The 121,896-nt window shown below is 49.4% G+C and overlaps 31 protein-coding genes and 1 non-coding gene across 32 annotated transcripts; 13 read left to right on the forward strand and 19 right to left on the reverse strand.

Moving 5' to 3' along the window:
* Nucleotides 1-1,401: 1,401 nt before the first annotated feature.
* GGI43DRAFT_101654 (uncharacterized protein) lies at nucleotides 1,402-3,833 on the forward strand. Its single transcript, XM_083198801.1, has 2 exons — nucleotides 1,402-2,955; nucleotides 3,014-3,833. Exons 1-2 carry the CDS (start codon nucleotides 1,756-1,758, stop codon nucleotides 3,617-3,619), a joined length of 1,806 nt encoding a protein of 601 aa, XP_083058474.1. The 5' UTR covers nucleotides 1,402-1,755; the 3' UTR covers nucleotides 3,620-3,833.
* Nucleotides 3,834-3,954: 121 nt separating this feature from the next.
* On the reverse strand, nucleotides 3,955-4,711 carry GGI43DRAFT_385605 (H(+)-transporting V1 sector ATPase subunit E; the record flags this gene model as incomplete). Its single annotated transcript, XM_083203673.1, has 2 exons — nucleotides 3,955-4,105; nucleotides 4,176-4,711. 2 exons carry the CDS (start codon nucleotides 4,709-4,711, stop codon nucleotides 3,955-3,957), a joined length of 687 nt encoding a protein of 228 aa, XP_083058475.1.
* A 700-nt stretch (nucleotides 4,712-5,411) lies between these two features.
* GGI43DRAFT_409839 (uncharacterized protein) lies at nucleotides 5,412-8,113 on the forward strand. Its single transcript, XM_083206563.1, has one exon. The coding sequence runs from the start codon at nucleotides 6,009-6,011 to the stop codon at nucleotides 7,596-7,598; it is 1,590 nt and encodes a 529-aa protein (XP_083058476.1). The 5' UTR covers nucleotides 5,412-6,008; the 3' UTR covers nucleotides 7,599-8,113.
* GGI43DRAFT_409841 (uncharacterized protein) lies at nucleotides 8,114-9,297 on the reverse strand. Its single transcript, XM_083206564.1, has 3 exons — nucleotides 8,813-9,297; nucleotides 8,520-8,685; nucleotides 8,114-8,421 (listed from the first exon to the last, which is right to left on the reverse strand). Exons 1-3 carry the CDS (start codon nucleotides 9,212-9,214, stop codon nucleotides 8,315-8,317), a joined length of 675 nt encoding a protein of 224 aa, XP_083058477.1. The 5' UTR covers nucleotides 9,215-9,297; the 3' UTR covers nucleotides 8,114-8,314.
* Nucleotides 9,298-10,336: 1,039 nt separating this feature from the next.
* GGI43DRAFT_101705 (uncharacterized protein) lies at nucleotides 10,337-11,868 on the reverse strand. Its single transcript, XM_083198802.1, has one exon. The coding sequence runs from the start codon at nucleotides 11,584-11,586 to the stop codon at nucleotides 10,702-10,704; it is 885 nt and encodes a 294-aa protein (XP_083058478.1). The 5' UTR covers nucleotides 11,587-11,868; the 3' UTR covers nucleotides 10,337-10,701.
* On the reverse strand, nucleotides 11,820-13,021 carry GGI43DRAFT_101724 (uncharacterized protein). The gene is made up of 3 exons (XM_083198803.1): nucleotides 12,919-13,021; nucleotides 12,686-12,748; nucleotides 11,820-12,603 (listed from the first exon to the last, which is right to left on the reverse strand). The coding sequence occupies exons 2-3, from the start codon at nucleotides 12,727-12,729 to the stop codon at nucleotides 11,964-11,966; spliced, it is 684 nt and encodes a 227-aa protein (XP_083058479.1). The 5' UTR covers nucleotides 12,730-12,748; nucleotides 12,919-13,021; the 3' UTR covers nucleotides 11,820-11,963.
* A 346-nt stretch (nucleotides 13,022-13,367) lies between these two features.
* On the forward strand, nucleotides 13,368-15,164 carry GGI43DRAFT_409844 (transcription factor MCM1). The gene is made up of 3 exons (XM_083206565.1): nucleotides 13,368-14,150; nucleotides 14,373-14,507; nucleotides 14,689-15,164. The coding sequence occupies exons 1-3, from the start codon at nucleotides 13,902-13,904 to the stop codon at nucleotides 14,971-14,973; spliced, it is 669 nt and encodes a 222-aa protein (XP_083058480.1). The 5' UTR covers nucleotides 13,368-13,901; the 3' UTR covers nucleotides 14,974-15,164.
* A 2,341-nt stretch (nucleotides 15,165-17,505) lies between these two features.
* Nucleotides 17,506-18,614, reverse strand: GGI43DRAFT_101792 (Ctr copper transporter family-domain-containing protein). Its single transcript, XM_083198805.1, has 2 exons — nucleotides 17,816-18,614; nucleotides 17,506-17,753 (listed from the first exon to the last, which is right to left on the reverse strand). Exons 1-2 carry the CDS (start codon nucleotides 18,301-18,303, stop codon nucleotides 17,645-17,647), a joined length of 597 nt encoding a protein of 198 aa, XP_083058481.1. The 5' UTR covers nucleotides 18,304-18,614; the 3' UTR covers nucleotides 17,506-17,644.
* A 686-nt stretch (nucleotides 18,615-19,300) lies between these two features.
* Nucleotides 19,301-20,632, reverse strand: GGI43DRAFT_101790 (uncharacterized protein). Its single transcript, XM_083198804.1, has 3 exons — nucleotides 20,622-20,632; nucleotides 20,151-20,544; nucleotides 19,301-20,082 (listed from the first exon to the last, which is right to left on the reverse strand). The coding sequence occupies exons 2-3, from the start codon at nucleotides 20,374-20,376 to the stop codon at nucleotides 19,511-19,513; spliced, it is 798 nt and encodes a 265-aa protein (XP_083058482.1). The 5' UTR covers nucleotides 20,377-20,544; nucleotides 20,622-20,632; the 3' UTR covers nucleotides 19,301-19,510.
* A 668-nt stretch (nucleotides 20,633-21,300) lies between these two features.
* Nucleotides 21,301-23,414, forward strand: GGI43DRAFT_409852 (cytochrome P450). Its single transcript, XM_083206566.1, has 4 exons — nucleotides 21,301-22,385; nucleotides 22,444-22,742; nucleotides 22,818-22,919; nucleotides 22,981-23,414. Exons 1-4 carry the CDS (start codon nucleotides 21,340-21,342, stop codon nucleotides 23,169-23,171), a joined length of 1,638 nt encoding a protein of 545 aa, XP_083058483.1. The 5' UTR covers nucleotides 21,301-21,339; the 3' UTR covers nucleotides 23,172-23,414.
* Nucleotides 23,415-25,929: 2,515 nt separating this feature from the next.
* Nucleotides 25,930-26,429, forward strand: GGI43DRAFT_409855 (uncharacterized protein). Its single transcript, XM_083206567.1, has one exon. The coding sequence runs from the start codon at nucleotides 25,938-25,940 to the stop codon at nucleotides 26,274-26,276; it is 339 nt and encodes a 112-aa protein (XP_083058484.1). The 5' UTR covers nucleotides 25,930-25,937; the 3' UTR covers nucleotides 26,277-26,429.
* Nucleotides 26,430-26,747: 318 nt separating this feature from the next.
* On the reverse strand, nucleotides 26,748-28,722 carry GGI43DRAFT_101845 (C2H2-type zinc finger protein). Its single transcript, XM_083198806.1, has 2 exons — nucleotides 27,386-28,722; nucleotides 26,748-27,324 (listed from the first exon to the last, which is right to left on the reverse strand). The coding sequence occupies exons 1-2, from the start codon at nucleotides 28,556-28,558 to the stop codon at nucleotides 27,220-27,222; spliced, it is 1,278 nt and encodes a 425-aa protein (XP_083058485.1). The 5' UTR covers nucleotides 28,559-28,722; the 3' UTR covers nucleotides 26,748-27,219.
* A 4,430-nt stretch (nucleotides 28,723-33,152) lies between these two features.
* On the reverse strand, nucleotides 33,153-34,279 carry GGI43DRAFT_102268 (uncharacterized protein). The gene is made up of 3 exons (XM_083198808.1): nucleotides 34,154-34,279; nucleotides 33,854-34,092; nucleotides 33,153-33,734 (listed from the first exon to the last, which is right to left on the reverse strand). The coding sequence occupies exon 3, from the start codon at nucleotides 33,547-33,549 to the stop codon at nucleotides 33,241-33,243; it is 309 nt and encodes a 102-aa protein (XP_083058486.1). The 5' UTR covers nucleotides 33,550-33,734; nucleotides 33,854-34,092; nucleotides 34,154-34,279; the 3' UTR covers nucleotides 33,153-33,240.
* Nucleotides 34,280-39,892: 5,613 nt separating this feature from the next.
* On the reverse strand, nucleotides 39,893-41,724 carry GGI43DRAFT_385614 (malate synthase; the record flags this gene model as incomplete). The annotated part of the gene is made up of 4 exons (XM_083203674.1): nucleotides 39,893-39,950; nucleotides 40,018-40,248; nucleotides 40,314-41,289; nucleotides 41,364-41,724. 4 exons carry the CDS (start codon nucleotides 41,722-41,724, stop codon nucleotides 39,893-39,895), a joined length of 1,626 nt encoding a protein of 541 aa, XP_083058487.1.
* A 2,497-nt stretch (nucleotides 41,725-44,221) lies between these two features.
* On the reverse strand, nucleotides 44,222-48,222 carry GGI43DRAFT_101993 (serine/threonine-protein kinase). The gene is made up of 5 exons (XM_083198807.1): nucleotides 47,525-48,222; nucleotides 46,739-47,461; nucleotides 44,983-46,670; nucleotides 44,607-44,903; nucleotides 44,222-44,547 (listed from the first exon to the last, which is right to left on the reverse strand). The coding sequence occupies exons 1-5, from the start codon at nucleotides 48,130-48,132 to the stop codon at nucleotides 44,327-44,329; spliced, it is 3,537 nt and encodes a 1,178-aa protein (XP_083058488.1). The 5' UTR covers nucleotides 48,133-48,222; the 3' UTR covers nucleotides 44,222-44,326.
* Nucleotides 48,223-49,937: 1,715 nt separating this feature from the next.
* Nucleotides 49,938-50,019, forward strand: GGI43DRAFT_t154. The gene has a single exon. It is a non-coding gene; the product is annotated as a tRNA-Gly (tRNA).
* A 408-nt stretch (nucleotides 50,020-50,427) lies between these two features.
* On the forward strand, nucleotides 50,428-54,304 carry GGI43DRAFT_102309 (DNA repair ATPase SMC5). Its single transcript, XM_083198809.1, has 5 exons — nucleotides 50,428-51,804; nucleotides 51,867-52,757; nucleotides 52,818-52,890; nucleotides 52,948-53,683; nucleotides 53,760-54,304. The coding sequence occupies exons 1-5, from the start codon at nucleotides 50,551-50,553 to the stop codon at nucleotides 54,130-54,132; spliced, it is 3,327 nt and encodes a 1,108-aa protein (XP_083058489.1). The 5' UTR covers nucleotides 50,428-50,550; the 3' UTR covers nucleotides 54,133-54,304.
* A 1,617-nt stretch (nucleotides 54,305-55,921) lies between these two features.
* On the reverse strand, nucleotides 55,922-60,201 carry GGI43DRAFT_102375 (Kelch repeat-containing protein). Its single transcript, XM_083198810.1, has 5 exons — nucleotides 59,749-60,201; nucleotides 59,276-59,651; nucleotides 58,920-59,187; nucleotides 57,537-58,862; nucleotides 55,922-56,155 (listed from the first exon to the last, which is right to left on the reverse strand). Exons 1-5 carry the CDS (start codon nucleotides 60,013-60,015, stop codon nucleotides 56,152-56,154), a joined length of 2,241 nt encoding a protein of 746 aa, XP_083058490.1. The 5' UTR covers nucleotides 60,016-60,201; the 3' UTR covers nucleotides 55,922-56,151.
* A 2,509-nt stretch (nucleotides 60,202-62,710) lies between these two features.
* Nucleotides 62,711-67,328, forward strand: GGI43DRAFT_102392 (ubiquitin-binding TORC1 subunit KOG1). The gene is made up of 2 exons (XM_083198811.1): nucleotides 62,711-63,420; nucleotides 63,494-67,328. The coding sequence occupies exons 1-2, from the start codon at nucleotides 62,869-62,871 to the stop codon at nucleotides 67,100-67,102; spliced, it is 4,161 nt and encodes a 1,386-aa protein (XP_083058491.1). The 5' UTR covers nucleotides 62,711-62,868; the 3' UTR covers nucleotides 67,103-67,328.
* A 2,542-nt stretch (nucleotides 67,329-69,870) lies between these two features.
* On the forward strand, nucleotides 69,871-72,782 carry GGI43DRAFT_102437 (uncharacterized protein). The gene is made up of 4 exons (XM_083198813.1): nucleotides 69,871-70,721; nucleotides 70,836-71,257; nucleotides 71,319-72,442; nucleotides 72,497-72,782. Exons 1-4 carry the CDS (start codon nucleotides 70,273-70,275, stop codon nucleotides 72,587-72,589), a joined length of 2,088 nt encoding a protein of 695 aa, XP_083058492.1. The 5' UTR covers nucleotides 69,871-70,272; the 3' UTR covers nucleotides 72,590-72,782.
* Nucleotides 72,783-73,596: 814 nt separating this feature from the next.
* GGI43DRAFT_102428 (uncharacterized protein) lies at nucleotides 73,597-76,911 on the reverse strand. The gene is made up of 2 exons (XM_083198812.1): nucleotides 74,572-76,911; nucleotides 73,597-74,496 (listed from the first exon to the last, which is right to left on the reverse strand). The coding sequence occupies exons 1-2, from the start codon at nucleotides 76,816-76,818 to the stop codon at nucleotides 73,624-73,626; spliced, it is 3,120 nt and encodes a 1,039-aa protein (XP_083058493.1). The 5' UTR covers nucleotides 76,819-76,911; the 3' UTR covers nucleotides 73,597-73,623.
* A 1,412-nt stretch (nucleotides 76,912-78,323) lies between these two features.
* Nucleotides 78,324-81,795, forward strand: GGI43DRAFT_409928 (ESCRT-0 subunit protein VPS27). The gene is made up of 5 exons (XM_083206568.1): nucleotides 78,324-78,741; nucleotides 78,799-78,931; nucleotides 79,022-79,306; nucleotides 79,380-80,148; nucleotides 80,208-81,795. The coding sequence occupies exons 1-5, from the start codon at nucleotides 78,668-78,670 to the stop codon at nucleotides 81,113-81,115; spliced, it is 2,169 nt and encodes a 722-aa protein (XP_083058494.1). The 5' UTR covers nucleotides 78,324-78,667; the 3' UTR covers nucleotides 81,116-81,795.
* GGI43DRAFT_409930 (histidine phosphatase superfamily) lies at nucleotides 81,796-83,371 on the forward strand. The gene is made up of 2 exons (XM_083206569.1): nucleotides 81,796-82,786; nucleotides 82,914-83,371. The coding sequence occupies exons 1-2, from the start codon at nucleotides 82,246-82,248 to the stop codon at nucleotides 83,120-83,122; spliced, it is 750 nt and encodes a 249-aa protein (XP_083058495.1). The 5' UTR covers nucleotides 81,796-82,245; the 3' UTR covers nucleotides 83,123-83,371.
* Nucleotides 83,372-84,833, reverse strand: GGI43DRAFT_409932 (uncharacterized protein). Its single transcript, XM_083206570.1, has 3 exons — nucleotides 84,460-84,833; nucleotides 84,224-84,404; nucleotides 83,372-84,164 (listed from the first exon to the last, which is right to left on the reverse strand). Exons 2-3 carry the CDS (start codon nucleotides 84,395-84,397, stop codon nucleotides 83,469-83,471), a joined length of 870 nt encoding a protein of 289 aa, XP_083058496.1. The 5' UTR covers nucleotides 84,398-84,404; nucleotides 84,460-84,833; the 3' UTR covers nucleotides 83,372-83,468.
* A 325-nt stretch (nucleotides 84,834-85,158) lies between these two features.
* On the reverse strand, nucleotides 85,159-87,425 carry GGI43DRAFT_409936 (mannose-1-phosphate guanylyltransferase). Its single transcript, XM_083206571.1, has 4 exons — nucleotides 87,103-87,425; nucleotides 86,988-87,031; nucleotides 86,703-86,849; nucleotides 85,159-86,563 (listed from the first exon to the last, which is right to left on the reverse strand). Exons 1-4 carry the CDS (start codon nucleotides 87,107-87,109, stop codon nucleotides 85,667-85,669), a joined length of 1,095 nt encoding a protein of 364 aa, XP_083058497.1. The 5' UTR covers nucleotides 87,110-87,425; the 3' UTR covers nucleotides 85,159-85,666.
* Nucleotides 87,426-89,710: 2,285 nt separating this feature from the next.
* Nucleotides 89,711-90,458, reverse strand: GGI43DRAFT_409940 (uncharacterized protein). Its single transcript, XM_083206572.1, has one exon. The coding sequence runs from the start codon at nucleotides 90,359-90,361 to the stop codon at nucleotides 90,101-90,103; it is 261 nt and encodes an 86-aa protein (XP_083058498.1). The 5' UTR covers nucleotides 90,362-90,458; the 3' UTR covers nucleotides 89,711-90,100.
* Nucleotides 90,459-90,704: 246 nt separating this feature from the next.
* Nucleotides 90,705-91,612, reverse strand: GGI43DRAFT_385625 (double-stranded RNA binding motif domain-containing protein; the record flags this gene model as incomplete). The annotated part of the gene is made up of 2 exons (XM_083203675.1): nucleotides 90,705-91,051; nucleotides 91,582-91,612. 2 exons carry the CDS (start codon nucleotides 91,610-91,612, stop codon nucleotides 90,705-90,707), a joined length of 378 nt encoding a protein of 125 aa, XP_083058499.1.
* Nucleotides 91,613-98,272: 6,660 nt separating this feature from the next.
* Nucleotides 98,273-99,952, reverse strand: GGI43DRAFT_385626 (protein farnesyltransferase; the record flags this gene model as incomplete). Its single annotated transcript, XM_083203676.1, has 5 exons — nucleotides 98,273-98,525; nucleotides 98,585-98,890; nucleotides 98,971-99,088; nucleotides 99,164-99,291; nucleotides 99,351-99,952. 5 exons carry the CDS (start codon nucleotides 99,950-99,952, stop codon nucleotides 98,273-98,275), a joined length of 1,407 nt encoding a protein of 468 aa, XP_083058500.1.
* A 5,268-nt stretch (nucleotides 99,953-105,220) lies between these two features.
* GGI43DRAFT_428776 (Zn(II)2Cys6 transcription factor domain-containing protein) lies at nucleotides 105,221-108,459 on the forward strand. Its single transcript, XM_083209019.1, has 2 exons — nucleotides 105,221-108,003; nucleotides 108,074-108,459. Exons 1-2 carry the CDS (start codon nucleotides 105,642-105,644, stop codon nucleotides 108,172-108,174), a joined length of 2,463 nt encoding a protein of 820 aa, XP_083058501.1. The 5' UTR covers nucleotides 105,221-105,641; the 3' UTR covers nucleotides 108,175-108,459.
* A 3,349-nt stretch (nucleotides 108,460-111,808) lies between these two features.
* GGI43DRAFT_409958 (uncharacterized protein) lies at nucleotides 111,809-114,377 on the reverse strand. Its single transcript, XM_083206573.1, has 2 exons — nucleotides 113,184-114,377; nucleotides 111,809-113,118 (listed from the first exon to the last, which is right to left on the reverse strand). The coding sequence occupies exons 1-2, from the start codon at nucleotides 114,105-114,107 to the stop codon at nucleotides 111,910-111,912; spliced, it is 2,133 nt and encodes a 710-aa protein (XP_083058502.1). The 5' UTR covers nucleotides 114,108-114,377; the 3' UTR covers nucleotides 111,809-111,909.
* Nucleotides 114,352-115,492, reverse strand: GGI43DRAFT_428780 (ubiquitin-related domain-containing protein; the record flags this gene model as incomplete). Its single annotated transcript, XM_083209020.1, has 2 exons — nucleotides 114,352-115,198; nucleotides 115,255-115,492. 2 exons carry the CDS (start codon nucleotides 115,490-115,492, stop codon nucleotides 114,747-114,749), a joined length of 690 nt encoding a protein of 229 aa, XP_083058503.1. The 3' UTR covers nucleotides 114,352-114,746.
* A 3,390-nt stretch (nucleotides 115,493-118,882) lies between these two features.
* GGI43DRAFT_103286 (bifunctional glycerol-3-phosphate/glycerone-phosphate O-acyltransferase SCT1) lies at nucleotides 118,883-121,581 on the forward strand. Its single transcript, XM_083198814.1, has 2 exons — nucleotides 118,883-119,322; nucleotides 119,399-121,581. The coding sequence occupies exons 1-2, from the start codon at nucleotides 119,080-119,082 to the stop codon at nucleotides 121,490-121,492; spliced, it is 2,337 nt and encodes a 778-aa protein (XP_083058504.1). The 5' UTR covers nucleotides 118,883-119,079; the 3' UTR covers nucleotides 121,493-121,581.
* The last annotated feature ends 315 nt before the right edge of the window (nucleotides 121,582-121,896 follow it).

Raw genomic sequence — 121,896 nt, forward strand, 5'->3', positions numbered from 1 at the left:
GTCTGGAAATATATTGCTCATGATCCCGGTATACAGGACTGCTACCACTACAGTTTATCTCCGATGCATCGCACAACTATATTACCGCGGACTTTGGCCTCTTCCCAGTCCCGTCGTCGTCGCTACTCGCATGTTCCTGGTCGGTACTCGCGTTCTTCGAGGTGGCCGGTTACCGGAAACTGTCCTGAGCTATCCTATCATATCTCGTCCTACCGGCACAAAGGTCTTCTCCGCCAGAGTGCGCAGCCGAAATAAGGCCCAGCCCAAATTTCAGGGATGACATGAGCTGCCTAGGCGCAGATCTGGCCGCTACCTTTGCCACTGTCTTGTTACGAAAGGGGAGACGAGCCGGGTTTGTGACTTTCTCTCCTGCTTGTCTGTGTGCTTGCTTGCTTACTTTATTGGATCTCTACCATTGCACTCCCTGCCAGGTCCAGACGAGAGAAAGCTTGTCAAAGCTTGGCCAGCGTACGTACTCCATGGTTCGCAATTACTCGGCATAGGGGCGCAGAGAGGTGTTTCGAAATGAGCCTCCACCCCTTCGCCGGGATATCAGATCTCGCAAATACTAGTCTACTTCGGAGTTCCTGTACTCCGTACTGCATGTTTTTACGTGGTAGGGAGTATGTGAGACATAAATTTCGATTGTACCGTTACTTTGCAGTTCTCAAGCGTAATTGAGGCTGGAGCTGCGGGATGTTTCTCATGCAAAACCAGCCTCTTTTACTTGTGTGCTTGTCAAAGGACGAGAGACATTTGTCCTGTTTAGCGCGTGGCACCGGCCCCTCCAATCCTCCATCCATAGCTCAATACATGTACTCGGTAGCTAGTGGTATACTAGTATTAGCATCTCGGGTTCGGGTGTCAGCAATCGCGCGTCGTTATTAAAACACACTTTCATTCCCCGTCCAAGGTTCGTGTTAGGGGGCATAGCCCTACAAGCGGCGTCTCACGTTGCGGCATGGCCAGAGATCCAGGAACAGCGTAGCATTACGGAGCCCGAAAGGAGATTAACGGACAAGGCATACCGATCCTCCAGAATCGACCAACGGACTGCCTTACTCCGAGTTGAGCTGAAACACGGACGTGTAGCCGCTCGCCTGCTACCCTGTATTTGCCACAGTAAAGATGAATAAAATGATAAAAATACTCTGCAGAGGCTTAGAAAGACTTTATGGGTGATGACTGGCGTTCTAACTAGGTTCGACCTTAAGGTGGTGGAATATTGCCTGAGAATAGTAGTCGTAATGATGGGCTTGAATTCGCCCGCTGTCCGTTGGAGGATGCATTTCCAAGACTAAGCAAGAAAGCCTAATGCCACCGTCTCTCATGTCAGCAAAGCTCTTGGCAGAGGCTGTTGCCAATTGAATTTACCTCGCATCCAGCAGGATAAGAAAAACTCAGTGCGGATCGTGTAGATCCCCAAAGGATCAGTCACATGGCGATCTTCAAATACACGGGTACTTTTGGGCGACGATGCTGAGTTCGCATGGGAGGAATATACAAGTACCAAAGTACCTTGTCCAGATCGTCGCCTGCGCCACATCTGGCGATCAGGTAAGCCAGGATGCTGCGCCATGAAACACCAACAGGTGGGCGCTAATTGGCTGGTGGGACCTGTCTTTCACGACAAACCTCACTTCAAGGCATCTCACTCAGCACAGCGCCCAAAGATTGTCAGCTATCACGCGCCATAACAGTAGTAACAGCATCTGTGGATAGACATTACCGACAAGGCGCGGCAACTGCCCAGCCATGCCTGGAAAACCAAAGGGAAACAAGAGCATCCTGTCCTACTTTCAGCCTTCCTCTCCGCCTGTGCCATCATCCCAGACCTCGGTGCTATCATTCAGAGATACGTCTCCACCGGCGCCGTCATCACCGCTCAGCTACAAGGCTACGCCCGTTGCGAAGAAGGTTGCTCCCCTGGAGATTGGTGCATCAGACGATGAGGCTGGCGATGAAGGATTCTCGGATGACTCTCTAGAAGACCTGTCGGCTCTTTTAGGGAGAGAACGGCCTGATCAAGCACCTCCAGCAAATGAAAATGTATTTTCTACTCCAAAGGCCAAGAGAATAGCAACGGCGCCATTCTTATCCCCGTTTGGCAAACCAAAACACAAGTTTGACCTCAAAGCCCTTGCCAAAGATGCACGTCGGGATAATGCTATAAATGCAAGCTCTGTGAGAGCGAAAGAATCTGCAGATGCCGCGACTGAGCTTTCATCACCACCACGGGGAGAGGCATTTGACCTTGCTTTTACTGATATCGTCAAAGAAAAGAGCGGGCAAGATGCACACAAAGTCCTCAGGGCAGTCCAAAGAGCAGAGCCAATCCAGTCTCAGCCTCAATACTGTTTCTTCAAGAAGGACTACAGAGTCCTCCCGAGCTCGCCTGTCCCAAAATTCCCTCGAGACTCACCATGGAACTTGTTAACTCAAGGCAATCAAGCAGCTAAAGAACGAAACCTTATTTCTGGCATTCCTCAAAACATCTTGGCGAAGAAAGGAGGCTTGCCGGATTCTCTATTCGAGTGGATCCTGGATGAGCTGTGTATTCAGAGGTCTTCCCTTGTAAGGCGTGAATACTGTATTATCATCGACAGTTGTCACGATCAAGTGGAAAGACTCCTGGCTCCTGAGCGATTGGAGGACCTTTTTCTTCGACTTGGTGCTACCGACGAGATCAAAACTCGGAATTCTGAGATAGCCATCTCAAAATTGAATCAGGAGCCATACCAGGATCGTGACTGGTCATGTCTGGAGTCATTCTTACTGCTTTTATCCGAGGTCTCAGTCCGTTTGTCAACGGAATCTGCAATCTATGCATCGCATATTTTGCTCAGGATGTCTATGGATAAGCTTTTGATTTACAACATTGACCTATTAGCGGCGTACGAAAAGGCAATTGAAAAGCTAACCAATGCAATTCCTCGCTCAGCATGGGATTCGTTTGTAAGTAGCGCTCTTTCTAGTATCCTTTATACCTGCTTCCAAGCGCTAATCTGCATAGTGTGTTGACGCATGCTCAACTTTGCACGCCACAGTTAAGATTCAGCATATTAGAGCGAATGCTTTGCAATGTCTACCTATTCACAATGTCAGGACACATGAAATTCGGAGAAGACTTGCAATTTCATTCTTGTTTGACAATCCCAGTCTGGGTCGCCAGTCACCTGAAACGGTGTTTACCGTTAGAAGCGCCATTGATCGTCTTGGCAAGGAGGATTTCAATATTACCTCACAAACCGACTTTGCGGAGCTCAAAGCCATGATAACCATTCTCGATATGGCTGTTGATGATGGATCACCGCTGGAGTCAAACGATCCAGAAGACATTCAGAAATTTAATGAAGATATCGACGAGCTCGCCACAAAGCTCAGAGAAATTTGGCGCAAGATTAATGATTCGGGCATGAAGATTACACGGACCGAAGCGAAGAGTGTCGTTGAATGGGTCCAGCAACGCCTATCCAACACTGTTCGGACGCGTAAAAAGGCAAAGCAGAGCATTTTTGATATTCCGGGCCAAGAGGACCTTGCGTCTCTGCCCAAGCAGCAGGAGTACATGGCCAAGTTTTTCAGAAAGATACCCAAGCCACAGGCAGAAAGTGATTAACAAAAGAAGATCAATTCTTGTACTTAATGTTTTATGGTATTGCATTGAGGGATTTGAGAAAGAAAGGCGTTTAGAGAGTATATATTGGGTGGCCCGCGGGCCTGAGGATTTGCTTCATTGAATATTTGATTAGAAGAAAAAACTTAGCTTTGTAGTGACATATGATACAACATCTAAGCTAGAAAAAAGCACAGACAAAGTCGACAAAATGCATGCCTTGGAGTTTTCAACATGCTGGCCCCTCTACTCTCTCCTCTACTCTCTCTCCATCTTTCCCTCTTTTCTCGAATCAAAGGTAATAAGATATATGTTGCCAAGTGATTACCGGAGTGAATCTAATCGTAGTATTTGCGGTTGGGGTTCTTTCCAAATAGGCTCTCTCGTACGGCCGGTGCGGCAGCGTGTTCTAGCAACTGCAATCGGGCCTCTAGGGTGTTGTCAATGTCAATCTTTCCCTTTCCACCGAGAATGATGATACCACCGGCACTGCAATAAATCTCCAGGTTAGTCATTGAACACGCCTTATGAATATCAATTAACCGGTGTTGTAACGTACGTTGAATCATCCAGGGGATTGGACTCGTCAATTGTGGCGGAGACATCCTTGCCGACCTCCTTCTTGTACTCCTTGGCCGCCTCGTCAATGGCCTTCTTGACGGCATCGTAGTCAGACTTCTTGGCCTGAAGCTGCAACTCAGGCTCGTTCATAGCGTAGAAGCCCTCCAACACGAGCCCGGTCAGCGTCTTCTGGTATTTGGCCTTGTCCTTGACCCCCGAGGCGAGCTGCTTCCTGGCCTCCTCGAAGATGTTGTCGAGCAGCTCCTGCCGGGCGCCGAGGACCTTGAGCCGTGTCTTGTTGGCGACGGTCGACCGGGTGATTTGCTGGGACATGGTGGCTTGCTTAAACTTCTTCTCGTACTGGGTGTCGATGGCGTCGGTCTCTTGGCGGACCAGCTTTGACTTTTCGATCTCGAACTCCTCGTTGGCCTTGATCTCGATCTCGCGGGCCTTTTCCATGGCTTCCTGCTTGATGAAGGCGGTCATCTTGCGGAGCTCATTGTCGACCTGTAGCATGGAACCCTTGATTAGCATTGACGTATTCGACCCGGGGTCTGGTATTTGGGATGACCTGCCTGCTGGTCGGATAAGGCGTGTTGCGACATCTTGGCTAGGCGGGGAGGTGATGACGTTGAAGCAATTGCGAATGCACTCGGTATGGCAAGGCTTGGGAGGGATCGAATAGGCCGATGCCTTTTTTCAACGATATGAAAGATGTAACGGGACGGTGGTTGAGAGTCTGCTGTTGGAAGCTCTGGATGCGTGAGGGATGAAAGCGTAATATCTCGGAGCTGTAATGTTGCTGCTTGGACGCAAGTGTGGAGCAACACTACAGCGAGTTAAGAGAGCGCTATAGCGCTATTGGTACGTTGGACGGGCTCGCACCTACTTCTGGAGCCGCGACTGGAGCACCGCCACAGCCTTGTTAACGATAGCCTTTTTGGAGACTGCGTCTAAAGCCCGGAGTACATAATATCGCATGGTTAAACTGTATTTCTATAGTCAAATTCTTTAAATTAGCATCTATGTCTATGTAGCATGGTGTAGCGAAGATTTTCATGAAACTTCCCCTTTGTGCCATAAAATACAGCATTATGAAGCACTACCTGTTATTCATACAGCATAAAACCCCCCAACAACTCTGTTTGATGACGAGTGTCACATGACCTCACCAGCCACATCCCAGCCCAAAGCTCCCCCCAGCGTGGTTATGCACCTCTGCTGCAGCTCAGCACGCGGTGCTCCATTCGCATACCGCTTGACGTCGTCAGGTGGCTCTGCATGGTTTATTGAGCGCCAACGCAACTCTCTGCACGCTGCCTCACCCGTTGGGCTCTAGCTGATTTAGTCTTTCTCTCCGGACGAATTACTTGCGACCACAGCCGCGTTTTTTGGGGGGCTGGCACCTTCAACCGCTACGACAGTCCATCACGAGTATACACCACATTGTAACGATACAGCAGAGTGCGCTCGATTCGAACCTGGGTCCAGGGCCATTATACGCTCAGTGACATCCTGTCGACGGAAGTGACGGCAGCCCGAAAGCTATATCACTATCCTTTTGTTCTTTTCCTCCCATCGACGACGAGAAATAGGGAGGGAAACCAGGGCGAAACACTTTACAACATCCTTTTATAGCCTTGTTTCGACTCTCGACATCCAAGCCGCCCAGCAAACAGCACCCATACCTATGCGACAACGGGGCGTCTTACTGTTAACATCTACCGGTGGATGACCTCAGGTCTGGAGACGGCGTAATGGGGCCTATTGGGAATATCTCCCCCGGGGGGAGCATAGCTGTATGCCTGCAATCTGTCCCTGAGTCAAAGGGATGGGATATTTCAAACTCTTGCATCTTGCTAACACTAAACAGCTGGGAATCCTCGTTGGCCTGATATCGACTAGCGTTCAAAGCATAGGCCTTACTTTACAGCGAAAATCACATATCCTCGAAGACGAAAAGGGGCCTCATGATGTCCGCCGGCCGCCATATCGGAGAAGGAGGTGGCAGTTGGGAATGGGCATGTTTGTCATTGCGAACATCCTAGGGAGCACAGTACAGATATCGACGTTGCCGTTGCCCGTCCTCTCTACGCTTCAAGCCGCGGGGCTGGTGTTCAATTCAATATGCGCAACGCTCATTCTCAGCGAGCCGTTTACTCGATGGTCCCTATGCGGCACCCTGCTGGTCAGCGCCGGAGCAATCATGATCGCCATCTTTGGAGCCATTCCATCACCGGCTCACGAGCTAGATGAACTTCTGGAGTTATTGGCCCGGAAGCCGTTCATTGCTTGGATGATACTTCAGGCGCTCTTTGTCGTGTCGCTGGCTGTTGTGACAGATGTTACCACCCACCTCTCCAACCTGTCGCATAACGCTAGATTCCGCCTAATACGTGGCATAAGCTACGGTGTCATCAGCGGAGACCTCTCAGCACACTCCTTGTTATTCGCAAAATCCGCCGTCGAACTCCTCATCAAGACGATCGGCGGCAAGAACCAATTTCTTCGCTGGCAATCTTGGGCCATAGTCCTGGCCCTTGTTTCTTTAGCCCTCTGCCAGCTTTACTATTTGCATCGCGGCTTGAAATTAGTTTCCACTTCCGTCTTGTATCCCCTTGTTTTTTGCGTATACAACATCATTGCCATCTTGGATGGCTTAATTTACTTTAACCAGACGAGCCTCATCTCAACGCTTCGCGCCTGGCTCATCACCCTCGGCACCTGCATACTTTTATCAGGAGTCTTGGCCTTATCTTGGCGTCTGAGCGACGAGCAGCATGCTCCGGCAGTTGGTCAGTCTTCGTTGGCTCCCGGTCTTGGGCTTGTTGACGATACTGAGGGTGAGGAAGAATCACTAATGGGCCCAGAAGCCGCAGTCGAGATCGATGACGAGCTGCCTTCTACAGCGTACCAAACGTTCCCCGTGATGCATGGCGATACCACTCCTCTGACGCCGACACGCAAGAAGAGTCTGGGTTGGGTGGAGCGGGCTGAAATCTGGGGAGAGTTACAGGATCAAGATGAACCTACCTCGCCTGCTGGTCGGCGCCGCTCGATGACGCTCCCGATGAGAACTGAATCAACGCCGCTGCTGTCAAAGAGAGTCATGAGTGGCGTGAGCTTGACTGGCCAGCCGAGTTCCAGCGCAGATCCTTCCCCTCGAAAGTTTACTCGTCGACGAAGGAAGAGCACTGGATTCCCGGGGTTGGTTGCGCGCCGAAATCTTCGAAGGGATTCAGCTTTCTCAGATACCCTTGGTGGCATATTCTCGTTCAACTGGCTGAGACGTAATAATAGAAGTGCTTCTATGGGCAACAGCAGCATGGTGAACGAAATCAGCACGTCACGTCAAAATTATAGAGATGACCCAGAAGAGGAAAGGGGTTCGGATGGCAGGGCCAACGACTCAAATGTATGAGTTAGAAAAAGAAGACGAAGAAGAAAACAAGAATGTTGTTACAATACATGCGATTGTGATTTGGGAGGGGCATCTTTTAGACTATTAATTTCACCCTGAGGAGTTTGCCTGGACAGTGACCGAGGCGTGGTTGGGCATTTTGATCTCCAGCTTGAATTTTTCTTGGAGATTGAGAGAGTCTTGACGACGGCCCTTTTTGGTCCTCTATTTCCTTTATTCATATTATACCACGATGGAGATCTAGTTTGTTCATGGCGGGCTTGCATTGCGTTAGATGCTGGGTTCGACTTGCAGGAGGATATCTGGGAGTCATTTTTATATCCATACTTTTCTTTCCACATTTTTTTTGTTCTAGCGAGTTTTAAATTACTCACGATATGTATTTCTACTAGTTTTAGGCATCAAGACATTTTATTCTGGCATGGGAGTGGTTGACTGTTTTGTTACACTGAGGGTAAGAGAAAAAGAAAAGAGAAAGTTTCATTATTAAAAAAAGTACTTTTGGGAATTAGGTAGAGTAAGACTTAAAAAACAAATTTGTGCAAACGCTATGGCTAAAATCTTGACAAAATGAGCTGTTCATACATGATATGATATGTTGAGTCTTAAAAAAAAAAGTTTTTAGAGATGTATAGTAACCGTGACTTTTTGGCGTGCTTTTTTTGTTTTTTTTTATATATCATTAATTTAACATTTTTCATTTCACCTTGTTTGCTTTACAAACCGCCATAGTTTCTCTTCTGATCAATGATGTAGTAGCGCTCGATTTCCTTGCGCTCCTTGAGGAGACAGGCAATGGCAAGGATCAGGAGAGCATCGATGCCTTTTTTGGACGAGTTAGCCAATTTTCCCCAAATTTTTGATATGGGGGGGAAAAAAAAAAGAAAAGATGGAAAAATGATGGAGTGAGATATTACGTACCGACCATGCCAAAGATGGCTGTGAAGAGATCAGTAACGAAGGCGTTGGCGAAACTAGCCATGTTTGTGGAGCATCCGCGCAGAAGAGCGGCCGCGGCAGGGCTGGGACAAGCGGAATCTGTGACAAAGGCGGGAGTTGTGGCGTTTGTGTAGCCGCAGCATTGGAACTAGAGATTTGATGTTAGCATTGCGTATCTTGAACAGCTTTATACGCCGCTTCTATCATATATATATGGGCATATATAGTAGAGGGGTAGAAAGGGGGGGTGAATAGGGGAACAAGGTTTTCCATACCGAAACCTGTACCAACGACTGAACTGACGAATCCAGGTTCTCGTACACAGGCAAAAACGTCTCCTTCAACTGTAAAGTCATGATCCAGAGGTACAATCCAACAGCCAGTGTAAAGACGGCGCACACGGTGATCATGTAGCCGCAGATCTTGAGCAGGTTGCGCTTAAGCAGCGCCATGGCGGGCACAGTGAAGAGGAAGGTGACGAGAATGAAGACTGAGTTGACGATGCCCACGACCAAGGGGAAACGCTGGTAGAGCAGGTGTCGGGTGGCGTCCTTGCCGTCGGTGGGAGTCTTGTTCTGGAGGTTCATGGCGGCGATGGAGAAGCCGAGCTCCATGGCGCCGGAGGCCAAGAAGAGAGCATTGGCGATGAGCGTGGCGAGAAAGACCTTGTCAGGCATTTTGAAGGTTTTGTTTTATATATCGAAAAAAAAAAAAAAAAAAAAAAAGGGTTTGCTGGTTTCGGTATACCGGATTCTTTCGTTTCCCTCTCGATTTTTTTTGTTTCTTGAATTTGACGACCGGCGTCTAAAACCTTCTTCCTTGATATCCCAAAAGTGAAAAGTTCGAAAAAATAGTAACCAAGACTTAAGCTCGGTATACAAGAATCGTAAAAGATAGAAAAGAAAAAAAAAATAATAATTAGTAGAATGAATGCATCGGCTATCAGATCTCTCAACTGCCCGGCAGTTTACAAAAAAATGAAGCAGACTCCGAAGAGAGAAAGTCTGGAGAGTAGCCTTACAAGAAGAGAAAAGGAAACTAAGAAAAAAATGGGTTTAGAGTCACGTAGTAACATGCGCCAGGCATGAGGAGAAGGAAAAAGAGAGAGAAAGAAGAAAAAACGAAAAATGAAACTAAAGACGAGAAAACGAGACTATACGAAACTCTTGCCTACGCAAGCGCTTGGCCTCTGAAGACGGGCAGGTTTCTTGTCGAGGTCCTTCGAACAGGTGGTGTTTCAGGAGCCAAAGGTGAAGCAGAAGCGCGCCGCGACAGGGGCAGGTGGCCAATCAGAGGGCCGGATTGGGACCCTGAGTCGCCTGATTGGGGAGTCCTCGAGGGGTCCTCGAGGGGGGCCTGGAAACAGGTAGTCGGCTGTTGCTTGGCGTTTTGAAGCGGTTTTGGCTGCTCTGGTCGCCATCCATGGGCTGATCATTTCGTCGCAATTTCGCTGCCGCTATGTTTTCAATGCGTCTCTTGTCATTTTGACTATTTAGACGTCGCCGCTCCTTATTTTGCACGGCGCATGAGATGAACCTTGATTTCACTTTTATTTTGTCATTTCTTCTTTTATTTTTTCCTAGGCATCGAATCCTATCGCTTGCTGCTCTCCTAAGGAGAAAGAAGAGCTATCAAATGCTCTAAGCCTCGTTTCACTAAATAGGGCCCCCGTTTTCGCCGTTTTCGGCCGCCGCCGTCGATACGACGACTTCGTCTCGCTTGGCGATAGAGCCTCAGAAGATGAAGAAGGAGAAAAAAGATGGCAAAAGGAATGGGGCCTCACTTCTCAGGCAGCGGCTCGGCTGTCGCCTGATTTCTTCGCGCCTCTTTTCTTAGGCAACAAGAAAACATCAGGCCTGTGAGAATTTGGCAATCTTCAGCCAGCTCCTCTTCGCTTTAGCAAAACTCTCCGCCACGGCCTATGCTTATAAGGGGGATATAGGCCCCGTAATCTGCTCGCTACCCGTGCACACGGTAAGCCCGCACTGTACGGGATCGCGACTGGGGTGCTACAGCACGGCAGCGCAGCTCCAGCCTGCTCAGCCAGCCAAGGCACCGCGCCCAGCCGTCAATTGGCAATCAGGTGGCCGGAGTACTCCGAATGGACGCCTTTGACGTAAACGAGCTGCTGATTCCCCTATGAAGCAAATGCTGTAATTGCAGCTTACCAGCAGCACGCGGCTCCTTTCCGCATAATGGAAGAGCAGTGAGCTTCCATCAAGGCACCAGGTACATGCACGTAGAGTCCAGTAGCACATGTCCATGCGTTCAGGCAGTTTGTAATTCGCCGCGGCCATAGGCTGGTGGGACCCCAATTCGGTAGGCCGTGGTGGCTGGAGAAATCCTTCGCGCACTGTGGCCAGCCCTGCTGCTTTAGCTGCCTAAAGTGGCAATGGCCCCCATTTCTGCTGCTGCCCCAAGCTTTTCTGACAGCCGCTGCGAACTTGGCGTACCTTGGAGCACCTTGGAGCAGACGGCGAAAACGAAGATGTCCTGGCTGTTGGGAGTCTTCAATGCGGCCCCCAGCTCGATATACAGACTCAACGGGCGCTGCCTTGCCCTGTGGTGTTGCTATTGATGCCCGCGTTGATCGAGAGCACCGTTCTCGCCAGAATGGATTAGGGGGACGATTATCTGCATAGCATCGAGCTGCGCATCTTGGTATTACTAAGTGGCAGCCCTGTCTGTCTCTCGTCCTGTCTCTGTTTGTCTGTGGGTCGTGACGGTATTGGTATGGCCCGTGTCCCGTGTCAGCTCGATGTGGACTGTGGACATGCTCGCACTGCAATATTGGTGGTACGCGTGTAGAGCAGCCGTTCTGCAGCATCCCATACGCATACGAGAGGTACCTACTGCTGCCAAGGCACAGAACACCCAGAGAACGGCAGAGCAGCACAAACAAGGTCCAGGGTCTCGCGTCAGCCCTCACGCGTCGCTTCCCCGTCCAAAAGGTGAAACCCTTCCAGCCCCATGACTGGCACTCATACTTCGTACTGTTCGTAGTAATACCCAGTAGTAGCAGCACTGCCTGTACTAGTACTAATAGCATTTCTGGGCATCTGGAATGGAGCTGCAACGGCACTTGCAGCCATTTAGCACAATTGCATTTCTTTCTCGTTCGCGTCTTTCCCCTCCTAATTTCACGAAAAAAGTGGAAGAATGGCACATACGGAGCAATTCCGTAGTGTGATAGGCCCAAAGGCTAGACAAAAGTTCGCCAAAATAGCAGCGGTGCCGCGGCTGCACCTGAAAGCCATAATGTCATTCATGCAGTGCGCAGGGGCTTCTGCAGCGCGTTTCTGCAACATTTTTCTGCAGCGTTTTTCTTCAGCGCCGTACTAGCAATATTGAAATCAGTAGTATCAAAGGGCCGGGCAGGGGATAATAATAATAAGCGGCGAGCCGTCGAATGCAGGTCTCACCTTCTTACAATCCGTCGATAAGGCGAGCAGGTATCTTGTTATTGCATATGCAACAGGCCCTGGGCAAAGCTCGCACGCAATTCTGATAGAGCTGCCGCGTGTCGGTACTTACAAGTGGATGACGCCCTGGTCTTGACGGCTCTCTTGAAAGGTCCTGGAACAACTCCACCGCGTGCTTACGGGTGCTAATGCTACTGATCAATAGGATTCCGGATTCCCTGCTGCATCTGCCGACCACCATTCTGCAGCAAGACACCATCGGAGTGGAGGCCCTGTTCATAGGCCCCGACATGCTGACGGCCACAATGTGCTTGCCAGGTTTGCACATGGCTAAATAATGGAGGATGACGGTCGAGAAGCGAGTCCAGCCTCTCACCCCTGACGGCTGAAGTGGAAGCAAGCGAGCCAACGGCGTCCTGATGCAGCCACCCACAATCACAGTCTTGGTCAAGTGACGAAAGCAGAGAGCGAGAGGGCCAGAGCAGCAGAGAAAAAGAGAGACTTGAGACGGAGTCTTGATTGGGTGAATCAAGATTAATCGCTTTCGGTTTCGGTGTGGGATACGGAGCACCCAGAACCCCGGAAGCCATACTGAGTGGCTCTCGCGTGCCGTAATACGAGAACAAAGAGCAAAGTCAATTTCCCTGCGTTTGATCTGTCAGAGGCTAGTCGTTATGGAGAGGCGGCGCGAGCGTCCCGTAGATCTCATCACTTTACCTTGCCTACCTTACCCATTTACCTTGTCGTCTAACCTTAGTTGAGCGCATCATCTTTTCTCGTTTCTCTCTACTTCGTATTATTAGCTCGAGCCCAGACACGGAAAGTAAAGATCGAACCAGCACGACAAGCGAGTGCGAGATACTGCAGAGGGCCATGATACTGTACTGTATGGTACGGGCCACCTGTGCTTGCTGTGCCTGTGCGCCGTCATCTGGATTGGATGTACACAAAATACATACGGGTATCCATCTGATTCTGCGCATTAGCAACGCGTGATTTTAAAAGACAGCTGCACGGAGTACGGAGTGCATACATGTCCTTAATCGGCCCATATTGGAAGCTTTGCTGATCCACTGTTTGGTGTCGAGGCTCTGGAAGAACAGCGCTGGGAGCGTGAAGGCTGGGAGCGCCGGGCGAATACAGTGCTGGGATGCGTCTTAGCTGCACGGTAGCGATCCACCCGGATGCTGACTTTATTTCGCTGCCCCGCTCTTTTTTCGGTGCCAGGTGCCAAATTCCAGCGCCGAAGCTGGCTCTGCGCGCTGGCCGTTGTAGCTAAGCTGTACTATCGGGAGCCACGCCGCGCTATGCCGCCCCCGTCACGTTTCTCGTTCAGCCATAGACGTCTGTCTGTCTGGCGATGGCAGCAGACTAGTGTTAGTAATGACAAGCAATGTAGCATTGGAAAATCCGCACACGGCTGCACACACAAAAACACCCGCTCCACCCCAACTAAAACCCCTCCGGCCTGCAAGCGCCCCGACAGAGCACTAGCGCTCGGCATAGGGGGGTTCCTCTGGGCAGGCGCAGGCTGGGCGTACTAAAGCAGCGATAGTAGCACCCGTAGCACTAAATTCCTCTCGCTCTCCGCGCCTCTTGCCCACCTGTTTCGCACCGCCACCGTGCGCACCCGCCGCTTCCCACTGGCCTCTTGCCCGCACTCGATCCAGCTCTCCAGCACCTCCCATTAGGCATTAGGGCCCCTCTGCCACCGAAGGCCAAGTTCCCTTTTTCTACCGCCTGTCCCTCTCCGCCCAAAGAAAAAAAACCCGCCAGATCCAGTATAGATCCATCGGCACCACGCTCAAAGCAGTATCTCCACCACTCGTTGCCTTTTCCAGCGCCGTGTGATACAAGTCGACGACGATTGGATTCGGATTAGGATTGGCATTGGCATTTTATAGTCGCTGTCGCAGTTGCAACCGCGATTCCTATCTCGACAATGGCCGACATCACCGACCAGCACGACCAGACGTCGCCCACGGACTTGGACGACGCGCACTCGGTGGGCAATGGCAACAACGCGAATGAGAACCGCGGCGTCAAGCGACAGCGCCCAGCCGCCGACGACGACGACGACGATGACGAGAAGGGCGGCCGCGAGCGTCGCAAGATTGAGATCAAGTTCATCAGCGACAAGTCTCGACGCCACATCACCTTTTCCAAGCGCAAGGCGGGTATCATGAAGAAGGTATGTGCTGATGCATCGCTTCGGACACGAGTCGAGGCTTCCTCCCCGCTCCAACCACCAAAAAAACAACTTTTTCCCCAGCTGCCTTGTTTTGGTCAACGCGCGCGCGCGCAAACGTCGACCAGAATGAGCGATTCACTGTCAATTCTAGCTTTCCGCTAGATCCGAATTTATATGCTCAAGAGCTCCTAGCTAACTATGAATCTTCTCTCTACCCTACAGGCATATGAGTTATCTGTCCTGACAGGCACTCAAGTTCTCCTGCTGGTCGTCTCCGAGACGGGCCTTGTTTACACCTTCACCACTCCCAAGCTCCAGCCGCTCGTTACCAAGGCCGAGGGCAAGAATTTGATCCAGGTATGCAACATTAGTCAGACGGCTGTTGCTGCGAGCCACGCCGAAACGTCTTTCCTTCTGTTCCATCCTTCCTACACCAGAGAAGCTGGATATTTTGCGACAAATCAGCTGTCAAAAGACCCTCTACGCATTCAGCTACCTCTTTTCGAAACTTATTTACTGACTGCTTTCTGTTCCATAGGCATGCCTTAACGCACCTGAGCCCGCGACGGGCAGTGAGAATGGAGTAGACGGTGGTGACCAGGTCGACTCTCCTGAAGAGCCTCCCAGCCACCTGCCACCGCAGAGCCGCCCCGGCATGCCCCAGAACCCTCATATGGGCCCTGGAGGCTACATGCCGCCCAATATGCCCATGGATCCTCAACAGGCTCTGGCTTACCAGAGCTATGTGCAGCGCAATCAGGCTTATGGCTCTGGCATGCCTCCGCAGCCAGGAATGCCTCCCAGCTCTCATCATCAGTCATGAGCAGCATCGTCAAAAGACTCTTGGGAAATAAGCTAAAGCTTGCAATCGCTTATGCCCAGCCTTCAACAATCTTTGGAGAAATTCTCGGGCCTTGAGTCGTCTCCAGGATGTTGCTATAACATTATGCGAATGTTCTGATTCGGCGTTGATGACGTGTTGATATGCTTTCCATATCTGTTCTTTTTTTTTTTTAAACTCAATGTTGCGTTTTTCCCGCATTACTTAGTTATTTTTCCTTACTTCGAATTTTTTTCGATGTTTCAAATTTTGGAGCTACGTGGACGTTGATGCCTTTTTATTTCGCCGGGAAAGAGGATCCAGCTCAGAACGTCAAAAAGATGCACAATCTTTTTGTTGCGCTGACTCTGCCAAGATTCACATTATTTTTTCTCAGTCCCGGAAGGTTTAGAGGCGTTTTTGTATCTGTGGCACCTCTCATTTCGAAGCGTCTATGGCGTGTGTTAAAGGAGGGCTGAGCACTGTATCGATTACGACAAGAATGGACGTTGGCGGCGGCCTTTTGTGCAAGTATTTTGAACTCTTGTATGCGAGAGGGAGTTCTCTCAGATCTAGCTACTGAGGTGGAGGGTTCCAGCTCTCGGGCATGGTTTGAGCGGGATGCGGCATTTCTCATGCTGAGGCACAGCGATCTCGAGAATTAGGTTGGTACGTTTGGGTGGCAGGTCTGGGCAGGTTTGGACTTTGGGGGGTCGGAAGCGGATATGGGAGGGAGGGCAGATTGATGCTGGGCGGATGATAATGGACACATGAGGGCATGATTTGTTGATGGCAGAAAAAAACGATCAAAGACATCAAATGAATCTGATGAATCTAGCTTGCCGAACAACAGAGGTTTTTTCTCCTTTCTAATTTTGCAATGCCAATGAAGTACGTTTTTAAGTGTTATTGTCTATTTTGGTTTTTTCCCATTCGAGCCTCAACTTGCGAGATCGAGTCAGTGCGCGGCACGGACAGGTCAGAATCGTGATCTTCAGAATGGCCTGTTTGAGGTTAGAAGAAAAGACAAAAAACAACTCCCTTACCTACTACACACGTTTTGGCATAGATCAGCCCTGCAGAACTGCTTGAATAGGCAATTCTGACCTTTAGCTGAAGCGGAGGCGGGCCCAGCCGGCGCGTGCCTTATTCATGCTCCCTTTTTTTTCCTCTTTGCGATTAGAATTTTTTTTGTCCCTCCCATAATTATCTATCCTAGATTGGGGAAGATGGTTGCCTTTTTTGGTTGAGAGGGAGAATATGATTGGGAGACTGGGAGGATAGACAGAAAAAGGAATAGGAAAGAAAAAAAAAAATTGCTTGGGGCGGTTTTCTTATTCTTTGCTTCTTTTGGAAGAATTGAGTGCTTGTGCGAGCTTTTTATTATTTTGTTTCTGTTTAATGGGAATTTGCTTTTTTTTTCTTACTTTTGACTATTGGTGATGGGGCGATTCCGGGAACTTGAGCGGGAGGTAATGATTTTCGGGATTTTTTTTCCCCATTTTTAGAGGAGGGATTGTGTTGTTGGCTGAATCTTGGTGTTGGTTGTAAATCTTTTTGAGAGAATGAGTGGGGGTTTGAGAGTAGCTTTGAAGTTGTGGATGTGAGTTGTTGGTTTTGAGATTTTGGTGATGCCCGATTTCATACGGAGTACAAGTTACAAACACGAGGGAAGCAGGTAATTCTGCGGTGAGAATGAGGGGTTTATGATTAGTATAGAAAGATTTGGGATACCCTGTACATGATAGGGCTTATTCGCAATATTGATTCAAGAGATTAGAAATCTCATCGTTGGTTATTAAACTGCTATCAACGGTGACCACATCGACTATACTGTACGTCTGTCGAAAGATTCTGACCACAAACTGTATCAGCTCTAGCCCGTCACGCGACAAAAATCTCTCGTCTAAACATCAATTATTGCGGAAATACCGTATTCGTCTTACAAAGAACCACAAAAGACCCCATCTCGTTGACTCGACTCATCACCTTAAATGGGCTTTAAACATGACTATAAACTCCCCAAGTTAAAAAGTTCAAATGGTCTACCGGTCTGACATAAGCACCGGAAGCCCAGCATTCCGGTGAACCATCACGTGACTATTCTCTTTTTCGAAAAAAGTCTTTAACCGTTTTCGGCAACGCACGATTTTTGAGCAAGTTTGAGAAGGTTTTATTAAGCTACGCGCGAGGTACGGGGCGGAAGTACCGGGTACTCGAGGTACTTTCGCGTGACATGCAGTATTTTGACAGACGACTTCAGTTGGAATGTAGTGAAAAGATAGATTTTTGTAATTATAAGCGTTTTTGCAGCGAATATTAAGGAATATCATGATATTTCCTGTTTTTTGTACAGGCCTCATTGATGAATTAATCCATACCGCCGCCCTGCCCATGCAGCTCGAGGTTTTTGGTATCCCGTCCTCCTATTCTCCCTGCCTCCTGAATTGTGGTCCTCCATGACCAGATAACACCGTAACGCCCATCTGTAAAATCCACAGCAGGAAAAAAAATTAAAAAAAAAAAAAAAAAAAAAAAAAATCATGTCTTAACCGCCATTGGAATGCTGATATCGTGGTCGTCGTATAGAAATAAAGAAGAAACAAACAAACAAGTCATTGTTCTAAGTCTTTATAATGTGGTATAATGATGTGTGATTTTGGCCCGCGACTCTTTAGTGAGAAGGGATACCGCCGTAACGGCCGAGAAGGAGACTTCCTAGGAATGTACCGCCCAGGACGGACATGAAGTAGCCGACATTGAAGGTCATGACAGCCAACATGCTAAAAAAGGAAGAAGTTAGCATATGTTGCAGAGTTATATATTGGTAAGAAAGAAAACTCACAGCAGATATCCGATACCGACAATAACTGTATCCAAAGCCGCTCTGGGGGGATCGACGCTGAATCGCCATGGAGCAACAACATGGTGCTTCTTCTCCACCACCAAGACCTTCTCCTCGACGCCGTTTTCCGAGAGCACCATGGTCATTTGCTTCGCGTCTGGGTCTCTAGAGAGGCGCTCTGACATGGGCTCCTTGCCATTGACGACAATGAAGCGTCGCTGGGCATTTTTATCAGCCCAGACGCGCTCCTGGTAGGATTTGTAGGCCACTATCAGGCGCAGAATGACTGTGAGGGCGATGAGGAAGATGCAGGTGCCGGCGTAGGTGCCAGCACTCTGAGGGGTCCAGGCGTTGGAGTAGAGGGCGGTTCGGATGTCGGTTTGGAAAGTCATGATCATGCCCATGCTCATGGAGGAGCTGCTGGAGTTGGAGCTGCTCGATGAGCCGTCCATGCCGTCCATGCCACTCATGTCGCCCATGCTGCCCATGATGTCTGTTTGTTGTTTTTTGGTGGATGCGACTTTCTGGAAGGAGGAAAAGCGGGTGTAAAGTGGAAGAAGGAGGACAAAGTTTCTCCCAACACGTCTAGAAACGTAACGCCGTCTATCTGTGTACTCTAGACACGTGTATATAAGCAAACCGACTTGCTTAACGACTAAGTCTGTGTGACCTGAGACTGTTGGTCCGAGTGTAGCTTGAGAGAGTGTGACGAGATATCAACGAAGCAAGCTGCCACTCCGCCTTTATGTATCGTAGAACAAGTGAATACCCGCTAAATGGAGTGGAAAACGACCCGCTTGTTGCGCTCGTACTAAAGGCTATTTAAAGCACGATTTTTTGAGAAATCGGTGGAGATGGGAAAAAAAGACCGATACCCAAGATAGGACGACCAGGATAGCGGAAAATGTATAGCTGTAAAAATTCTACTGAGCTGCAAGTCGGGATAGCTTGCGTATATCGTCTTGGATACTGTAGAAGAATAAATTTATAAAAATAATGAGTTCTATCCAAGTATTTATTCGTGAATATCGAGCATGTTTGGTAATTGATAGCTAAGTCCCCGCGCCCCCAGTATTCCACCTAGTATTTGCTCTCGTGGAAACAGACGTTCTCAATGGTCTGTTTCATGACTAAAAACTCGCTCAATTGACCCGATCGACCGGTACCGGTTATAACCATGCAAACTCATGGATTCCCGGCGAACTATTTTGTTTCTCTCGCTGCTCTCCCTTGGTTTATCGTGCGCAAATGGACGCAAATTTGGGAGAGCTACCATGTTTTAGCTGGGTGGGGATTTGGAGGGGGTCCAAGCTCTAGCTCAAGGTGCTGCTGAGGTAGCAGTACATGCAGCTGAAGGGGGAGTACCTGCAGTACTTAAGCTGAGGCTGTTTTCGGAATACGCGTGTTCCGGCTGCATATGAGCTTGTTTGAGAGCCTCAACAATGTTATGGTGTAACATCGCTGTATTCATACAAGCTATATGTGTCAACTATTTTTGTACGACTTGGTTGTTAGTTTAACTCATTGAACGCAGCACAAGACAACTTCAATGCCCCCTTTCTGATTAAGGAGCTGTGCCGGAAACTGACTACTAGCAAAACATATATAGGATCTACTACACCATCATGGCCTCCACTATTATCTCCTCTCTGTTACCTTGTTGCAACCTCGTTACCTATAAACAAATCCATCACATCAGCTAGCATTGGAAGATGTGCTTGTTGACGTGCTTGTTCCGATAAAGACCACGAGCACTGCCGCATAGGCAGCAGTTGCAGCCAATACATCTTTCCCGCCCACGTCTGTTGCAAAGAGGGCCATAACCAGAGCAAAGATGAATGTCGCAACCGATACAGTGATGAGGCTTGTGTTGGTCGACGCATGAAGCGTCATGATGAGGATCGGGCCAATTAGTGAAATCCCCCCGAGTAGAGCAAAGATTAAGCGTGTTATGAAAGCTTTCCTCTTCGCTCGATGGATGCGCCCTGCTTGATCTATTTCTCGGAAGCCAACGGGCCCGATTGCCTCATCTATAACACCGTTCTTTACATTCATGTCTGCCATGCTACTCAAAGCACGGTATATATCCTCACGGTAATGATGGAATTCTCTCTCCCGTTCAAAAGAATGAGGGAGTATTGATGCAAAGGGGAGGCTGTGAGATGGGTTTATATTCAATGCCTGCAGTGAGCCGATAAAAGTAGCGTTGTGTGAAACGGTAGGGGTTGCATTATGGGATAAAGTCTCATAATTCCGTATGGATTGGGCTGGATAGCAATTCATATGAGTAAGCCGATGTGAATTGTGTGATTTTTTAGGAGAACATTTTAATTACCGTATGCTGATAAAGCTTCATTGACAACTTTTCTGTCTTCTGCAGTAATGTCCTGTTTGTTTCCCATTACTACAGAAATCCGAAGTAGTTCATCTTGTATATCAGCTATTCTTCGCAGTTGAAGTGCTCTGAAGCTTAATACTACGACACTCTCGGTGCTTGGCAACAGACGAGTGACTCTAGCATCGTGGCCAAATATGGAGAGGATCCTTTCTGATAGCGACATTTGGAACGTAGTGGCGGAATAGCTCTACCCGACATATACACTCAGAGATACGAATACAAGTGTCATTAGAGTCGATGTAAAAATAAGGTTAGTCCAACCAGATAAATCTAGGAAAATAAACATGTCTGCCTAACTCAGCCTCAATGCTAATGTAACTCCCCTATGCAGCTTGACGACAATCACGTGAGCAAGCGAAATTGGCATTACAGTTAAAGCAATAAGAAGATTGATATTGTAACACTTACACGTACAAATGAACTGCATTTTGACCGTTGTGTTTTGACTGTTGTGTTTTGTCCTTTTCCATCTATTTTTAGATGATGCGGTTGTCGGCAGGCAGTTGCCGCATCTAGAGGCGTGCATCGGTTCAGGGCGCGTTCGTTTAGCTCGTTTAGCCCTTGGTTTAGCGCCCATCGATATAGCTATTGTGTGTGTGTTACAGTGGTGAAATTGATAGGTCTCCGCCTTTATCCCCGATGAATAGTATTGAGCTTCCCGTTGGTTCCACTTTAACAACCAACCTTGGTGCGAAGCCTCGAAGTTGGTCAACTGAAAGCCATATCGACGCCGGGATTCGCCAATCTAGCGATAGTTTGCAATAAAAACTCTGGAGCATCTCCGACGGGAGAATGAGTGTGATATGTAATACGTATTAGTCCTCCTCCACTCACAAGTTTGCTCTACCCACACGCATGATGTTTAGAAATCTCTTGCGATAGTCTGCTATATATATTCAAACAATGCCAATTGGCTCGGCATCTGTTTCCTCGTCGTTGGTCAGGGTCGTTACTGGTATCAAGCCAATGACGGCGTGACGTGTGTTGAATCCTCCTGCAGGGCGAGGCTGTGGCACGTGCAACCAATAACATCGCAACTATTAAATTGGCTTAAAGTCTTGGGGAGGAGACCGACAACTTAGATTTCTCTCCTCTTTCTTTGCTAGGCTAACCAAGAAATTTCGAAATGTCGGCGCCTCGTTTGGCCGTTGCGGCGGCCCTAGCTGGCGTTGCGACTCACCTGTTGTACTTTAATCGAGGAGAGCATCATCGTCATGCCCTTCGCTATATTCTGGTAGTGGCAGCATCTTTTGTAGCTGTTTCTCTCTTCACCTGGTCGCCTATTTTCATCGATGCTCCTGGGATAGACTGGGAATCAGCTATCCGTCTGTCAGCAAAAGTCCACGGATGCTTCTTTCTCGGCCTCTACTCCAGTCTCGTCACATATCGGCTCTTCTTCCACCCACTCAACAAGTTTCCAGGCCCTATATGCGCTCGTATCTCGACCGCTTGGCTGATATATGACTTTCGGGGCCTCGATGGATGGAAACGAATTGCTGCGCTTCACGAAAAATACGGTCCTTATGTGCGGATTGGTCCATCCGAGTTGTCGGTGCGCGATCCAAAAGCCGTAAATGCCTTTCATGGGCCAAACTCGAAATGCAGAAAAGAGGCTCATTACGACTTCGCACTGCCCATGACATCACTCCACATTTTTCGTGACAAGGCTCAGCATGACCGCCGCCGCCGTGTGTGGAGTCAAGCGTTTGGCGATCAGGCATTGAAGGGGTATGAGCAACGGATGCAAAAGTATCGTGATACGCTGTTTGACAAGATCGCTGCTTCTGATGGCCAGCCAATGAATATAACAAAGTGGTTTAACTTTTATAGCTTCGATGTCATGGGTGATCTCGCTTTTGGACGATCGTTCGATATGCTCGAGAGTTCTAAAAACCGTCGGGTCATCGATATGCTGCAAGCTGGATTTGTGTATCTTGCGCTCCATCTACCAGTATGGCTCCTAGTAGTTGGAATGAAGACCCCCATAGTGTCGAAAGGTTGGCACGATTTTGTCGATTTTTGCAGAGATAGATATCAAGCTCGGATGAAGCAAGAGCCGGATGTTCCTGACATCATGTCCACGCTCTTGAAGCCGCTGGGAGGGAGGGAGCCTACCACTGAAGAAGCAGATCTACTGACTGGAGACTCTCAGCTTGTAATCACTGCAGGGAGGTGAGATGACATGAGTATGGGCTGGTTCAACACAAGAGCCTAACTGACAGAATGCTAGTCATACAACTTCTGCGACAATGACCTCTATCACACGTCTGCTGGCAAAGCATCCACAACATATTGCAAAGATACGACAGGAGCTGGCACCATTTGTCCACGACTCACAAATTATAGCGACACAGGATGAGATGGCCCGTCTCGAGCATCTGAATGCAGTGATTAACGAGTCGTTCCGGCTTTACCCTCCTGTGCCAACACAAATATATCGCCAAACACCAAGTGAAGGCATCACGATTGATGATGTCTACATCCCAGGAAGCATGTCTGTCATAGCCCCACAGTATGCAATCGGCAGAAGTAAGTCTTTTTGGAAAGAGAGCAGATTTTCTGTTTCATTACAGTTTGCTAATGACAAACGTTCGTTTGCAACAGATGAAGCTATATACACGGATGCCAACTCGTTTATTCCTGAACGCTGGTATCAATTCCCAGACATGATCAAAAACAAAGATGCGTTTGCTCCATTCTCGACTGGTAAATTACACACTCATGATCAAAACGACCCCGGTTCATCGCTAATCTGTTTCATTATTAGGTCCCTATGGCTGTATAGGAAAGCGCATGGCTCTGATGGATATGCGCCAGGTGATTGCGAGGCTTGTTTGGACCTTTGACTTTGACTTTGCTCCCGGAGAGGATAGCGTTGCCTATGAAAAGAATGCAGTTGACGCATTTATCTTGGCCTTTGGCGACGTAAATATGACGTTTAGGCGCAGAGAAGTGTAGCTGAACTACACATAATGACGACAACAGATGCTACTTTTGACGATTGATGAGCGCAATATTTGGGAGTATATTTTAGTCTTAGACAGTAACTCATATTAGTGGTATTTTCATCTAGTTGTTGTAAACTTTGATAATGTGTTGGAGCATGCTCTACAGAAACCTCCACTGCTGTGAATATATATATATATATATATATCTCACTATTTGTGTAACATATATAATTACGATACGACTACAGTCTGCTAGGTCTATTGAGTGCCTATATTCCATTCGTATAAATAGTTCTGTCGAGCTGTCCCACTCTACGCTTGAAGTATAAACCATTATGAGGGCCCGAGTAAAAAATGACGATGATGACGATTACAAAGAAGCATAAGGTCTGACGTAGTATAATCCTACGAACGTAGCTACTTCCGGTATACTCTCCTCTGAATTCTTCGTTTGGCCAATAAATACAATAGGCTTGGCTGTCCGAAGTTGAATAATCACGTCCGAGCCATGTATATCTTGGTCTCTAATAAGAATACGCCCCAACTACCCCCTGCTTTTAATAATATTCTATAAAGTTTCAAAAATCCGGAGTTGGCTCGGCTTCCTATGTTCAAATAGTCGGTACTGTTTCGGTGAGTGCAAAACGTAAATCCACATTCGATGCTGCATATACGCATGTACTTATGCAGATTGGATAACTTTTATGTTGTTCAAGATCCCCGCTCGAAAAAACATTGCATAGCTAGGATATGCTTGAAAATAGTATCCTCGTCCGTAATCATCTAAATCTGTACATGTAAGCATCCAAAATGGGCCAATATCTGTGTCACTTTCTTGCCGTAAGATGGCTTTTATTATGCATAAATACCCATTAAAGAAGCAAAAGCCACCATCATTAACCATACATCTTTGAACGTGGCATGATTTATTTTCTCACCTTAGCCAGGCAAGCTGTACTACCTAAATCTCTACGCCTTGACAAAAACACAAGTAGTACCCGTCCATAGCCACGTCGCCACAAAATGCAGCCATTTATGCAGCCTTCCGGGGCGCGTATCGACCCGAACCTTGGCTTCCCGCTTTTTTGTATCCGTCGACATTGCCGATCTGCGGGAAGCCTTTTTTTTTATTACCCCTCTTGATACGAGAATACAATATCACCTTTGTTGACTTTCTCTTTACGTTTTTATGATTCCTATTTTTTACGTTTACCTTTTTGCGGGGAGGGGCTGATGAATCTCCCAGCCGCAAAGGAGGTGGCGCGTGGCCTGAGGCAACACGAAAAGGGGGAGACAAGAAGGCCATTTTAGCGAAGCGGCTGTGCTTATTTTACTTCCTAGTATAGGTAATAGCAGTCAGTAGTAGTACTCGTTACTTGTTAGAAAAGCTGGTAATGGGGGGCGTGTGTATCTCTGTATCTCATGTGGTGTTACGTATTTTTTGCACGAGTGGTCTGCGTGCGCCTGGGACATAATATGAGGGGCTGGGTTTTTTGGGAGAGGTTATATGCAAGGAGTAGGCGAGTCAGAAACAAACATGTCATAGATGAGGCGTATTTTTGAAATCCTTGCAAAAACCCGGTAAACCTTGATCGAATTGCACATGGTTTTCGTTTGCGGTATAAGTGGTGGGCGTGTCTTAAACCGGAGCCCGTTTTTGCGCCATTTTTATAGAAAGCAGCCATCATCAAGGGCACGTGTAAAACAAAGCATGTACATGGACTCTTTTATAAAAGTATTCCTTAATCCTTATGGAGTTGTTTGTATTTGCATCATTTCAAGAATCTGGGAAACACAATAAGCCAATATCCATGCTGACACACCCACACAAGACGCACTCCTCGACTAATTTGGCTCTCACAACGTCAGGTGTGTGGTAGCACATTCGGAGCCATGTATGGATATGTAAAATCCAGCTGCTTCCTTTTTTTTCGCCTGTGCGATTCTATACCCTGTCGAGGTCAAGGTCATGAGCTGAGGCTTAACCTTGCAAGTGGTCTTATTTTACTATTGCTTGATACGGAAGTTCTAGGCTTGACTGAGTCAAGAACCAGGTAGATTGGGACACCTGCTAACTAGATGGGTATTATTGTGAGGCTGATCGAGGCTCGCTAATGACATTTCCATGTCCGTTGCCCTTACTTGGATACTACTAGGATTTCAGCCACCCATGGCCTACTATATCTACTATTCGTCTACTACGTCCACTACAGCCACTACTAACCCAATAGACAATATTCGATAAGTCATTATTGGACGACTGGATACCTGTCCATGCGTACTCCACGTTATCAGCACGCATGGGGATCGACCAATACTAGCACCAAGTAGTCCATCTAACCCCCGTAATCTTTGACATCTTCAGTGGGATCCCCTCAAGGGTACCTGTATATCCCGCTCTCAGCCGCAGCAGACTATATCGCAGGTAGCAAGGAACGTGAGCACTGGGCTGCCTCTCTTCTTTCATAGGCTCGAAACCAAAACCAGTAGTAGATCCCAGTCCAGTCCTCTCGCTCCTATAATCGTACCAGTAGCACGGGCCCCAAAGAGCATGGAGCACGTTTTTTCTTCTTCTAATTTATGGAGTGAGCTTCATGGGTAGCACTGCCTACTGCTTACCTATGCAATGCATGTCTCATGTCTCCTCTTCAGTCTTGCTTGCAAGGAATGTCGTAACGTGTACATTGGATATGCGTACGAGTACGAGTCTTCTTTTGCGTGTCTGCAAATCAAGTTTCGAATAGGATAGGATAGACTGGCCACACTTCCAACATAGATGCACAGAGACTGGCCCCTCATCTCTTACCAACCACTTCTCTCCATCTGCATTCTCTCCAGCCTCTCTAGTTGTTCCGGTTCTCAATTCATTCAATACAAATATGCAGAGTATCTAGTACAACCACCACTTACAATCCTCAAGCATCCTAGCCCATATTTCGACCGGGGAAACCAAATAAAAGAAGAAAGGCCACCCTCCCTCCTCATCCTCCAAGATATCCAAAACACACAAAGAGAGTCATCCTTATCCTTGTCTCGTGTCACACACCCGAAAAGCGAAAAAGAAGACACTCCCTTTCTTTCCCCTTCTCCCAAAAATCCCAAAATCCCACTATAATAGCTCTAATACCCAAAAACAGACAAAAAAAGAGAGGGAAAAAGATTTTGGGGGGGAGAGCGCCACTCCCCTCTACCCAAAAAAGCCCCCCCTGCTTGCGCCTCCCTCCATCTTTGCCCATTTTTTCAGCCCCCCTTCAGCCGCGTTACCGCCTCTGCCGTGGGCTTGCTTTAGTGTAGCGCCCGGCCAGAGTAAAAAGAGTCAATTGATTTAACTCGAGCTTATGGTTTCTTACGTGGAAGTGTAAAATGTAAGAGAGATACGAAGAGAAAGAAAAGGATCGCTTTGATCACGAGGATAGCCTCATACCGACCTGAAAGCTAATCCAGACATGAGACAAAAGAACCACCATCAGATAAACCGTTAGGAAAACCTTCTTTCATGATGCTGTTGATTCATCTCGCTTCCGAAGCGCCGGTTTTCGCTCTCAGCTCTGCCGCTCTACTCTGCCGTTCCCTGGACTTTGGGAACTTTGGTCGTATTCTGCTATACAAAGCATAACTGCCGAGATCCTGGTTGTTTTCAAGCTTCTTGGTGAAAGATATAGATTTCCTGCTGCTACTATGTACTACTACCTCTGTCTTCGCAGCGCAACTCCATATTACATAAATAAGAATAAAACAGCATCGAATCCAATAAACAATTCCTTATCAGTGGCTCTGTAAGAGCAGCCTCTTTTTTACCCGTAGGCTGTGATCCCATACCATACCATTCCGTACCGTGCCGTGCTGCCTTCTAACGGCAGAAAAAATAATAAAGAAAGACCAAAAACACCAAAAATTCCATAACCCATATGACCCATATCCTATGCCCCATAAACCGTAATCTCCAGTATGACAAGAAGTAATACAGTCCAATTCCAGTTCCAGTTCCAATCCAAGTCCTAATGCCAAATCCAATCCTAAACCTAACACCGATTCCATTTCCAGCCCTGTATGCGCGACTAATTTCTCCTGGTGTCGTCCTCGATCTCTCGGCTGCCTCCATTCTCAACTGCTACTTGATTCTCGTGGCTCTTGTTCTCGCAGCCCTTGACCAATCTGTGTCGCTATCATGGATGTCAGCGGCTTCTCAATAGCCAAGTGAATAAATTAGACATATATGCATACCTTGAGAGCATCTTTTCGTGAAAAACTCTTGGAACAGAACGTGCATGGGAATGGCTTGACAGCCAGGTGGATCCTCTTGTGACGCTTCAGATCGTGATTTCGACTGAAAGATTGGACACACTGATCGCATTTGAAAGGACGCTCTGACTGTGGCTGCGGCGGCGGATGTTGATACATCATGGTAGAAGCCCCATATCCCGCGGGAACCATGCCGGGAATCATCGAAAGCTGGCTGCCAGGCTGATGAATGTTCGACATGACAGGTCCGCCCATGGTCGACAGTGGTGGATACGTTTGATAAGATCTGTAGGAGCTGGGATGCGCCATAGACGGGAGGGGCTGCTGGCTCGAGAGGGATCCTAAGCCTCGTGGTAGTGATGCCGCTCCGGTAGGTGAATGGCTCGCTGGCGCCGGCTGGTTCCCGTAGGGGAAGCTCGACTGATGCTGAGGAGCCGATGAGGAGGAGTAGCTCGGTCCGCTGATGGAAGGTCTGCTATGCGTATAAGAGTCAACGTGGGCGGCAGAGTTCGAGCCCCCCGGCGCTTGTGTGACGTGGGGAGCCATCAAGTTCCCAGAGTGGCCGTCCTGGCCTGCCGAAGACTGGAACGAATGGTGATCGTATTGTTGGCCTGGAAGCCCATCTTGCCCAGTGGCCGGAGACTGGGAACTTCGCTGGTTGCCATAGGGCAGCCCGGTTTGGCTATAGATGGATGATGATCGCCCGCCGTAGGGAGCTGCTCCAAGAGGGGGGTGAGTACCGTTGGCGGGATTGACGGGATAGGATGATCCGCCGGGAGTCTGCAGAGGAGCAGGTTGCTGTGCCGAGCCTGAACTGACACTATAAGCAGAGTTGCTCGGAGTTGGCCAGCTTCCGTGGACGTGGCCGCTGTATGTATATTGCTGCATGCTGGCTGGGGCTTGTGAACCTTGCGAACTGCTCGTGTGCACACTCGATAGACTTGGGCTCAGCCCATCACTTGTTCCCGACGTAGGAGGATTTAAATCGATACCCTTGCCAAGGTTGTAGAAGGTGCGAGGTCGAGAGGATGGATCATCCATGCTAGAAACTTCAGGCTGTGGTGGAGGAAGGGAGAAAGTAGGCAAAGCGCCAGCTGCAGGTCGTCGTGAAGAAAAGCTTGGTGGCGGGTTATTGTCATGAGACGTATCGTCCATGGCGGCGGCCTATCCGAACTTAGCTTTGTCGAGTCGATTTTGCCCAAATTTACACGACTTCTTGATGTTTTCGCACTTGATGTCCTTCCAACGACGCAAGAAGGACGAGGACGTATATCTGGGATATGCGGAAAGAGTAAAGGGATGGGGGTAAAGGCCGGATTTTATTCACTTGTCTTTCCAAAGTTTCCCTTGGCTTCTCAGCGATACAGCTGCGAACGGAAGGTTGAGCAGATAGCGCAGCTGGGTAAGAACGTTTAACAATACAGTCAATAAGGTTTTCCTGTGGCTCCGGACGGCGTCGTTTTTGGCGTTCCTCTGGGGCAAATATGTATGGCGCAGGTTGCCCACAAGTATATGGGATCGAGCAGCCGGACAGTATACGCGCTACAGAGACGACGGCTGAGAAGCTTAGCAGTTTTTTTTTCATCTGCTTCTTTTTAGCGTCCCAAGGCTGGATTTTTAGATGGCCACCCCCCAGCTGGCTGTTGGGTCCGAAGACTGGATCTCTCTCGCTGAGCCACACGCTGTTTCTCCTTCGCCTTTTGCTGGACGGGACCTGAAAGAGAGACCCCCCCAGTCATGTCCCGATCCTGGTCGTGGGCCCGCCGGGGCATGTGGGAGTGCGAGGTAGCACTACCGTCACTCGGGTTCAAGAGCTGTATGGCTAGCGCTTTCAGGACGCAACGCGAGTCGCTGCTAGATTGGAGGGCTGAAGCGGAGCCTTGGCCGCTCTCGCCAATGGCCTGTCCTGCTGCCCCAGACCCAGAAGCCTAAGAGACCCAGAGCAGGAGAAAAGAGGAGAGCGGGTGGAGCACGCAAGAGACCAGGGATCCGGAAGCCCAGCGCTGAGCCGATAGCCATCCTGTCTAGCAGCTAGCTGTGTCAGTCTCTTGTCTGTTCTGATCTTCAGCGCTCGCTCTTGGCCCTTCCAGATGCTGGCTGGCACAGCTGCCGTAGGGGGAGTGCCGAACAGACCAGATGGATGCAGGGGCGTGCCATGGCGAGAGGGTCAGATCATGGACAGAGCAAGAAGCCTTTCCCGGCCTGCTCCGTCGTTGCAGTCGGCACAGGGCCGCAGCTTGGCTTGACCGCAGGGCTGGCACGCAGCTGTCCCGTTGCCGTACCTGCAAAGCTACCTACTGGTGCTCGTAAATGCATGCTTGTAGCGCTCCTTGACGATGCCAGCATATGCGAGGCCAGCACCTGCGGGCAGGTACTCGCCAGATACTTTCTGCCCACGGGGGGTGGGAGAGACAAAAACGGCGTCGAGCTCGGATCCCTGGAGGCGTGATGGGGGTGCTTGGAATGTTTCGGGCGGGCGCTGCCTCTTCGCACGGAGCCTGGATACTTTGCCCGTCGTGGCCGCAGCGCAGCGCCGCGCGCAGTCGGTTTAGACGCTCGAGGTACTCCGTGTTGATGTCTGCGCTCTCAGCACGTTGCGTCCTGCTCATCCGGATGCTGCTTCGTCCTCGTACTCTGCGCTACCATCTTCTCAGCCGCAAGCGCTCGCTCTCTGCCTTAGTCAGTGCCCTAGTGCTGGTACGAAGCATGTACGCTGGCGCGACCTTGTTATCATCCCGTATTCCATACTTTGCTTGTTCGGCGCGATTCAGCATCCGGCCAGCGGTTGCAAAGGTACGCTGTACTTGCGGTCGATTAGACCTTCGCATCACCAAGACATGCTGGTGGAGCCCGCTCAGAGAAATTCCCACTCTGACACGCATACATACTTTAGTCGGTTCGCATTGCGAGCCTTCCGAGAAATGTACCCCAGTGACATGTACTCCGGCCTCCGTGCTAATCAAATCTTAGACATGCCGAGAGCGTTTTCTCCTCGTCGGATACGCCCAGAAATGCCCTTGAAACAGAAGACATGTCTCCAGCGGCGGCGGCCCAAGAACGCAATCCCAGCAATCCAATCTAGGAATCCCTCACGCAACCAGGCATGCAGGTCGACTGCTCCATGCACCGCAACGGAGGACCCAGCACTTACATGCGCGGTACTTTGCCGGTATATCCACACGCCTCTCTTTCCAGTACAGTAGGTACTCCTACTCCTCCTCCCACTAATACCACCACCACCACCACCACCACCACCACCATCATAACCATCTCCTACTAGGACCAAGTAGCTCACTTTGTTATCCCCCCTCCACCCCTTTCATTCTCCCCAAGCGCCAAGGGGAAGTTTCTCCAGCCTGCATACATGCTACCCAGTATGCATGATGCGCCTCCGTGCCTGCAAGCCTGGTAAGGATGCATCCAAAGCAACCGTCCCGACGCCCCCCTTCAAGCTTACCTGGTCGATCGTGATTTATTGCAAGAGCCGACATGGTTGCTCTGAATTAGTACATTGGAAATACACGTATGTGCGAGAAAAGGACGAATCTAAATGGGACATGAAATATGCTTTGGTTAGCACCTGTTTGATTCGGTCAAAAAGGCAAAGGCACTCCATACTTCCTTAGGCGGGCCTCTGGCTCAGAACAGTATATACAGGGACCCTTTCTTACCGTTACGCACATTCAAGACTTTGCAGGTTAGTCTCTGCGGTAGGTATAGAAGTAGTCTTAGTATTCAATAGGCACCCTGAGCAGCCTAATGCTAGTACCTTACTCGAGACTACTCCGATTTTTTGGTACTAGAGCGTCTGCGCTTTTGCCTCCCCGGTTCGGAGTACGGAGAACGAAGTCCCCTGATCCTGGCTTTTCGCCCAAGACAACTAACTTGGCATCTCCTCCCGTAGTATTGTCTTCCTCCTCCTTTCGTTAGGTACTGCCACATGCATCTGCATGCCGCGTTGCCAAGTTACATTGCGTTTTACATCATGTGTCAGAGACGGGTGACCATTTCACCATACGCATTTGATATATTCCCGTTTCTTTTTTTCTATCGCTTCTGTTCTCTCCCGCTGATGGAAGAGTGTCATTATTTCCTTGATCGAACCAAACAGTGTTAAACCGATGACCGTCTGGAGAACTCTAAACACCATTAGTAAAAGGTCTAGAACTTCAGAGCCCACAATTGAAGCTTGAAAAATGTACGAGTGCCAGCGTAGCAGCATAATAATTGCGGTACTCGTACTTTACTCCTCGCACTCCATATTAATTCATTATGAGCAACATATGAAGGCAGTGTGGACGGCACGATGGCACCCGAGAGCCAGATGTAGCAACCCTCACCAGAGTGTCAGTCTGGCGCTAGTGGACTGCTGAGATGGCCCATCTGAGCATGCTGAGTACAGAATAATCGCACATTATTAGTCATATGATGGGGCCTATCTTCTGTATTCGGCATGCCCATTCGAAGAAGAGTGCGTTCGATGATGTATAGAGTACTTTATTAAGAGCTGAAAAGCCAAAAGCGTCCCCAAAAACCCAATTTCTCAAGCTGCCGGATATGCTATTTGAGTTTTTAGCAGGTTTGGGAATCTCAGGTTTATAATAATCGCAGGGAAGCCACACCTTTTCTTCATCAGGTCATAAGAAACTGGGTAGGATGAGCTGAAAGGCGGCAAAGTGCGCTCTGTATGACAAACGCCGGATACCTGCAGGAGCAGAATTACTCCCACTAAAAGGGTGAGCTAATTGCACAGGAACGGGGTACGAGTGCCTCCTGCATTAACTCTTACAATACGGAGTAGTAGTCAGCTCGTTCGCACATCCTGGTTCCCCAATCGACTGAGTCCCCCTGTTGTGCGACGCTTCTTGAATGACAGCTCTCCATGAAAAAAACAACTTCTGCAGGCTGCCACTCCCGTCACATGGCTGCGCCTTATGCCGTTCCTTCATCGCCCCCCTCTGTCCCGATTTTCGAGATCAAAGCGTCGCATTGGCTAGCTTTCAATGCGACACCGGATCACTTCTTGGGTTAATAGGCAAAGGCAATACTGTATCCTTCACATGAGCAGTACTCATCTGCTAGCTGCCTACTGCTCATAGCCGCAGTAATATTTGCAATTTGTACGAGTCTAGGAGGCAGACGCCGCCATGTCCCCACAATCCAAGCTAGGATCTGTAAAAAATACCGCCAAGTTGGTCTTGCTCTGCATCAGTTGCTTTTAGCGGGCCCCGTTTCTTTTTAGCCATCCGCTTGCTCATAAATGAATGCGTTTTCTCTCTTGCGTATCGAAACAACCAGCGTGCTTTTATTAGCGAGGCCCCCATCCATTCCGTATACGATTATGTGTCGATGCTTTCGTAAGATCGTCTGTATTAGAAGCGGTACGAGCTGGGCCACAGAGCTGGGCCCTCTCTGCCTTCCTCTCCTTGATCCAGCGCTTCGTCGTCAATTCAGCTAATTGAAATTGACAGCTAGCAACTAAAGTGACGGGATGGCAAACTTCCATGAGCCTCACAAGAGCCCCCACCGCCGCCACTTCCGAAGGCCAAGATGCTTGAAAAGACACTTGCTATGTGCAAGTAGTAGTACTCATAGCTAGGACAGACCGATAGGGTATGTCCTCTTCAAGACATATCTTAGGCGCGGCGAGCATCACGTCATATGTTGGTAGTATAAGCATCCAAACGACTGTTACTCGTCAAGGTCTCTTGTTCTATGCCGGATCCACCGGGAATCTTCCTCCTATCCCGGGGTCCTGGTAGTAACGGCATTCTCTACTTCGTGGTCTGCACAGAGCATGATTCAAAGCTTAGCTTGGCTATGCTTACGTCCTCTTCTTACATGGACGTATTAAAAGAAGTCGAGGGATAAGCGAAGGGTAAGATCTTGACAGATATTTCTGGTGCCCGCGCCGGGTCTGCAACGCTGGCGAGAGCGCGCGCGCACGGGCTGACAATCCATCCACCCCTCCTAAAGCTCCACTCCCCCGGCCCATGGCCCCGTGGCAACCCGGGCTTGCTTCCCAGCGCCAGCCGCAGCCATCGCCGGATAAGCTCAGCCATGCCGACCCAGCGTTTGGGGGCCCGAGGACGCAGCGCGCCCTTGGCGTGGCGAGCAGGGAGTCGTCCGGTTGTCGGTATGGGCATGGCTTTATCGGCTATGATATTGATCGTCAGCTTCGATTATCTGAGCGCGGCGGTATGACCGAGTCTCTAGGAACTCAAAATTATAATCTTCACTTCCCCCCTCTCCTGGTCGCTCTCCTTCTGAGTTTGAAGCTCGTGTATTCTAAAAAGCTTTTTCTTTGCTATGCTCCGGAGACTCGACATCCCTGCCAGGCATCCGAATTAGCGGGTTCAGCTATTGAGACCATGCGCCCAATTAGCATGGGCCGGAATGATCTGCTCCATGGACAGCCCCAGTATGAATATGACAACCGTCTCCACGCACCCGCACTTGCAACTAGTAACAGTAGTTCAAGTATTAGTAGTAGTAGCGAATTGATGCACTCCACGCTCCGTATAGAGTAATCTTTAGTAGTGCTCAATGTCATACCATAACGGTAAGTCGAAGCTCTTGTGCTCTGTTACTGGCATGTAATGAAAGTAGCTTTCAGGACATTTCAATGAACAGGAGGAATTTTTACTGTTAATCAATCCTCAAAGCGGAGACTCTACTTTGCTGAACCGCTTGTGGATTTCTATTAGTAGTTGGTATTTTTACTATATTCCAGGGATCATTAACACTTACGCAGCATCTCCACCTCCGCGTATGTTCGCCGGCAGTGGGCACCTCTAAAATGGTGTCTGCTGTAGGGAGCTGTTACACCATGGTGCCTCATCGAAAATCCGCGGGTAGATTAGTCCGCTGTACCTCTGATCTTCATGCGTTTTGGTTTATCAAAGCCTGTCACAACGCCCCTGCGCCGTTGAACGAGATGGGTGGCGCTAGGAGTTTCAAGAGCTTCTAGCATGTCGAATTAGTAAATGACTCGAGATGTATGGCGTACTATTCAGCTGCTCGCCTCCATCTGTGCGGAAATTGAGAGAATTTCTGGTCGGCTAGATAAAGCGGAAATCATTCATTTGCAAGGACGCTGGACCCTCTAAAATAGCTACGAACATGAAGTAGTGAGGTTGGGGCTATTCCTATCAGCTGTAGAAAACGTACGAGTTTTTGAACTTTCTCGAGGTCCTAGTGTCCATAAAAGATGAGATGTTTGACAGGCAACACGCGGAAATTGCCATACATAAAAGTTGCATTAGCGGCTCGATAGACGGATAGCTATCCTGCCAGCAAGCTGCCAATCTCCCCTGCTCTGGGGTCAATTTTTCTTCTTCTCTTTCTCTGCAAGGAAACAAGCAATTCGGTGCTGCATAATTTCATAAAGCAATGCATTTGATTATAGGTTTGACATTCTGAAACTGGTGTGATCAGCGCGCTGCGCTGGCCGCCCATAGAAAGCCAGAGCCAATTCTTCAACTCAAGATCTTTAATGGAGAACTCGACTGAAATTTTATGAGAAAAAAAGGATGGCTTTCACACAGACGACGATACTTGGGATACATACTCTGTACTCGTAGCACGGTACACCCCAACTCCAATGGTGCAGAGCTGAAGCTAGCTAGCCATCAAAGCGGCAAAAAGTAGGTGTGCGCCTAGGCCCGAATGAGGTTTAACGCCCATGAAGGAACATTACTAGCTGTAGGCGAGCCCACAATAGTGCCAAGGAGCTGAAAGAATCCCAACCGCTAATAATAAGCCGTGTGAAAACGGACGACCTTTAGGGGCTTTGCCGCGTGATGGCCTGGGGATTCATCTCGGAGTTCGGCTCAGTCGGAACTTGATAATACCACGCATCCCGACTATAATGGCTTATCCCTCGTAGTGAACAGATTTGTCATCGGAGGGTGTTGCAGAAGGGGGGCAGATATTCGAGCCAGTGGCCAAGTAACTCATGTCTGGCTTCTCAGCAGTCTAGCGGGACAGGTGCAGCTAATATCGTGCAGATATGTAAAGCTACTCAGCGTCCCGCGGGAGATTTTGGATCCTTCCAGCCGCCACTGTCTGCAATGGAGATTCGGATGTCGACGGGGACCTAATCGTGGCGTAAATCAAAGCCCATGCTGCGTGGCGTCAAACAAGGTTGTTGCGGTTGCAAGGGAGAATGCAGGGGTTGGTAGGACTAGCTCTTGATTTCCTCGTCAGCAGTCAAGTTTAGCTAACCGGGGGCGGCACCTGATTGAAGTAATAGCCCTTTACGGGTTGTAGAATGGCCGTTGTGATGCCAAGACGCAGCTCCAGCTCGGTATGTTGATTGGGTTAAAACAGGGACAGTAGACGCGCGTGCATTGTAGAAGGATTCCTCCCCCGTCTGTCACGGGCTCTATTGCTGCGCGGAGGCGTCTGCAGCCTGGACCCTGAACATACCCCCTCCGTTAGTGTTGAGAGGCTTCGGAAACCAGCGCCACTGTCAGAAGCCAAAGTGCAAGGCGGAATGGCGTTTCTAGTATATCTGGGGTTGGGACAGACGCCACGACGATGATCCACCAAATATCAAAATACCCATGGCGTGCTTTGGTCAAGGTGACAGAAACTCTTGGCAATAGGTGATTTGCAGATGGCAGACTGAATTGGAAAGCCAATGAATATGTCGTTACCAACTGATGTCGGTAATACCTATGGCATGGCTGGCTAATTCTGTGAGAAGAAGATGAGACAATATCTGGCAGTGGAAGAAATAGAAGAGCCCTTGATCAACTTTTTGTGTGGGGAGAGACAAGATACCACTGACCCCGGTGGTTAAAAGGGAAGGTACGGAATAACTCTATTTATATTCCCCTTTGGCGTGGACGCCATTTAGATCAACGGAAGAAATGGAAGCCGCAGCCAGCTTTATCCCAGCCTTATCTCCTCACCTGACCTGCTTAGGTAGGTACCCAGCACATGGTGGTTGTAAACGCTGGAATAACCAATCTTTTACCGGCCGCACACGATCGATTCTACGCGGCAACAGATTAATCGGTCGTCTCCATTAGAAATATCGTGGCATATCATGCCCCCCCTTGACGTATAGTTTCTTCCTCGCGTGCCTTTGCTGAATATTTCCTTTTGGAAGCTGACATCAAGCTACTTATGGCTCCATGTACAAATCCATAACGAAACTAGTGCTATAACGAAATCATCTTCTTTGATCTCCAAGCAAGGCGCGGCTCACCAGCCTCTAGCTCTTCAAACAAAGTGGTAAAGCTAATTCCGACCAATGTCCATACTTCCCGTCTATTGCTGAGCTTGCTCTGTCAGTATTTGGGGTATGCATTGCTGTTCAACGCATGTAAAATGCAGGCCAATATACGTTGCGTAAATGCTTACTGTGAATCTAGATAGTGCTAGATGCATCCGCAAAGCACCGCAATCTCTTACTGTTTATAGGCGAGGGCTATCATAAGCCATTAACCATGATGCGAATACATCAGTACGATAACGAGCCAGAATCTTCCCTCAAGCGCCTCCTTACGTGTGGAACAAAGTTCAGGCCGCCCAAAAAAGTATATTGGGTGCCAAAGTAAGCTACTTGGCACTACTGCATCGTAATAAATATACTCTTTGCAGTCAAGACGGATAGACTTCCAGTTGGCACCGGTAAGGCTGACCATAAACTCTCACCAACTGCAGCCCTAGCAAATGGATATTCATCCCTACTAAATAGGGCTTCATAAAGATCTGACGTACAAGCTAGCTGATTATTGACGGTATCTGAATGGAGAGGAGCAGTGGGATCAAGATGCCAACACTTGATTTCAAGGACACGCTCAAGACTCAATCAACGAATCGGAATCTTGTATAGCAAGTACTTTACTGACGGGAGAGATCTGAGCCTGAACCAATTTATCAAGATGATGGAAAGTGGCCGCATTATCAGAGCGCCTACAAAAATGACTCCTGAATCTACTGGTTTTATTTTGATACTAATCCGAGGCTCTCTGGCAGACTTCGAGCCACCAATTATGCCTCTTGCTTTTGTTATAGTAGGGCGATAGAATTCGCACCGAGGCTAAGAACACGAAGTTCTGACGCCCCTATACGAGAATTTTGTTGGCGTGCTTGCTAGGACCCCGCGGATACCAAAGCCTCATGACAGGGGTGTGTGCCATGCCACGCGAAGATCTGAAGCTACCAACGCCACGATTTGCTCCATCTGTCAGAGCCATGTCAGCGATTCAGTTGTTGAAAAGCCTATGCCAGGTGACGCGAGGGAGAGTAAAAGGGCTATAGCAGGACTCATTTCCCGCGTTGCCGTATACATAATTCTTCCGTCAATCACATGGAATGCCAAAGCGATACGGAACACGCAGTGCCACATGTATAAAACTACGGAGTATGATACTACTACTATTACTAGTATGTAGTGCGAGTATGCACCCCTTTCTCCCCTTGTTTTCTCGTTCTTCACGACTAGTCACCCCGCTAAAGCATGAAAATGACTAGGGTGCTCACGGTAACAATGTTTGGGGAGTACTTGCAATATAAAGTACAAACCCAAACTCTGGCTGTTGTTTGAGAAAGTCCATGAGATACTCTTTGTTACAGTACTTGACCCCTCTCTCCTTTTTTTTTTTTTTTAGGACGACGTTAGTGCGAACAACTTGCAGTAGTCGCAATTCCGTCAAAGAAAGTGGTCACGAAGCTGTGTTGCCAAAGGGCAGGGCCATATGCCAGTGGTAATTAGGGTTGCAACATTCACGCAGAGGCTGGGGTGAAGAACAGATCCCGAGCAGCCGAGCAGCCACCTCAAGTGAAGGGCCTTAGGTTTGGAACACAAGAGGCTCTCGTTCTATGCCGAACGCGCGACAAACCCCTACATCTACCAGGTAGCGCTCCATTATTACCGGTGAAACTACTACGACTCACACCACTGTGAGTGGATATTGCTCCGTGATGGTACGGTTCAACTAGCGCAACTAGACCACTAGTACTGGCATGAGCTGCACGCGCGCCGACACCCGGGAGCCGGGGAATGAGCGGGATGGCGTACAAGCATCCTCCACCGGAAACACGCCGCCATAGGTGGGAAGCCTTCCATGCCTTGGTCATCATTTGTTGGCTGGACACACCCAATTCCCGTCTCAGAACAGCCAAACTCGCGCTGTGCATGTCATATCGTTTCATAGAAGTCATCTGCTTGGCTATCAATCATCCAAGGGGCGGAAGGGCAAGATGAAGAGCCAAAAGCCTCCAGCGCTATTGAATTCTCGTGGATCCTCTCGGCTGGGTGAAGGCTCTGCATCTAGTTAGCCCCTCTCGGCTGGGCACCTGAGTACTACTTACCCAAACAAGATAGGAAATGAATCATCCAGCGCGTGGCCAAGAGACAAAATCTCAAGTCGGTTTAACTTGATGCCGCCTGATTGATTCGGGAGTGGGAAATGGAGAACTCAGCTGTTTGGAGTAAAGCTGGTAGTTAATACGACGGAGTACGAAGTAGGTTAAGGGTCGCCTGAGCTGAGCTGAGCTTCAGCCGATACGAACAAACGCTCGTTTTTTACTTCACCTGATTCTAGAACAGAACCACAAATACGGATAGCCACTATGCTAGCCGAGGCTTGTGTATAGGCCAAACAATAGCTGTGGCGCGGGGGTTTTCCGCCTCATTTATCAAGGCAGTCTCTTCTCTCAGCCCGGACGGCGCGGGAGAAGAGGAAAGACGCCTTGGCCGCAGCTATCGACCGACCGGATAGGTGGGTAGCAGTTAGTTTCTAGTAGTATTCGGGGAACTCTTCGCACTGACCATTGCTCCGAGTAAACTATCCAGATTTCGGATTGGCAAACTCCTGGTTTCATGCAGGATGGCATTGGGCAACACCCAACGGTAATGGTTGCAGAGTATCTCGTTTAGATTTTTCGCAATGGCCGTTGGATATCTTGATATGCCGGACCGGTCGTCGCCGAACACCTATGGGCATCATCCGACATCGGGTTCGGGACCGTCGGTATGGGGAACGGACGGACGGACGGACAGACCATACGTATATGCTCAACTACTTCAAGAGTATTTGGCCTAGCTTTTCTCTCTCGGGCAATTGAGACTAAAGTTCTGCGCCTTTAATACCTGAGAGTAGATTAGGATTAGGGCCATGATAGTCGTCATAAGTAGGGCAAATTTCTTTTCAGATAAAACTTGCCCTCTATTGCACAAGTTTACTGAGGTACCTTACCTCCATATCTTATGGAGGGTTTATCACGGATTATATTTCAATTATTCTTTGTACATGAGGAATAATCAATATTTTTAATGCAAATAATGTTCATTAATGATCCAGCTGCTGCTAAATTACTTTCCGATAAAACTCCATGTTATACAGAGAAGCAAAAGTACCATAAGTAGGTACCTGTCCAATTTCGCCAATGATATTGATATAAAACAGTCTTTTCTTCCTCTTCATCTCGTCATTTAGTTTTACATTTCATCCCCTACTGGACCCTCGGCATTTACAGCTTCGAGGCTGGGGAGGGAGATCCAGGTTTCGTAATCTCATCATACAGAAGACTATTTCATAAAATCTATTAGTTGAAACGCACTTTACTAAATGGTAGTTGATAAAGAAGAAACTCACGTTGTCAAGAAATCGGCATAGTCTTCGCCGGTGACCTGTCCGGCAAAGTACTGCGCAGCAAGATGGAACTTGTTGCCCTGGGGAGCCTTTGAGGCAAGACCATCGGCACACTCATTCAAGAGTTTGAGAGCGTAGGCCTTGTCAACACGCTTGCCCTCGGCGGTAGAGACGCCGTGCTTGACCCATTGCCACAGCTGGCTTCGAGAGACTTCGGCAGTAGCAGCATCCTCCCTAATTGTGTGATACTCATTAGCGATATTGTCCATAATCAGCATAACTTTATACTGGAAACTTACATCAGATAGTTGATAGGGACACAGCCAACTCCGCGGATCCAGGCCTCCATGTAGCCCAGACCAATGTTAAGGTTCTTCTTAATGCCCTCCTCAGTGATGCTTCCGGGGACGTTCATGTTGAGCAAGTCGTTCTGGCTAATCTTGACCTCCTCCCGACGGATAAACAGCTGGTTAGGAGTAGGCATGTGCTTGTTGAAGATCTCGGTAGCGATGTTGGCGAGAGCAGGGTGAGCAACCCATGTGCCGTCGTGGCCGGCTCGGACCTCACGCAGCTTGTCGGCGCGGACGTTCTCCATGGCCTTGTCGTTGGCCTCCTTATCGTCCTTGATGGGGATCTGAGCGGCCATGCCACCCATGGCGTGAACGCCCCGCTTGTGGCAGGTCTGGATGAGAAGCTTGACGTAGGCATCCATGAAGGGAACGGTCATTGTGACGGCAGATCGGTCTGGCAGGACGAAGTTGGCGTTATTGCGGAACTTCTTGATGGTGCTGAATATGTAATCCCATCGGCCGCAGTTGAGGCCGGAGCTGTGGTCACGGAGCTCGTAGATGATCTCGTCCATCTCAAACGCAGCCAGGATGGTCTCGATCAAGACGGTTCCTCGGATGGTGCCACGGGGGATGGCGATGTAGTCCTGAGCCAAGTTGAAGGCGTCGTTCCACAGACGAGCCTCGAGGTGGCTCTCCATCTTGGGCAGGTAGAAGTAAGGTCCAAAGCCTCGCTTCTGAGCCTCGACGGCGTTGTGGAAGAAGTACAGACCGAAATCAAAGAGACTGCCAGAAATAGGCTCGCCATCAACAAGGAAGTGCTTCTCCTCAAGGTGCCAGCCTCGGGGGCGAACAATCAGGGTGGGGAGCTTGCCAGTGCGAAGCTTGTACTCCTTGGCACCCTGCTTGAAGTCAACTTGACGACGAACAGCGTCGTACAGGTTGACTTGGCCATTGATCATGTTGTCCCATGTAGGGGCACTAGAGTCTATTCGTTGTTTGCCATTAGCTATCGATATACTTCACCGGCAAGGCAATAGACATTGAAATCATGCAACTCACCTTCAAAATCGGCCATATATGTCCAGACATCAGAGTTCAAAGCATTCACAACCATCTTGCGATCAGTCGGGCCAGTGATCTCAACGCGTCGGTCGACCAGACCAGGCGCGGGGGGAGCTCCCTTCCATGTGGGATTCTCACGGATGTGCTTAGTCTCGGGCAAGAAATCGGGAAGAACACCACGGTCCAGCTCGGCCTGGCGCAGCTTGCGGCGCTCAAGGAGATTCTTGCGGGTAGCGTTGAAGGAGCGATGTAAGAGAGCAAGGAAGGCCAAGGCCGGAGGAGTGAGGATCTTGCGGTGGGATTCGTCGATCTTGCCGAGGACGGTGACGCCTTGGAGGATGGATTCTGTGGACGCCATTGTGCCGGTGTTGTGAAGAGAGCGTTGGCGAGATGGGAGGTTTTGGAGAACGATAGCCCAGAATTGCTGCTGTGGGATATACGATGTTGGAAAGCCTTGGTAGTATAAAGATGCCCAGATAAGGTGAAGGAAGAGTAAAGTTGAAGGATGCCTTTAAAGAGGAGCCCGGATGAAAAAGCTGAAGACTTTCGATTGCAGGCGTCACAACCGAAGTGATGAGAGGAGGTGAGGTAAACTTTCACGTGTCAGTCAGTGACGGTTGTTCGCGGTAAGCTTTCCGGATGTGGATGGATAGGCGCTTCACTCGCACTTACAGGAGAATTAAGATGCTACGCCCTTTGTTTTAATCTGTGCAATTTCCACACACAGTGATGAAAGACAGATGTCTAATAATGAAATGATAAAAGTGAGAAAGAAATCAAGAAATACAGCGAGGCCATGGCTGATATAGCTTTCCCAAAGCTTATCGCCTATCCCAAGTATAACCACCTAGGAGGAGGCTATGACGCACCTCGTCTATGGCTGGGGCCAAATCACAGCGCAAGGTCGGCAAAAAGATTAACCTCGCCACCCAAAAAGCAATAAGAAGAAATAAAGCCAACTGCCCCCCTTGACCAGTTTACTAGCACGATCCCTCCATTCACCCATGTTTACACTCTGGTCTGGATGTATCTTTTTTACACTTTCTTTTGGCCCGTCAGCCGGATTCTGGGGGGGCTCGGCACCTATCGGCCTGTCTGGGCCTCGGGTGGACGGATGGAGCTTGTACCGGGTACCTGGAGGCGGGGGCAACAAAGCATGTGCACGGCACCTCTGCAGCGCCTGGAAGCAGCCTGTTTGCCAGCAATCGGGCCCTGTCAAGGGAGACTGCGGGGTAGCGGCCGAGAAGTAGCGTATACAATGTAGCCGGCCGGGCGCTTCTCACAACACGGCACTTTGCCATCCATGCCAAACCTCACTGCGTCGCTTAGTCTTATGAGCCAATGGGTTCGTCTCAGTGGCAGTTTTATAGATAGCCAAGGTACTAAAAACAAGCCTCTGTCTCTCCCCGTGTAGACAGATCCAGTCCATAGCTGAGATCTAATGCCGAGGAATTGAGACATGGCCAATGCCCCCCTCGGGTCCATCACAAGACGAGGTAGCATCTAAATCCGGCGTGTTCATCAACGGCATAGCAGAGCATAGCATCCGCAGCTTTGGATCTACCTTGTATATACTTTACCCCATGCTTTCTCCTCTCTTCTCAATCTCCAATGACGCACATATTACAATCATCACTCCTCTATTTTTCTTCGGTGCCTCAACTCTCTCGGCGCAGTTATAAATTAGTAAAGAAGACACCAAATGTATCAAGTCTTCAGTCTTAATTACATGTGCCCATCATCCCACATTCAATCTTAGGTTCATATAGTAATTCCCAAAAGGAAGCCAGTGGCAACTTTCCATCAGCCCACCGTCTCTGCTCATCTACCCCAAATTTCTATGTACTATGTATATGTGCTTTTGGGGAAAAACGTTTCCTAACGCCTGCACATACCGAGGGACCAACCGAGGCTGCTCCAAATTCCTTAAGCCGCAATTTCGCAGCCAACCCGAGACTTTCCGGGCCACGGTAGCCTTAATTTCTGTAATAGTAGATATGCTTATCCTAATTATTACTATTTGATACCGGGTTGCTTTGCGTTTGCTTATCATTACGGGGTCCTGATTCGTGCACTCTGAGCACTTGCCTAGCCATCTGACATATGCACTACGCTTATACTTTCACCCGACCATGACTTGAATCGCCTCATGATATTTGACTCTAACAGATGAAATACAGTTCAGCTATGTGAAGAAGCAATGCTCTCATATCCCCCAATTATAGCTGATTTGAGTAATCAGCCCCTGTAGCCCTCCCCTCTGCCCTGCCCATTAGCAACCGATCCGCCAGCTTACTTTGCCGTGCAACCAGTCAGTCCTTTGTTCTGTCCAACCAATTCCAGCCTCATCGTCAAACACCAAATGTCTTGTACAAAGAAATTGGAGCCAAGAGCCAAGAACTGTACATTGTTTTTTCCGGTTTTTTTTTTTCGATTCAACAGCATTAAAGTTGTCCATGTTTATTTCTCCCCGCCTTTTGCCCATCTCAGTTCCACCACAATATAAGTCACCCTTGGAAGAATAGTGTTGTTCTCCGGTTCAAAAATGTTCATCGAAAAGAAAAGAAAGAAAGAAAGAAAATCTTGACAGCCATGAAAATTTTTGCCAAAGTCATCCAACAAACGATAGATACTGCCATTGATACACAGGACGCGGAGGAATGGGCTGATTTGGTCTTTGAGCTGATCCCAGATCGCATCCAGGTAAACAGTATTTTCTTTGCTATGTGATGGAAATTGATATAGATCCATGATGTTTGGGTTGAGCCGTTTAAGAATTCTCCGCAAAAAGTAGTGCCGAATTCATTTGAATCCACTCTCCATGGCCATAGTATAGCTTCACAGAGCAGGTCTCGCCTGTGCTATCCGTATATGCGGTTGACTTCGACATTTATTAGTTTTCTCAGCACGGCGAATCAATTCCAAGCGCCTAAGCAAGAGGAAACGCAAGAGTGCGTTGATTACGAATTCAGGGTCTTGATCATCATCTTTTGCTTGCTTCGGTCCTTAACCACGAGGTTGCGGTCGGTGAACACAATTCTCATAGTATCCACAACTTTGTGGAAGCTGCTCGCGGCACCACGCTCTTGTGTGAAGCGAATGATGCTGAGCGGCTGTTTCTTACCATGCTCAATCACCGTCATTACCTCTGCCGCAAACGCAACTTCTTTGAGATTCAAACCTGTGTCTCTTTGGTTAGGTGTGGTTCGTAGTCAAATGGCTATAAAGTATGCAACTCACAGTTCTTAGCTGCAACCCGTGCAAAGACGATGTTGCGTTCCTTATCCACTTGTATACCCTTAATTCCGTATTTACGCTTACGCCATTCTCGCAGCAAGATGGCTACTTCCTGTCGTGCACGTTTGCGTGACAGCGTCATGCAAATATAGCTTGTTGCAGGCTTGACACGGAATAGCCTAGTAAGCCAATTCTGCTTAACCTCAATATTGCGGCTGCCGGCCGACGATGATCGATGCCATTTTTGCTTCTTCGTATCAGCCTTTGTGGTGACCACTTCTTGGTTTCGGCTCTGGCCATCTATAAGAGAAAATTGGTGTTAGTCTGCTGTCTTTAAGAGAGAGGGAAAGGCCATCTAGGGATGAATTAGCAGCTTTACCTTCAATCATCATCTTCGAATCTCTATTTCGGTTACTCTTCCAAAATGGAAAGCTAAAATTTCTCTTCTTGGATGAGGCAGCTGTTGCAGAGCTCGAACCCGATTGGCGAGTTTCGCACGATACGGTTCGCTGCCTCTCGCCCTTCGACTCTACCAAAGTCTCCTCCGAGTCGAGCTTGAATGATCGCTTGAACCATGATTTCTTCTTCTTCGCTGGATTATGGATACCTGATTGCGAAGTATCTTCCTCATATTGCTCATAGTTTCCAATCATACCTTCCAGTTGCTCTAAATGGCGATATAGAGGTCGTCCAAGGTCTTCTTTGGTGACCTTCTTTCGCACGTTCAGTGGCTCGGGAATTTTTACTGGGCTTTGTGCCGTGGGAGAAGTTACAACTCTGATTGAGTTTTCGACTTGATTCAGATATTCGACACCGCTGATAGGGCGGTTTGCCTTCTTCGACGGTGAATGTGGTGGTGCTGAAACGATTCTTGTTTTTTCAACATTGGCAGTGTTGCCGCCTCCTGGGTTCTCATTGATGCACGGCAAAGTACCTGTCCGGCGACTGACCTGGCCATACGGAGCTGAAACGACTCGGCGATCCGATTGGTTCGGAAGCAGTACTGGCAAGGCCAGTAAATTGGCTTGGTCTACCATAATGTTCCTATCTCCCGCTCTCGAAGCTGGTCGAGAGTTTGCATTAGTTGCCTTGGGGCCAGGCTCCAATGGAAGTGGTGGCAAGGGGCGACTGCTCCAGGACATACATGAATATTCTGTAGGTGCGGTTGCTTCTGAAGGAGTATCGATTGTAAAAGAAAACGGTGTAGAGTCACGCTGCCTCTTCTCCATGTCTGTCAATGATCCTGAAATGGAGTCATCTTCGATGAGTGAACTTCTAAATGCGTCATCGCAGTCTTTGGCTATGTTGTTGCTGAAATGGCGCAGCTCTTCATTAAAAAGAAACGAGGCGTCTTTATACGCTGGTTCGACCTTCGCCTTAGGATAGGTACCGTTTGGTAGCTGGGGCATTTCCGGTGTTGGAGATCGAGGCCTTGAAGGGACTCGGCGCGAGTTTCCACCTGATACCATGGAGTTTGCTTGTGAACGGTGAGGGCCCAGTTGAATCTGTGCTGCAGAAGCTGATCGCTTGCGAACATGCGAAAAATCGACTCCTCGTTTGTGCCGCAAACCAGGGCCGTGCATCTGCGGCGTGCCTTGCCTATTGCTATGCAAAGAACTCACTGATCCCCTTGATGACTGAGGACGACCTGCAAATGTTCTCACAGAACTGGCCCTTGGACGGCGAGTAGCATTCGACCCGCTGCGTTTTCTAGTTGACTGTGATGTTTGTGTCATCTCGCCATCTCGATGGACAGTGATCCTCGTATGGCTAGCTTGAGAGCCACATGCTTTTAGCATTCGGCTGCCTCTGTAAGGGTCGTAGCTCTGAACGGTCCCATTTTCGGTTTCTGCCGTTGTGGAAATGACTGTGAAACGGGAAATGGATCTACCATGGCCATTGGCTCGAGGTTGATAGAATTCGCAGGTCGAGACGCGCTTTTTCCACGAGTTTGGCTTGAGATGATGGTAGTCGCTCATTGAGTGAGACAGTTCTGGTTTAAAATCCTCCAACTGCTGTTCACGATAGTTGTGGAGGAGCCAGTAAAATGCCTTCTGGTCATTTGGTCTGATTTCATTCGTGTTAGTAGACATATTACTGATTAAAAAAAGGTATCGCTAAGAGGCATCACTTACTCTTTGCAGCTCAGTTTCATCTCCAAGTCGTCATCACTGGACATATGCCAAAGAGAGCGTAGTTGTCGCAGCAGCTGGGGATCGATCTGATGCTGCAGAATCGGAGTGTACTGAAAACCCTTCCGCGTATCTGGAGGCTGACCCGTGTTCTGACCAAAGTCATCTAGATAATTATATCGCTGAATCAATGGGTGTTGCCAAATTTGCTTCATGGTAATTCGATGGTCGGGGTTGACTTGGAGCATGCGGCGGATGAGGTCTTCAGCTTCGGGGCTGAAGAATTTTGGCATCTCATACTGTCCCTTTTTCGTTTTGCCCATCATGACACGCAAATCAGGATCATCAAAAGGTAGGGTTGCAGACAACATGGCGTATAAAATCACGCCCATGCTCCAGATATCGGCCCTATCTCCACGATACTGCCGGTTCTTGAGAAGCTCAGGTGCTGCGTAATGGGGGCTGCCGCAAGCTGTCGCCAGTCGGTGAGAAGCTGTCTGGTGAAGAGCTGCCATACCGAAATCGGCAATCTTGATCTGGAGATCGGCGGTGATCAAGATATTCTCAGGCTTCAAATCACGATGGCACACGTTAAAGGAGTGGCAGTAAGCAATAGCACTGATCATTTGCCGGAAGAAATAAACAGCCACTTCTTCGGACAGTCTTCCTTTTGAGTTGATGAAAGTAAAGAGATCACCTTGATCTATATATTCAAGAATGAGGTAACTAGATTCCAACGTTAGTCAACTTTGAACTTTGGGCATTGAGAAATAAAGAGGTGAGACCAACATTTCAGAGCGATTCTCCCATATATCATACAGCTTCATGATGTTGGGATGTTCAATAAGTTTAAGAATGGCAACCTCGCGCTCAATTGCCACGGGAACACGCATTTCGCCATTAACTTCAGGAAGACTCGAGTCCCACTTGCTAAGAGCAGCCAGGCTGCTGTCTTGAACAAGGTACGCCATCCGACGGTTGACGATTTTTACAGCTGCCATTTGATGGGTGATGCTATGGCGACACAGACGCACTCGAGCTGACGAGCCTTTCCCTAGAGTCTTTCCCAGCTGCCATGGTCCAATGTGCGTTTTATAGTTCTTCTTGCTTTGGCTGCTGGAAGTGGATGCACACGATGCTTGAGAAAGACGCTTCGCAGCCTCTGCTGGTACCCACGGTCTCTGCGTAGCAGGATTATAAGCATCGTAAGTCACAGTCTGGCCACGTGTATCACGTTGAATGCTCTGATTATTAGTATACTGGCCTGGATATTGGGCACTGTTGGATTGATTGCCTCGTGCCTTGTGGCTCTGATAATCTTGGACTGGGAATGGCATATTGAGACGATTGGTAGTTTCGACAAGAGGCGGACGAGTTTTTGAGATATATTCGGCCATGATTATCGCCGTGAATTGTAGTAAGATTAGCACATAATACTCGAAAGCAACCTAAAAAGAGGTGGACTGTGATACAACTGTGAAGAGGCAAGATGCTGATTATTGGTAGAAGAATTGGTAGCAAACGAGACCCTAAGGAATACGCGTGCAAAATAAAAGGCAGTGTAAAATTGCAGAGAGTTCAGACAAGAGGATCGCAAGAAGGAAGCTTCCAACATAGAGCACCCGAGGCTGTGGGAGGAAGAAAAGACGCGGCAGGCGAAGTCCACAGAAAAAAGAGAGGATGAAAAAAGAAGGACGAGGGGCAGGAATGCAGTGGATGAAACCCAGCTGTACAAAGAACAAGGAATGTAGCGTGCGCTGTCCTACAATTTGGCAGCTTGATAGAGGTGGCGGACAGCTGGCGGCCAGTCAGAGAAGAAGGGAGACTGCTGGCACTGGAATTTGGTGTTGACGCAGTCTCCTGTCATTCCATCTCAGTTAAGAGTGGAAATCGAGTCACTTTCTAGTATTAGCGCAAAGCAGAGGAATCGTTTCTCTGCGCATGTCGCCTGAGCTTTAGTTTATGCAAGTGAAAAGGGAGAAAAGAGCCAAGATTAGACTAACATACGAGATCGCGATGCATTCCTGATATAGATGCTATGAATTGAAATTTGGGAGTGAAGCGATACGACGTCACAATCGCATCTCTCTACGCAAAGGCTATGAGGCTATCATACAGTGAGTATAGATCTTCAGGATGCTCATTCTAATTTTTTATCGCTGTATAATGGAAGCTGCCGTAAATCGTGCTACATGGCTATATACCATTTGGCGAGCCATGGCTGACTGCGAGGTGCATATTGCATATTAGCGTACCGCCGCGATATTGGAGGGTCGGGTAGACGCGTTCCTCGGGATATCGGCGCATAAGAACAAAACTATACTATTTATAGGCAATATTTATTTCACCGAATAGTCGAAATTGCCAGCGTGTATAACCTCTAGGCGGAAAAGGGGTGACAATCAGTTATAGTTGTTCGAAAGGCGAGTGACAATCAATGTCATGGGAGTGAAAGTGGCCAGCCAGAGGAAAACTATCTGGTGGCTCTATTTAAGCAAAGGAAGTCTTATGACTATATTATCTAAAGCTTTCTTTTTATGTTGGAGATTGTGGTGAATATTCCAATTCTATAGGGTAAAAATAATACGAAAACCAAAAACAAAGTCGAATACCAAGACAAAGGCATGCTCACGAAGCAAGGGATGAGGTTAAGACATGACTAAGCGAGCGACAAGCCAGCTACATAGCTTGTGGTCAGCGATCGGCCCTTCATATCCAAGTAGGGCAAATTTCAACTTGCTGAGTCTTCATTCAATCTCATTTCCAGCTCTTCCATGTCTTGGGTGGCGATCAAAAATCGGTCCATTAGATAATTAGACTGCTCCGTACTCAAATAGACGATTGTAACTCCAGAGAGCTCTGTTATATGTATATATTAGCTTGCTAATGACGGCCTCGGTTTTTCATGAATTTGCAGATGGCTCATTTGTTTCACAGCAAAGTCTAAAGAGCAGTCCGTCATAATTATGGTAGATGATATTTGAATGAAGTCAACAGATATGAGCCTAACTTAAAAGACGTGGCGTTAATATTCTCAATAAAGATGGGAATAGAAGTCCCAGTATAGCTCCATTAAACACTTGACTGCCAATACCATATATACTGGTGTCAAGTCAAAACGAAACTGACACATAGGTAAATTTATTATTATGTATATCCAGCACAACAGACATCTCCAATGCAGTCAAACGCGTAGGAACGAGCGTAATTGGTTTAGTGGTAAAATTCTCCGTTGCCATCCGAGCAACGTCGGGGAGCCCTGGGTTCGATTCCCAGATTACGCAGCTTTACTTTTTTTGTTTCTGTAATTAAGTGCATCTTCCTTTTAGCAACCAATAGCTTTTGATTGAGCATGCAGATAAACATGGAAGTTTTTTTTGCAATGGACGTGTTGTGGTCTTCGTAGATACTTTTGAGTTGTGTTAAGCTTATTCATATTAGCCATTAGAGTTACCACGTCTCTCTCCCTGTACATTGTGCTTCATGGAGCAAACAGTGATTATTCATTCAAAAGAAGATAAAAGACAGAGCTATTGACTGCACATAAGCAGTAATCGCTCAATGCGAGATTTGGCTAGATTTGAAGTTGGTGCTTTTGAAAGCTGCTGAACGCATAGAACGATTGCTGTGCTTAGTTATCGATACCGCACCTAATATTTTAAGAGCTGGCGTTAAGTGGTGGGGGGCTCATAGACGCGTCTAACCGCGTCGCACATGTCCCCGCCGTCTACCTCTACCAACGGCTTCGATGCACAACATCACAGCACGGCCAGCTGTTACTCTTACTCCATCTCTTCACACAATAATCTGAAGAGATGAGCTCCAGCACCTCGCGCCGTCGACGGCGTGGGGACGAGGATGAAGATGGCAGCGGCACAGACGGTCGAAGATCACCATCTGGAGACGACAGCCCGAAACGACGACGAGTAGACACCGAATCGGAGGAAGACGAACAACGACGAGGCCGAGATGTTCCTATCGACAATTCCAGCTTTCAGCCAGGAGCCATCGTCCGAGTCAGCGTACAGAACTTCGTGACGTACGAGAAGGCCGAATTTCTCCCTGGTCCGAATCTCAACATGGTTATCGGTCCAAACGGTACTGGCAAAAGTTCTTTGGTTTGCGCCATCTGTCTAGGGCTTGGATACAGCCCCAAACATCTTGGTCGCGCAGGTACTGTCAAAGAGTTTGTCAAGAACGGCAAGGATACGGCAACGATCGAGATCGAGCTCCACAAACGTCCTCAAGATCGGTCCAACTATGTTATACGAGTTCAGATTCGCCGAGAGCAAAATATCCAAAAATGGTGGTTGAATGGCAAAGAGACGACCCATAAGAAGATACAGTCGTTGATGCATATGCTCAAAATTCAAGTAGACAACCTGTGCCAGTTTCTTCCACAGGACAGAGTTGTCGAGTTTGCTGCCTGTACTCCGGTGGAATTGCTGCATGAAACCCTGCGCGCTGCTGCCCCCGAGGAAATGCAAAAGTGGCATCGGCAGCTCCAAGAACATCATAAGGACAAGAAGGACATTGCCGAAGCCGTGCATACTGATACCGAAACCCTGAAAAATCTACAAACTCGCCAGCAAGGCTTACAGGCCGACGTGGATAGAATCCGCGAGCGAGAAGAAATTCAGGAGCGAGTTAGCAACCTAAAAGGCGCGCTCATTATTGCCCAATACCAGGAAGCACGTAACAACCACATGCTCGCAAAGGAACGCAGAAAGGAGGCTGAGAATAAGCTGAAACTTCTTGAGCGAGAAAGTGGGCCATCTTTGGAAGCAGTCAACCAAAAACAGGTCTACACTCAGGAAATCGAGGCCGCTATCCCATCAAGAATAAAAGCAGTCAAAGATACTCAGGTGGCAGCGCAGAACCTAGCTCAAGACATAAGCACTGTAGTTGATGACGTCAAAGAATGGTCCAATAAGATAGGTGCTGAGCGCAAAGGGTTTGATGAGAAGAAGAAAGAGGTAGCAGCGTCAAAATCAAGAATTACAACTCTACTGGCAGATTTGAAGAACCGGCCGTCAGATTTCAGTGCGGGCGAGTGGAATCAAAAAATTGTGAGTTCTCAAGACGTTCTGTGCCACCTATCCTCTAAACTAACGAGTACATTCCTCTCTAGCGAGCTGAGGAGCACAACCTGCGAGAAGTTGAAGCAGACCAACGCCGATTAACTTCAGAGCTAGAGACTGTCAAAGAAAAAGGGAAAAAGAAGATGGATGAGCTGCGGAAACTGAAGACAGACATTGAGTCTCTGGACACTCAAGAAGGTCAGCAGCTAAGTTTCATGCGAAAACATTTTCCTGAGCTGGCTACGGCCTGGGATTGGGTTCAAGAACACCAAGGCAAATTCGAAAAAGAGGTTTTTGGACCACCTATGCTATGCTGCTCGGTTAAGGACGAACGTTACTCAGACCAGGTCCAAGCCCTGCTGCAGACTGACGACTTCCTCTGCTTCACAGCACAAACTAAAAATGACTACAGGACATTAACCAACCAGCTCTACCGCGAGATGAGTTTATCTGTCGTTATCAGAACCTGCTTGCAGCCTCTCGCTGCCTTCAGACCGCCTGTCACTCTAGATGAAGCCCAGTCACTAGGCCTGGATGGCTTTGCTCTAAACTACTTAGATGGTCCTGAGCCAGTGCTTGCCATGCTGTGTGCTGAAAAGAGAATACATCAATCCGCCGTCTCGGTCAAGGACCACAGTGACGAGGAGTATGAAAAGCTTGTCAATCACGGCCGAATAAGCCAATGGGCGGCCGGAAAGCAACAGTACTTGGTTCGTCGGCGGAAAGAGTACGGCGCCAATGCCATGACAACAGTTACCAAGAGGATACAACCTGGAAGGTTTTGGACCTCTCAGCCCGTGGACTCACAAGAAAAGATTGAGTTGAATAGGCGGCAAACCGAAGTGGCTGGAGAAGCAGAAATTATGAAAGTAGAATACAGGGATTTGAGGCAAAAGAACGGAACTTTTGAGGAACAAAAGGCTGAAATACAAGGCAAAATTGTAAGACGAGATAGACTTCTCAACTTGGATATCTGCGGCTCTTTGCTAACACGAATAAAGGAACAATTAAGGACGGAGAAGAATGCTCTGCAGAGAGAGTTTTCGAAGTGGCAGATGATACCCCAAAAGATAGGTTGGTGTTTTACTGAGCAATTGTAACTGGCCCTGATCGATCAACTAACCGAGTTAGAATCTGAGGAACGACACAAAGAGGCAAATGAGCAGGCCATGCGCGAGGCCCGGGAAAGAATCGTAGAGCTCGGATTCGAGTGGGATAAGGCAGTGGTAGAAAGAGCCAAGCTTGTTCTACGCCACCAGGAAGCTCTCAGCCAAATCGGAAAAGCTCATGCCGATCTTATCGAAGCCAAGATACGGCTTATCGAAGCCAAATCCGATATAGAGGGCCTCAAAGCTCGCAATTCTGATATTATGGAGAAGCTTGAACAAGAGAAGCTCGTAGTGCAGCAAGCCACCGATGAAGCTACTCAAGCCAGAGAATTAGGTCGCGGGCTATCTGACAGAGTTCGAGAACTTATCAGCGAGAATCCTGACAAGAAGGATATATATACCTCGTTGGCTGAAAATAAACTGGCCGCAGAGATAGAGATGGATATATCTGCTGAGCAGGCAAATCTCGAGCTCATCCATGCAGCCAATCCCAACGTCATTCGAGAGTTTGAGAAGCGCGAGCAGGAAATCGCCAAGCTGACGAGGAAGATGGACGCATCAAACGGCAAACTTGCCTCTATCACTCAGCAGCTAGATGACCTGATGGGCAAGTGGGAGCCCAAGCTGGATGCGTTGGTGTCCAAGGTGAACGACGCCTTCGCCTACAACTTTGAGCAGATTAGTTGTGCCGGTGAGGTTCGCGTTAATAAAACGGAAGATTTTGACCAGTGGGCCTTGGATATTATGGTCAAATTCCGGTATGTTTTTTCCTCCTTTTCTTACCAGCTACATCACTTTATTCATACAGTTTGAAAACTAATTATAAAATTACAGAGAAAACGAATCCCTCCAACAACTCAACGCCCACCGCCAATCTGGCGGCGAGCGCGCCGTTTCAACCATCTTCTTCCTCATGGCCCTCCAGTCAATGGCCCAGTCTCCCTTCCGCGTCGTCGACGAGATCAACCAGGGTATGGATCCCCGCAACGAGCGCATGGTCCATGAACGCATGGTCGAGATTGCTTGCCGCGAGCACACGAGCCAGTACTTCCTCATTACGCCCAAGCTGCTCACGGGTCTGCGGTACGATCCCAAGATGAGGGTGTTGTGCATCGCCAGCGGGGAGCACATGCCCAAGGATGGAACCAAGCTCAGCTTTAGGCGGTGCTTGAAGATTCAGAAGCGCATTATGGCTGCAGCAGCGTAAAATTAAAATTGGTATTTACAGGCACTGGAGCTCGACTCTTTTAGACGGATAATTGTTTATTTATTACGAGCTTGGACGACGGGTAGCATCTTGAGCGTTGAGCGGAATTACGCAGCCTTGTTTCTTGTTTCCCCTGTCTGAGAGGCAACATTGTATATAAAAGATCTGCAGACAAAGTAGTAACTATAAAAGCACAAAAAGCTCAACACCCTTAGTCTTCAGTTGGAGTTTCCTCTTCCACTAATAAAGGGTATAAACTTCTTAATAGCACAAAGTTCAAAGAAACGGATATATTTATATAATAAGGCCAGGCAATTCATCTCTCATCATTTAGTTAATATAGTTATAAAAAAATGTAAGCCAAACCATGCAAAAAGAAAAGAACGAAAATAAGAAAAAAGAAGCATTCCCCTCCCCCTTTTTTTTGCATGATTCTCTGTGTTGCTTCCCCCCTTTTAAACAGTCCCTCCGACAAAAAGTTTAAAAACACGTCTTCTCCAGGGGAGACAGTCTTTAAAAGAAAAAAGAAGAAGAAAGGAAAAAAGATCACACGTATACTGCCACAATTATTGTACAAACAAAAAGGTAAGGACTCTGAGGTCCCATAGGTCATCTTTCCCGTCAATGTCAAGGATAGCCGGAAATGAGAAGACGAAAAACGACAGAAAGGAGCAATAAATAGAGAGAGAAGAGCAAGGCAACCGTATATAAAAATTGATGATATCGCATTGCAAAAAAGCAGAACCACAGATTCACATCTCTCCCCGGAGAGAGCAAGCGCATGCGCCGTACGCGACAGGCCGTTAATGTGTATCGTATCGTGACAAGTAAAACCTAGACTCGTATTCAAACGAGCCCCAGCTGAGGAAACAAAAAGTATTAAGGAGAGAATAGGAATAGAAGAATAGGTGTGCTAGTAAACAGGATGTAGGCATTTCAGTGGCATGTATTAAATGGTGCCATTATCATATGGCAAACAATAATCATCAGATTATTAGAAGAGGGCCAAACAGCTAAACCGTCTTCAAAGCAGACCATTACTGGTGAACTCCGGATAGGTTTATAATGCATAACTGAAATGGCCAGGCAGGAAAAGATCGTCATACAAACGTAGCGTTATCCAAAACATGAGAGAGTTGGCTTAACCTTGTTTGTTGTCCGGGTGGTTGTCTGTATCAAGTCGCTTTCTCCAATCAGCTAGACTCTCGCTCATTCCGATGGTCGGAGTCTCGTCTTCTGGCTTAGGGGCTGCAGAGTCAAAATCAAAGTTGGTACTCAAGCGATAATTCTTATTCGTCGTTTCCCAGTGGTTTCGAAGAGTCTCCAGCTCGCTTGCGAGGTTGTCTAGTGCAGCACTGTTCCTGTTGCCAATAGTGTTGTCTCCATAAATGCTCTCTCCCTCGGAGCTTTCGTTGCGACTGTGGCCAAGGCCGTTTGGTGGTACCATCCCCTCAACGTGCCGACTACGACGACGGTAGGAATCAACAGAGTGTTCAACCTGATCCAGGAGTAGAGAAACCTTCTGTTCGGCATCAGAAGCACGTTGTTCGAGAAGGACATTCTCCGCTTGCAACTGCTCCAGCTCTTTACGCTGAGTGCTTAGGTTCGCACTAATCTCATCCCGTTGCTGCTTGCTCTCCAGCAATTCAGCCTGGAGGCTTTCGAGGTTCTTCTCCAGCTGAGAAGCGGAACCGCGGAATTCGGCCTCCAATTCAGATATTTTGCCCTGGAAAGTAGCACGCTCCTTCTCCCAAGTAGCTGAGCCGGGTTCATCTGAGCCGGCCTGTAGCCTGTCTTCAAGTTCCACAACCTCTGATTTTAAGCGGCCGTTCTCCGTCTTGTAGCGTGTCAGTTGCTCCTGAAGCTGCTTCAACATCTTCTCTGTTCCCTTAACATAGTGCACCGCCGATTGGTAATCGCTCTCAAGTTGAGACAACTTCTCACGATACGCAGTTTCGGAATCTTGGGCCTGCATGGCGAATGTCTGCTTAGTCTCTTCATGAGCAGCGCTGATACTGGCTAGCTGAGACTCGAGCTCTCGTAGGCGAATTTGCTGTTCGGGAGACGTTGTCCGCGGGCTATTGAGTCCACGAGTTCTGGCAGCGCCGGTAGGGCTAATGCCTCGTTCGACAAGAATATCTTTGAGTGCGTTGTGTTGCACAGTCATGGCATTCGTTTCGAGCTGTTGAGCAGCCAGTTGGTTCTTGACATCTGAGTGAGCGGCCTGGAGGCCCTGGTTTTCTCTCAGAGCTGACTGAAGTTGTCGTCGGATACTGACACCTTCTCGGCTAGATTGCTCCTGGTATTGCTCAAGCCCGGCAATGCGCTCTTCTGCGCCACGCAGCCTATCAGCAGCTGTATCTGCTTCCTGCTGGTACTTCTTAACCAAAGTGTTTGCGGCATTAAGCTGGTTCTGGAGTGCAAGAGCACGATCAGCATCTGGATTATGCGTGTTTGCCTCGTCTTTAGATGTGAGCTTATGAAGTCCAGACAACACAGCCTCTCGGTGAGTTCGTGCTTCAGTAGCATGTTTCTCGGCAAGCTCTTCGGCATCTCGCAGGCGTTGGGTCACGGCAACTAGCTCTGCAGTGCGTGCTTCGTGCTCAGCCTTGAGCTTACTCAGCTTCCCTTCGACCTTCTCTCTCTGAGTTCTCTCTTCTTCGAGTTTTGTCTCAAGATGAGCGGTTGCATCTTGCGACGCTTCAATAGCGGCTCTAAGAGATTCAAACGTCTCTTCGCGGCCATTAGACGAATCCGAAATTTCATTAAGCTTCTTTGAAATCGACTCCTTCTCGACCATCAACAGTTCCAGAGAAGCCACAGCCTCGGCGCTAGCCACGGACTGCTCCCGAGCTTCACGCTGAGAGAAGTGAAGTTCTGCTTTGAGACGCTCGACCTCGCCAGAGGTTTGCTGCTTATAATTCTCCAAATCAACCATGCGCTTTTGGGCAGCTGATGAGGTATCATCAGCAAGCTTACGGGCTCTTTTCTCGGCGTCAAGTTCGGATTTCGCAGATTCTAACTGTGTTTGAAGACTCTTTTGATGGTTGAGAACAGACGCAAGCTTTTTGCTCATCTCTGCCGATCTAGCGCCAGAGTCGTCTCGCTCGCCATCAGGTTGAGGGGTGCCAGATGGGCTGCCACCACTCTGAGCAGCCAGCTTAGCCTTGGCATAGACGGCTTCCTGAATGGCGACGTCTCGCTGCCTTTCTGCTTCCGCAATCTGCTTAGCAGCAACAATGGCTTGTTTGTCTACAGCGTTCTGAACATTCGCTAGTTCTGTCCTCATAGCCAGAAGCGCCTCGATCAACGGTCGATCTTCATCGTCAAAAGTTTCAATGGCTTTTCCGTCAAGCGCGGGCCCCATGGATGCGTTGGCGACATAACCCGCTTTCCTGGCTAGCTCCAGCTCTGACGCATACCACGCATTTCGATTTCGGGCGGAGTCAAGCTCTTTTAGAAGAGCGACTGTCTGTGAGTTTCGGCCGGATGAGCGTCGGTTCAATGAAGTATTGATCGGCTTGGCCAGATGCGTGGGTGATTGTGGTCGGTTCGGTGCCATCCTTTGCATTCCTTCTCCCGTAGCATCAATCGAGCCTGACGAGTTCCCTGGGCGCATTTTGCCTCTGGGAGGTTCGCCCCTCGGAGGTTCACCCCTGGGAGGCTCACCCCTGGGAGGCTCACCCCTAGAAGGCTCATTCCTGGGAAGCTCACCATAGGAGCCTTGTTTAGATCCCAACCTAGTAGCTTGTGTGGGCGTAGTTGGTGTTCGCCGCCCATTTACAGGGTTGCCCGGCGCAGAGACAGGAGCCGATGTATTGACACCTGTGGGTGTGGGTATTTCATCCTCGGGGATTGCCTCGCGAGCTATGGGAGATGGGGCAGACATCGGCTGTGGTGAGCCTGCCGTCATTGCTCGGTCAACAGAGGCGCCTCGAACTCGTCCTATAGCAGATGGATCACCTGGCTTGGCAGGAGTTGGGCCTTGTGGTGGCGGTCCGGAGGGGCTGGAAGTTGAACCAGCTCGCATTTTGTTTCCTGGGCCCGGAGGGCCTCCGGGACCTCCAGGACCTCCGGGAGGTACTCTTGGCGGCGCTCCAACGGGCGGAGGAGAGCTTGGGCCTCCGGGATTTGGCGGACCATTTGGCTCCATGCCATTTGAAGGGACTCTCTGGCCACCAGGGCCACCAGGGCCACCAGGGCCACCAGCTGCGTTCCTGGGATCGGGAGGTCCTCCTCCATTGGACACATCGCGCATTGGTGGTTGCCTGTTGGGATTCGACGCATCGCTGGTGCGCCGCGCTCCTGGTATTCTTTGAGGTCCTCCTGGGGCGTCGTTGGGATACCGAATCTTAGTCGTATCCAGCACATAGAGGATGCCAAGATCATTCGTAGACGGAGAAGCAGTGCTAGGCTCTCCGCCAAGCACTACAATGGATTTCCCAACAGTTGTCATACTATGTCCAGACCGAGGCGAAGGAGAGGGGCCCATGTTTTGGAACGTATACCATCTCCGCTGCGTGATGCGGAATGCGGCAAGGTCGCCCAGGTCTGTGCCTTCTTCAGTTCTTCCACCGAAAATGTACATGACGTCGTCCACTATGGCAGCAGCGTGGCCCTCGCGAGGAGCGGGTATGTAACCGATACAGTCTAGTTGCGCCCACTTGTTGACTGCAGGATCGTAACACCAGACATCGTTGAACCATTGGAACCCATTGGTACCACCAAACCTAACAAGACTGGTTAAACAGAACAGCCACAGAATAAGGCAGGAATATTATACATACAAATACATCTTGTCATTGAATGTCACGATGGAATGATTCGTTCGTGCAGCGGGTACCTTTGGGCTCGCTTCTGCCTTGATGAGAATCTCCCATCGGTTGGTTGGCGACTGTAGCTGGTTGAGGTCAAAGGCAGAGAGGTCATTCATAAAAAAACCTTCGACCTGGCCACCGAAGATGTAAATCTTGGAACCTAGAATATTAAGCGAATGGCCGTAGCGCCCAGACGGACGAGATCCTGCAGGCAAGGCCCGAGACCAATGCCGTGTTGCTACATGGAAGAAAGGGTATTTGTAAGATTTCTCGATACTATCATCACCAGATTTTTCGCATGGCTTTGCCAGGGATAAAATACTCACAAGTATTAAGTAGATAGAGCGTCTCGTCCAAGATATCGTTGTCGTCGATTTTGGTGTCTCCACCATACACGATGAAAGCGTTGCCGACTAACAAACTGGCATGGCCAACACGAGGCCCCGGGCCTTCAGCGGTGGTCGCCAAGGGGTAGCAATTCAAGCTACCACCAGCCTCAATCATCCAAAGGTCGCCCTTGACTGTTGAACTGTTGATCAAGCCACCCATCAAGTAAACGTCTCCTTCCTTCGAAGCAACTGCGTTGACGGCGGCGCCATATCGGGGAAACGGGCTCGGATGCGACGAGGTATAGGTCAATCGCCGCTGCGACCACGGGTAGAGCGAAGCGTTCGAATTGCTCACGGGGGGGTTGTTTCGAAACTTTTTGATTTTGCGTGTTAGATATCGCACACACACGCACATGGATACAGAAAATATAATGTCCAGCTCAATTTAGCTCCAGGTCATCGTTACTCACTGGCAAATCGCTCGACTGAGGCGTATCCACGCTGCCAGCACGGCGTCCATGGCCTGGGCCGACCTGGTCAGGGCTGGAAGTGTTGGTGTCATTGTCGATAGAATGCAAGCTGCCCGTTGGCGTTGCGCGCTGCAATGCTGTGTTCTTGTCGTCTCTGGCCACCACGCGTCCGGGGGCGTTCTGGATGGACCCCTGGGAGCCCGAACTGCCGTCGCGACTCGTTGTCGTGCGGTCCTGGTGCTTTTTAGACTTGAAGAGAAACGCCATGGTGGACTGCGGACCGCTCGCTGGCGGGATATGGGCAGTGGCGTATTCGCAGACTGGCTATAGAACGATGCGGTTGTCGGAGACGTAAACGAGTGTGGGTAGGTGGTGAGTAGTTCCCAATGAAACGAGTGAACGGCAACGAGAGGATTGCGCGCACACGCACACAAAGACGCGGACGGCTCAATAGGCCCAAGGAGTGACTGAAGAAAGAATTGCTAAGAAAGAAGGGGGTCGAAGCTCGAGTGTCGAGATGGCTGGGCAAGCATCTGCGGGAGGTATCCGGGGGAGTGTCGCCGAAATTTCAGTGGCCACCTATTTTGGGGAGGATGCGAATTTGGGGGGGTGTGTGTGGCAGGAGGAAGGGCCTTTGCAATGCCTGCGATGAACCGTGTACTCTGCCCTTCTCGAACCCGCGGAATGGAGATGCAGATACGAAAGCACCGCTGGGCTGAGCTGCGCTGCGAGCTCGCAATTGCTGAGAAAGAAGGGAATAGCTTGTGGCGAGAGAGAACAGACGAGAAAGCCACAGCACCGGCTGTTGGTGATTGAAGTTGGGACGGGGTGGACAGACACGCTCGTTTGTGGTGCTGGGCTGCGTTTCGGCCTCCTGTCACAGTGCCAGGGCCTGCTCGCCGGGCCAATTAGCGGGCAGTGCTGGCCCTTGGGGTGCTCGACTGAACATTTTTAGGGGCTGCAGGCTCACCAATGTGCACTAAGCTGCTGTAGGTCCTGACGTACCGCCGTGCCACAGCATGGCTTTGTGGGGGACTCCTAACAGCAGTGACCTGAGGGGTACCTGCAGCCGCGTCTGAATCGGCGGGCGATCGCCCTGCGGTGCGGCTTGCGCCAGGTTCCTCAGCCGTAGCGCCCTGGGAGTCGGGGATGGCGACGATGTGGAGCTGGCCAGAAATCAAGGGGCTGGAGGGGCTGCGACAGGCATTTGCAGCGTCGAATACGGGAAGGGCCAGCTCTTGACGCAAGGAACAATCTGATGGCAATTCTTTTGCAGCCTGGGCCAATGCTCTGCTCCGTTTCGTCTAGAAGCTCGCCGATTAAGAGCCCACTACTGACCTCATAGTGCTCGTGCCTGCATGTCCCGTGTATCGCTTGAGACGGACCCCGTAATAACGCTTAAAGATTTGTACGATTGTGCTGGTAGGATCAGTCGCACTGCATTGAAGTAATGTACCTGGTTACTGTTAAATGCTTGATTGAACTTTATGCTGGGCATTGCTCTGCAGCTCTATGCTCGCAACTCCAGCGTTGATCGCTCGTTGGCGTCCCGCTCCTGATCATTTCCCTCCCCTTAAGGCTTCGCGATCCTTCAGGCCGGGTACCGGGCAGCTCAGCCCGAGGACCCTTGGCAAGTTGGTTCTTTGCAAATGTACATTCGTGAGCCGCCCACCAGCAGGGGCAATGTCGTCGATCACATTTGGCTAGGGGTATGGGTGCTCCTGTCCCTACCCTGTATGCTCCAGGCAATGGGAGATTTGATGTTTGTTGGGCAACACGTGAGCTGAAAATATGCACGAGAGACAGCCCATGGAAATTCTATCTCTTCTTTACTTTCATTGTAGCTAAGAGGATCGGATTGTGTTGTTGATGACAGAATATACATCATCTACGCTTCGAGCATCAATAGACGAAATGCTCTCCTAGCATTCTACACGCACAGACCGCCGCATCTAGATTCTCATTTCAAGTGCTGAGCCCTGTTATAACGATGCAAAAGAACATCCATGATTGGCGTATATTACTTAGCGCTCTAGCTATTATTAGAAACACCATCGCTTCTATTCAATCTAATTTTCTTTTACTTGGTGCAAAATGGTATTCCCATTGTCGCACCCAGCACGTCTATAAACGGCACCTGGCAACAGGGGCTTCATGATTAGAGCACGTGCCTATCAGCGACAGAAGTGAAAGAGCTCGTTGACTGTTAGGAGATTTTGCCGAACCAACGCACGTATATATCATGAGCAGCTATCTGGCGATTGAATTACCCATTACGAGGTCAATTATATTACTGCACGACTGCATCTTGGCGAGGCTTACAAACAACAAGCGCTATAAGCTTTTTAGCGCCGTTCTTGAATTACTAAAGCATCGACATCACTAGCGCCCACCTAAGATAGTAGCGGTATGCCGTAAACTTGTTTCAATGTTGTTTGTTTCTCGTTCACAAGGTGCTGCGGCCCAGATATTAAGTCTACCATGTAGCATTTGCTATTTTATAGTAGTGTGCGATATTAATTTACTTGATTCCCGGCTATAAGCGTCCAGTCGGCCAGCATTATATATAAGCTATTGACTCACACCTCATATGACCTTCCCAAGCGCATGCTCGGGTTTCTGCCTGGCGGTAGGATGCGGCACGGTTGGATGGCTTCAACCAGTAAACACTGGAGCCACTCCAGCCACTGGACTTGGCCGGGCAGCACCCAACTTTAGGTAAGGCAAGTAGTGATAATCTCATGGTCGTAATAATTACCCAAAGGCGCTGTGTGGGCTGTACTACCGCGGGCGTGCCTTGCATTGGTCAGTTTCCAGCTGCTCTAAGCTTTGCGTCGGCCGTAGCACTGGGCAGTAATACGCGTGGGCTGGCAGCTATCAGATAAAAAGCCATTCGCCGTAGACCGAAACTCTGTGCCCAAGGCTGGCAGCGAATTCTCAATTCAGTCCTCATATCGACCTTTCTGCCCAGTCCATCGCCCATAGCATCGCTTCCACGCAGATGAAGACATCATTCCAGTCCTCGCACCCTGCACTGCACTGATTAGCATGGGTGTTTCATCATGGTGATTTAGATAATCGTGCTTTGCTCCACTTTAGACCGCGACCGTCACGACCGCCATGTCTCTGCCTCAACCGCACCAAACTTTGCCTCTCCGGCTGCACCACCCACAGCAACGGCCTGCGAGTTTCACCGACGAAACAAACGCCCACGTCGACCACCACGAGACGCTTCTGACCCCGTTGCCCGCGCGACTAGGAGAGTTACGAGCCGCGGCTCATGGACTTCCAGCTGAGATGACGCAGCGATCTGGTGCAAATGGCTCACACGCATCTGCCGCCTCCGCCACCAACGGCGGTGAAACGTCCCGATTCAAGGTCCAGTCGACTAGCAGCTCCGACCGCGAATCTCAGACAAACGAGACAAACGACAGGCGGCCCTTGAGCGCCCCGGGCCGCAAGAATGGTATCACCGCGAGCGACGATAATAACCTGGACCTCGAGCGACCGAGTCGGCCGGTAAAGCCTGCATTTCATCGCTCAAAGAGTGAATATGCGCCGCGACAACTCGAAGAGTCGGACCACGAAGAGGACGAGATCCGAGACTGGGGAGCTAGACACGGGTTTGAAGACCATTACCAGTCAGAACACATCATTTCTCAGCTTGCAAATGTATGTTTATGAGCTTCTGCTAATTTGCACCGGGGCACGATTTCTCGAATGTCTTGCTGACTTCAAACACTAGAATTGGTACATGTATTTTACAGATAAACGACATGAAACTACCGCCAAACCCAAGGCGGTGCAGTACGAACTCCAAGACTGGCGCCAGAGAGACAGGCTCAAGACAGTATCCGCAGCTCTCGCAGTATGTTTGAATATTGGTGTAGAACCTCCCGACCAGCTCAAAACCAATCCGGGCGCAAAGCTGGAAGCCTGGACAGACCCAACTATCCCGCCTATACAAAAAGCACTTGAGAACATTGGCAAAGCTCTCCAAGCGCAGTATGAGACTCTTGCGATTAGGGCTCGTTATAAACAGTATCTGGATCCATCAGTCGAAGAAACCAAGAAATTCTGCATTTCTCTTCGTCGGAACGCCAAGGAAGAGCGCGTGTTGCTGCACTACAACGGTCATGGTGTACCAAAGCCGACAGCGTCAGGCGAGATTTGGGTGTTCAATAAGACCTATACTCAGTACATCCCGGTTTCACTGTACGACCTACAGCAATGGCTTCAGGCGCCAACCATTTTCGTGTGGGACTGCTCAGAGGCGGGCAATATCTTAAACAACTACCACCGATTCGTCGACAAGCATGAAGAGGAGGAGGAAGAAACTGCGCTGCGAGATCCTCATCACGTCAAGACCAATTTTAGACCATATATCCACTTGGCTGCGTGTGCAGTCAAGGAAAATCTTCCCACAAACCCGCTGCTCCCGGCAGATCTTTTTACGTCATGCCTGACCACCCCGATCGAAATGGCACTTTGGTTCTTCGTTCTGCAGAACCCCCTCAAGACAAATCTTACCCCCGAGCGTGCCAAGAAGCTTCCCGGCCGTCTTCAGGAGAGGCGGACGCCTCTTGGCGAGCTCAACTGGATTTTCACCGCCATCACCGATAGCATTGCATGGACTACGCTGCCTCGAGATCTGTTCAGGAAATTCTTCCGCCAAGATCTTATGGTGGCTGCTCTATTCCGCAATTTCCTCCTTGCGCAAAGAATTATGACGGTGTATGGATGTCATCCTCAGTCTTACCCTGCTCTGCCGGATACTCATCAACACCCCCTGTGGGAAACATGGGATTTGGCTGTAGATATGGCTTTAGCGCAGTTGCCTTTATTAGAGAGGAAAGAGAATGAAGGTATCGACTACGAGTATCAAAATTCAACCTTCTTTACCGAGCAGTTGACTGCTTTCGACGTCTACCTCACCAGAGGCGACGCCGTGGCCCAAAAGCCCCCCGATCAATTGCCTGTCGTCCTTCAAGTGCTGTTGAGCCAGCAGCACAGAGTAAGGGCTTTGATATTGCTAGGAAGATTCCTTGACTTGGGGCCATGGTCGGTACAGCTGGCTCTAAGCATAGGAATTTTCCCATATGTTTTGAAACTGCTGCAGTCCGCCGCAACAGAGCTTAAGCCCGTCATGGTTTTCATCTGGGCCAGACTGATTGCTGTGGACATCTCGTGCCAGCAAGATTTAATTAAGGATAGCGGCTATAGTTATTTTGCTCAAATATTGAAGCCAACTGAGGCTTTACCTGTTGTGAACGGAGATGAGCACAAGGCCATGTGTGCGTTCATTTTGGCCATGTTGTGCAAGGGCTATAGAAATGGCCAGATGGTTTGCAATCAAACCGAGATCATGAGCTATTGCCTATCCCATCTATCAAATGATAGCAACCCCCTCCTGCGCCAGTGGGCTTGTCTATGCATCAGCCAGCTGTGGCAGGATTTACCTGAGGCTAAATGGCGTGGCATTCGAGAGAATGCATATGCTAAGCTGGCATTCCTCACCAAAGATCCATGCTGCGAAGTACGGGCGGCTATGATTCATGCCCTTACTACTTTCCTCGGAATCCCCGACCTTACTGAAGAGGTTGCGCGGATCGAGGAGTCGATCGCTTGGACAATTCTCGACATGGGTAATGATGGTAGCCCGATAGTGCGCAAGGAATTTCTGGTTTTCTTGTCGCACTTCATCGTTCGCTTTGAGAGCAAATTTTTGGTTGCCGCCTATGAACAGCTCCTCGAAGAGAAGGAGTATTTGGTGTTCCCTCCACAGAATGACGGCCAGGATCATAAAATGGGCTTACACTATGCCAGACCAGATCACCGGCAGAGAGACGGGACCATCAAACCAACTGCCCATGGCCTTTCTCACAACACGGTCTACATGGCGTTCTGGAAGCATGCCTTGATTCTGAGTGTTGATCCTCATCCAGAGGTACAGAAGGAAGCTACAACAGTCATTGATTACGTACACAACGCCTTAATCAACTCTACACTCGGCGAGGCAGCCCAAGGCTTGATGACTGAGATCCGGAGACGGGCAAATAGGGCAGCGCGCAGCAGAAGCTCAGTCAGTTTGGGCCCGAGGAGCAATGGTGCCCTCAGCCCACAGCCGCTGCAATCTCCTGGCCTGCTTCGACGTACGGCTAGCCTTCTCTTCCAGTCCTTCATCAACAGCGAGGACAAGTCGAGGCCCACCACTCCCAATAGCCCAATTCCGCCAAAGTCACCTTCATCCAAGATATCGCCTGATCAGGTATCCGCACCCCCTGAACAGAATGACCACCCCGGGTCTTCGGCGATATACCACAGCGCGCGAGAGCCAGTTTCTGGCGCATTTGAAGAGCGCGATTTGACCAAGGAGCCAACCCTACCGCTCACAAGCAAGTTCCTTGAGTGGTCAATTGAGTATTTCCGCGAGCCCCAGATGAAAAACACCGAGGCAGATGAGCCCGGAAGTACGGACTATAATGAGAGGCTGTGGCGGAGAGCCAGAAATGAGAGTATAATGAGAGAAACCCAGCCGCTGAAGCAACTTGCAGGGGCTCATAAATGGAATAACCAGCTGGGCATTATAAATAACGGCGCACAGCCTGCCAAGATGACATTCCACCAATTTGAGGACCACCTGGCTGTAGCAGACGATGCTAACACCGTCTACGTTTGGGACTGGAAGAAGCAAGGACGCCTGAATAGATTCTCCAATGGTAACCCCGAGGGTTCCAAGATTAGCGATATGAAATTCATCAACGAGGATGACCAGGCCATATTGATGACTGGATCGTCAGACGGTGTAATTCGAGTATATCGCAACTATGATTCAGAACAAGACATTGAGCTAGCGACATCTTGGCGGGCGCTTACACACATGGTGCCCAGCAATGTCAATTCTGGCATGGTTTTTGACTGGCAGCAGGCAACGGGACGAGTTCTCGTTGCTGGCGACGTGCGAGTTATCCGAGTATGGTTTGCTGGGCATGAGACTTGCACAATGGATATTCCAGCCCGATCTGGCTCATGTGTTACGTCTCTCACATCGGATCAAATGACGGGCAACATCTTTGTTGCTGGATTTGGCGACGGCGCGGTCCGAGTCTTTGATACAAGGCTGAGGCCGCAAGAATCCATGGTGCGTAAATGGAAGGACGAGACAGACCGCCAGTGGATCAAGAGCGTGCACATGCAGCGTGGAGGAAAGCGAGAGCTAGTAAGTGCCAGTCGGAACGGCAAAATCAAGATATGGGATATTCGCATGGACAAGGCCCTGCATTCCTTCCAGACAACGCAAGACACTCTTCGGACGGCAAGCGTGCACGAGCATTTGCCAGTATTTTCTGTGTAAGTTGTTATATCCGCTCCCTCGTGTGATTTTCGGAACTAATGTACATTGGCTGACGTTGTATTTTCTGTCTGTAGTGGCACCTCTTCACACGCCGTCAAGGTGTTTAATCTGAATGGCAACGAACTTTCTCGCCTAGAGCCATATTCGAGCTTCTTGCAGCAAACCCGAGGAACTCCTATTTCCGCTACAGCGTTCCACCCTCATCACCCAATTCTTGGATGCGCAGCTCGAGGGGATTACCACATTAATCTGTTTACTTGTGAGAAGACTGAGCCGATGCAGCTTACTTAATGAGCCTATGGCACGGTACTAGAATTTTATATTCTCTTCCTCTCTTCTCTTTTTGGAAGGACATCTATTCAACTGGAAGACATTAACCTCCACTGACTGGATTATAACCAACTACCTAGTATCCTTCCTATTGTTTTCTGTTCTTTTTCTCTTTGATGATATGAAGCGCTCGGCAGCGAATGGTAGAGACTCTGTTGCTAGGTTTCCTCATGCTTTGAATAGATGCATTGATAACTGTACAAGCGCGGGGGTTTTATGCCTCAACTATGTCCTCGTGAAAGGTTTGGTGGAATTGGCCTTGGGAATGACCTCGACTGGATTCTGGCGTTTTGGGAGAGGAGGTAATAGTATACTTATCTATTTAATGCTGATGGAAATTTGACACCCTTTTTTTATTATCACCTTCTTGGAAGGGTTTACATGCAGTGGACGAGGTTTTAATTGTATTGAGTAGAGTAGTACAGCTTTGAGCGAATAGTATGGCGATACTATCATATTTGTGCTCAGAAATTTGTGCATGATGGTGATATTAAAGCTCCTGTGAAGCTTGGCATATGCTAAACTGCAGCTCCTTGGAGGTGCGCTTCGACCTCGGCACTCTTGTAAGCGCGCGAAGCTAATTAGCCCTGTTTTGATCCTTTCTAATCTCCAACACCAAATAACTTTGTTCTTTATCTCTCTTCTTTTTTTCAAGGTCGTATTTTTTGCGTATTATTGGAGGGTGGATATCATGCATGAACGGGCCTGGTTGCTTTATCTGAGAGTAGGTAATCTCCGAGGCTTTTTGACCCGGTTGGTTGGTTCCACGACGTAAGCGAGGTTCAAAAAAATATTTTTATCTCTGCTTCCCATCTCTTTTACATGTGGTTTGTGCCGAAAGTGATATCAAGATTGGATTAAGACACATATTCATAGCTGATGGCTAAATCTGAAGCACATTATGTAATTAACTACACGTACCTACTAGTAAGGGCTCTGGGGATAGTTGAGCTGTCCGAATCTGGCAGTGGTGAGAGCAAAAGTCATGTGCTTATTGCCTCTTCCGGATAGCATTACTCTTCTCGCTTCATGCTCTCAGCCCACTTGGCAGGAGGTAACGTGGTCTTCAAGTTGCGGCTCCGATCGAGGCTTGGGTCGGCGTTGATGGATATGGTGGCTTGCTCTTCGGGATCATATGATATTCAAGTCGCATCTTCTCGCTGGCCGAGCTGTGAACAGGGCATGTGAGTATATTGCTACCCTGACTGATGAAAAAATGGGCACATGGCGGCGCTCCCGAGGCATTTAGCAGGCAGATGCAGACTGTGATACAGGATTTGCATGTTTGGGCATGCCGTGCGGTTTCTTGCACAAGGCTGTGCCGTGCTGTGAGGGCCACTTTACGGGCTCGGGTTGGGCTATTTGAGGCCGAGCAAGTGCGGCGCGGTCTACGGCTGAACCCCATATCCGCATCTCGGCTCTGCGGGAGCTCGACTAGACTAATAACTAGTAATAACGTTGTGCTCCGTATAAGAAAGGCGATGCTAGTTGGGATGGAGAGCTTGCTTATTGGTTACCTGCGATTGCATGTATGTGAAGTAGCATCACTATCGTGCCGTCTCGTTGTATTAGTACCTATGGCATGCATATTGAGGTAGACGATGGATAGCTTCGGGCTTCGGAGCTAAGTGCACTGTCCAGGCGGTTGGAAGTAGCTCTTGTACGAGTACTAATCAGCGTAATTGCTCCATCAGCCGGTGCGAGATCGACGTGGTGCTACTAATGCTAGCGCGAGTCCATGGAAGCTCCCATGTCATCGATGCGTTCGTGCCCTGCTTGGAGTCGCATCCCCAAGGTTTTCAGGCTTTGCTGTCCAGTCAGCGCTGGGCCAGCGGCAGTCAGAGCAAACTGGGGAAACTATTACGTGGGATGAGAAAAAAGGACAATACTACTGTTTTGTACCCGAAACGCCATCTTTTGATGATTACCTATCCAGGTGCTCGCTGCATAAACCTTCATGTTGGCGGTACATTGGCCTCGCTACCAATCTGGAAGCCATAGCGTCTGGGCAGCTGTGGACACCTTTGCAGTGCTAAGCTAATCCTACTTCCGTCCGGTGGAGACCTTGCTACGGCGCTCTATGGACCCAACAAAATCCCCCAGAACGCCACCAGACAGGCCCGGCAGCAATCAGTGATTGGGCTTGCGTGCAGGGGGCCCTGGAGCAATCAGAGAAGCGTACCCCGTAGCGCAGCTTCAAGTTGCAGCCTTAGCTGATTGGATTCGAGAGGTGCTGCATCATGTATTATTGCAGTGTAGCAGTGCTAGGTCGCTGCGCTAATACACGAGCTTCGTACCGGTACGCTGTGCCCTCTTAATTACAGGCACGCGTGCTGCAGCCACAGCTGCTAGCCTGGTGGTCCAGTGCGCGACGCTGAAAGTACAGGTACGGGTGCCCCTCAGAACCTGCTGCTGCGAGTTGCGCGGAGTACCGGCTACGTAACTTCAATTAGCCTTGCCTCTGCTTCCGAGCTCTGCCTCTTCGCCTTTTTCTCTCCCTTTGTCAGTGTCTGCCTGCATTGCCACGCAGCTCAACGCCCTACTTGTCCCAACCTGATCCATCTCGACTCTCTTTTGTTCAAACCATCCTTCTTTGTCGTCTTCACCGGGTTTTCTTTTGTTTCTGGTAGCTCTGAATTCATCCGCCCTGAGGCTTATATACGATACAAGAGCCGGCTTCTCCATTCTCCACCCCTCCCCTGCAAGTTGCCCGGCGCGAGAAGAGCTACCCAACGTCTCTTTCCACGTCTGCCGCTTCTTTTTCTTCCTCTCCTTCTCTTCAATCCATCTCCTCGTCTCTCCATCTTCAACCAGAACCCTTACCACAACCAACCATCACGATGGCGACGGACTGGACTTCGGTGGGCCTTATGCCCATGCACCAAATACGCAAGCCGCCCTTCACCATCGAGGCTCCCGGTTACGAAAAGGTGCCTGGCGAGACCATTCCGCGTCGCCACCCAGCAGCCAAAGATGGCCTGCTCACCAAACCCGCCGATGACGTACACACTGTCTGGGATATCGTTCGCCGCAGTGCCCGCGAGTATCCCAACCACCTCGCCGTGGGCCACCGAAGGCTCATTGAGCTGCACAAGGAGATCAAGAAGGTTCCCAAGAACGTCGATGGCCAGGTCATTGAGGTGGACAAGGAGTGGCAGTTCTTTGAGCTATCCAAGTTTGACTTCTTGACCTTCAAGGAGTACGAGACGCTCGTCCTGCAGCTCGGTTCCGGCCTGCGCAAGCTGGGCTTCAGCGGCCACCACAAGCTGCACCTGTTTGGCACCACCAGGTAAGCACAACCATTCATCCACCGTGGTGTCTCAGGGGCGTATAATAGAATACACGTGAGAATGCTTAATTTCGCGAAAACCAGCTAACAATGAAACCTTCTCTCTCTCCATAGTGTAAACTGGATCTCTGTGTCCCACGCCTGTGCTTCGCAAGGCATTTCCATCGTCACTGCCTATGACACGCTCGGCGAGAGCGGAGTCGAGCACTCTCTCGTCCAGACCGATGCTGAGGTCATGTATGTCGACCCTCACCTGCTCAAGACGGCCACCAATCCTATCAGGAAGTCAAAAGTCAGGACTGTCATCGTCAATGAGGACAGCATCTTCACCTTGGGCGGCGAGATCGAGGCTTACAAGAAGGAGAATCCGGATATCCGCGTCATCACCTGGGAGGATCTCCGAAAGCTCGGCGAGGAGAACATGGTTGACCCTCAGCCCGGCAACCCCTCAGACGTTTTCTGCGTTATGTATACCTCTGGTTCCACCGGTCTTCCCAAGGGTGCTTGCATCACCCACGAGGCTCTTGTTGCGGGAGGTGTGTATCTTCTTATATCGCTAAATTCATGCAGCTGAAAAATACTGACTTTGACTGATAGTTACGGGCCTCCTCGCCTCTGTTGGCGAGACCATCAGTGACAAAGAGGTTGTTCTTGCGTATCTGCCACTTGCCCACATCTTCGAAATGGCTCTCGAGAACCTCGTCATGTTTATTGGTGGCTGCTTAGGATACGGAAATCCTAGAACTCTTTCCGATACTTCCATGAAGAATTGCGCTGGCGATATGCGGGAACTCCGACCAACCGTTCTTGTTGGAGTTCCCCAAGTATGGGAGACTGTTAAGAAGGGAGTTTTGGCCAAGCTGGACACTTCCAGCCCAATCCTCAAATCCCTATTTTGGGGAGCCTTCAACTACAAGGGATTCATGACCCGGAACAAGCTTCCTTTGGCTGGCCTCTTCGATGGCCTTGTTTTCGGCAAAGTCAAGCAGCTGACCGGAGGACGCCTTCGATTTACCATGAATGGTGCCAGCGGCATCTCAGACAGTACGAAGCAGTTCCTGTCCCTGGTTATTGGTCCCATGCTGACTGGGTATGGTTTGACCGAGACGTGTGCCAACGGTGCACTTGGAAACCCTCTGGAGTACTCTGCCAACTCCATTGGCCCTGTCTCTGGTGCCATTGACGTGAAGCTGGTTGCCATTCCCGAGCTAGGATATTCTACCGAAGCCAAGGTTCCTCAGGGTGAGATCTGGATGAGAGGTCTCCCCATCATGAAAGAGTACTATAACAACCCAGAGGAGACAGCCAAGGCCCTTACCCCAGATGGCTGGTTCAAGACTGGAGATATTGGTGAATTCGATGCCGATGGCCACCTGCGTGTCATTGATCGACTCAAGAACCTGGTCAAGATGCAGGGTGGCGAGTACATTGCCCTGGAGAAGCTGGAGTCCGTTTACCGAGGCTCCCAGATTGTGGCCAACGTCATGGTACACGCGGACCCTAACCACAACCGCCCTATCGCTGTCATCATGGCCAACGAGAAGGTTCTTGCTGCAAAGGCTGCAGAGCTTGGTGTTGACGAGCACAGCATGCACCACGACCCCAAGGTTCAGGCGGCAGTTCTCAAGGATCTGCAGGTTACCGCCAAGCGATCTGGCCTATCTGGCCTGGAGACAATAGGCGGTGTAGTTGTTACTGACGCGGATTGGACCCCGGATAGCGTAAGTTTCTATGTCCCCTTGATAAAGATTTCCGTATTAACTCCTTTTTTTTAGGGCCTGGTCACCGCCACGCAGAAACTCAACAGGAAAGTCATTCGAGAGGCATTCAAGAAGCAGATCGAAGAGTGCTTGAAGCACTCCCCTTAAATTCATCAACAGACGACACAACACTTCTGTCATTTTTTTCTTTACTTTTTTTCCTATATATTTTCATATATAAGTGCTGAAGATGGTGAGAGATGTTATAAGAGGCGGGATGATGAAATGCGCTGTTAGTGATGAACGGGGAATGGGGAAAGGAGAGAGGATGACGATGACGATGATACCGCTGTTGTGATTCACGTGATTCAATTTGTCTTATTGTACTGCTATCGGGGCGTGGGTTTAATTAATGATATTTATACCACTTTTCCATTTTAACCATGCTTGATTCTTAATTATTTGCTTGTAACGGACTCTTTGTTTCTATTAAAGTTGTTTAATTGTTCATAGATGAGAGATCAAGATAGCGAATCTCACACGTACGCTGGAAGTTACTTAAGAGGGAAAATGTTTATCGAACAAATACATCCGCTATAATGGTGTTCTAGCAGACCCCCCTTTTCAAACAATGTTTCTGAATTTATGCAGTACAAATAATAATAATAATGGGATATCATAGAAAAGAAATAAATAAGCAAGTAAAATAAAGCACAGAATTTGAATTTTGGCAGCACGACATACGACATACAAACACAGATACATACACACGCACATACACACTCATGTAGATAAACATGCTCCAAATGCCAACTCCATTGCCATGCTTTTTTCGCCCCTCCTAAACCCTAAATATACTAGAATAACGAAAATAAAGATATATATAACACGCAGGCTTGAAAGACAAGTACGAGTGCAGAAAAACATGGCTGTTGAAAAACGCTCAAGTGGATATTTGTAAGGAGAACACACAAGCAAGAGCTAAAAAAGAAAATGAGCAAAAAGTACATCAAAAGAACAAAGGCTATTACAACAAGGGGGGATATAAAAGCCACGTCTTTCCTTCTTTCTTTCTATTGCTTCTTTCCCTGTTCATCATTCGTAGAGGATTGGGTATTTAGAGAGAGTGAGAGAAAACAGCAGTTATGATCATTTGAGGGCCTCGTTTTTTCAATTATGCCCTCATATCCTTTGCACTCAAGCTAATCCTTTCTCCTGAAAAAGGCCAGATAAGGGACAGTGTCTCGCCCCGACTTGAACACCCTCTCTTTAAAATCCGAGGCATCGCCCGTGCCGATGCGGACCTTGGTGACGTGGCTGTCCTCGCAGCGGAACCATGCGTACTGGTCATGGGTGCTAGAGTCTCGCACGTAGGCATAGTAGTGTCCATTGTCCGTCTTACTGCCACTGTGGACAATCACGGCGTAGCATTGGTACTTGAACGGCCCCGAGAAGGCTCTATCACTCGTGCTTTCGTTTGTTCGCATGAAGTAGGGGGTGAGATCGATCTCGTTAAAGTCCCATGTGACTTTTCTTGTTGATTTCTTGATATCTCCAACGGATTTGTCGAAATCAAATCTGCGGAAGCTCAAACATAGCAAAGGGGGCATGCGGGCAAAGCACGTAGTTTGCATGGCTTTCGTGTTTTTCTTGCAGGTATCGCATGCGAAATTGTCTAGGGTATTGACAACATTGTGTTCTCGGAATGAGTCCTCGAGAGTAATATCTTGATTCTTACCAACAGGCGCGAAAACCAAGTCAAACGTCGAAAATGTGTGCGTTTGCTTATGACATCGTTGGCAGTCGACCGTTGATAATTCAAGACCACGCCAATAACGATCCACAATAGATCGATTTAGCTCTTGGTAGTTTCTCCAATACTCAGTGGCAGCCTGTAAACGCGCCTGAGAAATTGTCTTTGGCTGCGCAATGTTGCCCTTGAGATTTCGGCGAGAATTGGTCTCATCATGCAGGTAGTCTAATAAAAATGACATGAATTCCTGAGCATCTTGCTGCCCGGTTCCACCAAACTTGGAAATTGTTTGACTGTTTTGGCAAAGATGAAGGGAATAGTCCTATAGGGAGAAAGTCTTGTCAGTATTATAATAAACACCTAGCGAGAAGGGGTATAAATGTATAAATCGACGTACCATCAATGTCTGAGCTTTCATGGTTTGGAACTTTCCCGTTGTCATCCAGTGGAACAGATTTGATATGATCTTGATCATCAGCTGAGGCTGCTCAATCTTCTCGTCATCTTTCCTTGGTGCACTGTATTTATCAATCCATTCTGAGTCACTCAGCTCCCTTCCAAAATTAGGCGATGCCAGTAGTGATTGAAGAGTACTATTAGCGTAACACCAGTTGTGAGGGTTGTTTAGGCCAGTGTAAAAGATTTTCTCAGAAGGTGGTGGTGTGGGAGCCACTTGAATCGGCTCATGATACATGTCGTGTTCTTCAACAGTTTGAGACAAGCTGCTATAGCTTAATCGTGGTAATGCTGGGGCTGGCCTTGTAGGAGGAGAAGGTAAATCGGTATATAAATCTACCTGGTGAGACGAGCCGTAGCCCGGAGTCCTTTGTTCGGCGATAGCAGGCGAAGTCATTGATTCCTGAAGGGACAAAGAAGGGAATCTCCTCAAAAAGGACTCTGTTGAACGGTGGAATGCTTGTTCTGTCGCCGTCTCAGTCTCCTTTTCTTCAATCTCGACAGCCTGCTGCCAGACTTTAACAATATCAGGTCGAAGTGGCTTTCCCAGATACTGCGAGGGCCGTCGTTGGAACGGGCTTTGCCGCATCAACGGAATTTTCTTTGGTTTAGGCGGAGCGGTCGACTGCAGAGAAGCAGCGCCCATGAGGTCGACCCATGCGTCCAATCCGCCCTTGAGCAGCTTTGGAGGATTTCGCAGCTCGTGGCCATAACTAAGGTGTACTAGAGCGCGGTGCAAGGATGATAAGGGCGTATCTTCGTCGTTCCAATGAGGAGAAGGAATCTTTACCGAGTCCTGGTCATAAAACACCACCAAGTCATAGCTCGCCCGCCGTTCAAACTGAACCTGCTCCAGGCTTGGAGATAGAACCAGGCTTTCAGCTATATCGTCGGCAGAGATATTTGGCCGCGTAAGGATGTTTGGATCGACGCAAATCGTAGAAGAGGACATAATGTGGCCCTCGTCAAAGTCTTCACGAGCACGGACGTCTATAATTAGAACCGAGCCCTTTGCCTTCATAGCCTCAAATAATTCTTCGGGCGTAATCCTGTCCCCTTCCGGAAGTTTGAAAGCGCTCTCTGGTGGCTGCGGTGTGTCATTATTTCCATTTCTTGATGGCTGAGATGTAAAATAGTCGGTGCCTTGCTGTGGCAGAGGGGTGCTTGTCGCACTGTTAACGGATACAATTGATCCTGTGCGGCTGTAATGGCCCCGTGGCGTGCTAGGTGGCATACGAGCGGATTCTCCTGAGATGCTACCCCGTGCAGGGCTGTATATCGCATCAGGCATCTTGGGCAGCGCGGGTATGGCGCTATCAAGTGATATTTTGGGCCGTGACGGTGGCATCTCTCGGGGTCCAGCAGGCTTGCTGGGCGGCGGAACAATTTGGTGCGTCTTGATGCGAGGGTCTTGTCCTGGCGAGGGCTGAGGGCCTCGCAGATTAGCAAAGCGCGCGGCCAGATCCGACATAGCTTGGGTCGAGGACGTAGCTGAGGCCGCAGAGGCGGCACGCGTATGTCCAGGTTTGATAGCATGACCAGCTAAAGACTGCGGTTTTGGGTGCACCGTAGGCTTGATCTTTCCGAGAGAGCCGTTCACTCGGGGTTGTGGTGGATCATCGGCTGGCGCTCGCGTTGTCGGGCTCACATCTCTAATTGGGAATGCCTGTGCTAGCGAAACGTTTGCGCCGACATTCTTCTGGCCAGAAGGAGCAACGGTCGGCTGAACACCAGTCCTCTCGTTGTCTGCAATGATGTCTCGCTTGATTTTGTCATATATATCACTTTGCTGAGATATTCTTTTCAAGAGTTGCGAATGCCTTCGGTTCCAGTCCGTACGACGACTCTTTAGTTCTACATAGTCGCTGTGAGATGGAATGACCTGTACAGCGAGGACAGATGCCTTGACATAGTCTTTAAAAGCAAGGGCGGGCTTTCCAAAGTCACGGCTCATTTCAGACTTTGCCAACGTCGTCTCGGCCATCTCTAGCAGATGCCTCATCGGCTGGTTCCGATTGATGTCCTGAGGAAAGGCCACCATATCCTCGATATGAGGCAGCGGCGCAGTGGCGCCCGAAGGAGGTGTATAGCCGCCATTCATGCCATCGTAGCCCGAAGGCGGCATGCTGTGCCTGGCATTAACGGCCATATGATACCTCGCACTATCAATAGGATCTGCGGTTGTCATCGATGTCGTTACTTATTGGAACTCGAAGTGGGTGCTAGGCGGCGCCCAGCGGGTCGGTCGTATGGTGCTTCAGCGGTGATGTCGCCGGCTGCGTGGTAATTAAAGCTTCAATGAGGCGCGCGGATCGGATTTGGTAAGAGGAGAACAGCGTGATTCGGAGGCCTTGTCATCTCAGAGAGACAAGCGATGAGCGGCGATTGTATGATTCCTATGACAGCAGGCTTCGGGGGCCCTGGTGAGGGGCTGCTGAGGCAGCACAAAGCATTCTCGTATGACAGGCAGTTTCAAGGTCAAGGGCTCGCGGGAACTTTTCGTAAGAAGGCGAAGTTGTTATGGCAAGCTGAAAGCCTTGAAAGCGACTGGCTTCGTATGAATGGAGAATGCAAAGATGTCAACAGCAGCAATAAAGAGGTCAGCTGCTTTGGCGACTTGGCCTGGGAACTTGGCCTATTGGGGTGTGCCACCACTCTGGGCCTCTAATTATTAGCTGCTTGGTTTCCCCGAGGTACAAGTATGGCCAAACAGGCATGCGTACGTGGGGTATAAGATACATTGATATTGATGGAAGTACTTTTAACCCCGCCAAATTTACACGTAAAGCTAAGTCGTATTGATATCGACTCTCGTACTGCGCTACGTCTTTGCCTACGTCGCGACAGCCCACATGTACCGCGATTTACGCATAAGCCACAGCCAGCGTCGTCATTTCTTGGCTGGAGTGCCTTCAACCCTGCTTCTTTATCAGAGATGCATATAGAACGAGCAACTGCACAATTCACATTATAAGAACGATTTTATGATGTAGCGAATGCCTCTGTGGCCGATTTCTTCTATTTCTTTTCCAGATTATGGTGAGCGGACGTAGCTCGGAATCGCCGCCTATAATTTGCCTCTCACCGCCACCGTGTTTCGTTTATAATGTGTTGTTTCGAGACCTATTTCGTACCTACCATGTTCATGACTCCCATGGATTAGAGAATCTCATATGCTATGACTGCATTACGTCATCGCAGCCATATTGGATTAATAAGTGTTTAATTACAGCTGTAGCCCTATGAAAGACTGTGCATTGAAGCCATAGCGAGTTATTTACTGACTCGGCGTTACAAGACTGTATATGTGCATGTGTATGTGAGAATCATGACAGTTGGCAGAGTAGATACAGCAGTCTCAGAGGACCAAATCGCAGTATCCAGGATAGAGTACCCGACTTCAACAACCATGGAACGAGGCATATTTGTAAATTAGATTTGGAATCTTCCCTGGCATACAAACCCCCAAGTAGCCCCCAGACAGATAGCAGGCAGCTGCTAATGGACTGTAAGCCAGTGCCTAGCCAGCCACTTCATGTCTCCATACTACGTGCTAGCATGTGAACGGATATAACGAGCATACGCTTACAAATGCGCTTCAATTAGGCATCACCACAGAAAGCAGTTACAAGCAGTAGTTCTATATTGCTCTCGACGTACGATTTACAACTCAATCAGCCACTTACACTCTTCGCTAGTGAGATTACAGTTATTACAGGTACAAGGTACAGGAACGAGGCTGCAGATGGATGGTGTTGCAGTGGCGGATTAACCACTGTTCCGGCGGCTGGTGCCTCCGCTGCCGTGACGCAACTGCAGACGTCGTCAGCGGAGCCAAAGTACCTGCTGGGCACTAGGACGAACGCATACCCATAGCCTTGCTCGCCGCAGCTGCAGCTCCAGAATCTCCATCACACCTCAGCTCATCCAGTTCCTGCATCGCCGTCGCTGCCGAGCTCTTCCGCGTTGTTTCTGCGTCTTTACTGCGCACCGTTTCTTCTTTGTCTTCTCCTTAGTGACGCAGAGCTCTCCCCAACATGATGAGTTGGTGGTCGTCCTCGGCCAACACGGCGCTCGACGAGCAGATCGAGAAGGCCACGAGCAGCAGCCTGTATGGATGCTTCTTGCTGCAATGGTGACGAAGACGGGCTAACCAGAGGAAATGCAGGGAAGATATTGCGCTCAACCTCGAGATCTCCGATGTCATCAGATCCAAGACGGTGGCGCCCAAGGCGGCCATGCAATCACTGAAGAAGCGCATCGGCAACCGAAACCCCAACACCCAGCTCAGCGCCCTCAACGTATGTTGCCAGCCACGTCCCCTTTGCATTCTAGATCTTCTTTTTCAGTCCAACTATGAGCGCAGCCCTGACACCAGTCTCTCTATATAGCTCACAGACACATGCGTCAAGAATGGCGGGTCTCATTTTCTTACCGAGATCGCCTCCCGGGAGTTCATGGACAACTTGACCTCCCTCCTCCAAGCCGTTGGCCCGGTCGCCATCAATGCCGAAGTGAAATCCAAGATTCTCGAGCTTATCCAGTCGTGGGCCGGCGCCACAGAAGGGCGGTACGAGCTGTCTTACATCGGCGAAGTCTATAAGCGTCTGCAGCGAGAGGGGTATCAGTTCCCTCCGCGGGTCACGGTGGCGAGCAGCATGATTGATAGCAGCGCAGTAAGTAGCCGGAATGACCGCTTTACCTTTTACCCTTCTTTTTCAGGGTAATAGACTAATACAAGTCAAACAGCCTCCTGAATGGGTCGATTCGGATGTCTGTATGCGGTGTCGAACGGCGTTTACGTTTACCAATCGAAAACACCATTGTCGAAATTGCGGCAACTGCTTCGATCAACAATGCTCAACCAAAACACTTCCACTTCCTCACTTGGGAATACTCACTCCTGTGCGAGTCGATGATGGATGTTATGCCAAACTCACTAACAAGGGGCTCAAAGAGCCAAACCCCTCTCTCGACCGCACGCCGACATATCCTCACAAGACTCGCAGCACATCTGCTATGCAACCGCGGAACGCACGCGTCGATGACGGATTCGACGAAGATCTTAAAAAGGCATTAGCAATGAGTTTGGAAGAGGTGGGCAATGCTTCTCGTGGCAGGGCGCCTCCTGTGACCTCGAACGGGCCAAGGACAAGTGGAGGAGACGCTGCCGCCACGAGGCAAGCTGAAGAAGAAGATGAGGACCTGAAAGCTGCTATTGCTGCTTCACTGGCAGATATGGAGGAGCAGAAGCAGAGACATACTGCCGTCTTGAAAGAGCAAACGTCAGGACCAGCCGGCTCATCTTCCGCCACTTTTACGCTGCCCAAGAACGACTACGAGCTAACCGCAGTGGAAGCCGAGAATATCAACCTCTTTGCCACATTAGTCGACCGTCTTCAGACTCAGCCTCCTGGTACTATTTTGCGCGAACCTCAGATTCAGGAACTGTATGATAGCATTGGCTCACTGCGCCCCAAGTTGGCGCGAACATATGGTGAAACAATGAGCAAGCACGGTAATAATGATCTTGCCAGCCTTTTACGACCTTTTCGATGACTAACAAAAACATCCTAGATACTCTTCTTGATTTACATGCCAAGCTGTCTACCGTTGTTCGATATTACGATCGGATGCTGGAAGACCGGCTGTCAAAGGCATACAGTCAGCAAAATCTGGGCGGATATAATCTTCCACCACCTCGTCAATCCTCCGGACCTTACCCTTCAATACACTCACACGCGCCAAGCAACTCAGTTGGTGCTGAAAACTTTTATACGAACCAGCAACAGCCAAGCTATGCGCCATCAGCGCCACCAGGGCAACAGCTGTATCAACTACCGCCTCAACAAGCGATACCGCAGTCCCCCTATCCACCTTACGCTGGAATGCCAGCACCTGACGCTGCACCCGGACCTTATGCACCTCAACAGCGAACTGATAGCTGGAATAACCGGGCACCATCAGCCCCCGATCAGTTTCAACAGCAGCAGCCCCAGGAAAATCCTGAAGAGCGAAGACAGCATCCCCAGCAGGCAGCCTCATCACCCTCAACAGACCCGAACGCTTCATACTACTTCAACACCGCACAACCCTTACAGAACGCTCCTCCCGCAGATGCAAGTCAATCACCATATCCTAACCTGAACCAGTCGCCCATGCCTTACCACAGGGGCTCCGTATCAGCACAGGCACAAGCAACCCCAGTTCAGGCTGCGGCTCAACCCTCACAACCTCCCAACGCAACACCTCACATGCCTGTTCACTCACAGATGCCGCCTGTCTCAACACCCCAGCAGCCATATCAACAAGATATGCCACCGCAAGCAGCACCCTATCAAGTTGGTATTCAGCAGCAACAGCAACCACCAGTGCCTCCGCCTGAGTGGGCTGGTTACGGTAACTACGCAATGCCCCCTGCACCACAGCATGAGCCTGTGCAGCAACAGCAGCCGGCTAAGGAGGAGGCGCTCATTGAGTTTTAATTTTGGTTCTCTAATTTGGCGGAAAGAAAGAAAGAAATATGGCGGCAATTGTCATGAGATGTGGGTTATATTGTGACACCAAGGGGGCTTATACAACGACGCGGCGTTTTTTACGATTGCTGGATAGCGCGTGTGCAGCAACATGGGTATTCCGTAGCCTGTCAGAATGACTACTTTTTTTTTTTTTGGCTTCTTACCACATGAAATCTAAGTCTCGAATCATATGTCTAGCTGCAACGTATAAGTGCTTGGCGTTTGTCTGAAGTTGTGAGCATCTCGGAGCTCCGAAGTTGTAAAGCCGCGTAGTTGAGCATCATGCAGCAAGATCACTAATAGCCAGTTTATCAAAAGGGGCACTCCGCATCAAGTGACCGCCATCTCGTATTCATTATCCATTTTGTCCATTCCGCGAGACTTCAGACCAACATGTTCTTTGCCTAAAGTAAAGGCCATACGCACCAATTGGGGCGGTCCGAACAGGCACGCTGGGGCATTATGACTACTAGTTATTATAGCAGTAGCCAGTTAAGTGGGTATATAAAGGTCCTTCCGTTTGGGCGTTTTATTTCCACTTATGGACTTTTCAGGGACAGCTAAGAATGACGTATGTATATAAAGACCGGGCGATTTCCTATTATAAGATGTCAGTTGGTTAGGTAGCATAGCATAGCATAGGCATGTGTGGCCTTTGGGTTTATTTACTTTTCTTAGCCTGGTGAAACGTTTATTTATTTACTTTATTTTCCTACCTTTCTTTGATTTAAAAATCGCTGCCTTGTATTAGTCGCCGGAGCCGGAGGCCATTTTTTTCGCCCCCGGGACCGGGTGACCCTCTCCGTGGGATTTTGAGTCATCCATCCGAGTGGAATTGCTTCTGCATGAGGTAGGCGAGCCGAGTTTTTTTTTTTGTGGAGGATGACTGCTTAGTTCGGAGATCTGTGGAATAAGGCGGCGTTTGCTAGTTGATGCCATCACTCCTTTTCCTCCTTCTTCTTTATAATAGCTGTAGACTTGGATTTTAATTTCTCTTTTTTCTTATTACTTATCAAATTAAACTCACTTTTGATTAATCAACTTCAATTGCCTTCTCTCTTATTATAATCATCCATAAAGAGAAGAACGGCATAAACATGGCTCCCACGCTCCATCTAGTCCGCCACGCCCAAGGCTACCACAACCTCTCCAAGGAAAACGAAAAGCTCCCCGACCCAGACCTCACCCCCCTCGGTATCCAGCAATGCGCTGACCTACGCGCCCAATTCCCCCACCACGACAAGCTCAGAGGCCTAGTCGCTTCAGGCATGCGCCGCACACTGTACACCTGCATCAACGGCTTTGGCACCGATGAGCTGTACCCCGTGATTGCCCTTGATACTCTACAAGAGTGCTCTGATGCGCCCTCCGACACGGGTTCATCAAAAGAGAAGCTTGCCGCTGAGTTTGGTAAGAAAGTCGACGTTAGCAAGATCCGTGAGGGGTGGGATTTTAAGGGAGAGGGAAGCCTCTTTGAGCCTTCACTTGACAAGCTGCCGGCGAGGGCGAAAGAGGCTAGATTAACGCTGAGGGAGTTTGCTGCCAGCTTGGGAGATGATGCGCACATCGCTGTGGTTTCTCACGGTGCCTTTTTGCACTTCTTGACGGAGGACTGGCATGGAATCACCGATAAATATCGTAAGATTGCAACCCCTTTGCCCCCTTTGCTTGGAAAAAAATACTTGGAAAAGAAAATGAAGAGAGACAACAGGATAAATCAGTCATGCCAGGACATTGTCAACTAACACAGATTTCAAAACAACAGCCACGAGTTGGAAGAACTGCGAATACCGCACCTTTCAATTTATTGATCCTACAGGTCAAGATCCCAACGCTGAGATGCGCGAGACCGACGAGAGCTGGCGCCGACGACACGGCAGTTTGGAAGTCCCCACCGCAGAGGAGCAGCGAGAGCTGCGCCAAATGATGGAGCGAGAACTCGCACCTTTTTTCAAAGTGAAAAATCACATATAAAGTCTGGCAGGATCCAAATGCAAAGCTGTAGACTGTAGAAGAAGCACGATTGCAACCACGAAAGAAGTTAGATGGAACTATACCTTGGAGCATGGGAGTAAGTTTTCAAAGTAAAAAAGAAGAAAGAAGGGACCAGGTACAATATTAGAGTAAATATGCTGTTACACTATAGAAAGTGTCTAGAAAAGGCGACATAGATAGCCGCAAACATAATTAATAAAACTTCAATAATCCATAAAAAGGATATCGTGTCCAGCCACTCTTGAATAAATCGAGAAATAAGCACCAATAGCTGCCTCCATCCATACACTGCTTGGTAAATATTCTGCTGGATCATGTCGAGCCCCTATTTTCTAAGGTGGGCATGGACACTTCGAATAGTTTCCCAGGTGACAGGCTGTATTTCGCGAATGTAAATCGACCAGCCAAGCTCAGATCTACTGTCTTGCACAGGTTCGCAGAGACAGTAGCATTTGCCCTCGGCTTCTGTTGCACTCGCGAACTGTGCAGCTTCGCATTCAGTAGAGCATCCCTTTTGCGCATACCGATCGACTCCAGATTTAAAACGCATCAGTACTCCACTCAAATGAGGCATTCCTCCAAACAAATCTTCCAGCTGAAAATATTGATAATGTGGTGGAAAGTCTGCACAACCAAAGTTCACAACTCGCGCAAAGAGTTCATATACCGCTCCGCTGGTGAACGGGAGTTTCTTTGCAAGTATCATCTCATTGATATGGAAAAATGTCATCGAGGGCTCGAGTCTCATATCTCGGATGCGTTTCTCCTTGAACAAGGTTGGCGAGTCGGAAGGCGCAATTGCTGACGAATTTGGTGGCCAGCAAGATGCATAGACGTACGATCCGTCTGATCTCGGCGTAAGATGCTTCATGACAAACTCATACAAGCTCCCATTTGTGTACATATACTTTATCGAAAAGGGCTTGCGGCTATCTGCTTCATCTGCGCCAGCAGAGCTTTCTGAAAGGGTCTGCTGCGATGGACATCCAAGCTCACTTCCGGTAGAGACGCCGGTATTTGACTTTTTCGAGTTAGCTGAGTGAATATATTAGATGTCATTGTCGATTCAATTCAACTCACAGACTCTTCCATCTCAATATCACCAGAAGCTTGCGGATCTTGACATCTTGCAGGCAATCCCGTAGGTAAAACGAAACGCTTCCACGCAGGCTCTGCTACGGCACCCGGCTCGATATTATCGTGCGAGCGTTTTTTACCGCCCTCAAGCAGTACCTGCGAAGAGTATATCTCCATCGCAGCCCTAGGATATGTTAGTCCATACAGTGTGGTCCAAACTTTGGAGTTCTAGAACCAACTCTTTGGGATCAGTTTCTCTGCAAGATGCAAAATGAACGTCTCTTTCATCCGCCGTGAGAAACGACGGCGATGAGAAGTAAATGATTCACGTGAAGAAAAGTGAAGGTCTGCCGAGAAAAGGCTGAAATCCGTAGTGATGAAAGGTTTCTCAAAATGCAGGGTGCAGATGCGGCAGAGAGAGTCGAGAAACATTCACATCTCTTTCATCCTCAACTCACATAATGAATTGTAACCTGGTCAAAGCCTGAACAAGAGTGCAGAGGGCAAAACTTTTGTAGCGCACCTTCCACGGACGCACCTTCCTTGCGAGGGCACCTGCCAGGCACCTGTCCTGAGAGCTGAAGCTCCTGCCCGCTCTTTCCTTTTGTTTTTATACAATATTGCGTCATTGAGGTTCTTGATACCAGCTAAATGAGGCACCAACTATCAACTACAGCTCAGGGAATTATCGCTGCCAGTATTATGGCACTGCTAGACAGCTGGTGATCATGCTTGATGCACCCGCCTACAGGTAGCTTTAAACACTGGGTAGAGGTATTCACGAACTTTTAATCCCATCCTATCTCGTATGGTATTTGCTAGATATGCGCAGTGCCTACAAGGCAGACTACCTGCATACTACAGGTATCTAGTAGATGGTATCTGGCTTGGCAATGTTAGCACGCACAAGGAGCAAGACATCAACAGAATCATAAGGCTTAAGCGTAAAATTCAGCTTTCATTCGCTACGCTATCATATTTTCATACATGTAAAGCCTTGAGTGCTTCGTCCATCATGGCTCTTTCTCAGCCTCCCAGCCCCTTTAGTCCCTCCAAGATGCTTTGCCCACCTGTTCCCCGAGAACGCCAAACGATATACTTGGAGCTCAACATAACGCGAACAAACATCCATGGCTCGATCTTTTTCAAAGTAAAAACAAGTAAAAAAAATAAAAAATGAGAAGGGGGTAAAAAAAGAAGATGCCAGAAGAAGTAGTAATTAGATAAAAAAAAAAGTTGGCTTGGTTTTCTCTCTCAAAGACTGGTTCCCCTCCACCGATAGGGTATCTTTTGAGAAATAATGGAGGAGTGGTGAATGTATGGGGGTGTAAAATGGCGCAGAATAAAACAAAGAATCAGAAAATCGAAGCGAAGTTTAAAAAGTTGTGAATAGTGTCGCATGATGCCATGCGAGCCGAGGAAATGGCGATGAGATGATTGATTAAATCACATAATAATGGCGGGAATGTCAACGTTAGCCTTGATAGACTTGTGGGGCAGGACGCTGCCACCGTTGACATAGATCTCGTCGCCAATGGTAACATCGTCACCGAGAACAGTCACGTTCTCGAGACGGGCCCAGCGGCCGACGGTGCTGTTCCAGCCAACAATCGTCGACTTGACCCATGCGTGGTCCTTGACCTTGGAGGAGGCCAAAAGGACGCATCGCTGCAGACGAACACCGTCACCAACGACGACGTCGGGGCCAATGGTGACATTGGGACCTATTCTGCAGTTGTTTCCGATCTTGGCAGTGGGGTGGATCAGGACGTTGCCGCCGTGAACGTAAGGCTCGGTGGAAGGAGTGAGCTCCTTGCTTCCCTTTTTGGTGAGAGAGGACAGGTACAGGCAGGTTCCGCTAAGGAAATCCTTGGGCTGTCCAACGTCCATCCAGAAACCTTCGAGGTCGAAGGAGTGCAGCTGGTTGTCAGCAACCATGGCGGGGAAGGTCTCCTTCTCGATCGAAGTGGGGCGGAGCTCAATGCGGTTCAAGACGGAGGTGTTGAAGATGTACATGCCGGCATTGATACGGTTGCCGACAAACTCGACGGGCTTCTCGACGAAGCGGTCGATGCGGGAGGGGTGGTTGGGCTTGTGGACAACGACACCATACTTGGAGGGCTCCTCCACCTTGGTGACCACAATGGTACCCTCATCGCCGTGGCTCTTGTGGAAATCCAGCAGCTCCTTGAAAGGATAGTCGCAGATGACGTCGGAGTTGAGAACGAAGAAGGGGGAGTCGTCCTTGGCAAGGATGCTCTCAGCAAGCTTGAGTGGGCCGCCAGTGTCGAGGGGCTCTGTCTCGACAGAAAACTCGATGTTGATGTTGTATTTTGCCTCGTACTAAAAGTTTGGGGATACGCAATCAGTCTCATATGTTCACGTCGTCATTGGAGGGGAAGCTGATCTAGAGGGGTAAAAGATCTGTGCGACGAATCGCAAGCAGGGAATGTTGCAATGAGGGGTCGAGTGCGGCACTCACTTCTGCCAGGAACTTCTCCATAATCTCAGGACGATAGTTGACGGCGAGGACAATATCAGTAACACCGGCGGCAACGAGGGCCTCGATCTGGTGCACAATCATGGGCTTATTGCAGAACTCGACAAGAGGCTTGGGGAGCGTCAGGGTCTAGATGGCGTCGCACAATGGTTAGTCACTGCGTGGGTGATGCTGCGTTTGTGGTGGTTCCTCCCCCTCCATCCCCCCCATTTCGCATCAATGCCATGGTGGGATGCAGGGCTGAGGACCGTATGGCGTAGAACGTACGAGAGGGCGAAGGCGAGTGCCAAAGCCACCGACAAGAATAAGTCCTGCAGAGGGAAGCTGTTAGCTTTGCCATTGGAGCAAGTAACCGTTCATGGTAATCAGAGGCGCGCCGTACCCTTCATGATGAATATCTGCTGTGATGCGGAGGTTGTAAAAAGGGGGGTAAAAACAGAGCAATAAACTAGTATATCAGGTAGAGAGCGTAGAGAAGAACGAGCGACAATGCAATGTCGCAAAGCAAATAAAAGTCGACTCGAGAAGAAGAAGAAAAGATGGCCAAGCTGTAGTGTTTTGCAGAAGGATGGGTAGAAAAAAGAAGAAGAAAGGAGGGAGAAGACGTTCAGGTTGGCGTTGGCCGTCTTTAGGTGTCCAGATGTCAACGGACACGAAGTCACATCACGCAGTAGTACGGCGCGCCGGGTACTTGGTGGCTGCGACTCCGTAATGCCTTCGTACCCTTTCATTTCGCAGCAATTCACGAGGCCTGCGGGGCGCCCATTAGCGCGCTGGGCTTAGCGGTTCTCGTACAGGCACAGCGGGAGCTCAACACGGCCTAGCACCACTTTTTACAGCGCCGCACACGGTCCCTGCCGCCCCTGAAGCAGCGCCCAGTTGCACTCAATTGGCTGGAATTCCAGGTGTCTTCAGTGCACCACGCATTAACAGGCTAGCACCACCACTCTAAATGATGGCGACGAATTTGAATGGCTGTACTGCCGCAAATAGTGCCACCTGTAGTGCCGAATGCCCTCCACAAATAGTGCCACCTATAGTGCCGAATGCCCTCCAGACTTAGTAAGGTACCTCTGATAGTGTGTAGGAGCTTTGGCAGGCTGTGTACCTGTATCAGACAGACACGAGCAGTGCGGGGGTTCAGTGATCAGGGGTCCTCTCCAATTTCAGACACAGGGCCAATCAGCTCTAGCAATGGGAGCATGAAAATTTCCCACGCGGCTCCAAGGGAAGGGAAAAAAGCTGGAGGCCAAATTTGAAAGCGGCCCGTGAGGCTGGCTGCTCCGTAATGATCCGTATTATCATGCAATCCGACTTCGTGACGATTGCCATGGCACGTATTACACGTAGAGGGGCAGCATCCTAACATACGCTGGCTTTCACTCAAGTGCATACTAGGTATTACGGAATACCCATGGCAGGCAAAGATAGTAATAGCGACGCAGCTGGAATGGCGGAGCATAAAACATCAGCTGTGCCTCGAGATCTGCGAGCGTTGACCGCACAGCAATGTCTCGCCTCGTCTTGCCTCGCTGCCAATTTGACCGAGACCGTCCGACTAATACATACACCAACAGCCGCATCCGGTGCAACGCCATCGCAGCGAAACCCCTCTATCACACACATACGTGCAAGTACTGGTACTACCTATCACGCAAGCAGCTCGCATAGACATATATTGCTCTTTCGTATTCTAAGAAGCAGGCGCCAGGAATACCCTCAGCTCGTGGTCGGCGAGTGCCACTTACATCCAAAGGGTGGCTCGTAAATCACTCGCGCCAAATAGGCTGTCAGCACTGTCTTTCTGTTGCCCCTTATTATGCTGCTACTGCGGCTCTCCTGACGTTAATTACATCAATTAATGCCTCTGTCCACAATATTGAGCACGTGTATACCTTCATGTCACATTTGAATTTGAATTTAAAGAGAAAAGTAAAGTTTTAAAGCTTTCGTTCTGGTTATTCTTCAAATCAAGTATCTAAGTACTCATTAATATAGAGATGTAGCTTTCACGCTACTCATACATACAAAGTATACATCTTCCCTAGGTACTAATCAAAAACTCCATATAATATCACAAGCCCCATCGCATCGCATCGCATCGCATCATCATACTCGATCCAGCCGTAACCAGCACCTGCCACATCCCATCCCATACCCTTTCGCTAATCTTACAATAAAACCCAAACGAGAAATGAAGAAGAAAAATCCCAAAGAAGGCTCCCCCTTCCTCTCCCGGAAATAACCATGTCCTCATCCCGCCCTCCCGTTTCATCTCCCCTCGCCAAGGATTTTTCTTCCACATTCAGTCTAGTTGCGCCTTGTGTCGTTGGTTTGCTCTTTTTTTTCCTCCTCGCAAATCCTGATCGCTCCCGCGGGATGAGACCCTTGGCCTGGCCTGGTCGGCCGCGGCCAGGGCCACTAAAATTAAAGAAACGTTTCGTTCTGTGTGGCTTCATCGGCGGTTGCCGACGCCTTGACCTAGCGGCTTTTTTTCTCTCCTCTTTGTTTCTCGTACCTGAGCTATCTTGTGCCACATTACGTAGGTGCCAAAGCCTCGGGTTCTTAGGGTGTCTTGTTTTGACTACTGCTCATACTGTCGACGTGAGATTGCTGGTGCCGAGCATCACATCACGCCCTCGCACTGACTTCTCATAACAATCATCAGGCAGTTAGTTAAACGGAAAAACGCAAGCATTTGAAAGATGTTCAAATTTCGTTATTCATACATCTCGTGACCGTTCTAGTAACATCACATAACACAATAGCCAGACACGAAGTCATCATAATGAAACAAGAAAAATTCATAATCTTCATATCGTCATTATCGTAAAGCTCTTAATTTTTTTTTTTTTTTTGGTAATCTTTCTTCATTCATCTTTTTTTTTATCCAAAACCGCATTCATATCTCAATCATTGCTTTATATCATCCAGTCCGACCATCTCATTCTCGCCTTCTTTTTTGGTTTCATTTGCGTCTTGACATCATAAAAAAAAAATAGGGGTCATCAAACAATCGCTGGCCTTGGTTCGCACGACAAGGACTCCGCGTCGTTCCAGAGGAATAAACAATAGAAATAATAAATGAAGTGAGAAAAGGTATTGCCAACCTCGCTTCTGCCAGACGCCTTGAAAGAAAGTCGAGGAGCCATCCTTGTGAAAGGCACGGCCATCTCCTCTTCGTTGCGAATGCAGAATTATTTTTATCATAAACAAAAACTCCTCATAAAATCCGAGGCAGGTCATAAAGATACTTGACCTCCATCATCATGAAAGGGTTAACTACTACCCCATGACAAAGCGAGAGAGAGAGACATGTCGTCAATTCAATAGAAAGAGCGACCACCTGAGACAGGCTGGTTCGTATGTAAAGCCTGCCTCTAAAAGAGGCTGGAAGGGGAAAACTTTTTGTTTCTCAACACCGGTAATGAAGCCAGCTGATCCAGGGAGTGTAGGTCGTTATAGAAAACGCCATAAAAAATTGGAAAGGTAAATATCAAAATGATGAATGCAATGCGCCTTGACTCTAAACACATTGCAGAGAAGAGAATCAAACCAACTTCTAGAACAATGGGGGGGAAGCCACCCAAGGAGCATACCGGCCGCTGTAAGAAAGATGAAATGTCTAAGAGTCGTTTCATGTCGTCATAAAAGTCGTTGCAACATGTGCGTTACAAAAATGCCTCTTTTATCGCTAGGTCCTTTGTGCGTGCTTTTTTCGGTTTTTCTTTTTTTCTTCTTATCCTTGTTCACACCCACATCAAATCGCAGCCGCCGGAAAACAGAAAAGTAAAAACAAGGTTGGCGCGGTGATGGTTATATCCCCTAAGGGACTGCCGTGAAGCCTTTCAACCACGTGTATATATGCGCCATGGCTGCCTGTGGAGGTCCAAGCCAAAACCAAGAGGGAGGGAACGTTCAAAAATTTTGTAGGTAAACAGCGCCGTGAAACTCCGAATCCGATCCAGGTATCGAGAGCCCAGTCTATTCAAAGGAGGCAGTGGAACTGCTGCTCGAGTGAGTGCCAGAGCGACGACCGTGGCGCTCGTTGCTGTCCCTGGAAGATGTAGGGCGGCTCTTGCGGCGGGTATCAGCATTGGCCGGGAGTCCTTGGACAATACCATTGCGGGCAAGCATGCCGCCGTTGACGGAAAAGTTGCGGCAAACCATGAATGCGCGCATGGCGGCGTTCTCTTGAGCCAGCAGATCAGACTCATATGCCAGGTCGGTCTGGTACTCGCGGCCATTAACTAGGACAAGGCAAGTAAAGCCATTGGGATCACGGTAACACTCGTACGAGGGGTCTGTCCATCCTCGGCGCCGGCAGAGGCCTATTAATAACAACCATTCGTTAGTATTTTCATGCTTTTGAAACAAGAAAGCATCCACATTCAACAATTGCTGTCAAAACAGAAATGACAGGTACAAAATACACTTGTAGCAACATGTCAAGGCGTGCTGCGCGGAGACCTAATTCAACCGGCTTCTTGCAGCTTGTAGGATGCCCGTATGAACCAAGAACTGCGGTCTAGGAAGAGAAAATAATACAGGAGAAATTATAGAGAAGCAAAAGAAAAGGAAATGCGCAATTGGAACAATCCTTTGCCTGCACAAAGCCACCTCACACGAAAAGGTCGTTCCAACACCCAGGAGGTCGATTGAGCGGCAGAGAGCACCTCAGATGCCCCCTCCGTCTCAACAGGCCTTCTGGCCGCCAAGGTCGCCGTGGTGGCCGCGCAAGGCTCGATTGATTCCCCCCGAAATCTCGTGTGGGGGTGGCGTATGAGATTTCGGGGCTGTCGGTATCCATTGGGTTGAAGTAAACAAAACAAAGGCAAGAAAGCTCAATTCATCAACTTACTCTCCAGGTACTGCATGTAAAAGCCACCCATGTTTTCCGGTAGTTGCCAATGGATCGTGAGAGGGAGAAGGGGAGAGGAATTGGGATTTCAGAAAGGAAATTGCCCTTGGTGTGGGAAGAGCAGAAAAAAAGTGGAACAGAGCCTAGATGCGCCGCAGATATGCGTATGCGTGTGTACGAGTAAGAAGATTTGGAGTATGGTTTTGTGTGGCAACCTCTGAGAGGAGAGAGACCAGAAAGCTTAAAAGCAAGTCAAGGTGTAACCAAGGAGAGATCTAGGGTGATGAGGTCCCAACGAAAAGCGAGAGGGAGACGAAGGGGATTAAGAACAAATTAAAGTAGACAGCGCGGGCTCGGCGGAGAGGCAGCGGAAACGAAACAAGTTCAAGAACAGAAGCTGGCCAAAGTCCAGGGTGGAGCACGAGGACGGCCGAGACGGAGGCCAGGTGCACCGCTCCGGTAGCAGCTGCGGCGGTAGACAAGATCCAGCGGCGAGGGATGTATGCGCGCGCGTGTACCCGTACGCGGGACGTGAGAATCTGCGTCTGGATGCGTGTATGTTGTATGTAGGTTGTCCTGGTCGGAAGCTGGCATGGGGGAGGCCACAAGGGTGAGCAGATGTGCAATATGTCCGCGAGGATGTGTGTACTGGCATATTGCCATGCATATGTACTATGTAGGTGTCTGTCCGGTCTGGATGCATGTACCGTGGTCTGTAATGGCTACCACTACTACTATAGATATGTATGCATGTCCTGATGCCTCGTTACCACGCAGGGCCAAGGGCCTTGTCGCAAAGTAGCATGAGCCGGTCCTTTGGCGAGACATGTGGGCTTCATCGCAAACCTCGTTGCTAGCGCGGGGCCGAGGGGTGTCTGGAGAGAGCGAAACGCGCGAATGGACATTGATGTGAGCAGCGATGCGGCTCTTGGAAAGAGTGTGACCCCATCGCTGATGTGTTGGCAGCTCCCATCGCCAGTTGTTTTTGCAAACCGCTGGGGACTAGGCCGCTCCACCACAAATGTACACTTCGGTGGCAGAGAGACGCACCGCCTAACCATTACTGTAAATGGCCGTCTCCCCATTTGAAATAAGTTTCGCCCCAGCGGTGCCGACGAGTCGTAGCATGGACGGAGGATGGAGATGGAGGTGCTAGGGAGGGAAATGGTAAGGTATGCCACAAGCTAGGAGGGACCCAGCGCCAGCATTCGGCCGTTCTGGCCTGGGTTTTTTGTAAAGGCTCCGTTCACCTACCTGAGCCAACCCAGGCCTTTCGTCCCTCTCAGCATGGCTTCCTGGCTTCTGGAGGTCTTGTTCTCTCTGCTGCAGCGGTCTCCCTATGTCGGCCGTTTTGGCCGCCGGAAGGGTCGCGTCTGTAGGCGCCCAATCCCCTGTCTCCAGCGGGGTCTACCCATGTTTGGCGCTTCGACCATGTTCAACTGAGGTCGCACGAACGATTAATCAATCGGCGGCCAAAAATCATCAACGGCAAGGGCGTACCCCTCGTGCAGTTCGTCATCAGTTTGGCCAACGAAGTGGTGGCAAAAATACACAAAGGGAGCGAAGCTGGTGCGATCTTCGACGATCTCCTGAGCACGACCGCAGAAGTATCAATTTATCCCAAGTACTCATGGCAAAGCAATTGATAATATATCGTGAGGTGAGCCGCACAATGCGTGAAGTTGAGATAAATGTATCTTGGTAGCCACCATCGCCCAATATATCCCTCCGAGATCTATGGCATAGCGGCCGCTAATGCACACCAGAATCCCACAGATATCGCCTTGTGCATATATCTGTGTACCGTAGGGGCCTTGCGTACAAAATACACTGTGATCAGTAACATGAAATTGCTCTACGGTGACTATTCAGAATAGTAGATTCAACGTTTCCATTGCACCATTGCATGCATGGAATAAGTGTACGCATGGAACACACGCATGCTACTCGACGCATAAACACCTTCAATTGTGCTCACAACCCTGGAAATTGGTGGTCAGCGTGCTGTCGTTTGGTTGGACTGGTTCACTCCAGGTTAGCCGGCGGTGGCTTCGATCGCCGGTTTGAAGAGTAGACGTGTGTGCTGCTCATAAGTGATGATGAACCGTCACACATACGTAAGGCACGCTTTCTTTGACTATTCCTTTCCTCGTGTTTCATACATCTATCAGCCAAAGAGCCAATTGGCCCTAGGGCGATATTAGCAGTCTCGACTATAACTGGATAAACCCGGTGTACGCCTCAGGGAGAAGAGGCTTGGTAGAGGCTATCCTACACCTGCCCGGAATGTGTAGGCCGAGGCACAAAGGGAATAGTCTCCTCGGTGCTCCAGACGTCGGTGAAGAGGCGCGAAACCTGTAACCGCTTGCATGAAAGTGAGCAGACCACAATCGTACAGAGTTTTAGGTGATAATCATACTCCATGCTCCATCCTGCTCAAGTCATTACAAAGGGTCTAATCTCTTTAGCGTCGCAGTAGTTTGGCTGGCGAATAGTGGGCCAAGACCAGACGGACACAAGGTGATCCTGGTTTCTGAGAGAGTTGTCCAGCGGCTGTCGAGCTGTAACATAATATTGCTCACATACATTGGACATGAGGCCTCGTACGAATTCTCTTGATACAGGTATGCTTTCCTCGACTCGCAAGCGCGCACACAGTGTGTCGTCGCCGCACACATGGTTCCAGACTTGAACGGAGAACAATCGTGACAATTACGGTGAAGGTGACCCGATTGATTGGCCAGATCTGCGAAGAGGGGGGCGCAAGGCAACCGGAGGCAGACGCCCTCGGACCCTTTGACCCTCTTTAAGTGTCTTTTGTGAGGGGGGGGGGTTTTTATTAAAGGCCGCATGCAACGATGAGCTGGCAGTGCCGCCGGCTGATATTAAAGCAAACACACGCAGCGAACGGTTCGTCGAAGCAGCAGCTGCCATGTACAAGTACTCGTGCTCCGTGGTTAGCACGCCTGTAGGTATGCCGACCTCTGTGCCATACCTGGAGTACATCAACAGCGACACCCTCAGTAAAATCCTCATATGCGCGGGGGTCCGAGCGCTGACGCGGAGCTCTTACACTATTCAGAGCTGTGGATGAGTATGGATGACGGAAAGGCCACTGCGTGCCCGGTAGAGGAAGTGCTAGCAGCAGCAGCAGAGGTACGATTGGACATACTGTATGGCCTGAATGTAGCAGGAGTAATACCGAGACCAGGGGGCCACCTTCGGCATCAGCTCCTCTCAAGCTGTTTTGGCAATTGGTGAAGAGAGGCCCTGTACGAAGCACTTGTTCTTCATCACCCAGGAACCACAAGGAGGGAACCACAAGGAGGAGAAGGCCACCCACGCTGGATGACACTGTGGTCTGGGGTAAATATCCGTTACCTCTGCAGCGAAACTCCGAAATACACTGTGATATGTGTGATGGATGCTAAAAAAAGCATAACAGATGAGCAAAAGGGGGGCCGGCTGCTTGGGCCTAGCACAAACGTAGCTCGGCGGCGGATTGTCAGCGAAGCTTGTGATTCGACAATTGGACAGCTCCTGCGACCGAAACACCACTCATCGCTTGCCTAAGGTTTCGCTAGCTAAATTGCCAGGCGAAGATACTTAGAAAAGCCCAGCAACAAAGTCCCTTTGTCCGTAGCGCCAAGTCGAGGCCACTGCATGACCGGTCTTTGGGTGGGAAAAACGCTCGTTAGTGTCATGCTGTGTCCATGGGCTTCTGACAGGCCAATGGCGGCCGAATCGGATCCGGCTGCTGGTTCCAGCAACCTGGGCGCAGCCGGTAGGAGGCAGAAAAATACGAAGCAGAAAGGTCCTTGGACATTCGACGAGGCTAGGACATAATGGTGAACGCGTGCTGTCAGTGTCCCTGTCAAGGTCAAGGAAGAATGGCACTCGATGGAGGACTCGCCATCTCTGGAGCGGTGACGCTATCGTTTTCGGACGCTCTGAGCCGTCATATTGCTTCTCATTAGCCTGCCTGGCCTTTGCGTCTACTGCATTTCGACATGGTTAATTGGATGCAGCTGCACACGCCTGGCGCAAACTGGCTACGCTTCGTGGGCAGCGAGAAGACATGGCAGAGGCAAGGTTGCGCGTTGTTTAGATCAAGAAACAATTTGCTACATTCCAGCCATCTTGCCAGGTACATAATACTTGGCCCAGACCTTCTACGTCAAAAAGCTCCCGGCAAGCAGGGATAGCTCCTGCCCTCTGGAGGCAATCGTGGAATCTGGCCTATCGGAACCCAGACAGCAAGGTACCTGGTACTTGCGGGCTGGCCAGAGTGTTACTAACGAATGAGCCATTAACACGGCCTCACGCCACTCGCTGCAGCCTCGTAAGTACATGTATACTACGACTGTAGCAGTATAGACGACAGCCGGGTCTTTGGCACCATGTAGCGCAACGTATGCCTTGACATCTCCGAGGGCCTCAGACTCCAACGCATGCCCGCGGGCGCCAGGCTCATAAAGGACGCTGCATTTTCCTACAGGCCTGGGGGCCACAAGCGCCCTTTGGACATGCGGTTTTGTGTAACCCCTATGCAGTGCGTGCCCATCAGGCCGGGCAATCGTGGGAGAAGGTCCCTGCAGCGCCAGGCCAAAGGCGGGAAATAAGAAGAAAGGAAAAAAAGTTTCAAGAGACGCTCTGTGGCAAAGAGGAGAAAAAAAAAAAAAAAACTTCTGCGATCCACATCATGCAACTGCCCACTTCTGGCTTTTCATCCAATCCCGGTCCCTCGGTGGCGGGTGAACGATGGGATGTGTGTAAGCCTGCCTCCTGAATGGATGGTTGCAATTCATCGGCAGAGGACAAGAGCAGATATACCCTTACTCTGTAGGCAGATCAGATACGGAGAGGGCATGCTTGTACCTGTAGGATGAGAGAGAATAGCTTCCAGTTCCCTATCCTACTAACAAGTTCAAGGCGTTGCGGTAGTCATGCTCGTAACTGTGCCTTTTCCGCCTCTGCCCTAGAGCAGAGAGAAAGAGAGAGATTGCATTCCCCTCTTCTCACGCTCTGACTCCTCGTGCATACAGCAAGGAAATTCAAACTTTCTATGCGGTTGTAAGAGAGTTAATTTGTGCAAGTGTACGGAACAAAGCAGGCAGGCTGTCCATGTAAGGCGGCCGCATGATATGCGGCCCTATAAGCGGAGGGGGCGTGTGCGTGAGGGCTGTGCCATTTTGCGAGAGAAGAAGAGGCAAATCGTTCATTAACTCCTCTTACATTAAAAAAAAAAAAAAAAAAGAGTGCATATGTACGGCGTAATGATTGATGATCAAAGGCGACGTTTCCTGAAGCATTGAATCCTCTCGGGGCTCAGGGTAACGCCGCAGAAGCCGATGGATTCAGCCCATGATTCATGAATGAATGCTCTGTTTCTGTTGATTCATAAGCTAAAACTGTACGGGTAAGCTGTGGCTTCAGTCTAGTAAAGGGATTATTTAGCACAAAGGGCTTGTATTGGAGATTGTGACTCTTGGTGTTGTGAGGAGGAAGAGAGAACACTGCTACACTCATACAGACTGCTTGCGGACACATCGGGTAGCATGTGCTACAAGTACGTATCTCGCACCCATGTCGACGAGAATCTATTCCAAAAATATCAGCTCTCGATAGCAGTAACCCACCCTTGGCCCAGCGATGATGTGCAGGCCCAGCGAATGCGGTGTGGCGCCCCTCCCATGAGCCTTCACCCGAGACATGCTTCAACTAGTGCTCTCCAGAATCTGTACGCGGGAAGAGGCATACAGGTAGTATTGAGATCATATCAAAGTATGCGACAAAAGGAGGGACAATTACCTCTGTGTTGGGTAACCTTCACAATATACTTGATATGGGCGAAACAGCGTCTGAGAGTGGTGCACAAGTGCAGTAAAAGATATAGCTTGCTTCCTTCACACAGCAGCTCGAAGACTTGGCATTATCTTGGCGGATGAAGTCGTGTGGGGAATTGGACTAGTACGGAGTACTCCGTACATGCAATGCAGGGCCATCCCAACAAGGAGCCTTCCACCGTATTCCGTGCTTCTTTCGGCATAACCACCCCCAGGCAGCCTGCTTCGCGAAGGAATAAGCCCGAGCTACAGCATTCAAATGCCAACTTTGTCACTTTTCACGTGTGCGGGAAGATCGTGGTTCCTTCTATTTGAAGCGAGTTGCTGTGATGATGGCCACAAATGGCATGTTGATATGCTCTAAACGACTTGATGTACATTGCTTTCTTCATTGAAATCCTGGCAGCTTGTGAGCTGTCAACGCAAAAAAACCCAGCCAAGCGGTGGCGGACTCCATCGTTCTTCGGCCAAGTGGTCGGATCGGCCATGAAAACCTTGTCTACAGTCCCGTCCGTGGGAGGATCGGATAGTACTACTGCCGCTGCTAGGTACTATCGGCGGCATTGCTAGACCCGCTCTTCTGCCATCTCAAAGCGTCTCGACGTCCATCGACGAAAGATCGAAGACGGTACCTATCTACCCTCGAGGTACACGTGATCATAGTAAAGGGTTAACCCGTATCATTGTGCGCAACGATTCTCCCTTCTCTCTCTGTTAGCTGATGGAGGATAAATCACCGGGCAAGCAGCGGGTTAGTGCTTTTCATTGACTCCGCTAGAATGGATAAGCACTGTATGGAACCTAATGGCCACTTCTAACAGGAAAATTTGGCTGCCTGTTCGCAGTTAGAAGCCCTCTTTCGACGAGAAGTAACTTCGAATCGCGTCAACTCTATGCTGGGGAATTGCATAGACGGGATGAATCGTTCCGATCCGGTCATCCTCATCAAATATTTGCTCTCCCTTGGTATGAGGCAACACCTCCCAAAGGTCATCTCCGAGAAGGGCCTCATCGGCTCGCGAGGCAACTAAACGCCACTTATTCTGTGCGGAGCTGAGGCCAGATAGAACGTAGCAAGTGTGGTACGCGTCAGAGTACCTGTGAAACAGTATTAGCACGATTGCTCTGCAGATTTTGTCCTGATTGAGAACACCCACTTGCTAGGCTTGTCCCTCATGCCACCCCTCCTAGACATGTCTTGACAACAGCAGAGGATGTAACGAATCAATGCATTTCGGCTGAACAAGCTATCGTCTGCATCCGTGTCTTCCAACGGGCGACCTGCAGGGCCAGCTGTCGGCCCCTCAGGCCCGCTCAGACTGGCCTCAATCAGGGGCCAACATCCACCAACCCAGTGGCTATAACAGCCGTCGACAAGCTTGTTCGTGCGGCCTGAAAAGCCACCTTCTGGAGCATACTGTCGAGATGAGAGCCAAGAGATAAGACGTGGAACATCCATGTACCTATCATGACAGGGAAAGAGTCAGAATGCAAAGCTCTCGTGGCACTGCGTCAATAGACGACACCCTAGATCGAGACTTACCGTCTAATGCTTCGGTGTGGGGAATCAATAATTGAGAGGCATCCTAGAGCGCAGAAGGCATATGCGCCATGCGCCTCGACCCCGTGTTTGGCTGACACGCCTCCCTCGTATGTTTGGCCTGATTTTTCCGTTTAGCAGAGTGGCAATTTAGACAGCAAGGCCGGAATACATCAAGGGAAAGGAGGCGACTTACACGACCGCACCCATTCACCCAGACCACTCAGGAGAGTTGTGTGGCCGGCGGCATATGCAGGAGAGTCGGATGATAGATCCAAAGGTAAGTTGAGCAGAGAAATCACAACAGATGCACAGTAGGCCCCCCTAAGTGAGACATTAGTCAAGGTACGGTACCACGACATGGACGACGATCAAAGACATACCTCACATCTTCTTCGCCTCCAACAGCCATCTGGAAGCCACCATCTTCTTGCTTGAGCTGGCACAACCACTTCCACATGCTTCTCCTGTCGACCACTTCGAAAGCCTCATCCCCGCCAACCAATGCTAGCGATAGAACAATAGCGTAGGTGGTGGCAAGGTGCGATGACTGGCCAAAACCCCCTCCGAACCCGCCCGTTTCATTTTGTATAGGGCGCACTGTCTCAACGAGCCTGGCACGATAAGGCTCGAGGTCCTCACCGAGGAGAGACAGGGCATTCAGGCACCAATAGAAGAACCACGGCCTGCTGGGATCCATTCCCACAAACATTCCCGGTAGCGCTCCTAGCTGCTTTTTCACGAACCTGACATGTCGCTCCTTGTCCAGACGAGGGATGCCATGGGCGTTGACCTGACTGTGTTCTTTGCCAGTTAAGAAGGGTAGAACCTCATCGACCGTGTCATCCTGGATGTTCGACGAGTCTGTCTCTAGCTCATCGCGAATCATAGGAGGAAACATGAAGAGGCTGGGGATGGATGCGCCTTGCTGTGCGCCAGCCGCCGGGCCAGCCTGTTGTTGCTGTTGTTCCACGCTTGCAGCCATTTTTCTCAGTTGATGCTTAAAGATTATTCGAGAGCGTCGAGATTTCATGATGTGGACTCAGAGAGGTTTGTCATCTCTTTTAGCCACGAGAGCATATGCCAACCCCGCTCATCTTCCCACCTTGCTGGCGCTGTGAGCTATTAACAAACAAACAAACAGCTTAACCTAATGTCAGGCCGTAACTGAACAATAGAAATTGGAAGTCGTAGCGGCAGCATTGTTCCCGGCAATATCCCGGCTACCAATTTTAGTCCCGTCTCCCCTCAATACTCAGCACTCGTTCTCCAATATTGATTGTATGGGTCCTGATCAACGTGTGAATATCAATAAAATCGTAGACATTTTGTTAGGTGCAAAAATTCAAGCTGAATTATATATATATTGTTAAATAATTGCAAAATTACTGTTGAATGTTGTTGGAAGAAGGTAAGTACATGTATACATGGAGACGCACTATGGTTACTATCACTAACAAGTCCTAAGATTGTGTAGCTCAAAACATTACCAAAATTTACATGTTGTGTGGCTGTTTGCTTTAAGTCTATCGTTGGTGGCGATCTTTTGAATGGAGGTTGAATGAGTTTCTGCTTGGGTTGTTATAGATACAGCTTCAAGCTAGCCTCTCTCTTGAGCCCATATTTTCGCCGCTCAGAGCGTCTCTTTTCAATAGACTCTATGATTCAAGGAGATTTCTTGCAATATTCTTATAGGTTGCAACACTTGCTTCCTCCCTTTCTTTTTAGACGAATATCGGTAAATGTCTCTGTTTCAAATAGTGACACTACTATCCTTGAGCCGATACTGGGGGTGAAACAACCATCTCCTTACTGGGCCTGTGCTGGTTTCTTGGCTCATGGATAGCTAAATTCCTGACGATTACAAGGATGATACTACTAAGAAGTTGACAACTAGAACTTGGTTATCAATACCAAGCAGTTGTGAAACTAGAGTGATGATGATAACTACTCCTTGCTATTATTCATCGGTAGCTACCACTGAACGACTGGTGAAATTGAAGACTCCAACTTTGTGCCAATGACACTCTACCACAAATATCACGACGCGATCAAGCCTTATCAATCAGCCCATCTCCAGCCGACGAGCCGGTTACTATCTCGCCACATATAGGGCAGAATAAATCGTGAGCTCGGATGTATCCGGATTACTATGCTACGCTACTTTATACGGTGAGACAGTGAAGCACGTTACTTTGCGAGTCACACGATAATACTGCTACCACTCGCTTGGAAGACGGGATGGCAGCCCGTCTCGAGTCATGGTACTATTTGCGGAGCCTTCTTTGTGTCGGCTAAATGTCGAGGATTGTTTTTGATGTCAAACAGTTCACGGTTGCTCAGGAGACGATGTGTCCTGCGAGGATTCACGTATTGTTTTTTGCGCTGGCATTTGGCCCTAAAACACATCATGCAAGCTTAAAAGGCAAAATGTAGGGGGCTTGGCAGATGGCATTGATGTTTTGTTTCCAGGCAGTAAAGCTTATGAGAACGTCATGGGTCCAGCACAAGACCGAATTTTCTAGATTAGAGGATCAGAATTGGATACTCCGTACAATGGCATGTCTATTCGCTTAAGGAGCTGTCACGCAACAAGGACCCTTGTTAACGAAAATCTTCACTTTACTTGTGTAATACCTGCTTCCAGCTCGGATAGGACAGGAAACGGTCCCTTTACTAATACAGTAACATGTTAATGCGGGCAAAAGAGCTTGTTTGGACAAAATCCGCCGAGCATCTTGCTTACTGTTGACGATGCTGTATGCGTTGGGCTGAGAGGACTAAGTCTTACTATTATTGGTACTGTACTGATTATAATATCACGAGCCGCCGGATATCTGCCACCGGCTATGCAGCACGCCCTCGGCTCGGAGTGGGCTTCTTCTGCTCTTCGCCCAGATCTTCAAAGTGGGTAATGTGATCTTTTGTCTCAGACAGGCGAGGGCAGGATGCAACATCAGCAGGCCAGAAAGCCTGAGGCGGGGTTAGGCTGGGACACGTTCACTGCCTCTTAAGCAAGACCGTTTGCCTGTTGGGTTGTTTATTAGCACTGCGTCCGGCTCAAGCATCTCAGCGGGCCTCTTTCAATGCTCGATGTCAAGGGCGATGATGGTGCGTGGCGCTCTGACCCTCCAGACCTTGATTCTCGGTGGCTGGCGATGGGTCTCCTAGGGGGCCTTGCTCTTGCTAGCAGCATCGCCAGGATTCAGAAAATAGATCGTGCGGTTCAGTCTGGCCAAACCGAGCACGTTTGAAAACGCGCTGCAGCTAAGAGGAAAGAGGCAGGGCAAACGGACATCGTGCAATGCCGTGGCAGGGACCCGCGGCGGTTGGGCAGCGGAGCATTGGCGGCAGTTCCGTGGCGAGGGAGAGGTCCGAGGAATCTACTGGAAAATCAGGCGAGAATTGACAAGCAGTAAAGAAGCTGCTCTTCCGGAGCCGTGAGAGTGCATGATAGACTACCGTCACTGCCACTCGTTTAACTATAGAGCAGTATCCTCTCTCTCATCTGGGGTGCCCGCACTATCGGCAACGGCGTCACGGGCTGTAAATCTTGACGGTTAGCGGCCCCAGAAGCTCCAGCTCAAGCTTGGATGGTGCTGAGGCTAACAGATGGTAGCTGTTCATCGCTTAGCAAACCAAGTATATTTTAAGTTAGCAGCAGGAGGAGGCAAATAGGTGGCGTCTGCGCCTATCACCTGCTCTGTATCATGATGATCGAGGCTGATTGAGACGATGCTGGCCGCATCTGCTTGACTCGACTCGGCCATCACCGAGGCAAGCAAACCAGTAAAAAATTTTCCTTCCATTGACAGCACTTGCAATAAGGTGATCGAGGTATCGTTACTTTGCATATGCTCGGTCGAATAAGCCTGCTGCCTGTAATCGTCAAGCTAACAGACAACGGGGAAGACGGTATCTATCCGAAGGCGAATACACCACTACTACCTTACTGTTTAAATCCCGAGTCCCTACTCTTGTGCAATGCGATGGTTAACCTGATGCAGCAGTAGAGATCCAGCACATGGGACACCCGCATGCATATCTTAATGATGATCGATCGCAAAAGTATAGGTGAGGACCGATCTAGCTGTATTCCGCCTGGGCGCACATCATTCCTGCAAGCCTCGTCGTAGGAGGCACCTGTATGTCTCGGATTCACTTTACTCCCAGCCCGAGCATTGTGTAGCTTAGGTCGGCATGGGAGGCGAAGGTGAGGCTGGGAAGGGCAAATGGATTGGGCTAGATGTCCTTCGTACCCAGGATTGTGCAAGGTACAATTGTAAGTCCGAAGTAGGTATGACAGGGCAGACTGTCTCAGCACAAGCGTACAAACAGAATACTTGTTCTAGGTAGCCAGACTTGCCGAGTCGACTCAATCATAATGATGCCCAACTGAGGCTGCGCTGTTAAAAGCCAAAAGGCATGAAAAATCATCCGGAACATCAAGTAGGAGCACTCCAACACCTCCAACTACTACCCCAAAGCTACCGGTACTGACTGAAAACCCCAGGCTATTGGCGGATTCCATGGCAGAACGGCCATGATCGGTGATAAGGGTTTAGCTGGAATCTTAGCTGCTGCTGCGTGCACGCCACAAAATGACAGCGCATCACTCCTTTGCCGTCCAGGCAATGCATCAGCGGCGGGCAACCAACGAGTAACAGGCTGGCATGTGTACGAGGATCCCGGGACTCTGGGGACGAATGGGGCAGTCACCAGGATAGCAGGCCATCGTCTTGATAGAGGGAGGGGCGCTTGTTCTTGATTTCTCGAGCTCATGTTGGAGTTGATCCATGGCAGCTGGAGACGGTTGGATTTCCTTGCACCAGCAAGTCAGTATCATATGCGTATAGATCAGACTTAGACGCCGGGGGACGCCCTGTCTGGAAATCTAAACGAATCTGCTACGAAGTTCGACGCCGTTTCGTATCCACTTGTTTTGCCTTTTCCTTTCTTTTTTTCGCTTTTTTTTTTTTCTCTTGGTCTTCCGATGGACCCTTGCTGCAATGGGACTTTGACCAGGGAGTCCTGGGTGGAGAGGATGCTGGGGCTGATGTGGCCTGCGCGAATCGTGTAGTACTTAGCTTGACCACGGGGCAGCATTAAGGTAGTACTAGCAGTAGCATACGATGTGCTGTATGTAGGTCTGAAGTCGCAGTGGCATGCGCAAGCACGTATCATACGGAGCCAGTATGAGGCGTTTATTCGTATTTGGCGAGAGACGTGGCAGCCCAGATCTGGCAGACGCAGGAAAGGGCAAGGCCGTCCGGGATGAAACGCCGTTGGATGACGGCATCGGCACGCTGCTGGAGAGTCATGATGCCGGACTTTGCTCCGTTACTGCGCAGCCAAAACGATGCTACTGCGGCGTTTCTGCTGGCGATGGTTTCGCTGCGATGGGCGTTCTCGCGTCGGTCGCATTAATAGCAACACTGCTCCTGTACTGTATACTAGTCAGTTTGACGAAGGGGACGGGATCTCCGCTAGATTAGGTTAGCCTAGCAGCGCTGCAAGCTGGAAGCACTAATCAGGTAGGTTTCTCGTAGGCGAGCAGTAGTGAGTACATGCTCGCACACGTTTGCCTGCGTAAGTCTAGCATGAGCAGCACGTAAACGCCTGCAAGCATCGCGGCCTTGTCCTGGACGATAAGTGCAGAGCAGTGCCCGCTTGCTAGCAAGGTATATCGATAGTAGTACTACTGTACATACTTCGTACATCGCAGAGCTCCGTATAAATGCAAGTGTGCATGTACTTCGTACCACTCTGCTGCTGCAGCGATGGACCCTTCGAATGGAATCCATCCTCCTGCTCACCCGCGCGCCGTGGCTTCTGCCCCGATGCTGCCCCTCTCTACCGATGCGTGCAAGTACTGTGCTCGAGGAGGGGCGCTGCCAGCGATGCACAGTGCGCGCTCGGCTGCGTCGCAGGGTGGAATGTGGGCGCTGCGGGTGGCGCCATTTGCCAGCTCGTCAAGTCATACTGTCCTCCTGGGCCGGCGACACAGTGCATTGTTGGCTCCAATTGGGCGCTGCCATGGCGCCCTGTACTCGCCGTGGCCCTTCTGTGCCCCTCTGTGGCTCCCTGTGGCCCTCGCTGTGGCCCTCGCTGGATCGCCGGCCGGCAGCCCCACCGGCCTGCAGCTGCAGATGTGCCTTGGCGCCGCCCATTGGCTGGCGGCACCAGCTCACCGCCTCTTCGGACCCCCGCTCGCGATGCCTCCAAATCATGCCCACCCGCCGACCACCCACAAACTCTCAATGCTGCTCCAACCTCGCGCGCTCTGCTCTTTGCTCTGCTTCCTCCCATCCACAGCGAACCGCTATCAGCAAGCAAGCAACCGGCCGGCAGCGCAGTGCAGAGCAGTGCAGTATACAGTGCCGTCCAGCGCAGCTCCAACTCTTCTAGGCACCCAGAAAAGCGTCCCGGCGCGCCGTCCAGCTGGCCTGCAGCAAACCGTTTCCTCCTTCAACCCCGGACGCTGCCCTTCTCCTCTTCCCTTTTCCAACTCGCCCTCCCCGCCGTAATCCCGATCATCCCTCAGACTATCCGAGCACTGCTGGTTTCTGACGAACACCACGAAAGAGCGGTGTCATCGGCTCAGCTTCATACAATACGTCCTTTGCTCGCATCCAAGCGTATCGCTTGATTGTTCCTCTCTTCTCTCCCCCAGAATGACCCTCGACTTCAATGTCAATGGCGGGGGCGATGCCTTACTCGATTTGACCTTTGAACAGCAACAGCGGGACCGGGCAGCTGCCTACACATATTCTACAACAACCACAGCTCACTCGAGTCCAGGGCCGTCATCTCATCTCGTCGCGGCAATAGGCTCCTGGCCGCTACCCGTCGACATGAACGCCGGCAGCGCAATCAACTCTCCCCAGGGAGCTCGAGGCAGCTCTCCGGAGGAATATCACCCAAACTCGCCTCTCTCACACATGTCCAGCCCTCACAGCCACGCTTCGCCGGTCCAGCACTCACCATACCAGCAAGCGACGAACCCTCTGACCGACTGGGCTCTTCACCATCACCAGCAACAGGCTGCTCAGCACCACCAGGCTTTGGCCGGCCATGACATGCCACACTATATCCAGGAATCCACGCTGGTGAATTACAATGCGTACCCGACCTACCAGCCAAATCCCATCGACTACCTACCCCCGACCACACAGGCTGCCATGCAGACTCATTTGTTAGAATCACCGTTCAGCTCGATGCCTCCTCTGGATGACACCGCACACGCAATGCACTGGGGAGGTGCAGGGATGGGAAATTGGCAGGACTTTCAAAACACTCTTCAGCTGGACGGATTGCAGACCGTTGGCAGCAATTCCCCCACCGGAACCTATCTCGAGGTCCTTTCGCTGCCATCCTCCTCTTCTGGCGATGGATGGGCGGTGGTGGACTGGGGAAATCCTGGCCACGAGCTGTTTCAACCTACTCCAAGCGCTGCCATCTTCAACCCATCACAGACCCTGCACCTGAGAACCAATTCTGGCTCTTCTGACGGTGGCCACTCGAATGAACTGAGCAACTTTGAGGAAGTCCAGTCTTTCCCTTCTCCCTATTCAGCGGATTCCGATGGCCACACCGATCATCGAAATTGCTATTCTGCTGAAGGTCACCATCATCATAGCCATGACGGCCACCACCATCACCACCACCACAGCCCCGTGGCGGCAGTTGCCCCAGTTCCCATCAAGGCCGAGTCTTCCGTCCGTCACAGCCCTGGCAGTGGAGCAGGCTCAGTGTCTCCCTCTTCATCTAGCACAACCTCAAGGAGAAGCACGGGTATTCGCAAGAGCCCAATTGCCAAAGCTCCCAAGCCAGTTGTTAGACGTATTTCCAACGGAAAGAAGGACGGAAACACTGAAAAGAAGGTGGGCCGTAGAAAGGGCCCTCTTTTGCCAGAGCAGCGAAAGCAAGCCAGCGAGATAAGAAAGCTGCGCGCTTGCCTGCGATGCAAATTCCTTAAGAAGACTTGCGATAAGGGAGAGCCATGTGCTGGATGCCAGCCGTCCCACGCTCGCCTCTGGCAGGTTCCCTGCACACGAATTGACATCAAAGACATTGGTTACTTCATGAAGGACTGGAAGGCTGACTATGAGAGGCACATGGACCGTGGAGTATCTGTCTACAATGTCAAGGGCTTTGCTCAAAAAGAAACCCTCATGTGGATCACCCACGGCTACGGCTTTGCCCTGCCCGTCATGGTTCGCGAGGTCTTCGTTGCTGATGACAGCTGCTTCTCCGTTGAGTGGGTTGAGTCGTATGTCGCTACCAACGACACAATCGACTTCGAGACTCGTACCGAGAAGCTCGACGTCGGTGCCGAGGGCATCCGCCTTGATGCCCTTTCTGAGTACCTTGACAAGCACATCGAAGGTCCCTTTGAAGACTTCATTGATGACCACTTCGAGGGCACTCCCTTCATCACTGAGATCCTCAAGACTGCCCACCGCTACTACGTCAAGGAGAAGATGCCCGTCATTCGAAAGGCCCTTAAGTTGGTCCTTGCCTACAACTTGACAATGCACATCACCATGGTTGAGAGCCAGGGATCTGAGATGCCCCTTGACGGCCAGATCGACGATGAGGACTCCAAGTACTACGGCCGTACCGTTGCGCCTGTCATGATCAACTTCCAGATTAAGTGTGCTCTGGCTGACATGTGGCGCGAGCTTCAGAGGGACATCCTGGAAGAGCTCTCTGCTTTGTACTCTGGTGTCTACAGCGGCGAGAAGATGAAGAACTGGCCTACCATCTTCCTCCTGGCCTCAATTCTCCTCGCCGTGTGGGAAGAGATGCAGTTCGACTGCCACTACCGCGTCCCTGACCCTGTGGCGGTGAACAAGTTCTGCAACGACATGGAAACCACCCCTGTTGGTGTTATTGTGGGTCTCTTCCACGCCATCTCTCAGAAGCTTCCCGCCTTCACCGACTGGGACACCCGTCAGCACGGCCACCTGCTTCACAACAATGTTGCGGTCTGCGATGCCATGACCGAAGTGCGACAGCATGTCATCAAGCATGGTAAGTTTGCGTACATCAGCGCACCACCAAACACACCACTGGATGGAACTAGACTAACCATTTTCTGCAGAGGCCTACCTGCGAACCCGAAGAGAGGCCAAGTTTGATCGCTATGACTTCGATTCGCTTTCAAACAAGTTCCTGTCAAAGCTTGTTATTCGGGCTAACTAAACCAATAGAGGCTCTTTCTAATTTGCTTTTTTGTTTCATATTTTCTTTTTTTTATTGTAATGGGGCCGGTTCAGCTAGGCGGGCCAGCCATCATCATTTTCTTCACGACTTTCCTTTTACATGATATTTATACGGTCATTCAGCGACGGCGTTGTGCTTAAGATTTTCTCTGCATAAATCTTTGAGAACGACTTATGAGCTCGCGATCTACTTCACCTTAGCGTTTCTATTCTCTTCATGGGTTGACCGCCGCCATGCACCACGACGTTATTGCGGAATGTCTCACGAGCCTGATATGACTTTCTTCCACGAATGTATGACTTGAAGAAGAAGACCTCTCTTTTCATCTATCTACACCTCTCTCCCCCCACTATATCTATCTTTTGGCTTTTGGTTTTGTTTTTCTATCTTGGGCAGCTCATCTACACTATTTTTATTGCGGGGATATGCGATTTGAATTTTTTGCTTTTGAAACGGAGAGATGGAAACTCTCAAACTATGTTCGTTATGGGATTATAATGTTGCACGATGTAGAGTATTATGGAATCTACAGACGGAGAGTGGTTATGCAGCATAGAGCGAACATGCATGGTATTAGGCGCCTTGGGCAAGGGCTTTCGACCCGGCCTTGGATGGAGTGGGATGATTTGACACATGGTGCCTTGACCAGTTAGGCAGTTGGGAGCGATGGCAGGGCACGCCACGAATAAAAAAGCTTTGACTTATTTGTTAATGGAAGCGATTTGTTTCTCTGAATGATGCCTATTTTCTGATTTGTGATGCTCATACAATGGTAGATAGAAATAATCTCACGGTCTCACTTACACGATGGCGGGGATAATCCCCATAGCTTAGAAATACAGGTTTTAGTCGCTGATTACAGAGTGCAAGAAGATGCTGTGCGTGTTGCCATTAATAGCTTAGAAGCATCTAACACTGCTAGCCACAGGAGACTACTTGGAGACGGCAGTCTATTAGAACCAGGCAATCATGAAATAGTGCCGTGGAGCTATTTTGGTCTTCCATTATTAGAAATCCATGCCACTTTGTCAACTCTTCCCATAAGAGCCGAGAATCAAATGCTTTTTACTAAGTCTTGCTCTTTTTCTGTTCTCTTCTTACATTATCATCAAGCGGATTAGTAAACCTCGGCGCCTACAGAACCCCTCTTCCGATGTAGGCCAAGTTTAAGACGCAGAAGACCTCAAAGGGAAAGCGGTAGCCTGGTGCGGGCTGAGGAAGAGTAAATAAAAAATCACTCGGCCGAAATATTTTGGTATTATTAATGATGTCTTTGGAGATTTTACATCTCCGACGCGGCTGATCAAAATGTCAAATATGATATCTCTGAATCTAATTCGTAATGCTTTATACGCGGTAGATCAAGGTATACCTAGGTAGTTTGCACTCCAACATTTTGGAGTTATTCCCGGAAGCGAGATAGATTTAATAGCACATCTACGTCTTTATCGAATGCCTCTAATCGGGTTTAATCTTCAGTAAAAGTGTAGCATTTAGGGAAATGCTGCAGTGGGCTAACTGAGACTACTATGGTCTTGTTCTTCCAAGTGTAAATGGACATGAATGATAAAATTTCATATTGACACTCAGTAGGCAATAATTCAACCTACAGCACTGTCCAGTGCCACGGGATACTCGGACAGCCTAGATAATCTGAGTCGAGTTGCGTAATATTGTCATCACTCATCAATTTGGAAGTTGGACAGTGTTTCTGAGGTATTTGCCTCCCATCTAAGCTGACTCTGCTGACAGCGTCCAGACTATTTGTTTTTGTCAGAGGTCAACTAAGGCTAAGCTATAGATGATGCACACGATTTTGGATGAGAGCTAGGGCCCTAGTATAGTGGCAAGAAACGCTGGCTGACCAATTGGTTGGTGCTTTGTATTGTTGATGATGTGCAGATTTTGTAATGAGAGCGGGGTGATACGCAATATGCTTATACATACTAGAAGTGTAACTGACTTACATATACATCTGCGACAATGGGCGCTCACCAAATGTCTACTCCCCAGAAAATTCAATAGAGAGTGGTGTAAGCGTATATAACAGAAGTCGAATTACTCAGCTATGAGTCTTCATGATGCACGTATGCAGCGATAACAGTGGTCAGCCTTTATGGTAGCAAGCTACATGATGTCTGACTTCGGCTAAAAACCAGTTGGCTGGCTGGTTATCTCGTCCTTGACTGCAATCAGGGAGAGAAAACTAATGAATTAATTAAAAGGATGCTCATTCACAGTAACATGTGAACTATTTGGCTAAGTACGAGAACTATGGGTAAAGACTGGAAAGGGTTGCTCATAACCCACCAAATACAATGTCTAATCTGATCCAGACCTCGCGAGGGGTCATGCCCAAGCCGCGAAAGAGAGCAGAGAAAAAAACATCTCCTGCACGGAGTACATGCTCTATCCAAGAGCTTACGGGGTGCTAATACTACTTCACTCAATGGAACGTCAAAATCCTTCCATTATGCATCCATTACGATGCCACCCCTCCAAAAAAGATGCGGGCGGCAGACCCGAAATGGCTTCATGTCGAAGTCTGGGCTCAAATGACGTCGCTTGGGACGGCTTGCGATAACGGCCCGCATCCGAAAAAGCGGCACGCCCCGCGCTGTCCGTCGATGTGTGGGATTCTATTCTTCGTACTGTAGCTGATACAGTGCACGACAGTGCCGTCAGACTCGCGGATATAATTGGTTCCTGACAGGACAGCTGAACCTCCCAAGATGGTTTACAGTGCTGGTTTACAGTGCTGATGGATGTCTGGAGACGGTAGCCTTCTTAGCCACAGACAAAGAAGCGGCTATTCTCGAGAATACTCTATTCAGTAAGGTGTCTTTTCTTTGGTTGTATACAAGAGAGATAGCACGCCCATTTATCCGGATATAGATGCGTTGCTGATTATGGTGTGGTGCTCTTTTTGAAGGGTGATTAAGGAGTGTGACTTGAACTATGCAGGTAGATGTCCTTTGGAGCTCAATAACTATCAACAGCTCTGTGATATAAACGGCCTTATACTAAAGACCACAAAGACCACTCTCTAGATTAGGAAAGTGGGCTAAATAAAAAGCAGTTGCTGCTTGTTCAAGTAGATACCCACATAGACGAGACAAGAATGGGATAATAGAAACGATGCACGTATGGTATGGCCGTAGATAGGAGATGAAGAAAGGTAAGAAAAGAATTCTAGATTACAGAAAAAGAAGCATACATGTTAGAAGCGGAAAGTTTATCAAGGATCTGGCCATGTGCCAAGTATAGCAACCTTGAGAAGAAAAAAGTCTTTCCTAGTCCCACCTCCTCAAATGCCTTTCTCTTCTTTTTAGAAAGAAACTTATACCATGTGTATGTAATTTAGCCTCTACATCTCGAATATGCTTCTTAGTCAAGAGCATTATTTGGAGATTTTTGCTCTTCCTACGGTAGATGTTCGTGGATCTATCTAGCATACCACAAACATATGAACTCAAGGATTACGTGTGGACTATATTTTACCATGGTTAGTCTATCTACTCAGAAAATCCTTTTAATCAGCTGTTTAGGGATTGTATCCCTCAATACGCACTTTCCACATATAAAGAAAGTCATATATCATGGCTGTGGCATCTATACAAAACGTCTGCTTCATATTGACAACTTATAAACTTGCTACTTAATCATACAATCACTCTAAACCAAGTTGGTATCGTCGTAAAGTTATAACTCTTCCTACCGCTTCCCTTTCCGTCTATTGCTCGCCTTCTTCTTTGCCTCCGGAACACTCATAGTGCCTCCTTCAAGCTCACCCTCTTCAATCTTGCCCTCATTCTCCATCTCTTTAAGCTTCTCTTGGCCAGAAATGAACATTGTCAAATCTCGATTCATCTCTTTGAGATCCGCATTCTCTGTCTTCATCTCCTCTACCTGCTTGCGCACCGTCGCCGCCTCGCCGTCGAGATGCTCGATCCGCTTCATTAGGCCTTCGTTGATTCGTTTCTCCTCTTGCAGCGCCTGGCCCAGGCTCCTTGCTAGATTTTCTCCCTTCTTGGCCTTGCCCTTCTCTCGCTCGAGATCGCGTTCCAGCTGCGGTATGGTCTCCTTGGTGAGGGTATTGAGTTTTTGTTCTAAATGTCTGGATTTCTCCAGCGCTTCAGATGCCTGATCTGCAGCCTTCTCAGCAGTGGCCGAGAATCTCGAGGCTTTGTCAACCATTTTGTTGATCATTTCTTCATAGTAAGCTCTTTGGGACTCAAGCTGACTTGTAATCAAGTGAGTGTACTCCATTCCGATTGTCTGCAATTTTGCCCGTGGGACAACATCATCCTCTTCCCCTTCGCTATTCGCCGTGTTATTACTTCTCATCGGAAGCTCAACAACTTTACCATCGCCTTTATCACGGATGAGGCGATGTACCCACATATCGCCGGCATAATCCCACACGTATTGCGTCTCCAGCTCCAAAGCAAAACAGTGTGCCGTGTCTTTCCAATGATCCTTGGCGTGACCCCCCTTATATCGACCACATCCCACATAACCACATATCAAGCAAATCCAGAGGTCATCGACACAATCACAGACGCTACATAAGTTGGAAGATGACCCCCCAAAAGACTGGCTGTAAGGATTTGACGGATCGCTCTCTTCCGAAGGGTTTGTAAATCGGCAAACCGGGCACCCTGCTCCTTTCCAGCTTTGCAAACATGTGCAGTGGAAAACATGAGAACAAGGCACAGTCATTAATCCGTTCGTTTCGTCCATTCTCTCCAGACAGACAGGGCATGTGGGCAGCTCCACAAGGTTTGGAGTCGGAGGAGGGAAGGGTTTCAGGCTATTCGAAACGGCTGCCTGGTTAGATGAGATCGAGTAGTCACGTCCTCTTACTGGAGTCGGTCTTTCAAAAGTGATGCTCTTCACAAACACCACATGGCAGGCCTGAGACTGTTTGCTAATGTCAGTATCCAGCTAGTTATTCAACAACAACATCGGCAGAATTTCATACATACCCCCATAGAATTAAAAATCTTTCCATCATACTCTCGCCTCCATTGTTTCGCCCGTTTGCTGTCTCGAAACTTGAGCAAGACCAGGTAACGACTCATTCGCGATGTCATAACCATCCGGCAATGGCTAATGTCTCCTTGCCACCGTTCTCCCAAGAACCCCAAGAAGTCTGAAGGCGACATGTAAGCAGGGACAGCAGGGATACATAGCGTGGTGCAGTCTTGCGTATTGCCAACCTCCTCCACTACGTCTTCGTTGGCCGCAGATGTAAGCCCAGGTGTCTCTTCCTCCTCTTTGTAGAAATGTACGACACCCCATCCAACTTCGGTATTTCTCCCCTCGAATTCGATGAATTCGGCCTTTGTCGCTGTGCCTGCGCCGCTGAATGACGGTCCCAGAGTCGGCGCCGCTGATGGCCCAGCCGCAGCTGCCGCCTTGCTGCCCTCTCCAGCCATGTTCCTCTCGTAGATTAAGCTAGGATCTACAGTCTCGATGTTTATGCGCCCAAATCGCCAGTCTCGGATCGTAGTCTGCGGCTGCAAAGTAGTCGATGGCGATGAGATGCCGTTCGCTCGCTCGGACGTCTGTCGTTTGGGCAAAGGCTCGGTTTTGTGTCCGTTCTCGATCGGTGCTCGCGGAACCCCACCATCTACAATTTCCGGCTTCTGGTTTGCGCCAGCCACAGCTCTGCGGTCCAGAGTCGCCGATGCGCCAAAGGATCTTCGTCTACTTGTATCTAGTCTCTCAATGTTGTATGCCTCTGGGCGATACGTTCGAGGATGCGCGGGAAGGTCGTCAAAAATGCTGGCTTCGTCTGAGGGTAGCCAAATATCTTGGCTGCTGCCTTTAGCAGAAGCTCTCCCTTCGGCGGCGGGGTTTTCGATTGGATAAAGCTCGAATTTAATGTGGAAGAAATAAGAAGTCATTTCCAAGCTGTCGATACCGGTGCCGATTCATAAGAATGTACGTTTGTGGAAAATTGCAGCCGTCGTGGTCGAAGGAGCAAAACGGCAGGACGTTGAGGTGGCAAGAGTCGGAGGCTGCGCGTGAGATTATTAAGGCGGCAAAAGACGCTGAACTTGAAAATAATCAGTCACTACCCTGTCGATGTGCATGGCACCGAGCAGAAACACGAGCGCAGAGGCTGCAATTTATATGTAGGACAGTGGAGAGCAAAATGGCAAAGCTAAGATTTCGATTTTGGTTTACCACAAAAACGCCATGCGACTCCATCGATAAGCGGCAAAGTCACCAACGGCGGAGATAACCTAGAATCTACTCCACCTCATTATATTGTCTTACAGAGTGAGTCACTCTCAACTACAATCAACTACGAGATGAGATACAAGTTTCACAAACGTTCATTATGGAGATCAAAAAAAAGTTTGCAAGAAAATCCGTTATTTTAACGGAAAGTGCTTGTATTGGCGCGCGCCTCAATGTTGGCAACGCAAAAATGTGCTAGCATAAAGTATTGACGACCATCCAAATGGTCAAGTTCCCATATTTGTCGTGAAGTTCCAAGAAACGCCTATCTTCCAAATTACTGTACCATCGCAGACACCTTACTGGCCACCACGCAGACGCAGAACCAAGTGCAGAGTGCTCTCCTTCTGGATGTTGTAGTCGCTCAGCGTGCGACCGTCTTCCAGCTGCTTACCAGCAAAGATAAGACGCTGCTGGTCAGGGGGAATACCCTCCTTGTCCTGAATCTTTGACTTGACGTTGTCGATGGTATCAGATGACTCGACCTCTAGTGTGATTGTCTTGCCGGTTAAGGTCTTGACGAAGATCTGCATACCACCACGAAGACGAAGGACAAGGTGGAGAGTAGACTCCTTCTGGATGTTGTAGTCTGAGAGGGTGCGACCGTCCTCAAGCTGCTTACCAGCAAAGATGAGACGCTGCTGGTCAGGGGGAATACCCTCCTTGTCTTGGATCTTGGACTTGACGTTGTCGATGGTATCAGATGACTCGACCTCGAGAGTAATGGTCTTGCCGGTCAGGGTCTTGACGACTAAAGAGCATGTTAGACCATGTTGCTGCGTGAAAAGAGGATTCAAGTTGACTTACAAATCTGCATACCACCACGAAGGCGGAGAACCAAGTGAAGGGTGGACTCCTTCTGGATGTTGTAGTCCGAAAGAGTTCGGCCATCCTCGAGTTGCTTGCCAGCGAAGATCAGACGCTGCTGGTCAGGAGGAATGCCCTCCTTGTCCTGGATCTTGGACTTCACATTGTCGATAGTGTCGGAAGACTCCACCTCGAGGGTGATGGTCTTGCCGGTGAGGGTCTTAACGAAGATTTGCATGGCGTCGGATTAAGCGGTTATCGCTGTAGAATGGTTGGAGTTGGGTATAGTAGAAGATTCGCTGGTAGCGGATGTTCCTTAGGAAGCAGAAGATGAGAAGTGTTTGTGATGGAAGAGAGAGAAGAAGAAAGGCGAGATGCTGACCGGCAGGCGGTCCTTTATATAGTGACAGCACAAGGAGGAGGCAAGTGGAAGCCTGAAGGGGGCGGTGACCCAACAAGGCGAAGGCGCAGTGACCAGCCCGGGCGCGGTGCAGCTGGCAGAGGAGGAGGTCACTGGTACCCGCGCCGATGAGTAACTGGTGGCAAGCGGCCCCACGCATGATTCATCAGCCAATGCACTGGCCCCGAGAAGGCTCCAGAATCGTCCGGGGAAGGCGAGGCGCGTGTTGTCGGTACCGCATCCGCACGCACAAGTCGGTGGGCCGCGAGGTATCGTGGACCTGCATCCGGCTACGCTGCCCCCTATCTATCGAAAGCGGTGGGGCTTTATCGCTCTAACCGGCGTGTTGCCTGCCGCCCCTCTTTTGCGTTCCCCCAGAATCGAAGCGCTGCCTGTCTCTGCGCAGCCCAGCCGGTTCGGCGTGGCAAATAATCGTGTTTAGACTGCGCAAAGAGGCAAATAACGGAAAATAAAACATGCATCCATATCAGCCTCTATTTTCCATGTAATTGACGATATTTTCCCTTCCATATTTCTCTCATTTCTTCCTCAGACACGATGCATTTCGCCCGAGATACCACCAGTACGGAGATGCACGGAACAGCAGCCCCTAGAAATTCGCGTTATCAGACCAGCGGTCAACATCAGTGACGTAGTTGCCTAGGCCTCCCAGGCTCGGCTACCGCACCAGCACGCAACGGCTTACCTCATTTTGCGCCAGACGACGCGCAGCTTATCAACACGCTGGGCTCGGAACAGGAAAGAATTTGCCGGCATCGAGCAATCCAAATCAGGATTTCGTCATTCGGACCAGGGGTCGTCTCGCCATGCAGGAATTGCATCACTTCACGATTTCACTCCAGGAGGGGCCGAAACTGGCGTCCGGTTTTAGAACCCGCAGTTTCGCGCAAGCCGCTTCTGCGGGGGGGATTGATTCGGCTAGTGCGTGAAGCAGGTTTGTAGAGGAAGCCTTTGCCAGAGAGAGCAAAATGCCGTGCACTCCAACGTACAAAGGCAGCTAAGTCTATTTGGTCGCGAAACGACATCCATACTGTAGATTGCTCATCAGCTCAACTACTCCAAGCAGAACTCACAACTGGAAGTACTGATACTTTCTTCCAAGGCTCCCATCTGGCCTCATGCACCCTGATGGCTGAACATCAAGTGAACGGTGTTGTGAACACCGACTTGAAGATTACAACCTGTGTTGTCGAACGCCTAAGCAACCTTGATGGTAGTTCAATGATAGGCATAGAAATGAACACTCGGATTATATAAATCAGGCTACTAGTCTAGAGTATTTAAAGTTAGAGCATAGACAGGCCGTAGACATTATGATCCCTGCTTGGAGTCGATCCGGATCAGCCCGCCAGGAACAAATGATATTGCCACTGGCATGTGAAGCGACCCCTGCCTTATGTCTTCTTCTGAGATCTATCGATCCATTTCAAGTTAGAGTATACTATGAACAAACTGGAGCCTCTGGGACAATCCATCAAATATGACTAAGAAAAAAATATGTGATTCTCTCGAGATAGGAGCGACGCCACAGGCTATACTGGGGGAAAAAACATGAGAACTTCCGCAGTGAACTCTCCCATCAAACATAAGGATGGGGATTGGAAATAGGCTAATCAATCCGCTACGCATACGGAACAAAAGCATGCCGATCTATGTGATAGGCTTTAAGCTGGTAAGCCGTAAGAAACGTAAATGACTTCACCACAGTCTTGCTTGAGTAATATGCTGTTTGCTCAGATGCTGTCAAAAGAGAGCGAAGCAGATTTGTAAGTTTTGACAAAGCCAGAGCATTGATGTGAAGAGTGTTTACAGAGGGTTACTGAGATGCTGCGCTGACGAGAAATAGCGAATTTCATCTTAGGATTGTTTAGAACTTCTACAAGCACCGGGATCATCCTCGTAGTCTCACCAGATCTGACTTCTCATAAGCGATAACTTTGGTAATCTAAGCTGGCAAAAAATGCTGAAACGAAGTTCTTTACCGAACAATTTGTGAGGGACAGATATACTGAGTGGGTGACTTTATTAGAGACTCTGGTTAGCAAACAGTCTAAGAATATTCTTTCTTTGGAGAGTGGCATCTAGACTGTTCCTTAACAGAGATATTTCTCACCATCTCTGTTCCCTTCTCCTAATTTCTGCTATCTCTTGTCTTCTTTCACATATGACTACCAATTCCTGCCACTTACTAGCATCTTCCTTTGACATCAAAGGTGGCGATTTTATATGCCACCTCATATGTAACTCATGATCAGCTTATTTGTCGAGCTGAATATCAGCTGTCCTTTCAATTATACTGAGTCCTGTGGATATCTTGTACAAGTATGCACCTTGTGGCGATGACTAGATATGCACTTCTAGGCATCTCCTGGCTGACGCTAGATGTGGCTTACAGAGGGATTTGCAGTTGACAGCGCGTATGGCGCGGCCTTATTCTTATTTGAGATAGACAGCCGTGCGTTATTTGCTGCTCGTAGCGAATCTTTAAAGATAAGGTTGGATTATTTTGTTGGTGGTGTTTTGATATCCAATAGAAACGCCTAGCAGGGATGGGAGGCGGCTTCGGTTGGTGATAGAGTTTGCTAGAGCTCACCTGCAACCAGGTTTGTCTCGAAAATCCAGAGCTAAGGGCATCTCCGCACTATGGCCAAAACATCGGTCAGTGTCAATGACTTTGTTTCGGACACTGACAGTTGCGCGATCAAAGACAAATTCCAGACATTTTGTGCTCTCACCTCCCTTGCCTGGATGGTATGGTATGATGGGAGTCGACGCAAGCACATGTTAATCGCGAGACAAGATCAAAATAAACCGCTAGCACTACTCCGTACTACCTTATACGGAGCAGCATGCCTTGTTTCAGCAGCCTTACCGTGCCGTATCGCCGCTCGTCCGTCCGCGGCTAGCGCTGAAGATTTACCGATTGCTCCCTGTAGCGTTAATATTACTGGTACTAAAGATAGAGATCACATGGGAATTGGCTCGAGGCTGAACGCGCTCGTAATTTGAGAGGGAGGAAGCCGAGAAGAATCCAACAATTGCTTGATCCTACACTTGTCCTGTTGGAATGCTCCCTATTCAATTTTTTTCTTCTTCAAAAAGGCGAGAAAAGAAGGGTTGCGAAGCTGAATCCATCTGACGCATCACATCAGCTAAGAATCTGAAGCCCCTCCTTCGCTCTACGCAGCCAAAGCGTCATTCACCCCGTGCCAGCTTTTCGGACTAAAGCTCTGGAGCTGCGGTGCTAGAGGGGTTGATCTGTTTTTTGTCCACTTTTTCTCTCTTTACACCTTCAAGCTTCGCACAGCTCCAGCGTTTTCTCGCTCGGCACGTCGATCAGAGACACAGCGGTATAATCACTGCTAGCGAGGCGAAAGAAACTGGAGACAAAGGGCTTTGCAATCATGGCCTCGAAAGAAGTCGTGGCGTCGACTGCGACGGATGCAGAGCCTCAAGATGCATCGGCAGAGGGGTCTGAGCACCCCCAGAAGGAGCTCTACCCCATGGTCAACTGGAAGTATGACCTGTTTCTCTACGGCATGGGTAACCTGGTAAACCTGTTCTTCAGAGAGGTTATACCACGAGGTGCATGGAGAGTTCCACAGACCGGGCCGGTGCTCTTTGTCGCTGCGCCGCATGCGAACCAGGTATGGAAGACCTCTCTTTTCCGAATGCGATAAATTGAAGCAAAAGTAAACGTCATGCTTACGCGGATCTCAACAGTTTGTCGACGCCATCCTTCTTCAACGAACGCTGCGACTGGACGCCAACCGACGAGTATCGCTCCTGATTGCGCAGAAATCTGTCCACGGTTTTATTGGCTGGGGATCCCGCCAGGTCGGATCGGTTCCCGTCGGACGAGCACAAGATGCCGCGAAGCCTGCGACGGGCTTCATCTATCTCCCGGACCCGATCAACGACCCGACGCTGGTTCGAGGAGTGGGCACAAAGTTTGGTGTGGGCGAAGGCGAGGCCCAGGGAATGTTGTTCTTGCCGCCGGGTAAGAAGACGTCAGGCGAAAGTGTCAATATTGACCAGATTCTTGGCCCCGAAGAGATTCGCATCAAACGGCCCTTTAAGACCCAGCTGGGCCTGAAGCAGCTCACCGGCAGAGATGATATTGATAAGGATGGCAACTTTACGAACAAGGCAGTCAACGGCCCAGCGCCGGGATACCAGGGAACCAAGTTCAAGCTTGCGCCGCATACGGATCAGACGAAGGTATACGAGGCTGTCTTTGCGCGATTGAGGAGTGGTGGATGTGTCGGTATCTTCCCCGAGGGCGGTAGCCACGACCGCTCTGAGCTGCTTCCAATCAAGGCCGGTGTGGCCATCATGGCTCTGGGAGCGCTGGCTGAATCACCCAACTGTGGCCTCAAGATTGTGCCCGTGGGTATGAACTACTTCCACCCGCACAAGTTCCGCTCGCGTGCCGTCATTGAATTTGGAGCGCCCTTTGAGATTCCACCGCACGTGGTTGAAATGTACCGGAATAACCAGCGAAGAGAGGCAATCGGTCAGGTTATTGACACTGTCTACCAAGCTCTCAGCTCTGTGACGGTCTCGGCCCCGGATTACGATATCCTGATGGTGATCCAAGCGGCAAGAAGGCTCTACAACCCCACCGGCAAGAAGCTGCCTCTGCCTGTCGTGGTGGAGCTGAACCGTCGCTTGGCCTTGGGCTACGAGCGCTACAAGAATGACGAGAGGATAACCAAGCTGTCCAAGAGCGTGAAGGAGTATAACTCGCAGCTGCGTTACCTCAATTTGAGGGATCACCAAGTTCAATATGCCACCATGTCGATCTGGAAAGTCATCGTGCTATTCATCTACCGCTCAATCAAGCTACTGATTCTCTTCCTCTGCACCGTCCCCGGTCTCCTCCTGTTCTCCCCAGTATTTGTCGCCACGAAAATTATCAGCAGAAACAAGGCCAAGGCGGCACTGGCGGGCTCAACTGTCAAGATTCGTGGTCGTGACGTCATGGCTACATGGAAGATTCTTGTTGCCTGTGGATTGGCTCCGACGCTCTATCATGGCTACTCGATTGCTGTGGTTGCCAGGGCTTGGTATGACCGTCTCTGGGGCTATCTTCCTGAGTGGGTGCCTCTCATTTTGGTGTACCTGGCTACCTGGGTGGCCTGGACGGCCATTACTATTGCTGCGCTGCGATTTGGAGAGGTTGGGATGGATATCTTCAAGTCTCTTAGGCCGCTGGTACTGTGTTTGGTCCCGGCATCTGATTTCAACATTCACAAGCTGAAATTGAGACGGGCAGAGCTTAGCGCGCAAGTAACGGAGCTGATCAACACACTCGGACCAGAAATGTTCCCTGACTTTGATAAAACAAGACTCGTTCCTGATTTTGCAAAGGTCGAGACAGGTGGGACCCAGTCATCACGCTCAGAGACTCGCCCCCGGCGCGACAGCGACCAGTCAAGCACCGGTGTCGACTTGGAGACGCCGCCCGCGCTGTCACGACGCAGCACTACGCAATCCAGCCGCTTGTTGCCTAGGAACGACTCTTTCAGTAACATTGGCAGAGTTGGCATCTTTTCAACGCGACCGCCATCACGGTCACGCAGTCGATCCAACAGCTCGGGTGGCGGCTTTGGGTCTAGTGGCTTCCCAATCAGCGGGTTCACAACTTTGGATTCTGCTGAAGGCTTCGGCGAGGCCAGCCGTAAGATCAGAGAAGCTATGAAGGATAGACGGAGGAAGTCTAACAATGTCAAGATGCAAAGTGGTGCGGACGAGGACGAAGATTCTGATTCCGATGAGGACGGATACAACGAAGCGAGGAAGAAGAATGTGTAAGAGAAGCGACGAGCATCCCGCTTAATGAGGGTGAATTGTATGCGGGTGTCACATACTGTCCTTATTTCTTTTCCTCCCTTTTTGCTTTTTTCTCTTTGTTTATTTTCTGTCCTCGGAGGATTTTCTTCTATCTTTTCGTATATATGTATTTTATCGAATCTCATTAGGGAAATAGCGAATGTGGGTTTCTTGTTGGCATTTTGGGCCAGCGATAGACTTTACAGCCTTTCATGGTCAATCCTACATTGTTCCAACGATACGCAAGGTGGTATTGTTAAGCCAGTCCCACCTGGATGTGCCTTTTCTTATGTCTAATTTACTGTGTACTTTTCTTATTGGTTCCAGTGACTTTCGATGTTTTGATGCCATCAACTGGGACATTCCCGATGCTTCTGCTCGGTACA

The sequence above is a fragment of the Trichoderma evansii genome, assembly GCF_050947405.1.
Source record: "Trichoderma evansii strain SZMC 28006 chromosome Unknown GGI43scaffold_16, whole genome shotgun sequence".
NCBI lineage: Eukaryota > Fungi > Ascomycota > Sordariomycetes > Hypocreales > Hypocreaceae > Trichoderma > Trichoderma evansii.

Bases quoted from the DNA above. Each gene is read 5' to 3' on its own strand.
- GGI43DRAFT_101654 (XM_083198801.1), top strand. From the start codon at position 1,756: ATGCCTGGAAAACCAAAGGGAAACAAGAGCATCCTGTCCTACTTTCAG. The intron at 2,956-3,013 runs GTAAGTAGCGCT...TAATCTGCATAG, and splicing joins GCTCAGCATGGGATTCGTTT to TGTGTTGACGCATGCTCAAC.
- GGI43DRAFT_409839 (XM_083206563.1), top strand. From the start codon at position 6,009: ATGGGATATTTCAAACTCTTGCATCTTGCTAACACTAAACAGCTGGGA.
- GGI43DRAFT_409841 (XM_083206564.1), bottom strand. From the start codon at position 9,214: ATGCCTGACAAGGTCTTTCTCGCCACGCTCATCGCCAATGCTCTCTTC. The intron at 8,686-8,812 runs GTATGGAAAACC...TCAAATCTCTAG, and splicing joins AGTCGTTGGTACAGGTTTCG to TTCCAATGCTGCGGCTACAC. The intron at 8,422-8,519 runs GTACGTAATATC...CGTCCAAAAAAG, and splicing joins AGCCATCTTTGGCATGGTCG to GCATCGATGCTCTCCTGATC.
- GGI43DRAFT_101705 (XM_083198802.1), bottom strand. From the start codon at position 11,586: ATGCTATTAGTACTAGTACAGGCAGTGCTGCTACTACTGGGTATTACT.
- GGI43DRAFT_101724 (XM_083198803.1), bottom strand. From the start codon at position 12,729: ATGATGCGCTCAACTAAGGTTAGACGACAAGGTAAATGGGTAAG. The intron at 12,604-12,685 runs GTAGGCAAGGTA...GATCAAACGCAG, and splicing joins CGACAAGGTAAATGGGTAAG to GGAAATTGACTTTGCTCTTT.
- GGI43DRAFT_409844 (XM_083206565.1), top strand. From the start codon at position 13,902: ATGGCCGACATCACCGACCAGCACGACCAGACGTCGCCCACGGACTTG. The intron at 14,151-14,372 runs GTATGTGCTGAT...TCTACCCTACAG, and splicing joins AGGCGGGTATCATGAAGAAG to GCATATGAGTTATCTGTCCT. The intron at 14,508-14,688 runs GTATGCAACATT...TCTGTTCCATAG, and splicing joins AGGGCAAGAATTTGATCCAG to GCATGCCTTAACGCACCTGA.
- GGI43DRAFT_101792 (XM_083198805.1), bottom strand. From the start codon at position 18,303: ATGGGCAGCATGGGCGACATGAGTGGCATGGACGGCATGGACGGCTCA. The intron at 17,754-17,815 runs GTGAGTTTTCTT...TTCCTTTTTTAG, and splicing joins GTCGGTATCGGATATCTGCT to CATGTTGGCTGTCATGACCT.
- GGI43DRAFT_101790 (XM_083198804.1), bottom strand. From the start codon at position 20,376: ATGTCGCTATCAGAAAGGATCCTCTCCATATTTGGCCACGATGCTAGA. The intron at 20,083-20,150 runs GTAATTAAAATG...ATTGCTATCCAG, and splicing joins TGAAGCTTTATCAGCATACG to CCCAATCCATACGGAATTAT.
- GGI43DRAFT_409852 (XM_083206566.1), top strand. From the start codon at position 21,340: ATGTCGGCGCCTCGTTTGGCCGTTGCGGCGGCCCTAGCTGGCGTTGCG. The intron at 22,743-22,817 runs GTAAGTCTTTTT...CGTTTGCAACAG, and splicing joins ACAGTATGCAATCGGCAGAA to ATGAAGCTATATACACGGAT. The intron at 22,920-22,980 runs GTAAATTACACA...TTTCATTATTAG, and splicing joins GTTTGCTCCATTCTCGACTG to GTCCCTATGGCTGTATAGGA.
- GGI43DRAFT_409855 (XM_083206567.1), top strand. From the start codon at position 25,938: ATGCACAGAGACTGGCCCCTCATCTCTTACCAACCACTTCTCTCCATC.
- GGI43DRAFT_101845 (XM_083198806.1), bottom strand. From the start codon at position 28,558: ATGGACGATACGTCTCATGACAATAACCCGCCACCAAGCTTTTCTTCA. The intron at 27,325-27,385 runs GTATGCATATAT...CATCCATGATAG, and splicing joins CACGAAAAGATGCTCTCAAG to CGACACAGATTGGTCAAGGG.
- GGI43DRAFT_102268 (XM_083198808.1), bottom strand. From the start codon at position 33,549: ATGCCCATACCGACAACCGGACGACTCCCTGCTCGCCACGCCAAGGGC.
- GGI43DRAFT_101993 (XM_083198807.1), bottom strand. From the start codon at position 48,132: ATGGCCGAATATATCTCAAAAACTCGTCCGCCTCTTGTCGAAACTACC. The intron at 47,462-47,524 runs GTTGGTCTCACC...GTTGGAATCTAG, and splicing joins TGGGAGAATCGCTCTGAAAT to TTACCTCATTCTTGAATATA. The intron at 44,904-44,982 runs GTAAAGCTGCTA...TTTCTCTTATAG, and splicing joins TTCGAAGATGATGATTGAAG to ATGGCCAGAGCCGAAACCAA.
- GGI43DRAFT_102309 (XM_083198809.1), top strand. From the start codon at position 50,551: ATGAGCTCCAGCACCTCGCGCCGTCGACGGCGTGGGGACGAGGATGAA. The intron at 52,758-52,817 runs GTAAGACGAGAT...ACACGAATAAAG, and splicing joins CTGAAATACAAGGCAAAATT to GAACAATTAAGGACGGAGAA. The intron at 53,684-53,759 runs GTATGTTTTTTC...ATAAAATTACAG, and splicing joins GATATTATGGTCAAATTCCG to AGAAAACGAATCCCTCCAAC.
- GGI43DRAFT_102375 (XM_083198810.1), bottom strand. From the start codon at position 60,015: ATGGCGTTTCTCTTCAAGTCTAAAAAGCACCAGGACCGCACGACAACG. The intron at 59,652-59,748 runs GTGAGTAACGAT...AAAATCAAAAAG, and splicing joins CTCAGTCGAGCGATTTGCCA to TTTCGAAACAACCCCCCCGT. The intron at 58,863-58,919 runs GTATGTATAATA...CAGTCTTGTTAG, and splicing joins TTCAATGACAAGATGTATTT to GTTTGGTGGTACCAATGGGT.
- GGI43DRAFT_102392 (XM_083198811.1), top strand. From the start codon at position 62,869: ATGTCTCTGCCTCAACCGCACCAAACTTTGCCTCTCCGGCTGCACCAC. The intron at 63,421-63,493 runs GTATGTTTATGA...TTCAAACACTAG, and splicing joins TCATTTCTCAGCTTGCAAAT to AATTGGTACATGTATTTTAC.
- GGI43DRAFT_102437 (XM_083198813.1), top strand. From the start codon at position 70,273: ATGGCGACGGACTGGACTTCGGTGGGCCTTATGCCCATGCACCAAATA. The intron at 71,258-71,318 runs GTGTGTATCTTC...TTTGACTGATAG, and splicing joins CGAGGCTCTTGTTGCGGGAG to TTACGGGCCTCCTCGCCTCT. The intron at 72,443-72,496 runs GTAAGTTTCTAT...CCTTTTTTTTAG, and splicing joins CGGATTGGACCCCGGATAGC to GGCCTGGTCACCGCCACGCA.
- GGI43DRAFT_102428 (XM_083198812.1), bottom strand. From the start codon at position 76,818: ATGACAACCGCAGATCCTATTGATAGTGCGAGGTATCATATGGCCGTT. The intron at 74,497-74,571 runs GTACGTCGATTT...TTCTCCCTATAG, and splicing joins TGAAAGCTCAGACATTGATG to GACTATTCCCTTCATCTTTG.
- GGI43DRAFT_409928 (XM_083206568.1), top strand. From the start codon at position 78,668: ATGATGAGTTGGTGGTCGTCCTCGGCCAACACGGCGCTCGACGAGCAG. The intron at 78,932-79,021 runs GTATGTTGCCAG...CTCTCTATATAG, and splicing joins CCCAGCTCAGCGCCCTCAAC to CTCACAGACACATGCGTCAA. The intron at 79,307-79,379 runs GTAAGTAGCCGG...CAAGTCAAACAG, and splicing joins GCATGATTGATAGCAGCGCA to CCTCCTGAATGGGTCGATTC.
- GGI43DRAFT_409930 (XM_083206569.1), top strand. From the start codon at position 82,246: ATGGCTCCCACGCTCCATCTAGTCCGCCACGCCCAAGGCTACCACAAC. The intron at 82,787-82,913 runs GTAAGATTGCAA...TCAAAACAACAG, and splicing joins TGGAATCACCGATAAATATC to CCACGAGTTGGAAGAACTGC.
- GGI43DRAFT_409932 (XM_083206570.1), bottom strand. From the start codon at position 84,397: ATGGAGATATACTCTTCGCAGGTACTGCTTGAGGGCGGTAAAAAACGC. The intron at 84,165-84,223 runs GTGAGTTGAATT...AACTCGAAAAAG, and splicing joins ATATTGAGATGGAAGAGTCT to TCAAATACCGGCGTCTCTAC.
- GGI43DRAFT_409936 (XM_083206571.1), bottom strand. The intron at 86,850-86,987 runs GTACGTTCTACG...GACGCCATCTAG, and splicing joins GCACTCGCCTTCGCCCTCTC to ACCCTGACGCTCCCCAAGCC. The intron at 86,564-86,702 runs GTGAGTGCCGCA...CCAAACTTTTAG, and splicing joins TGGAGAAGTTCCTGGCAGAA to TACGAGGCAAAATACAACAT.
- GGI43DRAFT_409940 (XM_083206572.1), bottom strand. From the start codon at position 90,361: ATGAAACGACTCTTAGACATTTCATCTTTCTTACAGCGGCCGGTATGC.
- GGI43DRAFT_428776 (XM_083209019.1), top strand. From the start codon at position 105,642: ATGACCCTCGACTTCAATGTCAATGGCGGGGGCGATGCCTTACTCGAT. The intron at 108,004-108,073 runs GTAAGTTTGCGT...CATTTTCTGCAG, and splicing joins ACAGCATGTCATCAAGCATG to AGGCCTACCTGCGAACCCGA.
- GGI43DRAFT_409958 (XM_083206573.1), bottom strand. From the start codon at position 114,107: ATGACTTCTTATTTCTTCCACATTAAATTCGAGCTTTATCCAATCGAA. The intron at 113,119-113,183 runs GTATGTATGAAA...ATTAGCAAACAG, and splicing joins AGATTTTTAATTCTATGGGG to TCTCAGGCCTGCCATGTGGT.
- GGI43DRAFT_103286 (XM_083198814.1), top strand. From the start codon at position 119,080: ATGGCCTCGAAAGAAGTCGTGGCGTCGACTGCGACGGATGCAGAGCCT. The intron at 119,323-119,398 runs GTATGGAAGACC...GGATCTCAACAG, and splicing joins CTGCGCCGCATGCGAACCAG to TTTGTCGACGCCATCCTTCT.